This window comes from Mastigoproctus giganteus, chromosome 6, assembly GCF_048544385.1.
Source record: "Mastigoproctus giganteus isolate SK-2022 chromosome 6, ASM4854438v1, whole genome shotgun sequence".
Classification (NCBI taxonomy): domain Eukaryota; kingdom Metazoa; phylum Arthropoda; class Arachnida; order Uropygi; family Thelyphonidae; genus Mastigoproctus; species Mastigoproctus giganteus.
In genome coordinates, this window is record NC_143580.1 from 10,108,833 (window position 1) to 10,222,359 (window position 113,527).

Here is a 113,527-nt window from a genome sequence, read left to right on the forward strand (position 1 = left end):
CTTATCTTTAGTGACACTCCGATTTCTAGGCAAAATGATATATCTCTTTTGGGGATTACCCTGACTTCTAATCTCTCTTGGCACAAGCACATTACAAATATTGCTTCCTCTGCATCTAAAAAACTTGGTTTTCTCTTTCGCTCTCGGCGTTACTTTTCTTCCAAACAGCTGCTTACTCTGTATAAATCGCAAATCCGCCCTGCCATGGAATATTGTTCCCACATCTGGGGTGGTACCCCCCAAAACCTCTCTCAGGCTTCTTGATTCCATTCAGAAGAGGGCAGTTAGGTTAATTAATGATTCATCTCTAACAGTCTCTCCACTCGCTTTCTCATAGACGCACTGTTTCTGCTGCATGCCTCTTCTACAGATACTTCCATGGGCACTGTTCTTCTGAATTGGCTTCTATAATTCCTGCTCTCTCTTTCAAAACAGTCCGAACACGTGCCGCCACTAGCCAACATCCATTTACTGTCCAACTTCAAACCCAGAGAACCAACTTTTCATCTTCCTCATTTATTCATTCAACTGCCGTTTTCTGGAACAACCTTCCTTCATACGTATTTCCTGAAAATTACAATCTACAGAAGTATAAGTCCAATGTCAACAAATATCTTCTTTCGTCTTCTTAACCCCAAACCCAAGCATGGTACTAAGTACTATAGGTTATAATACCTCTCGTGTTTGGGGTTCACATAAAAAAAATAAAAATTAAATAACCATTTCAATTCTCACTTTCAAAAAAAATTGTTAAAGAATGATTTTTTTAATAAAAGGACAATGTTCATTTCCTGAAAGTTCATATATGAATGGATATTTAAATAAAATCAATAAGAATTTATTTAACAAGACATATAAATATGTATTAATTTGTACATTACAATTTGAAAAATTTTAAAACACTCTCAACACTTAAATAAGTCTCGATGGTGGCTGCTGAGCTCCATAACGTGATGCAATGGCTTCTTTCATTCTTTCGTACCATTCACTAATGGTAGTATCATTCTTCAAATCTTGGAATACTTTGTACCCTTCTATTGCATTTAATACTCCATATGCGCTCTAAAGACGGAGAATAAGATAATTAAACAAAAGTGTAATCGAAATTTATATGCAGAATTGTAAAATAAAATATTCAGTGATCAAATTTATAATTTTGCATAAAAACAATCCTCCGTATTTGGTGGTCACGGGCTCGAACCCTGGTCTAATCAAGAAGCGTATGCTACGCACTGCTGCTCCTGCCCACCTGGCTACGGAGGCACCATAGCATCACAATTAAGTCAGTCGAAAAAAAAACTCTACAAAAATTGTACCATTTTACTTTTGTTATGTCATTGCAAAATTACACTTTGCTATAACGTCAAACTTTTCAGTAAACTGACTGTCAGTATATATTTCAGAATGTGTAAAATATTCATTCATTGTCCATCTGTGTTGTACTTCGAACAGTAAACTACGTATAGTGTAATTTTTGATATCATATACTGTAAAAGATGCATTGCTGGTAAAGTAAACGATGCATTGTTGGTCATGATAACTTAAGTTATCCTCGTCAGCAAGATTTGCGGTAGTACGTTCATTATGAAAAAAGTTGGCATGCACTTTTCTATATATCTTTGAAATCATCACACTACAATAACTTGTTAGCCAATCATTAATGCCAATTTGTTTTGACAGCTTTCTTGGTGGTGTTAACAATTCACCATTGCTCTTCAGTTCTTTCCTCACTCCGTACAATGAAGCTCTTGAGACACCAAATATTTAGCCATTAATTCAATGATTTCACCAACTCGCTTCTCGGGATAGAGTTCTTCAATCCGACATAAACATCATTATAATTTTCTTCAACTGATTACATAGCTGCTGACCTGGCATGTTTTTCTTCAGCAAGAGCAGGAGACAGTAACACCAACTTCTCATCCAAACTAAAACTAACCTTGTTGATTCTTCTTCCTCCAGTCACATAGTTCCCTGAGGAGCTGTTGTGGCCATCAACAAAATCCTCCAACTGCATCGATCATATGCTATACGAGCGGCATCGCAAAATGTCATGCCCAAAAGTTTTGAAGAGGAAAGAAAACTTTCCTCTTCAAAACTTCACACAGCCTTGAAGAGGAAAGGTGACTTAGCAAAGGTCCATTTAGTGCCCCCCATTATTTTTTTTTTAATCTTCAATGAGGTGGTGCATTATCACTCTTCCTCTCTCAATCTCCAGCTAATAATGTCCAATATATTAATGATTTTTGAATTTTCTTAAACACATTTTCATGGTGGTTTTTATAGGGTTAGTCCCAATGAATAAATTTTAAATTATAGCCAGATAAAATGTTAAGTATTTATGCTATGCTGTAACATAGGCAAACAATCAACTGACTGTTAGAACTAAGAACGTTCCAACTGTCAAATAAATACATGTCTATAAGTAGTTGAATACTACCTGATATGGTGCACAACCGTAACTACAATGCAACTCATTAGCAAGGTGATCACTAAGAAAAATCAAATAACTCTTCTTAAAATTACATTTTAACATAAAATCCAGGAGTGCACAGTAACCACATTAAGCACAGACAGTGGCCAGTAGCACCACTGTCTAACCTTGTTGACAGAAACATAAAATGTTGGGTTAATGGTTGTAATGTCAAGAATACTGTGGTCTCCTCAATACACTAGAACCAAGTTACAGTGCCATTGATGGAATCACAGGAAAAAAGAGGGGACTATAGGAAAAAATTATTGCATTATTGTCCAATAATGCAAATACAAATTTTTGCAGGTTAAAAAGGATGAGAGGAGGATAATGTACATTGTATAATTAAGGAATCATTTAAAAAGAACATTACAGATTTAGCTTGTTCAGTGCATATAATTCAAAACTGTGCTCTGCATGCTAATGCACTGAGAGCACAATATCCTCTTCAATATCCTACAGATATTGAAATTTTAGAAAAGTATACTTTTACATTTTCACTATTAGAATAGGATATCTAAAAGAATTTTGTTGGGGAACAGTATAATGATAAACTGAGGTAAAGAGTATAATCATATCATTTTACCAGCATAATTGGACACTTCCTCTGACAAAAAAAAATCTCAGAATGAAGCATAATTTATAAGTACAGGAAACAGCTAGCAATAGTTATCTAGTACACTGGTGTGCAAAATTTAAGGACCAGTCAGGTTTTCACCTGTAGCTTCTCATAGGAGTGGCCTGGATATGGAAAAAGCATACCAAAGGAACCTCATGAGGTACAGAAATTATGAAAGAAAAAACACCGACACAACAACGGAAACAAAACGGTACAGAGGGACCTTATTCAAAAATGGAAACATAGCACTGGCTGCCATGATACAGATGCATCACTACCAAAGATGGAACAAAGGGAAGAGGTGGTCCTCAGTAGGAGACATGGCCATCCCTAATGTCGATGCAGGCTTTGCACCACCTGTCCATACTTAGAACAATGTTGTTGATAAGTTCTTGTGGTAACATCGTCCATTCCTCTGTCAGCACCATCTTCAGCTGGTGAACATTTTCTGGTGGGTGTGGATGTGCTGCTAGGCGTCTCCCCAGAGCAGAGCATTCCATATGTTTTCGATGGGATTTAGATTGGTGGAATGGGCAAGCCAATCCACATGAACAATGTCCTCACTTTCCAAAAGCATATCACAGCTGCAGTGCAATGAGATGTGGTATTATCATCCATAAACTCGAACTTGGGGCCAATGGCACCTTGGAACAGATGCACATGGGGAAGGATTACCTAAGTACAGTAGCATGCACTGGTTACAGTACCGCCTTCCAGTATCTGGAGTTGTGTACGTCAATCCAAGATAACGCCTCCCCCAGACGAAAACAACTCGACCACCATATCGATCCCTTTCAATGATGTTTGTGGGGTGATACCATGTGCCAACCTCTCACCAGATTAGCTGACATCCAGAATCACTGCTGAGACTGAATCTACTCTCATCAGTAAAGAGTACCTTAAGTAAAGATTTTGTGGCTGTAACCTTTAGAAATAGTGCTGGTCCTTAAGTTTTGCATACCAGTGTATTACAGTAACATTAAATTAAATTAAATATTTCACAGCACATTCATGAGACTGTAAAGTGATATTTAATGTTGCTTTACCATCTCATGAATGTGAAGTATTTAATTTTACTATAAGCAAACCTGTTTGCAACCATGTTTTATACTATCATTATAATAAATTACATTATAAAAAAATCTTTTGTATACATGAACTAAAAATAAAACCTTACTAGATCAGCCAAATCTGGATATTTTCCTCCATGGAAATATGAACCATCTAATTTGTGATTCCATGTATTTACCAAGCTGCACAGGGTGTGACGAGGATCATTAGTCCCATTTCTGAAACAGAATTTTTGATGATCAAAGGATCACTTATTTTTCTTATTAATAACAAATAATATTCGCAACAAATAAGTTATTATAAAATCACTTGTTATTCTTTATTTATAAAAAAATAGATAGGCAAATATAAAGAATAGGCAAATATAAAGAATTTATATTCTTCTATCTTTTAAAATGCATTTAAAATAGATAGACGAATAAGCTACACACATTATATACTTGTCCTAATGTACTTCCTTCATCTTATTAAAGCACATGCTTTAGTTTGTCACTGTACATTAGTATTTTTCAAATGGGTAATGATCTCCCACCCTAACCCAGTGGGTCTCAAAAGATATTTTAGGGGGGAGTGCATTTTAATTAAAAACACAAAATACAGCCTCAAAAGAAGGAGGAATTAAGCTTATAACCAGTCGAAAAATGGTTCAGATCTTGTTTTTATTAAAAAAAAGGGTTGCTAGAAAGAGAAGGTTGAGAAAAGCTGATGTATGTAACACTGCTCTGCATTTGAAAAAAATTCATTGATGTTTTCTCAGAAAAGAGAGTGTTTCTGAATCATTTTCTAATGTCAGATTTTTGCCATGAGTATATGCTACGATCTTAGAACTTATAAACTCACAAGAGAAAGTCTGCTGATTATGTGAAACAGAAAATGTGTTTTATGTTTCGCAATCAGCAGACTTTGTCTGTCCCACAATTTCCAAACTTATTTCCAAAGCCAGTACAGTATTACAGAGGGATAAGAAAGTTTTTATTTCTAAATAAGTAAATAAACACTGCTATCTTTTAAGCTTGACAACTGAGTCCTGAGCAGCAACTCAACTCTCAATGTTTTATAGCAGAAAAATTAATAAACCTACATTGTGTCTTTGTATCAGCTTAAACAGGAAAATAATAAATAAAAAAAAAAAAAAAAACATTTTTGTGAGAAAGTAAAATTTCAACACTGTATTTTCATACTGTAATTAATGCTATGATGGCATTGATTACTATGGTCATTAATTACATGACCATATAAGGAAATATTTCACTAAAAGTAAAATGGAGAATGCATTGGTAGCCTGCTCTACTGGCAGTGTGTTTTTTGTCACCTATTTTTTGCCAATTTCTTTACATGACTAACTTTCATTTCTATGTGCAAGAATATATTTTTGTTAAAATATGGGCAGAACTTAGTTGGAGAACAGCAAAAATCTAAGTGCATCAACCCACATGGAGTGTATCTCTAATTTCTTAGAGGACCACAGATTATTCTCAGATGGTTTGTGGTACTTCCTATACTACTTCTTCGGTGACTATAAAGAAAGCAGAACAGGTAAATGTTGATATTTAAATTATACAGAGTTCTTTCTTTAATTAATTTTGACTCTACTTAACAGTTGATGAACAGATAGTTAATAGTAACAGATCCATTTTTAATTAATAGACAAATTTAGTTCTTAATTGTTACTTTTATTTTTCTTTAGTTTTTATTTATTTATCAATAAATAATAAAAACTAAAAATAAAATAACAAAAAATAATAAATACCAACATACTAATTTGTTGGTATGTTGGTATATAATCCAGGAATAGCAGATTGTTGTTTTGTTCAGTTTCAATTTAAAACTTTATACAGAGATGGATGGTATTTAAATAGTTGTGAAAATTTTTTAATTCTTCAATCCCCATGAGATAAAATGGTTAATATATTGTCTACATATTTATTTGAATGTGCTCATGAAAATCGATATGATGGAAGGGGAGTAGGTTACCCATAAAAATTCCAACTCTTTATGTAAATAGGAATTACTAAGACACTTCTCAGAATAATCTATACTTCTTTAAGAAATTAAAGACAGATTACAGAATTCTATAATTCCTGCTCTCTCTACCAAACCAGTCTGAACACGTGCCGCAACCAGTCAACATCCTTTTACTACCCAGCTTCAAACTCAGAGAACCAACTTTTCTTCTTCCTCATTTATTCCTTCAACTTCCATTTTCTTGAACAACCTCCCTTCATAGGTATTTTTTGCCTTTAGCCAGCAAGTAGTTGATTGGTGGAACAGACATCATCTTTTGTTGTGGAAGTTGATAGCCTAAATAAATTTAAGGCTAAGCTGGAGAGGTATTTGGAATGAATGGAGGGATGAAATGGGAGCAGGTTTTTTTTTTTTTTTTTGGGCTGATGCTGCATAAACTTGCTTTCTTACATCGTATGCCTCTACTAATGATAATTTCCTAAAAATTATAATCTACAGAAATTCAAGTCTAATGTCCACAAGTACCTTCCTTCATCTTCTCACCCTTCAATCCATGCCTGGTACTAAGTACTGCATTAGCATTAGCATTAGTAGATGCATTTGATGCAAGAAAGCAAGCTTATGCAGCATCAGCCAAAAAAAAAAAAAAAAAAAAAAACCCACTTCCACTTCACCCCTCTGTTCGTTCAAAATACCTGTCCAGCTGAGCCTTAAACTTATTTAGGCTATCAACCTCCACCACAAGGGATGGAAGTCTGTTCCACCAACCAACCACCCGCTGGCTAAAGGCAAATTTCCGCACGTCTATCCTACATCTGTCTTTCCTCAATTTGAATTTATGCCCTCTCAGGTGATTTTTCTGAGCTAGAGGAAGAATCCCATCAGCATTGAGCATGCTTAAACCATTCAAGGCTTTATACACCTCTATCAGATCACCTCGCTGGTGCCTAGTCTCCAGACACTGTAATTTGCAAAACTTAAGCCTTTCTCCGTAAGAGCAACCCTTTGTTCCATTCACTAATCTTGTTGCCCTTCTCTGTACTCGTTCCAGCAGCTCTACATCCTTCTTGAAATGAGGCCTCCAGACCTGTATACAGTACTCTAGGTGTGGCCTGACCATTGCCTTATACAATGGAATAATCACCTCCTTATCCCTGCTGGAAAAATTCCTGTATATCATTGACAATACTCCATGAGCTACTCTTGCAGCCCGTCTGCACTGCTCAGAGAACTTCATATCTGCCTGCACAACCACCCCCAAGTCCCTTTCATTCTCTACCACTGTCAGTGTAGTACCACAGAGTTGATACGTTGCTCTGGGGTTGCTGTTTCCCATGTGTAGTACTTTACATTTGTCAATGTTAAACTTCATTTGCCACCTCTCAGCCCATCTGCTCAACCTTTCCAGATCCTGTTGCAGCAGCATAGTGTCAGTAGTGTCCTTGACAACCCTGCCAACCTTTGTATCGTCTGCAAACTTGGACATTAAGCCCGATATACCATCATCAATATCATTTATAAATACAGAAAACAATAATGGACCCAACACTGAGCCCTGAGGGACTCCACTAATAACATCAGTCCACGATGAGCAGTGTCCATTGATTACCACTCTCTGTCTTCTCCCCCTCAACCACCCCTTAAATATGTTCTAATACCTCTGGTTCTTGGGATTTTCATTTAACAAAATTCTATGCAGTTTGAAGTGTTTAGATTTTCATTATTCTCCATTTTGATTTATATATGTACCATGCCTATAATGAAAAGAACAGCTTAGAATTTAGCCACCACAGAACAAATTATAATCAACAGCATCTAATTTATTTTTTTTATTTGAACACTATAAAAGAGATTTTGCCACTAATCACTTGGTGCAGGTTTCTCATTTCCAAATTTGTACCAACAACCAAAGAATAAATAGGTATAATAAAATAATATATTTAATAACATCAATAAATAATAAGTTAATCACACAGATAAATTGGAAAAAAATAGACATCCGGTGCTGATAACTGGGTAAGCAACTGCACAGTCTCTGTTTACTGTACATACAATACTCAGATCTTGAAAAAGAATTTGAGAATTCATGCTTGTTTAGATTTATTCTTCAAACACCATCAATCGCAAGGTCCTAAAGTTGCCAGTTTTCATACATTCTACCCATATTAAACATAGGAAATTTTTACTGTAATAATGAGTGAGTCAAGCATAACTAGGTGAAATTTTTTGCTCTAATGGGTGCTTCAAGCTGCAATGATAATGTAAATTTTTAATGCATGTTATTTTAAAATACCTACTAATTTAAGCCTCTACAATTCAGACTACCTTTAATTTGTTATGTATTCCTTATGTAATCTTTCCTAAACATGAATTTTATGTCACAAATACAAACCTTTTTTCAGAATGGATTCATAATCACTTTGCAAAAGAAGTAACGTAATCCAAAGGTAAAAATTAAACGCAAATATAAACATTAAGGTACGTAAATAGTTATTGTTAGATAATACAACTGCGTATCCTTCTGCCAAAAATCTTATCAAATGATGATGCCAACTTCATCATTTGAAAAAATTTTGAACATTTATTTCAAAAATTTATTTTAAAGGAAACCAACTGAATGGTGTTTTTTTTTTAATTTTTTTATGATGATTCTGTAAATGAATAGAATGCAAAAGGAGAATAACATATACTTGCCAATAATTAAAAATTATAATATATAAAGTGTTATTTGCAATTCAGTGACATAGCCAGGATTTTTTTTGTCAGCAGGTACATTCACAAAACAAATTTACAATATCAAAGATGAAGATCATCGAAATTGGCTGAAAGACGCTAGCAAAAGTGATGCTGCATATTTAATGATGACTTAACAGACTTTGTGCAGAATGAAAATAGGGTGCTACATAAGCAATCAGTCTATATATGACATGCCAATGCTGCCAAACATCTCTCAGTTGATGTCCGAGATGTGAACTGCAAATAGAAGTGACCTGGATCTAAAACCATCACAAAATGACCCAGAAAACCTCCAAAGATTATGGAACATGATAGGGAAACCCTGTAAAGAATCAACTGCTTGGAATGCCAGTTGGCATTGTTGCAGCAAAAACACAGACCCTCAGTAAGATTATTGGGACATATGTCAGCACCAGTACAGTGTGCAGGATGCAGCATGATATGGATTACCATGGTTGTGCAGCTATCCACAAGCCACTAATCATTAGCATTAGCATAGGCATTTGATGCAAGAAAGCAAGCTTATGCAGCATCAGCCAAAAAAAAAAAAAAAACCCACTTCCACTTCACCCCTCTGTTCGTTCAAAATACCTGTCCAGCTGAGCCTTAAACTTATTTAGGCTATCAACCTCTACCACAAGGGATGGAAGTCTGTTCCACCAACCAACCACCCGCTGGCTAAAGGCAAATTTCCGCACGTCTATCCTACATCTGTCTTTCCTCAATTTGAATTTATGCCCTCTCAGGTGATTTTTCAGAGCTAGAGGAAGAATCCCATCAGCATTGAGCATGTTAAACCATTCAAGGCTTTATACACCTCTATCAGATCACCTCGCTGGTGCCTAGTCTCCAGACACTGTAATTTGCAAAACTTAAGCCTTTCTTCGTAAGAGCACCCTTTTGTTCCATTCACTAATCTTGTTGCCCTTCTCTGTACTCGTTCCAGCAGCTCTACATCCTTCTTGAAATGAGGCCTCCAGACCTGTATACAGTACTCTAGGTGTGGCCTGACCATTGCCTTATACAATGGAATAATCACCTCCTTATCCCTGCTGGAAAAATTCCTGTATATCATTGACAATACTCCATGAGCTACTCTTGCAGCCCATCTGCACTGCTCAGAGAACTTCATATCTGCCTGCACAACCACCCCCAAGTCCCTTTCATTCTCTACCACTGTCAGTGTAGTACCACAGAGTTGATACGTTGCTCTGGGGTTGCTGTTTCCCATGTGTAGTACTTTACATTTGTCAATGTTAAACTTCATTTGCCACCTCTCAGCCCATCTGCTCAACCTTTCCAGATCCTGTTGCAGCAGCATAGTGTCAGTAGTGTCCTTGACAACCCTGCCAACCTTTGTATCATCTGCAAACTTGGACATTAAGCTTGATATACCATCATCAATATCATTTATAAATACAGAAAACAATAATGGACCCAACACTGAGCCCTGAGGGACTCCACTAATAACATTAGTCCACGATGAGCAGTGTCCATTGATTACCACTCTCTGTCTTCTCCCCCTCAACCACCCCTTTATCCATAGCAACAATTTGCCTCCAATGTCACACTGCTCCAATTTGTGTAGCAGTCTTCCATGTGCAACAGTATCAAAAGCCTTTCTAAGATCCAAGTATATAATATCAAAGTTATTCCCGGCATCCAGTTCTTTTGTGACTGCATCATAGTATCCAATCAAGTTGGTCAGGCAAGACTTCCCCTTAACAAAACCATGCTGTGTCTGAGCTATAACTGAAGTCTTGTCTAAATGATCCTGCAGTGCTTCTTTAACCAGTGCCTCCATTAATTTTCCTGGAACAGAAGTTAAGCTCACAGGTCTATAATTACTTGTGTCAGCCTTTGATCCTCCTTTGTGAATTGGGGTCACATTTGCACATTTCCAGTCTATGGGTACCTCCCCTGAGTCCAAGGAAGCTCTCATAATTATGGCTAAGGGTTTGCTTACTTCCTTTGATGCCTGCTTTAATGTAGGCAACATCTAAAGGAATGTGAATCGCATAGGAACCCATAACCGGAAACGTCACCGTAAGTCGGTACACGGCGCTCTTCATCAGTTTGGGAGAGGAAAAATTTCTGGTTTACTCATTCAAGCAGTAGTCGCCGCACGAAGAGCATGGATCGATACACGAACTGTGAGCTGGCACACATGCACCCAGTGTATGGATTAGCAGAGGGCCCACACGGTGTGCGCCCCCGTGCGACACAACATCGCTTCGCAATAAATGCGTGGGCAGGTATGGTCGGTGACTGCTTAGTCAGCCCATACCTGTTACCATCCCGCATGAACTCCGCTAAATATCGTATCTTTCTTGAACAAGTTCTACCAAGGTTACTTGACGATGTTCCAGCAAATGTGAGACGCAACATTTTGTGTCAACATGACAGGCCGCCTGCCCATTATGGAAGGTGTGTTCGTGACCATTTGAACAGACGTTTGGGCATCGATGGATTGGCTGTGGTGGACCCGTTGCCTGGCCCCCACGCTCACCTGATTTATTGAGCCTTGATTTCTTTCTGTGGGGGGGACCCTCAAATCTATCGTGTATGAATCGCCTGTGGAGACAGAAATGGATCTCGTGGCGAGACTCGTCTGCACTACTGCTACTGTCAAAGAAACTCCAGGTGTGTTCGACCATGTCCGCCAATCCATGCTGCGTCGGTGTCACGTGTCGCGTCTCATTCGAGATGGAAATGCATCCATTTCATACTCCATTGTTAATATTATGTCAAATAAATGTTTGCCACTAATTACTGTCTTTCATTTCTGCTTCTTGTGTCTTTGCTACTACTTTCCCGTGACGTTTCAAGTTATGGGTTCCTATGCGATTCACATTCCTATAGATGTTACCTACCTCCTCTAAACGTTTCTACCAATATTTTTGAGACGCCCTGTATAAAGTGTATAAATACAATTTTTTTTGTCTGTATCTCATTTCATTCATATATATATATATATATATATATATATATATATATATATATGTGTAAAATGCCCACATTTTTCTTATTAATTTACAGATATTTCCCATGAATTTCCCCCTTTGCTGTGCCCCTTCTTGCTAAAGAGTTATTTTGGCTGTTTCAGCAGAAAATATAAATACTAGTCTAGCATGACTAACCACTATCAGTTTCCTGACAAATATAGGATGGTTAAAATTCGCTAGTGAGACTCTTATCCGACCCAGTTGCTTCCACAGTTACAAATTCCCCTTGCCATTATTTTTCTTAGCTCAAGATAACGGTCGCTACACGCAGAAGTAAGTTCACAAGTCCAGGAAAATATGAACTTTCGCTCTCTGACAAACACTGTTCAGCTGTCCGTTGTCAACCACGTGAGTAAAGTGTCCCACCCTTGACCAAGCTCTGAGGAGGAGGAGGTGAAAGTTCATGCGATAAGGAAGGATATACCCGGTGGACGACAGAGCGGGAGAGACAACAGGGTTTTTGTGGTGGTTTTTGGTAGGAGCAGTCGGTTAGTTAGTCTGTATGAGAGAGAGTGAGAAAATACAGTAAGTTTTTGGAAACGGGAATTACGTTACAGAATGACTGTACAGAGAGAAGCTTGAAGAACAGCGCAAGAAGATACAGAATGAGCGAGCGAAGATAGCAGAACCCGAAGGAAGACTGCGAAAGCACAGAATCCCCTCGCCGAGTTCCGCCCCCCGTAGAATGAGTCATCCTTATGTAGGTAAGTTATCCCTACAGCTATACATAAACCTTACTCCTCAGTAATATAATTAATTATGTTAGCATTGATAAATTGTAGAATGCCCTAATACTGCTATCTTAAATAGCGCATCACGTAGATTGTCAGTTTCACAAATTAACAATAGGTAAATGATGTATCTTAAGCATGCTATCCTAAATAGTGTGGTATTTTTAGTATTGACACCCATCACGTTTGTATAACTATTATGTCACATGCCAGTTCTTGCCTGAGATGAAGTATCCACACGAAGAACACCTATGTGAAGAGCCCATTAATTTCCAAAGTATCAATAATGCTAGGAGCTTTTAAATACTTCCATAAAATCAGTTTATACTATTGTAACCAAATGATTTAGGATTTGCTTGTCATTACCACTAAGGCGGTAGTTATTATATATGTATTAGTTCTATAGTAGATTGTATTAAACTATGTTTTGTTTAAAAATATGCCTCAGACCTATCCTCTATTCACACGACGAGCAGTAGATATTCAGGATTAGATTAGATTCAGGATTTGAATAGAACTGTTACAGCGGGTACTCGAATTTCTACCTATAATTGGAAAGAGTTTGAGTATTATCACAACGCCCTGGTCGAAGCTGCAGTTCCTATTCCCTTCCGTTGAATAGGGTTACCGAGGGCCTAGACCATTGTCTTAATATAAAAAACCCACTAGACAGTCACATGAGTATACTGGGGTTATGACAGAACAAGTGACTAAGGAAGGAAAACGTCCCGCCATACAGATGTGTCGTCCAAAGAAGTCCGAATGAAAATAGAAAATAATAATAAGTAAGAAGTAATAAACCTCCCTGTATAACATATGTAAATGAGTAATATGGAAAGAAGGCATGATGGTATAAAATAAGAAATAGAGTATGTTATAGAAAAAGCTATCTTAGTAGTGCACATTGAACCTGAGCAAAGCTTATTTATATATTTAAATGAGTAATAGGGAAACAAAGATAATAAATTGTAACAAGCTGTAACTAATTGTTATGGGCCACTGCAGTTGCTAGAGAAATTATGCGTTACGACCATAATGTATATAAAATATTTAGTGTAATGTTGAAGATAATAATACAGAAGGTAATTCAAGCAGGCAATACCAAGCTGGATTTAAAGAAACGCAAGGGATATAAAAAAAATTATATATATATATATATATATACACACGTAAAACTTATCGTTCTCTACCCACAATTTAGATGACTTCAACTAAGTCAACCACCCAGACTCAAGGCAAAGAACGACAAGGAGTTCTGTTTCTGTAATGATCAACATCTGCTAAGATATATAAAATATAAAAAATCCAGAGATTAAGTAATTTGAATCTAAGCCAATTAAAGGTAGTTCAAAATTTTTGAATCAAAAGGAAGATATTATAAATGTAAGCATATATTGAATATCGTTGACCCGACAGAGAACATAATTTAATTTAATAATTAAAATAAGAATAAATGTAAAGTATAAGGCATATCTACCGTACCCAAGACGTAATGTCTTATGCATTAGCCCATAAGTATTAATTACAGCTTGTTGCAATTTATTAACTTTCTTTCCATATTACTCATATATATATATATGATAATTCAAAATAAAATTTAAAAAAAAAGCCAGTAGTATGGCTAAAACAGTAGAGCGAAAATTTACATAAAATAATGTAAAATAAAATAACAAGGAAGGGGAAGTAAAGATATAGAGATAAACAGTAGCCGAAAGTCCCCTATATAATTTAGCACTTTAAATCCAATTAATAAAACCGATATAAAATTTAAAATAATGCCAATTGTATTATAATCTAGCGATACCCCCCCTCGAAGGTACCAGTTCCGAAAAATGTGAAATATCACCAAAAAGGGGTTAAAGGAACTACTAAGAGGGAAAAAAATATATATCAAAATAATAGACTGACCATTATGCCCCATATCGATAGAGGACCACGAGGCCAATAAAAGTCATGGAATCGCTATACAAATCGTCGCAAAGCGAAAAGATCGAAGAACCAAACCACCCATTCCTCCTCCGATCGATCTACAAATGCAGCGGATTTGCACGCCGGTGGTCTTTATGCAGCGAGAAATAAATTATAGAACAGACACCACTCCACAGCAGAGCCACACCACTGACTAAGGTAAGCTTAGTCAGCTTATATAAAAGAAAAGATGGCGGCACAGGCACTGCTTATTTAGCATATCAACCCACTACTGCCACTGAGATATATTTAAATAATGGCTTAAAATTAAGATGTAACAATAAGAAAAAATAATGTATTTTAGTTTTATTTTGAATAATCGGATATATCTGGGCTTCCTGTGGAGGATGTGCATTATGCTGCCTCTAATGATAGCTTAATATTTATTTTATTTTATTTTTTTCTCATTACATCTTAATTTTTCCTTATTTTTTCTAGATTTTTTTATTTCTCCTTAATTTTTCCTTATTTCTCCTTAATTTTTTCTAATTTTTCCTTATTTTTACTTAATTTTTCCTTATTTTTTCTTAATTTTTCGTTTTTTCTTAATTTTCCTTATTTTTCTTAATTTTTCTTTATTTTTTCTTAATTTTTCCTTATTTTCCCTTATTTTTTCTTATTTTTTCTTAATTTTTTCTTAACTTATCTTAATTTTTCCATTTTTTTCTTAATTTTTCGTTTTTTCTTAATTTTCCTTATTTTTCTTAATTTTTCTTTATTTTTTCTTAATTTTTCCTTATTTTCCCTTATTTTTTCTTATTTTTTCTTAACTTATCTTAATTTTTCCATTTTTTTCTTAATTTTTCGTTTTTTCTTAATTTTCCTTATTTTTCTTAATTTTTCTTAATTTTTCCTTATTTTCCCTTATTTTTTCTTATTTTTTCTTAATTTTTTCTTAACTTATCTTAATTTTTCCATTTTTTTCTTAATTTTTCGTTTTTTCTTAATTTTCCTTAATTTTTCATTTTTTCTTAATTTTTTCTTAGTTTTTCCTAATTTTTTTCTTAATTTTTCCTAATTTTTTCTTAATTTTTCCTAATTTTTCCTTATTTTTCTTTATTTCTCCTTAATTTTTCCTTATTTTTCTTAATTTTTCCTTAATTTTTCTTAATTTTTTCTTAACTTATCTTAATTTTTCCTTATTTTTCTTAATTTTTCATTTTTTCTTAATTTTTCCTAATTTTTTCTTAGTTTTTCCTAATTTTTTCTTAGTTTTTCCTAATTATTTTCTTAATTTTTCCTTATTTTTCCTTTATTTCTCCTTAATTTTTCTTAAATTTTCCTAATTTTTTCTTAATTTTTCATTATTTGTACTTCTTTTTCCTTAATTTTTCTTAATTTTTCCTAATTTTCTCCTTAATTTTTCTTAAAATTTCCTAATTTTTTCTTAACTTTTCCTTATTTGTACTTATTTTTCCTTAATTTTCCTTTATTTTTCTTATTTTTCCTTATTTTTTCTTAATTTTTTCTTATTTTTCCTTAATTTTTTCTTAATTTTTCCCTATTTTTTCTTAATTTTTCCTTATTTTTCCTGATTTTTCTTAATTTTTCCTTATTTTCTTCTTAATTTTTTAAGGAAAAAAAAATTTTCCCTATTTTTTCCTAATTTTCCTTATTTTTCTTTATTTCTCCTTAATTTTTCCTTATTTTCTTCTTAATTTTTTAAGGAAAAAAAAAATTTTCCCTATTTTTCTTTATTTCTCCTTAATTTTTCCTTATTTTTCTTAATTTTTTCTTAACTTATCTTAATTTTTCCTTATTTTTCTTAATTTTTCATTTTTTCTTAATTTTTCCTAATTTTTTCTTAGTTTTTCCTAATTTTTTTCTTAATTTTTCCTTATTTTTCCTTTATTTCTCCTTAATTTTTCTTAAATTTTCCTAATTTTTTCTTAATTTTTCATTATTTGTACTTCTTTTTCCTTAATTTTTCTTAATTTTTCATTTTTTCTTAATGTTTCCTAATTTTTTCTTAATTTTTCCTAATTTTCACCTTAATTTTTCTTAAAATTTCCTAATTTTTTCTTAACTTTTCCTTATTTGTACTTATTTTTCCTTTATTTTTCTTATTTTTCCTTATTTTTTCTTAATTTTTCTTTATTTTTTCTTATTTTTCCTTATTTCTCCTTAATTTTTTCTTAATTTTTCCCTATTTTTTCTTAATTTTTCCTGATTTTTCTTAATTTTTCCTTATTTTCTTCTTAATTTTTTAAGGAAAAAAAAATTTTCCCTATTTTTTCCTTATTTTTTCTTAATTTTTTCCTAATTTTCCTTATTTTTTCTTAATTAAAACAAATTTTTTATTTAAAAATTTTTCATTATAAATAGTGATATATAATTGTCATATTTCAATAAAAAATACTAAAATGCAATCTAAAATCGATTTGAATGTAAGCAAAGATTTGTGTTACCATTCCTCATTTCTGCTTCAGTTCTTTACTATAAAAGATAGCGGTGTGTGATCCGAGTTGAAAATAGGTCGTGCCTTCCTGACTGAAACTGGTTTTGAGGCGAATATCAGATCAAGGTATGCGTTGTTTCGCGTGTTTATTTTGCAACATTGCTGCAGACCCAATCTGCTCATTGTTTCGAATAATTCTTTTGTAACGGGATCGGGCGACTGGTCCCCCAGCTGAGCACTTTTAACATTAAAATCCCCGGCCACAATTGCAATGTCTGACAACTTGATAAGGCTTCGAATACTCTCGAGAGCCCTCTTTAATGTTTTAATATGTTTAAGAAAAACAGGAGGGGGCAGATACACCACCATAATCACCACTCGCTTGTTACCCAGTTGGAAAGATCTCAAAATTGCTTCCAAATTGGGAAATTTCCTAGTGTCGTTGGACACAATGTTGTTATTATGGATAATCGCTACACCACCCCTACGATGAATGTTCCTATCCCTCCTGTGTATTGTGTATTGCTCATTCACAATTTCAGTATTAATAATTTTTTTACGAAACCAGGTCTCAGTGAGAAGATATAGATCGAATTCCTTTTTATTTAAGCTCACTTTGAGCATCTTCCGTTTCTTTTCAGTAATTCCGTAGCAATTGTGGTAATAAATGTTGGAAATGTGGCTGCTACAGGTCGAAGTTTCTTGGAATTTTACAGCGTCACTCATTACAGTTCTATCCTTTATTTACATCTTTTAACTAATTTTACCTAAGTAATAAATTATCTCCCTACCTATTAACGAAATGAGATAGAAGCAAACTTCCTGGCCAGGTGGGGAGGAGCAGCACACGCTTCTTGATTAGACGAGGGTTCAAGCCCGTCACCACCAAATACTGAGGATGCCGGAATGATCCCCGGAGCAATATTTTTCTGTAGCCTCTCTTCCCCCTTCTCATAACATATTCGCATCATTCTAGTCTTATGGCCGTGCTGCCCTGTTTTGCCTTCTTGGTTTCGAGCGTGTGCCGGCGAGGCGAGGTTTAGGCTTAGCTGCTGAGTCGAAAGGAAAAATTACCTTTAGTTCTCATTTCGCTCGCTAGATGGCGCCAGTTATTTCGATAAAGAATAACATAAACTTTAATTTTATTTTTGCAAGGACCAAACTAATGTCGTTGTTACCGGCAGCTTCGTACGTATCCCCACAGCTACTCTTCCAGTTGCTAGAACAACTCGAAATGTTCTTGTTATAGTTAAAAGTGTGTGTGAGTGTGACGTTGCAAGATTGTATTTTGATTTACAGTTTGTTCGGATTGCAGGAAGATATGAACCGGTGTGCTGATTGGTTGTGGGGGTATAAACCGAGTACGGCTCTATGAGTTTGCCGGTGATTTCTGCTCGGCTGTAGAAATCGTCTGTTTTTGCCGCGTTGGTTTTCAAGCTAGCGTCGGAGGGTGCGCAATGAATTGTGGGTTCGCGCGCACGCACACACACAAAAAAAATTGAAAATCGAACAGCAGACATACTGCCTTCTTCCCCAAGATCTGAAACAAAGGATTTGGCGGGAAAAACGTGGACGCTGTAGACTTCGACTAACCTACGGGTAGCTGGGGTCACATCAGTTCGCGCACGCAGATTGCCATGACAACAGAGACATAGGAAGACCCGGTATTGTGGCGCCATCTATCGACCTATTCTGAAAGTTGAAAATCTGAAATTAGGGATTTTATTTAATGTGTTTTGATGCTTAAATATATTTTTACCCATTGCTATTTATGTTTGTATGTTGGCTCCATCATCTAGTATCTAAGAAAAAATGACAGACAATATTTTTACAAAGAGATATGTTTTTATTGATAAGTTTTTACAGAGCTAGTTACAAATCACAAAAAAAAAAAAAATAACACAAACACTTGCCTAGGTACATTGCCTTTATCAGAACGGATACTTGCCTTTATCAGAACGGTTTCTTCTCAACCGTGAAAATAACTAAACTTCCTATGCTCCAGGGTTCATTTGATATGTACCAGATTAAGATTGCTTTTCTGATTTGTGCCATGCATTCAAACCATTCCTATTTTTCTTAGGAATAAGAAAAACAGAGAGAGAGAGAGAGACAGAGAAAAGTTTTTTCTTCCAAGGCTTGATAATATTTGTATCCCAATGTTTAGAGATGCTTTGTCTTTGAAAAACTTGACCACACAGAGAAAGTTTCAAATGCGGCTGAAAAGCTGTTTTCCTTTTCTTAGGAATGAAACACTACATACAGAGAGCTTATTTTATTTATTTCCATTTACTGTATACATTATTTTTTTAAAATTCATATCGATCCTTTTCCTAACAATATTCAAAATATCGCTTCTAAGTTTAATGGAAAAATATGCTTTTATTCTGAAATCCAAAAAAAAAAAAAAATGGTTTAAACTATCAAGGAAAGTTAAGAGTTTAAGTTGGCGCCATCTAGGGAGTGTTTCTGCAAGTCCATTATTTATTTTTTTTATTAACTGACTACTATTCTTAGCAAGACAAGCATGCGATTTTGTGTTTTCTTAAGTTCATAACATTCCTTAGAAAGACAAAAAGATTTTGTCTTTCTAAGGAAGACAAAAAACTTTCAAAATACAATGCTTTCAAAACAGTAAAGATTTTTTTTTTTCTAACACTCATTGCTTTCAAAAATGCATTTCAAGTCAAGTAACAAGTTCGATGACATGCCATTTTAAAGTTAAAGACTGGCTCCATCTAGTGTGTGTTTCTGCAAGTTGAATTATTATTATTTTTGCAATCTGTTTAATCTCAAAATTAAAGTTGATTTATTATTATTATTTTTTATTAACTGGATACTATTCTTAGCAAGACAAGCATACGATTTTGTTTTTTATTAAGTTCATAACATTCCTTAGAAAGACAAATTAGGATCACTGCAACCAAATATCTTTTTTTAACTCCAACACAATTCTCTCAAAACAGTAAAGATTTTTTTTTTTTTTTCTAGCACTCACTGCTTTTCAAAAACTACATTTCAGCTTTTAAAATTGCATTTCAAAGCGCCAGCCATTCAAACCACACACTTTAATTACACACTTACAACGTATAGGATGTACAAGAGCGAACTTCGAACACAGAAACCAAAAAGACAAACCACAGGCCTTCTGTTTCGCAGAAGGTTGTGAATGTTCGGTTGGTTATGCCAACAGTGCCACTGTCACTTACTGCATACGGATTCCAAAATTCGATGATATCTTCAAGCTTCAAGTCCATGTCGTTATTAGCAGCCGGAAACTGAACATAGTTTTCAATGAAGTATGAGGATTGATCTGAAAAGGATCTAGAAGTAGTAGTCGATGACAGATCGCCATAGTAATCAGTGCTTGAAGCTTCAGATGTTGAGCATTTAACACTTGTAAAATTTAAATCGAGATCACTATTAAATTCATCGTCAAAGTCCTCTGTAGGTAAAACGTTTTCAACTTGAGAGGAACCGAGAGAGTTGTTCAAGGCAAAACTTTCACCAACAGATGTACAAGACATGTGATGATATGCCATTTTAAAGTTTAAATTGAAATTTAAGCATTGCGGTGTTTTGTGTGCGTATTTATAACCGCTCACAGTCAACACGTAGTAGAGCCAAAGTACAGATACACAATGTCGCAATAAAGCAAAGACTTGAACTAAGATAATTTCTACAACCTATAGAATGTACATGAGTGAACTTCGAACACTGGAACCCCATAGCCAACCGAGCATCAACAGCCGAAATAAGAACTTTCGTTTTGTGTGTGTATTTACAGCCGCTCAAGAGTGAACTTCGAATGATGAAACCACAACAGTAGTAGTGGGGTCACTTTGAACAAAACTGACAAGGGTGTGTGTGTGTGTGTGTATACTGTGTCGGGGTGGTACCTAGGCATGTGCCCATCTCCACCTAAAACATTTTAACAGAAAAACTGTAAAGTGGGCCTGAATTATAGCTAAGAAATAGAATATTCAAAAGAAGAAAATTTTGAGATGGATTCATTTTGAACAATGATCTAAAACTAATAACTGAATTTTGTATAGGAAAGGTTAAAATTGTATTAAAGAAGTGTTTGTGTGTATAGTGTGTTGTTAATGTCAGGTCACTTTGCCATCAGGAAGCAGCTGTCATCCACAGCTGCTAAGTGATGCCCGTCCCCGGCACGTGGAGCCGGACCTGCTCTACTATTATGATCTTTAGTGCCAAAGCACAATCCTGCACCTGACAGAAAAAGTGCAATACTGTCGGGTGCCAACATTCCTGGTCTCAGGTTGCCCAAACCCAAGAGCCAAGAAGGAAAAAAAAAAAAAAAAAAAAACCACCGTAGTGGTACATGTTGAGGAACCACAGATCAGACATATAGCTTCCTGATCTGAAGCTCCCAACCCAGATGCATTTATGCATTATTCAAATATGCTGCCAGCTCAACCTCCGACAAATTTCTTATGATCGTCCTTCTGGTGAACACAGCAGATGCGAACCTCTGCAAGGCCTGAAAACTGGAAGCGTCATTCAAAAGCACCTGCATATTATCCTCAGTGATGTTAGTAAGTTCATTGAAAAGTCGGCTCCGCACAGATCCATACAAAGGACAAAGAAATAAAACATGTGTCCAAGATTCCGCCTCGCCGCAGGAACACCACGGATCAGGCTCCAATCCTCGAGAATGTAGTTTTTCACGAAAGGACCCGTGTCCTGTCAATATATAGTTGGTATACATCGAAGGATGAAACCATGACGACACTGTTTTTGACATTGCAAAATCTGCTGATGGGATTAACTTCCTCGTTACCTGTCCTACCTCAGAAGAGCCCCACCGATTCCTCCAAACTTCAACTAATGAACTCCAGATTCTAAGTTTTTCTTCTTTGACGTTGTTAGTAAGGTCAACGGAAATGTCCAAACACTCAGTCGAAATTCCCCTCCTCAGTGCGTACAGCATTCCCCGATACATAATATATAAATCCAATGGAATGGTTCCTGCAATGACCTGCAACGCCGCTGTTGACACAGTTCTTGGAGCATGTAAAAAAGCCAATAACATTGATCTCTGCAGTGACATGAGTTTGCTTCTGATTTGGACCTTATTTACTGCACCCATCCACACTCCTGCCGCGTAAGCCACTATTGGCAGAAAGACAAAGTAATATAATATCATAGTTCTTTTGTTAAGCCCCCATTCCTTCCTAGAAATCCAAATCACTGCAGAGGTGAATTTCTTGATTTTTTCATTTAGGTGCGACACATGCAAATGAAAACCCATCCTGTCATCCAAAATCACTCCTAGATATTTTGTATTAGAAACTAGAGGAATTTGTTTTCCCTTTAATAGCACTCTGGGCGGACGGTTGTAGTCAAAGTGATTTTTGAACACCATAAAGTTGGTTTTTTTGGGTGAAATTTTCAACTTGTTTAAGGTGGCCCACGCGGACAAGTCATCCAAAATGTTCTGTATTTTTTGCTCCAGTATTGTTCTGGACCTTCCAGAAACTCCCACAACTAAGTCGTCCGCATACGCCACCTGTAGACCTCCAGAAGCTTGAGATCCATTCAGCCACTGATCCAGAACAGCGTTCCAAAATATTGGTCCCAACACCGACCCCTGTGGGCATCCTCGATTAATACATTTGTGATACATCAAATGCCTCGCACAAACCTTCACCATTCTATCACTAAAATATGAACGAACCACTCCATATATATTTCTGTCGCATCCAGACAATCTCAGGGATCTCAACACGCTCTCCCACCACACGGAGTCAAAAGCACCCTCAAAGTCTACAAACACTGCTAAAACATACTTTTCAGGAGAGGATTTTATATAATTGATCAAAGTCAAAATGGCATCTTCAGTTGAGTGACCCTTCTTAAACCCGAACTGATCGTCTGAGAAATCAGAGGAAACCTATGCTACATTTTCCAAAGTTGCCCAACACCTCTTCAGAAGGCATAGGACTCTCCCACTACCGCAACACCTACCAGATTTAGGACGTACCTGATTTAGTCCTTTCACCAATTTTCTTGGATGGCACCTGTTCCGGGACCTGTGAAATCACGGGACAAAAGCTATGACCTTCAGCTCTGCTGCCAACGCCACCTGGCGGTCTGAATAGGGTGCTCTTACCCGATTCACTTTAACTCCCTATCCCTCTAGGGGGGGGGGATGGTTCCCTGTCTCCTCACTCACCACCCCTTCTTGTATATTAAGATGAATTTTGTTAAAGCTAATAGTACCACAAATATTGCCTAAATATGGATGATAGTAATTATCGGAAATAGTATTTGAACAGTTCTACAGCCATAAATAAATCTCATGATGAATTTTATTTTTAATTCTGTGTTTTTAACCCAACTGCAAAGTTTTTAGTGGGATACTGAACACTAAACTAGAGAAAGAAATGAGAATTTCGGAGGAGCAGTGTGGATTTACAGCTGGACGTTCTTGTATTGACCATCAATTTACGGTCAAGCAGATTCTGGAAAAATGCCTCGCTACTCGAAAGGGTATAGGATTAGTGTTTATTGGTTTGGAAAAAGCGTATGACCGTGTCCCAAGAAAGATATTGGGGAATGCCATGAAAAACATGTCAATACGGCAACCACTGATTGACATAATTATAAAAATCTACAAAAATAACACTTACTGCATTCGAGTTGGATCAAAAATATCAAGCAAATTCAAAACATCAAAAGGCTTGCTACGTACACCTCATCCAAGTTGTACCTGGAAGTGACTCTGGAAGCTTGGTACCAAGATGGAGATCAGTGAGATTATGTGTGGATCACAACATTCACCTTTCCAAACGGAGCATTTTTTGTGTGCAGATGACCAGGTATTGATCCCAGGGTGCTGACTATATGAGTGGTCCTTGAGGTTGTCACAGACATTCTCTCAGATATGCCAGACAATCTGTATTTGCTACTTGGGAGTCTAAAACGCTGATGGAACTGATATTTGGGTGACACTCAAGTCAAGTGGACCCAATTTCGGCAAATTCCGGACGGTCTGTGACAGCCAAATCCTCTGCTTGCACCTTCACGATGGTATGGGACTGTTAGTAATCATGGGTATAACCTCCATGCACAAGCACATGGTGGGTGACCACCCAGGTGTGAGCCAACGTATGCAGGGGTCGAGGTGTGGCGCCCACGCCACATGGAGGAATGCCACCCCTCTGTCTTAGCAGGCAGTACTAGGTGGTAGATGACTAGGTTAAATAGGATTGCCGGGAGGCCTTCTCAATTTCGAAATCCATACTGTACGCAAACTTGAACACATCTCCGTGGATTCAGATGATCACAATACGAAACATCAGCACTCTGGCACAACTTCTGACTGGGAGTTTAGATGCCCCTCAAATTGAAAATCTGGTAGTGAGGCCCCGCCCTGGAGCCCGCCTCCACAACCCTCAGTCTCCGAAGCGCTCTCAATAACACGGACGATTAATGTGGATGTTTCCTACCAATACTCTGAAGCTGTTTAGAGACCTCAAAATAGACCCGGACAGGTAATGCCATGAGAAAACTTACAGGAAGCTCATTGCAGCGGATCTGTATACGAAATTACAAATATGATGAAGAACGTAATTCAAGAAAGACTTCAAGTGCCCTCGAACTCATAAAAATCTTAAATGAACGATATATTATATTTCCTAAAGACTCTTATAGGACTGAGGGTATTCGTTAAGAATGACAGTGAGGACCAATTCATAGTGTAAATGATGATGTCATTTTTTCTATGTATGTATGTATATTGTTTTGTAATTTTTCCATGTTTTGTAATTTTGTATTGTTTTATTTATTGTAATTTTGTATTAATATATACAGGGTGTTTCAGTTAAACGTTTCAGAACTTCTAAGAGGGGTAGGGTACATCCTGACAACTCGAAATCATATAGCAATGTGGGGTCGGAAATGCTTTCCTGAAGCAGTGTTGTACACAGAAGCACCATAAAGAAAAGACACCGTAAGTGAGAAATCGTTTTAATAATACATGAAAAGAAGCAAAAGGTACATGGATTAAAGTAAGTGTTCAAAGATTCTTCCACGGGCTACAATGCACGCCTCACATCTCCGACGCATGGACATCCGAACATTCTGGAATACTCCAGGCGAATTTCTTCGGCAGCTACTGCGATTCTTGCAACCAGCTCCTCAGCATTGTCAACAGGGGTGTCATAAACTAGCGATTTCATATGACCCCATAAATAAAAATCAAGACATGATAGGTCGGGTGACCGAGCAGGCCAACGTACGGGACCACCACGTCCCGTGCGTTGGCCTGCGAGATCACCTCATCGGACCTTACCTGTTACCGTGTCGTCTAACCGGACCTATCTACTTGATCTTTCTGCAGCAAGTATTGCCACAACTTTTGAGAGATGAACAGATTTCTGCATCGACGCAACAGACAATGTGGTTCCAACACGATGGAGCCCCTGCCCATTATAGCGGAGATGTTCGTAACTACCTGGATGTCACATTTGGTCAACAGTGGATCGGACGTGGTGGTCCCGTGCGTTGGCCTGCTCGGTCACCCGACCTATCATGTCTTGATTTTTATTTCTGGGGTCATATGAAATCGCTAGTTTATAACACCCCTGTTGACAATGCTGAGGAGCTGGTTGCAAGAATCGCAGTAGCTGCCAAAGAAATTCGCCTGGAGTATTCCAGAATGTTTGGATGTCCATGCGTCGGAGATGTGAGGCGTGCATTGTAGCCCATGGAAGAAACTTCGAACACTTACTTTAATCCATGTACCTTTTGCTTCTTTTCATGTATTATTAAAACGATTTCTCACTTACGGTCTCTTTTCTTTATGGTGCTTCTGTGTACAACACCGCTTCAGGGAAGCATTTCCGACCCCACATTGCTATATGATTTCGAGTTGTCAGGATTTACCCTACCCCTCTTAGAAGTTCTGAAACGTTTAACTGAAACACCCTGTATATTGTTTTGTAATTTTTCTATGAATGCATGATTTCTGTATGTAATTTTTCTTCTATGTTTATATATCTTATGTATTTGCTGATATTTTATCGTATGTTGCACTCTAATAAGTTTATTTGGATGTATGTAGGCGCCACCCTCCTAGATAATTTCTGTACAGGGGTGTTTGTTGAATAAACTGATGATGATGATAATAATAATAAATATATAAATATATATATACATATAACATTACTATCTCATTTTGCTTCTATCTCATTTCGTTGATAGGTAGGTAGATAATTTATTACGTACGTACCTGTCTCTCTATGTGCATTATCAATAAATTATCTACCTACCCATGAATGAAATGAGATGGAAGCAAAAGAGTGGTTTCTATATGTACATATATAGGGTGCCTCAAAAATATTGGTACGAACGTTTAGTTATATAACTGGATAGATCCCATCCACCCCGGGTGCCTTTCTTGTGTTTATCTTCAACAGTTTCTCCTCCACTTTACTCCCAGTTATTTCAAGATTCTGTAGCTTACTGCTAGAGTTGAATACACCTCTGGCATTCCCCTTGCTGAATAACTCCTCATGTGTGAATGTCGATGCAAAATATTCATTTAGTTTGTTAGCTACCTGAGCAGGATCATCAACAGTTGACCCATCAATATCAAGTGGACCAATCTGATTCATCCCCTTCCTTCTAGAGTTTACATAAGTAAAGAACTCTTTGCTGTTTTTCTTTGCATCCCTTGCCAAGGATTTCTCGTAATCTGCCTTCGCCTGCCTAACCTCCTTTGTAACTTGGTTGCATATCAACTTGTATCTATCATAGGCTTCTGTGTCATGTGTTAATTTGTATGTATCCCATGCATTTTTCTTCTCTGCCATATGCCTCATTAGTTCATCTGGCATCCATTTTGGCCTAAACCTTGAACAATATTTCTTAGTTGGTATGTAAAGCCTAGTAGCTTCCAAGATAAGTTCTTTGAATGCTTCCCATTTTGAATTTGCTGTTGGTAACATCATCAGTTGGTCCCACTGTATAGAATTTAAATACAGTCTCAGTCCATCGTAGTCGCCTTTATGGAAGCAATAATCCTTCCCTTTACCCCTAATGGTAATTACCTCTTTGAGTAAATCCCACTTCAGCACACTGTGATCACTGCCACCTAGTGGTTCGTTTATCTGCAGATTCTTAATGCATGAAGAATCACTGCTGATAATCAAATCAAGAGTATTACTCCCTCTAGTTGCCTCCCGAACATGCTGATGTAGAAAACAGTCATCCAATAAATCCACAAAAGCCCTGCTAGTGTGTGAGTATCCAGCCCCCAAATTCCAGTCAATATCTGGGAAATTAAAATCTCCCATTATAAGACTCTCTGATTTACTGGCCCACTCTATTTCCCTGTACAGTTCCTTATTATACTCATCAGAGTCATTAGGCCTATAGCACACTCCTACTCTCAATTTTGATTGCCCAATGCTTATGTCACACCAAACTGACTCAACACTGCACTGTCCGGCAATGTCGACTGGCTTCACTTCCTTGGTTTTTATGTGTTTCTTAACTAATAGCATAACCCCTCCCCCCCTTCCTATCCTGTCTATCCTTTCTGTAGACGTTGTACTCCCCAAATTGCAGTTCTGCATCCCTTATATCTGTGTGACACCACGTCTCTGATATCCCAACAATATCTGCCTTTGATGTTTTGAGCAATACCTCAAATTCATCAAATTTATTTACTAAACTCCTAGCATTGGTGTACACGCAAGTATACCTGCACCTGTTTCTATTCTTAGCTACCCTAACACAACCCATGTGTTTACTTGTACCGCAATGGCTCCCAGCAGTCTCTGAAATACCATGCATCTTGTTTTTCAGGCTTCTGCTCATTCTAATAGAAGCAGTGCAAGAATCTCTTTCACCTCTGCCAGTGGCTACTGTCAATCTATTGGTCTTTGTCTCCCCCCAAGCTAGCAGTTTTCCGACCCACCTAACACTGCCTCAATAGCATCAGCAAATATTCTTGCACCCTTTCTATTTAAGTGTATCCCATCCCTGTAGAAGCAATCTCTCCTGTTAACAAGTACAGTCCAGGCTGAAAAAAATTCTACCCCTTGAGCCTTGCACAATCTTTCCAGGGCCGAATTGATCGACAAGGCTCTCATCATATACTCCGTCCTATCGTGTATGGGCAGAATTGCAGACACTTTCAAATTCAACCCTAATTCTCGGCTTTTGTTCAACAGTGACCTGTACTTGTTAAGTAATTCTGCCGGTCTCCTACTCTTAATATTATTAGTGCCAACGTGTACAACTATATCACCTTTTGTGCCCTTAAAAGATGATATTCGCTCTACAACGTCATCAACCTTTGCCCCTGGCAGACATACCCTGGCAGACATCATCCTAACTAATGCCAGATACCATCTAGCCAGGTATAAGGCCTGCCATTTTTGGACTGTACATCAATGGAAGCCTGTGCTTTGGAGAGATGAGTCACAATATATGGTCTACTAAGTCTGATAGTTGTGTCCTGATGTGACAGATGTCTGGCAAAGTTACCGGCCAAGATCCAATGTCCCAACAATGAAGTTTGGAGGAGGCAGCATGGGGTTGTTTTCATGGTTTTACCAAGGGACCATTGGTTGTTTTGGATAATGCCACAAATACTGAGGTCTATCTAGAAATCCTAGATAATAATACATTACCTACAATGTGGCAACATTGTCAGGGAAGGCTCAAACTTGCATCAGAAGGACAATTCAAAATTGCTCCTAAAAACCAAATTTGAAATGAAATTAGGAATGCTCCTAAAAACCAAATTTGAAAAATTTGGTTTTTAGGAGCATTAGCAACTAAGGCCATATTGCTAAAGGGATATGCGGTGGTCATTCCCTGACCATTCCGCATCCTCCGTATTTGGTGGTCACGGGCTCGAACCTCGGTCTAATCAAGAAGCCACTGCTGCTCCTGCCCACCTAGCTACGGAGGTGCCGATGAACTGGTCACTGCTTTAAAGGCCAAATGGGCAGAACATATCTAAGAACATTTACAAAAAACTGTGGATAGTGTTCCATGGAGACTATAGGCTGTCATAAAGTCTAATGGTTTCAGCATACATTATTAGTTATCCTGAATATAGATAGGAAGGTGTACATTAATATTACTGGTAAGACATATATGGTATAACAATTCAATAATACAGAAAAGTAATAAAATATTTTTACTATTTTAAGTTTCGAGAATTTTTGCTGATTATTAACAATAAATTTAATTACTGAAAAATATAAAGATCTCATCCAGGTTCCCTAACGAATTGTAGGACCGAGCACTGTAGCCTCATCTCTTATCAGGCTGGCCTGATCATACTTACATCACTATATTTTTATCCTATGAATGCATGCTAACAATTTTGAAAAATCTTTAAAATTCACTCTATATACAGAGTGAGTAATCTTTCAATGTGAATTTTATTATTAAAAAAAAATTATATTGCAAACAAAAAGACAACATACCTATTTTGTTTTGTACCGCCATACTCCATTAGTTTTAAAATTGCTAAAAAAAAAATCAGAAACTTGTAATTATGTGGAAAAACTCTCTTCCATAATCCAAGACGTGAAAAGTACCGCAGAACTTGTAAAGATTCACTCCATGTCTTATAAATATTAAGATATATAGCCGGTACCAGATTTTCATCCACCCAATGACGCCCTTCTCTTTCTTTTCTATAAAAAAGAGAGAGAGAGAGAACAGTGTTATTCTGAGAATTTGCAATATAAACTTACAAAATGTTTTATGATATAGTAATTATTTTTTATTAATGAGATGTATGTCATCTGGTACAATTTTAACTTTATGAGGTAATTAATAAAAAAATAAGTAAACATGCATCCTGTTTGTGCATCTTATTAATGATATAATTCCATAAGCACCAATAACAATACAATGGACACTGCTAATTGTGGTCACTTCAGGACACAGCTTAATTGATAACAATAACTGATGAAATATGAATTCAGCTGTTCAGCATTGTTGATTTATGTGTAGTGGAAATGTACATAAAAAAGGTGCAAATGGACAGAAAGAAAGCATTAAAATCAAGCAAAATAAAATACTTTAATTTGACTGTTTACTATTTCTTCAAGAAAATCATCAATTTAAAGGAAACTCAATGTTTCTGGAAATCCATACAAACCATTAAAAACAAATAATGAAAATATTAAAATCAAGAATTAGGAAAATTCTTTTAAAGTTGATTGCCTATATCATTTCTGATAAGGTCATTAATAAAACATTCATATTCATGTTTTTGAAAATCTCCTGATCTGTGCTGTAAGCCAAGTCGCAACACTTCTAGAGCCTGTCACATTTCAGCATTTGTTGGAGGTTTACTGGTTTTGCAGGCATTATCATTATATTCTTTTTCTTCAGACTCTTTTTCCTCTGTCAGTTACATGTCTGTGCAAGTAAGAGTCTCACAGATGTCATTTTCTGTCAGCTTAGTAGCAATGATAATGTTCTGATCAATTTCCATCAAAGCTTCAGAGTTATTTATAGTCATATCTGATAGCTATACATCTACAGTTTTCTCAGCTTCTCTGGGTTCTTTAAAAAATCTCCCTTGCTTAAAACAATTCAGAATACTGTTTCAGGGAATGCTGGGAATTTAGACTATTAGTTTTTTAGCCAAATCATTTACACTCATTTGTTGCATATCCTCCATATTTTCCAAGATTATAGTGTGCATTTCTTGATAGTAGTAGGCCTTTAAAGCTCAGATCATTCCCTGGTCACATGATTGTATCAGTGATGTTGTATTAGCAAGTAAGAAAACAACCTTAATGTGTTTTAACAAAGAATTCACAATGTGTACAGTACAGTCCTATTTCATTAATCACCGATTAAAGATCAAAGCCATCATCCAAGCATTGGAACTTGGGTAGCAGTGGACTGTATATTAATTTATTCATACTTTTAAAGCACCAGTGGTCAGGAATGGTAGTGCAACAGTGCATGCTCTTTGAGGAGACCGGGGTTCAAGCCCCTGACTGCCAAATACGGCCGATCTGCCAACCTGCACTGGACCAGTGTGGCAGATTGTGGTCCATTTCCCTCAATATGAATTGTTGAGGAGGCTTCCATCCTGCAATGTATTGATAATGGCTGCTGCTTGTCCTTAAAGCACCATGGGTTCTTGATTTTACCAATCACCAAAAACCATTCTTTGTTACCATACATACACCGACCGGGCTAGCCAGGTGGGTAAAGTGCCTGCCTGGCAACCCAAAGGTCGCGGGTTCGAATCCTGCCTCGGGCTTGGATCAAAGTACTGCAAAATCATTGGGAGGTGCATTATGGCCACAGAAGCCGATGCACCAACAACTAACAAAAAGGAAAAAAAAAAAAAAAAATTACCATACATACTTGCACAGCATGAGACTGCCATATGTTCCTTCAAAGTTTTACTGCCTTTTGCATTCTCATTTTTGAACAAATAAGATTTATTTGCTCAAAAATGAACAAATTGCCTGAACACACATATTTAATAAGTGTGTGTTTAGGCAAGGCATGATATAAAGTCCTGTTTCATCTGCACTGTAAACATTTTTAGGCCACTTGTCTTTAATCCAACTTTCATCTGCTAAGAAATTAATATCTTTTTGTTCACCATACATGAGTTTGTAAACAATGTTTTCCTGGTTTTTCCAACAGGAAACCATCCTTCTGTTGCAACAAAATTGTCTTTCCCCATTTTCTTAGCAAGTTCTCTTCTGCTTTCCACTGCATCAGGAGACAGTCAACATGGGCACTTTGTGAACTAGTTTTAATGCTGATTTTATCTGACCATCTTTTCCACTATTACTTCTGTACTGTTCAAATTTTCAATTTGTTTTACTGCTCTCTCAATAACATCTTGATTTTTTAAAAATTGTACACAAAAGAGGTTGCAAAATTTTTAACTGCACCACTGCATTATGTTGACTCATTTTTGGTATTTATCATAGTGTTCTGAAATGGAAAGTTTTTCTTTAAGGTTTAGATCATTATGTTTATTTTGCACTTCCATCATTACAATACATAATAAAAAAGGGTTAATGCCCCACTGTAATTAAACAGTCAAATCAGTAAGCATACAGAGACAGCTTTCTTTTCACAGAATGATGACACCAACAACCATACGAGCTGTACGATGCAACAGCAGTAACTAGACATCTAGACATACAAGTTGTTGTATGTCTACACCAACACACTTGTATGACATACAAGTGTGTTGGAGTTCAAGAACAAATCAGAATGTTACATAACCACTTCCACTACCAATGCAACAAGGCCATGACAAGGCAAAAAGTGATAACAAAAACCAAAGTGCTAATTACAAGAAATGTTTTTTATATATATTAGTACTTGTTTTATCAGGATTTCATAAAACCAATAACATTAAATGAATGATAGCACATTTTCTGTGATCACAATAAGTGATGTATAGTGTAATTAATAATATTTTAGGGCAGAAAGCCTCAAACTGTAAAATTCAAACCATGACATTAGTTAAAGGCCGCCGTAGCCGAGTGGTCAGGAGCACGGGTGCTCCTGATGATCCTGCTCAGATAACTGACAAACTGAATGAGTAGTTTGCATCTACATTCACATGTGAGGAATTCTGTAAGGAAGGGGAGGACAGAAGTTTACTAAACTCTAACAGGGAACTAAATGATTTTGTAATAACAGAGAGCAAAATGGAGGAGAAATTGTTAAAGTTAAACATAAAAAAGGCACCTGGGGCAGATGGAATCTATCCAATTATACTGAAGGAGACAGCGAGGGAAGTAAGAAAACCCTCAGCCATAATTATGAGAGCATCCTTAGATTCAGAAGAGGTCCTCATGAACTCGGGATGTGCAAATGTATCCCCAATTCACAAAGGGTGACACAAATAATTATAGACCTGTTAGTTTAACTTCTGTTCCAGGGAAAATAATGGCATCACTGGTTAAAGAAGTGATGCAGGATCACCTAGACAAGACTGCAGTACTAGTTCAGACACAGCATGGGTTTGTTAATTTGTCTTGTGTGACCAATTTGATTGGATACTACGATGTGGTCACAAAGGAACTGGATGCCAAAAATAATTTTGATATCATATGCTTGGATTTCAGGAAAGACTTTGATATTGTTGCACATGGAAGACTGCTGTACAAATTGGAGTGGTATGGCATTAAGGGCAAGTTGCTGCAATGGATAAAGGGATGGTTGAGTGGGAGACAACAGAGAGTGGTAATAAATGGACACTGCTCTAAGTGGATTAATGTTATTAGTGGAGCCCCCCAGGATTCAGTGCTATGCCCATTGTTGTTTTGTGTATTTATCAATGATATTGATGAAGGCATATCAGGCTTAATGTCCAAGTTTGCAGATCATACAAAGATTGGCAGGGTTGTTAATGACAGTAAAGACAGTATGTTACTGCAACAGGATCTAGAAAAGCTAGGCAGATGGGCTGAGGTGTGGCAACTGAAGTTTAACATTGACAAATGCAAAGTACTGCATATGGGTAGTAGTAACCCAAGAGAAACATACCCAACTGTGTGGTACTACACTCAGGGAGGTGGAGAATAAAAAAGACCTGGGTATAATTGTGCAGTCAGATATGAAGTTCACTGAGCAGTGCAGATGGGCTGCCAGAGCAGGTCATGGAGTTTTGTCAAATATAGGAATTTTGCTAGCAGAGAGAGAGAGAAGGAGGTGATTATCCCTTTGTATAAAGCAATGGTCAGGATACACCTCAAATACTGTGTACAGGTCTGGAGGGCTCATTTTAGGAAGGACAGAGTTGCTAGAACAAGTACAGAGAAGGGCAACAAGATTGGTAAATGGATGAAAGGGGTCCTCTTATGAAGAAAGGCTTAAGTTTTGCAAGTTGCAGCATCTGGAGACACTTGCAAGGTGATCTGATTGAGGTGTATAAGGCCTTGGATGGTTTGAGCAGGCTCAATGCTGATGGGATACTTCCGCTTGCTCAGATTAAGAACCTGAGGGTGTCATAGATTCAAATTCGGGAAAGACAGTTGTAGAACAGATGTGTGGAAGTTTGCCTTTACCCAACGGGTGGTTGATTGCTGGAACAGACTTCCATCTGTTGTTGTGGAAGTTGAAGCTTAAATAAATTTAAGGCTAAATTAGACAAACATTTGGAGTGATCAGATGGGTGTAATGGGAAGGGTTTTTTTTTTTTTTGTGGATAATGTTATATAAGCTTGCTTTCTTGCATCATATGCCTCAACTAATGCTAATGCACTAAGTAATGTCATAGTTTGAGGCTTCTGCCCTAAAATAATATTAGTCTAAGAAGCACAACTTTTGTCATCTCTTATATTGTGTAAATAAGTCACAACTGAGTTGTCAATCCTTATACCTCTGGGTACCTACTCACTGATGAGAAGTCAAATAGCTTCAAAACAGTGCTGGCTGAGTGGCGGTTGTCAACTGAAAGTGAAGGATTTCACTATATGAGATGATACAATAATGATGCCGATGTACAAACTTGGTTTCTTTAAAAAATTTAATGGAAATAATTACACACAATTCCCAATAACAATTGGGAATCAATCTCCATAACACATATCAGACTTGTCATTTTACTATTTTTTTAAATTGAAACATACTTTTTATTTCCAATGCTCACTCCTCTAGTTGGTTGGTAAGTAACTTTATATCTATTTCCAATCTCTGCATGTACTTTTTTAGTTATTTCATCTGTATAGGTAATACACTGGTGTTCTTTCAGCATGTCTTCAAGCCTCTTCGTGGGATTCAGCACATAAGTTTTTAAAATGGTCATGATTAAGGTAGAATCAACTAATTTCTAATAAGAAAGGAAAATAATAATATATATTATTGAAATTGTTGGCTTCAATGAATATAGAATTATTAATCAATAGTTTCCAAAGTTCATTAAATGCATAAATATCTAAAAAAAAAGTTGCATTATAAATTGAAACATGAAATATAATTTAAAAATCATGATTCACTTTATTTCCAAGAGGAAAAATAGTGATTACATTGTTAAAGTATTAATTACACCGGTCTGCATAGATTTTGATGTTTCCAAATTGTTTTTGCCTATCATGTACAGCTTTTTTTAGATACATATTCCCTATATATGATGTGTGTACACTTCCTTTGTGCCCTGACAGATATAGACATATTCATACATGTTGAGAACTACAATTTGGGTAGCCATATAAGCCTGTGAAGTGTTTCTTCTGCATTCAGTTGTTTTCTGGTGCAGTCATGCTAACTATCACCATCTTCTAATGTAATTTACATATGACATGAATTGATAATGGCAATTCTTGGTTGTGAACAAGACAAATATATTTCGTTATATATTTGATAACTATGTTGTGGTGAAACAAAGGCAGGACATAATATCATTTGTGAAAATGTATATGCTTGCATATATTGGAATTAAATTAGGTGATCTAGATAAAAGTTGCCCTTCCTCCATAAAATATGCTGTACATGTGTAGAGGGCTAACAATTGTGGTAAAAAGAAAGCCATGAAATTTGCCATTCCCATGGTGTCAAGGAAACCTCAGGATCATATTAATTACTGCTACTTTTGTTCCATAAATGTAGAAGGTTATAATGTTAGGGAAACAAGCAGATTATTCTTGAACACATGCCATCAGATGTCAAATCTGAGTTGTGATCTACAGAATAATATAAACTATTGTGAAGAAGAAAGAAGTCAAAAAAGCATAAATTTAATCTCACAATATATATTCATAATATATTCACAATATTTTGTTTCTATGATTTTATACTAGATATATAAACAAACTATCTGGTTTTCTAATCTCTTTGTAGTTATGTGTATTTTCTTTGTAGTTTATAGAGAATTAAATTCTTTCTAGATATAAATGAAAATTTGTGTTTCTTTTTCTTTGATGTTTTTGTTTTGTTATATTCATTATATTATTTAAATTATTTTATTAATAAACATATGCAAATCGTAGACAGTTGCAATATAATTTTTATAAATTCATAAAGATTGCAGAAGCACAGCAAGGGGGGTGCAGAGGGGGAATTTCCCCCAGGCACTGGGCTTCAGGGGTGCAAACTGAAGGAATTATCTATCACAATCAGGGGCACCAGGAAGACATGTTGCCGCCGGGCATCGACAACACTAGCTAAGCTACCGAAAGATTGACTACCTACATATAATGAGGGCGCACTCAGGGGTGACTCGTCCATAGGCACTGTGGCACTGCAGCACCCCCAGCTATTTAAATCTAGATATACAGTGAATGGAGTTATATGAAATTTTGTGAAGAACAATGCAATGCGATGAATATTTTTATTAACAGGACCCACATATAGTATGAGCATCCTCTATTTCCAGTAATCATTTCAATAATAAATTAATAAAAACACGAAATCATTTCCAACTTTGAGTTTAATTAACCGCAGGCCTCACTGTGCAACAACAACAACAACAACCCACACTTTTGATCTGCAAACATAACAGAAAAGTTACCAAGAATCATGAGATATTATCTAAAATAATAATAGACTGCATTAAATGTTGTAGACAGTTTGAAATTCCTTTATGTGGACATGAAGAAAAAGACGATTCTAAAAAGACGATTTTTAAAGAACCATTTAGAAAGTAATGCAGCATTTAAAGTTTGTTTGTTTGTTTGTTATTTGGTTTTTAGGAGCATTAGCAACTAAGGCCATGTTGCTTCAGGAATATGCAGTGGTCATTCCCTGACCTTTCTGCATCCTCCGTATTAAGTGGTCACGGGCTCGAACCCTGGTCTAATCAAGAAGTGTGTGCTATACACTGCTGCTCCTGCCCACCTGGCTACGGAGGCGCCAGCATTTAAAGGCATTTCAAAAACTATTCAGAATGATATTCTTGACTGTTTGCTGCAAATATGCCGGGATGAAATAAAAAGAGAAATTAAAGAAGCTTCATTCGTAGCTGTCATGGCTGATGACACAACAGATGTTTCAGAACATATACAAATGGTAATTGTTCTGAGATATGAACCGAATGGAGACATCTCTGAGTGTTTTTGGGGTTTTTTTCACTCCGGAAAACCAAACGGCAGACAGAATATCGAAGTGAATTCTAGATCAGTTAGACATAATCCTTGAAGGAAATACTCAAAAACTGGTTGCTCAGACATTTTATGGTGCAAGTATGATGAAAGGCAAGGAAGGGGGAGTTCAGGCTAAAATAAAAGAATTGTACAGAATGCACATTTTATTCACTGCTATGCACACCAACAGAATTTGATGATGAGAAATGCAGCAAGTAGTACCAGAGATTCAAGAATATTCTTTTCAAACCTCATGTTGATACCAACATTTTTCTCGAGATCACCACAGCATCTCTCTGTTCTCAGAAAGCATATGCCCGACCTTTCCCTACAAGATGGAACTTCAATGTATGCACTGTGAACAGCGTTTATGAAAATTTTGAATCCTCAAAAAAGTGCATGGAGGAACTACAAGCGACAGCAAACGCAGATAAGATGATTTCAGAAGCAACTGGAATTTTGCACATCTTGAGTAATGAAAAATTCAAGTTCTGGTTAGAACTTTTCCATCAGATAATGCCTCACGTGGAAGTTATTTATAATCAAATGCAATCTCAAGAAATTGAGGTAGTTAAAATACATGAATATATAGGAAACTTTAGAATGCCTTTCTAAAAATCAGGAACTCAATGTACTGTGAAAATCCTTCAAAAATACTAATGATTGAAGCATAGGTGAGAAATATTCTTTTACAAAGCAATTAATTGCTGCTAAATTGTTTAACAAAGAGAACTTTAGTTATTTTTCGTACGAAAATGTCCATGGAAGAGGTACGGTAGACTGCTGAGGCATATCCCATGATTGAATGAGAAAAACTTCTTGGGGAATTACAAGTTTTCTATAGCAGACATGATCTACACAATTATTTCAAATTAACTGACTTGATGAAATTTATCTCAGAAAATAATCTAGCTGAAGTTCTTGGTGAACTTACAAAACTCATAAAAGTTCTTTTGACCATTCCGATGACTACTTCAGAGCTCAAACACTGCCATTAGACATTAAAAAGAATAAAAACATTTTTAAAGAGCACTATGAATTAGGAAAGGCTCAAGCAATTCTTTCAAAGAAAAGCTTGGTCAACAGTGCACCAAACTTGAATGAAAAAGTTATTAATCTATTTTCAACAAATAAAAACCGAAGAATGGATTTTGTTTTTAAATAAAAGTTCAAGTCTGTTAATGGTAAATGTCTAGTTAATTTTTTGTAATATTTTTAACTTGCTTATTATTATTACTGTGTATGTCTACATGTCTTATATCCAAGGCAATTTAATGTAACTTTAAGACACAGCACCCCAAACATCAGAGTTGAAGACGCAGCAGCCCCCAAACATCAGAGTTTAAGATGCAGTAACCCCCAAACATCACAAGCTGCCACTGGGTGTACTTATAACACTTTTGCCCCAGGCAAGGTTTGCCTAGTTCTGGGTCTGGCCCCCAACCACCTAGCATTCAACATCTAGTCCATATTTAAATGGGTTATGCCGAATTAAAAATGGAACAGGACCATGGATTTATCCACTATTTAACAGCTCTGCTACCGTACCCGCTGTAGGCACATTTGTTTGTAATGGGCTGTCTACAAAGATAATCTTGTGGGCTTTTGGCTGTGATACATAAAAGACAGACTGGAACAGTGTGGCATTAAGGACAAGTTACTGCTCTGGATAAAGGGATTGGATGAGTGAGAGAATGCAGAGAGTGACTATTAATGGACACTACTCTTCATGGACTCATATTAGCAGAGTCCCCCAAGGTTCAGTGCTGGACCTGTTGTTGTTTTCTATATTTATTAATGATATTGATGAAGGTATAAGTCTCTAAGTTTGCAGATGAGGCAAAAGGTTGGCAGGATGGCTAATAACAGTAATCAGGGTAAGCTACTGCAACAAGATTGAAAAAAATTAGGCAAATGGGCTGACAAGTGGCAATTGAAGTTTAACATTGACAAATGCAAGGTACTGCATATGGGCAGCAGTAATCCCAGATTAACGTACTGTATGCTAATACACTTGGGGTAGTTAAAAATGAAAAAGACCAATGGCAATTGTGCAGTCAGATATGAAGTTCTCTGAGCAATGCAGACAGGCTGCCAGCACTGCTCATGGGGTTCTGTTTGATTTGCTAGTTCCTATATATCATAAGGAAGTGTTATACCCATTGTATAAGGCAATGGTTAGGCCGCATCTTGAGCACTGCATACAGGTCTGGAGGTCTCATTTTAGGACAGATGTAGATCTGCTGGAATGGGTGCAGAGGAGGACAACAAGATTGGTGAAGGGAACAAAAGGGTGGTCTTACCTAGAAAGGCTTCAGTTCTCTGCAAACTGCAGTATTTGGAGAGTAGGTACCTGCGAAGTAATCTGATTGAATTGTTTAAAGCTTTGAATGGATTAAGCAAACTGAATTGTTTGTTGTTTGTTGTTTGGTTTTTAGGAGCATTAGCAACTAAGGCCATATTGCTCCGAGATATGCGGTGGTCATTTCCTGACCTTTCTGCATCCTCCGTATTTGGTGGTCACGGGCTCGAACCCCGGTCTAATCAAGAAGTGTGTGCTACGCACTGCTGCTCCTGCCCACCTGGCTACGGAGGCGCCGCAAACTGAATGCTGATGGCATTCTTCCTGTTGTTGAGGCTATACACATGAGGGGAGGGGAATTCAAATCAAGGAAGGATGGCTGTAGGATAGGTATGTGGAGGTTTGCCTTCAGCCAGAGGGTGGTTGATTGTTGGAACAAACTTCTATCTGTTGTTATAGAAGTGGGCAGTTTGAATAAATTCAAGGAATAACTAGATAATTATTGTAGGGGATAGATGGGTGATGTGGATCTTTTTCTGGCTAATGCTTTATTAGCTTGCTTTCTTGCATCATATGCAAATGCTACTACTAATAATAATAAAAAATGGATCATGCCATCCCCCAATGTTGTATTGCATGGTCAGTTACTTCACTATGACACATCTCTTATGCTAGACAATACATTTGATCCTTCTCTTCCACCCCTTTGGTCAACAATGCATGTCTGGCCTATACAGGACTTCTAGCTGGTAGTTCTTCCACAGTTAGTTTATTCTTTATAACACAAGAGATGGCTGTGTGGAACACTGGGTGAAAGTGGCCATCCTTCCCAAATGATCATTTCCTCATTGGAACTCAGGTCAAGTCTCTGGCCCATCTTCACATGAAACACCAGTCTACTGAATGCTGAAGTGCCAGATGATGCACATGGAGTCAATTGGGTGTTCCTAATGCAGAGGTATCTCAGTGTATATAATGAATTTATATGCAAGGACCATGCTGATGGCCACACTGGAACAAAAATAAATTTTAAAACCAAAAGTCCAGGTTGGTTTTTTTTTTTTTTAGAAGCATTAGCAACTAAGGCCATATTGCTCGGGGGATATGCGGTGGTCATTCCCTGACCTTTCCGCATCCTCCATATTTGGTGGCTCACGGGCTCGAACCCCGGTCTAATCAAGAAGCGTGTGCTACGCACTGCTGCTCCTGCCCACCCGGCTATGGAGGCGCCTGGCCAAAAGTCCAGGATAATTTAGAGAAATGGGAGGGGGGTGAGGCTTTTTGAAGTTTGCCATATCTAGGTAATATGTGTTATAAAAATGAAAAAGAAATGTCATAAATAAAGCATGGTTCAATATATTGTAAAAAAATTACATTAATATATTTGAGGCAATAATTAAGCAGTAATGTAATAAAATAAGATATAACAATGAAATTACCATATACATATATTCAGTGGTGAGCTATAGTGGGCTCGTGAGAGCCCATTGTTATTTTTTTTTTTTTGAAAATTTGCGAGCCCATTGTTGAGATGATCATTTATTTTACAAATGAAATCCTGAATGCAGTTATTGAGTATCTAGAGCCGAAACTACGTGGGACGAGCAGGACACCATCCTCAGCATTAGATCAGTTATGTATTTTAAAATTGCTTCATTTTTGATTTTATTACAGTGGGACCTCAGTTTAACCAACTTCTTTACAGCAAATTTTTTTGAATTCCCCTTGGTAATTACATTTAAAATAGTTTCCATTGAATGAAGAAAATGTCCACGTTTCGAATGGGTTAGGAGAGACAACTTTGTATGCATTATTCTCACCTCTGGCCTTGAGGCAATTTAGGTAATTAGAAAGCGCGAATTAAGGGTGAAAGGGATTACCATTTCACAATGTTAGTGGTGTCCGTAAAACCTATGCAGTCACATACCAAGCAGTTGGGTTAGTCAATATGTTTTCCATAGCCAGTCAGAGGATTAAGAAGATTCTTGACACAGATTATAGCCTCTGGTCAACCTGTGTTGGGGTTCCCCTTTACTCCGACAAACGGGCATATGTTTTTTGGAGAAGTGAGTGATCCATGCCTTCCAGTAAATTTCTCCTGTCTATGTATACATGGTCACAACAGCTGAGGCGCCTCCGTAGCCAAGTGGGAAGGAGCAGCAGTGCGTAGCACACGCTTCTTGATTAGACCAGGGTTCGAGCCCGTCACCACCAAATACGGAGGATGCGGAAAGGTCAGGGAATGACCACCGCATATCCCAGAGCAATATGGCCTTAGTTGCTAATGCTCCTAAAAACCAAATAACAAACAAGAAACAAACAAAAACAGCTGAATATCCATGTGACTCCGACATTTTGCACTGTATTCAAAGAACTAGTGAGAGTAGCAACATAGGGGGGGGGGGATTGAGGCAACTAGAATATTATATGAACTTTACGAAGATGAAATGTTGGCAGATTTTGAAACTTTGTCGAGCCTTTCGCTGTGTAGAAAATGTTCAAAAATATAATGGCATACAGACAATAATTAAAAAAAAAAAAAAAAAAAACTGTATTACCAATTTCCAAAAAACTAGCGTGAATTATGGATGATTGCTAAAGAATTTGATGTGGAAACTATAAAGATCAGTCGTGTGTTTGGGCCGTGATTAGCAGCTTTTAGCTTGCAGATGGCAATTGAGGATTGGAGGAATTATCCCGCTTTGTGAAAACATTTTGAATCAGAAGTTAAATATTCCAGATTATTAAATTGACTTTTAAATTTGGAATTTCTTAACCATTTAGCACTAATGATCGACATCCTGCAGGAGCTCTCTTACCTTTCAGAAGCTTTACAGAATCACAATGGTAAAAGCAAATTAATTATTTGAACTATCAATGCTATCGCTAATTTGAAAAATTCTGAAGGAAATTATGAAGCTAAAATTGAGAGCATGTTGAAGTGGAAAGAATTTGAAGGAATCAAAATTGAAAGTAAAAAAATTACCTCGTGATAAGTTATTAAAATGTTGTTTTATCCTTAAAGGATAAGTTATTAATGCAACAGGATGATTTTAAATTAAATAAAGAAAATAACTATACCATTGAAAGAAATTTTAAACATATGCTACCCGAAATTGTGGGATGTGAAAGAACTTTTGTCTCGGTTACAAGACAGTGAAAACCGAATAAGAAATTTAAGTTTTCTGATAAAATATGAAATAAAAATTAATGATTTTAGAGATTTTGTCGAAGACAGTTTATCTTTAAAATCGAGTGAAATTCCGTTTTCAATTAAGAAAGTCAGAAAATATTGAAACCATTGCAATTAGCATTGCTGAAACTGAGTTCAGCTTTCAGCATAATGAGTAATATTGTGACAATTAAACATGTTGCAGATATGATGACCATACATTTAAATGGAAAACCACTGTTTCAATTTGATCTGGATTGTTACGTCAAATCGTTCCTGTATAATCATCGCTCAGCTATTGAGCAAAGCAGAAGATCGACAACAAATATTAATAAAGAAGTAAATTACATATGGCAATTTTTAGAATAAATTTTTCTTGAATATTTGTGAAATAATTTTTTTCATGTAATCTGTGTTTTTGTGTACCTTTTCTAGACAGTTTGTTTTTTAAGTAATATTTGTTTTTATATTGTGGAATGCTTTGTGATAGTTTTTATGTTATTTATGATATGGGAAATATTTCATGTTATTTTTTATTTGCAATATTAAAATTTTATCACGAAAAAAATGTATCCATTGTATTTCCCTAGTTGTTAAAAAAAAGACGAATAAAAAAGTTGCGTGTGTGCTGAGCACATGTGGTAAATGGTTTATGCCACAGAGTAACTTACTACTCTGGTTTATGCAAAACATCCTTCGCATTTCTTTTTAGGTATTTTGAGCTGTATATATCGATTACAAAATAAAAGAGCTTTTTTATTGTAAATATTTTATTGATCATTCACAGATTTTCATAATTTTGGAAGACAAGATACAATGGACTTATGATAACTAAAGTAAGAGACGTATACTTGAGTTTTTTTTTTTCTTTTGTTAGTTGTTGGCACATCGGCTTCTGTGGCCATAATGCACCTCCCAAAGTTTTTTTTTTTTTTGCATTTTCTACTCTGATCCAAGCCCGAGGTGGGATTCAAACCCGCGACCTTTGGGTTTACTTGCGAGTGCAATGTATCTAAATATCTCTGTAAAGCAGCACAGATTGATATACCAATCTTGTAGTTGAAGCGACATAGGCAGCTGTTAGGGGAACCTAACAATGGACTGTAATGAAAATGCGAGACAAAAAAAGAAATTGTTGACAAATATTTGTATTGTTGCAATCATCCTTACTGCAGTAGTAACTTCAGGAAGCATGATTTTGATGTCATACTATTCAAAAATTCTAAAAAGTTAGAACTCCAGACACTGTCGTATCCAGTTATCACATAAGGCAAGGCATGACGACCAGGTTTTTAAGTGTTTTTTTTTAGATAGACTTAGGAACGTTTTACACATTCACTTATACGCATGGTTAAGGGGGTAATAAGCTACATATGTCCACCCTCCCGAAATCGGATCCTGACTCAAGATATCATACTGGTCACGAAAAATGTGTCACGTGCTCTAATCACACTACTGGTAGTGTAAGCGTGGGAAGCACCTCTAGTGGAAGCCACGGATGACGTCACTTCTGTGACTGATCAAATTTACTCGGTAGAAAGTCGGAAAAACTGCAAGCCCATTGTTAAAATATTCACAGCTCACCACTGCATATACTCGAGCACAATTCAATTTAGAGTATAAGTCAAGTTTCAAGTATAAGTTTCGAACCTGAGGAAGTCAAAATGTTTTTAGAAATGTACTTTTTTTTTTTTTTATTCAACACTTAAATTTAAAATAAGTTTTAATTAATATACTTACTTTAAAATTATTATCATCAGTTTTTTTAACTAGAACTATGGGCAACTTTTTTTCTTCTGAAAATGCAATTTGTCCCTGGAACACTGGATTCACTTCAACAATGGCGTAAGAAAATCCATAATAGTTTAGAATGCAGCGAACCTCTGAGCATAATAGGCAGGCTTGAGATTGAAAAAGAACTATATGCAGATCATGTTTGGCCCATCCACTCACCTATGTTAAAAACAAATGTTTTATTCAAGGAATAAAAAACTGAAGGAAATTATTTACTATTCCTAAATAAAAAGCTTTTTTTTAATCTTATGCTTGTTTTTAAATTTTATTATGATGATAATTGAGTAAGCAGAATTTAAAAAAAAAAAAGTGGGATCAACATTCCCCAGTTAAGGATCCTATTCTCTAAATTTCTAAACTAAGAAAAGGGAATTTTTCTCGCTACCAGAGCTCACAAATAGAAATACACTGCGAAAGAAAGGACAGACCAAAAAATAAATAAAAATTCATTAAAATTATGGGGTCTCTCTAAACGATTGAAACAAATATACCAAATAAATAGTAGAATAAATTTTTATTATTTCAGCTATCAATAAAATTTTTAAAAATTCTACAAACTTGCAATTTTAATTGAGAAATCAGAGGTATTTTACAGTTTTAAAAAAATAAAACTGCAAAACACTTCTGTTTAAAATTTTTATACAGGCCCTATTATGGTCCTGGTAAATATTAATTAAATATTTACATTATTACTTACTGCTTAGGGCTGTGGTGAGCAACTGATAATGTTTGGCAAATTACATCTGATAATGCATAGGAAGGTGTGCTTTAATCAACACAACAGAAGTTAAAATATATATTTTACATCCATCTGTAGTAATCAATCTTGTTATGCATCATTTAAATTCCGAAAAAAAATTTTTATAGAAACATATAAGTCACTACAACAAATATTTAAGGGGTCAGATTCACAGGCTCCCCATGGTTTTTATGAGAGATGTTTTTAAAAAAGTCCAAAGGTACTTTTCTTCCTTTTCTGGTATGTAACCTCTGTAAACAGTCCACTCGTCCTTAAATTAAGGCTGTTGTTGTTGTTGTTGTTTGGTTTTTAGGAGCATTAGCAACTAAGGCCATATTGCTCCGGAATATGCGGTGGTCATTCCTTGACCTTTCCGCATCCTCCATATTTGGTGGTGACGGGCTCGAACCCCGGTCTAATCAAGAAGCGTGTGGTACGCACTGCTGCTCCTTCCCACCTGGCTACGGAGACGCCAATTAAGGCTGGTTACAGTTATTGACAAATAATAAGGCCTACATAGAAACTAATAATGCAAAAATTTTATAAAGCTCGCTGTGCAAACTTAAAATTGGGATCTGCTGTGGCCTGGAAAACAGGTGAGGGAAGGTTACAAGCAGGGGTTGAAATGGAAAAGTTTATGAAACCAAATGCTCAAATATCTTACTTTTAATAATCAAGTATTGTATATACATGACATTATCAATGCATGTGGAAACTGGAAGCACTCTGGTTCATTCTGAACTCCAATTACAATGCCTGCTGGAGATCCATATGGAACCAGCAATTATATAGGCTGTGTTACAGTTACTAAAAACACAAAAAAGGCATATATTTATTTATTTAAGCACTTTTATTTATTTATTTATTTTATTTATTTAAGCACTAATTCTAAGAACATAGCAAATAAAGTTGATGAATTTTAAGTACTGGTTAAAATCATTAAATAATAGCATTATAGGAATATTAGAAACATGGTATCACTCTGATATTGAAGTAGAAGGGTGATTCCCTTCTACTTCTGAATTTTGTTTACTCTTTCTCTCTCTCAGAGTAACTCACATTTTTTTTTTTTTTTTTTTTTTCCGTAGGTGCAGCAAAAGCCTCAAGCTCCCTTGCACCATGTGGCTTATTTCTCTATACATTAAAAAAGTTTTCCATTAATATCCTCCTAGTGATATTAATGGGAGAAGAGGGCGTGGCAATTACATCACTACAAATTCGAGGCTAAATAATTACATTGTTGTCTTTCATTGAAAGAAAACTGCTTCCATAACATTCATCAACCTCGTGCATGTGCTTCACTCTGTAATACATGACCACGCGTGGCATCATTTGATGTTCCACTGTAATGTCAGTTGATGAAGTGACCCGATATAGTTTGTATATTTGTAAATATTTTAAATATTTGTATAGTTTGTAAATACTGTCTTTTAAATATTTGTATAATTTGTAAATATTTTAAATATTTGTATAGTTTGTAAATATTTTAGTCCTGCTCTTTCGGATGCAACAATATTCCTCTTGCATTATTGAACCCAAAACAAAAGGCCTTTTTCTAAGTGACCTATGTAAACGTAGGTAAATAATTACATAGTGATATTTATCCCACCTTGAGAATGCCACACGGTGGGGTAACTAATAGGAGAAGAGGGATGTGGGTCACATACAAGTGAGCAGGGCAATTACATCACTACAAATGCACAGGCAAATAATTACATAGGTCATTTCCTAATTAGATATCAATCATAGTGACATAGTGTTTTGGTAAGGTGCTACCTGGGGTTTCCTGCATCTGTGCCATCAGTACTCTTTTGATGAATACAAAACCTCTGTAAAAGCCAGAAAAGTGTTGTGTGTTGCATGTGTAGTTTAATGTTGGGTTCTGTTTTTTGTGCTGGCTTCTTGGCTGCAGCCCTCCCCCCCCCCTAGTGGGACTCCACATTGCCAGCCACTACCACTGGAAGGTGAGCCAGGCTGTCCACAGTACTCTAGTTGCTCTCCAATAGGGGTTGCCTGAGTTTCCAGATGGAGAACAAAAGGGAAAAAAAAACAACAAAACATGAGTGAGGGAGATAGCTGAAGTATGGGAGTAAAAAGGGGAAGGGAGAACATCAGTGCATTTTGACAGGTGTGTCTTTTACATAGAAAAGATTTGACTTACTCCGTCATGCCTCTACATTTTATGTAGAAAAGCGTGCGTGGGGGTTGGAAAGCAAAGCGACCAGAGGGCAAAGTCCCCTAGTAATTATTATTATCAATTATTTCATTTAGGTGTTGGAATTAAAAGTGTTATATTCTGGAAAGAAAACAAAGCTTATTCAACTCGGTAATAATTGTAATTTTGCTTGTATACAGTAATAAATTAATGCATTATTTAAGATCATAACGTATTATTTACATAACACAAGAAATATCATTATATCCAGGGGTTCGTTATCCACAAAAAAGACAACTGCCTAGGGCCCCCAATCAGAAGGGGACCCCAAAATCACTGTTTGAAAAACTCATTGCTGTTTTTTACTAATATTTTTAAGTGATTTTTATTGGAAACTGACTTTTTACCTGAAGGCCAATGAACTTGAAAATTACGTTTTCTTCAAAAATGGTTTTACCGATCTTGATGAAATTTTATATTTAGTTCTTCCTTAAATAGTTGAGTTAATTGAAAAAGTAAAGACTGCCTTGTATGAAACCAGCGCCCCTGACAGCCTTATGCTTAAGGGTGTTCCCACGTAGAATGCAGGTGACCACTTATCTGGAACTAGCAGCAAAATACAGCTAAAGCTTCTCACAGGCTATGATAATAATTGAAAGTGGAAGAGAAAAATATTTTTGCGAACGAATTTTAAAATCTTCAAAATAAAAAAGTAACATTTGTAGTGAAACGTATAACATTGTTTGATTACAGTCATTTTGCGTCAGATAACACTTCTATTGCATCAGACAGTAACTGCAAGGTATTGCATCAGCCATTTCTATAAATACAGTGTTGGAAGGGTATATGCGCTCATTAGTATCCTGTTTTGCAGAGGTGTAAGCATGGCTCCATATGTTTGGTTGACACTAAGAAAAAAAAAAGTGTAGCTGTTGCTCTGTCCCAGGAAGTGGGAGTGTGAAACTGGTGATGTGAAGAGAAGACCTGGATCAGGCTGTAAGGGAGTGACTATGCCTTCGATAAGGGAGTCACTATGCTTTCAAATATCGAAGATCGATATTTGAAACTTCGTAATTGCCACGCTAGTGCTCCTGAACTAAAACTGGACTTAGAGATGGTGTTGAAACAAGTGCAGCAACTATCCAAAGAAGGCTTTCGGAATGTGTCTGTATGCATGTCTATCAGTCCAAGAAGAAGCCTCTGTTGACCCAACAAATGAGGAAGAAGTGACTTGTTTGGGCTAAAACGCATCTTTCATGGACAAAAGAGGAACAGGACATTGTCATATTTTCTAACAAATCGAAATTCAGCCTGCAAAAAAAAAAAAAAAAGCAACGAATAAAGATATTAGGGTGCCCTGTAAATGATTACAGCTACCCATATATTTATTTTGTCTGTAAATTGCATGTGTTCTTTGGTCGATTTGCCTGTTTGCTGGATGAAAAAAACCCAGTTTCTAGGGGAAAAACCTTGCTATCTACTCCTGAGACCAACTAACTCGGCCACGGAGTGAAAAAAGCCCACTAAAGTTCCTCGCATCATCCACAGGATTCAAACCCAGGGCTTTTCCACCCAGTATGGGATGGTTGGTGATGATACCACTGTGCTACCCACGCAGACAAAATTCAACCTGCACAGCTCGGATGGGAAGCGATATGTGAGAAGACGAAAATCAGAGGCATACCATCCTGACTGTAAAGTTCCCTGCCGGTCAGATGGTCTGGAGTTGCATAACAAGCAAAGGGTGGGGCAAATTAAGTTTATTAACGGAATGGTGAATGCAGAAACCTACACTGCTATCTTGGAGGAGTGCCTGAAATTCGTTATTAGAGATCACCACACAGATGTCCAAAACTGCATTTTTCAACAGGACTCAGCACCTTGCCACACAGCAAAATTTGTAAGTTTTATTATATTTAGATTTAATGATGAGTTTGCCTTCTTGTCTCACAAGGCTTAAAAAATACTTACATCAATCTTTTCCCTCGTTTTTCTCCCTTGAGGTGCAGTCAAACCTCAGAAATGCTAGCATTACAGTGTTGGACTGGCCCGGCAACAGGGGTCTTTTTATTGGATTTCATTCACAGAGATATATATCCCATCTAACAAATGCATTTCAAACATTTCTGCAACCCACAATGCAATGCAAAACACATTATTTACAAAATTCACAAGTGATGCAGTTTTTTTGTCTGCCACTGTAATTTAATAAATACTTATTGAGATGACATTGACACCAATGTTTTTTAAAGAATTAACGCATTTTATACATTTTGCAAAAAAAATGAAAATTTATATTCACCTTCTTTCATTGATGTATGAAGCAATTCAAGGAGAACTAATATCAACTTTTCCTAACGTGATTATAATTTTAAAATTATTTTTGTCAATTCCTGTTTGGAATGCATCAGCAGAACGATCCTTCTCTCTATAATATTATATTAGAAATTCACTTGGACAAGAAAAATTAAGTAATTTGGCAATAATTTGTGTTGAGAATGATAACACAAACAACATTAATTATAATGAACTCATATATAATTTCTCAGCCCAAAAAGTCCATTAAAGTACTATAAAAATACTTATTACTTTAAGTGTATGTATTATTTCTGAATTATTCTTATGGATTAGATATATTTCTTATGTCATATTATTTGTTTTGTTGTCACAATAAAATGAAATTGAAAATGTTATTAGTTTTTCTTTATATGGGGCCCCAAATTCCATTTTGCCTTGGGCCCCATGAATTTATTGAACAGTGTTGGTGGTGTAACGCGTAGTTTTTATTCATACATCACTAAACCGAAAGTAATTTATTATTATTAGCCATATGGTGCAAGGAAGCCTGAGGTTTATGTGTGCCAGCCCAAAAAAAAAAAAAATTCCCGAGTTACCCTGTGAGTGAGAGAGAGAGAGAGAGAGAGAGTCAGAAATAGAAGGGAATCACCAAGAAAGAGAAGATGATATCCAGCTCAGGACCCTGGGTGTGCCAAGCCCATACTCACCAGATGTGAGCCCCTGGTGTGTTGTAACTGTTAAAAGAAAGTAACGAAAATGTACCTCACTGTTGTGTTGTATTATTTGGTTCCTTCAGTCATAAATACCTAGTTTATGATACAATAGATTAATGAGGCATTTTGGACGGCAACCCCCAAACCCAAACGACCGGTTTTTGCTTGAATCCCCCCCCCCCGACTTCGGGAGGGATTCAAGCAAAAACCAGTTATTGGGGAAAAAAAAAATTATAAGACTGGTCATGTTTCATTTGTGTTTAGTGAAAAAAGGTTGTTTGTATACAACTTCAGGAGGGATTCAAGCAAAAACCGGTTGTTGGCCGCACGTGGTATTACTTTTTGTTACTTGTTTTGGGGAAAAAAATGCTGTTTTCGTGTTAATTTTTCTTTATTTTAACTCTGAGATCTTGTTATTTTGTGTGAAATTTAGTCTTCCCCGAATATTGTGTATTTATGTTGCTTGCTATTCCTCAAAAATTGCCGTTCCTTTTTTCCTTTTTCAGCTCCGACGTAGTGTTATGTCACGTGACATCCGTCACGTGCAAGTCGTCGAGAAGAAAAGGGGGAAACGCAGTGAATGGGTGGACTTACAAACTGTACGTCACTGCTTTCCTCTTCTTCTTCTTGACGCTCTCTGGATTTTACCGATTATTCAAACAAACATTTACGCGAAGAAGCTTACAATGATTTAGGGAAAAAGCCAAATTATGGTATCCGAAAGCTGACAACGAATCTGTAACTAAAAAAATACTGTTCGTTTTCGACCAGAATATAAAAAGGTACTGGACTCCAAAAAGATTGCAACATCTGCAGATAGCATATACACACCTACTCTGTGGCACAGAGTAGTAAGATTAGAGTAAGGTAAGTAGTAAGATATCTTACTACTCTGTGCTCTTATGATCAACTCAGTTTCATTGCCGATTCCGAAACTCCAAGAACTCGAAAACCAAAACTAATAGAGTTACCGATTGGAATAGGAGATGAAGGAGAAAATGAGCACACTGACGTGGAAAGTACAAATAGAATTATTTGCTTTTAACATTTTTATTGGCATTTAACAATAATAATAATGATAATAACATCTGGTGAGTATGGGGTTGGCACACCCAGGGTCCTGAGCACATCCAGGTTCCCTTCCAAGTAAGAAGTGACCTGAAAGGGACCTGGGGGGTGGTTGTGCAGGCAGATATGAAGTTTTCTGAGCAGTGCAGACGGGTGCAAGAGTAGCTCATGGTGTATTGTCAATGATATATAGGAATTTTTCTAGCAGGGATAAGGAGGTGATTATTCCCTTGTATAAGGCAATGGTCAGACCACACCTAGAGTACTGTATACAGGTCTGGAGGCCTCATTTCAAGAAGGATGTAGAGCTGCTGGAACGAGTACAGAGAAGGGCAACAAGATTAGTGAATGGAACAAAGGGGTGCTCTTACGAAGAAAGGCTTAAGTTTTGCAAATTACAGTGTCTGGAGACTAGGCACCAGCGAGGTGATCTGATAGAGGTGTATAAAGCCTTGAATGGTTTGAGCATGCTCAATGCTGATGGGATTCTTCCTCTTGCTCAGAATAATCACCTGAGAGGGCAGAAATTCAAATTGAGGAAAGACAGATGTAGGATAGACGTGAAGAAATTTGCCTTTAGCCAGCGGGTGGTTGGTTGCTGGAATAGACTTCCATCCCTTGTCGTGGAAGTTGATAGCCTAAATAAGTTTAAGGCTCAGCTGGACAGGTATTTCGAACGAACAGAGGGGTGAAGTGGAAGTGGTTATTTTTTATTTATTTATTTTTGTTTATTTTTATTTTTTATTTATTTATTTTTTTTGGCTGATGCTGCATAAGCTTGCTTTCTTGCATCAGATGCCTCTACTAATGCTAATGCTAAAGTTCTTCGATCCAAGTAAGCAATACGCAGTATTCTCCTGTAACACCACATTTAACATGCCTCAATTTTCTTCCAGTCAACTCTTTTCAGATTCCATCCTTCACATCCATAAGTGGCAACTGGAAAAATTAACGAATCAATGATTCTCAGTTTCGTCTTTAGGAACAGATCTTGCTCTGTCTCCATAATTTTGTCAGATTAGTGATCAACGTTTTAGCAATTGCCTGTTGTCTCTTTACATTGTTTGAGCAATTGTGCCAATAGCTTAAAAGTAACTCTTGTATTTCTATTTCCTAGGTGCAAAATACTACATTTAGAAGCATTAAACTCCAGCTGACATTTTGCTATTCTTATCCACCGGAAGAAATGTCCATTTATGACCTCTCAGTTTCCAGCCCTTGATCTGACGAAGTATTTTGTCATTAATCCCAATTTTCTCCAGTTTATATAAGAGCCTTTCATGAGAATCCATATCAAAAGTTTTACTAAAGTCAAGGTAAATAATGTCAAACCAATTTCTTACATTTAACTGTCTTATGATTTCGTTATAATAATTAACTAGTTTGGTCAGGCAAGACTTCCTCTTAATGAACCCATGTTGCGATCCATTAAAGATACCGTTCCTATCGAAATATCCTCAATTGCATTCCTAACTACAAACTCCAAAATCTTTCTCACCACTTTCTCGAACGCTTATGAGATCTTTAGACTCTGGAACGATGCGCCACTTTTGTTGATTGTTGGGATGTCAGCGCTTCTCCACTCAAAGGCATCATCCCAGAGCCTAATGATCTCATTTTGTTATATACGCTGTTATATTAGTAACATGTTAATCTAAAAAAAGGCTGCATGTGAGTGAAATGTCCCCAGTGGGTAGGACATTGCACTCACATAGTGTGCACTATGTGGGAAAGGTGCCTCCGGTGGTTTCCCACATCTGCGCCATATAAACTCTGTGGCAATAAACAGTATTACTGTGAAAGCCAGAAAGTGTTATTTGTTGTATATGAAGTATTGTGTTGGGTTGTTGTGTGTTCTGGGGCTTTTGGCTGCGGTGCCCCTGGCGGGATCCCACGTTGCCCGCATACATCACAATTGGTAGCCAGGCTGCCCATAATTCTCTGGCTGGTCTCTGCCAGGGACGCCTGAGCTTCCTGGAAACAAACCAAGTCAAAAAAAAAAAAAAAAAAAACAGAAGATAGAGCGCAGGATGTACTGGAGAGAAAGAAGGAAAGGGAGTATAGATTAGGTGGGATTTTATCACCTAGGCGGAAAATGGAAGAAGAGGGCCCTCGAGAGGGTGGGAAAGACAGCCATGTATCGAGGGAGACACGTGGGATCGTTATGTGGCTTGGAAAAGTCCTTCTCTAGGTTTAGAGTTTAAAATCCTTCCCTGGAGTCGACGTGAAACTATCGATTCAGGCGACCTGAGTGTCAAGTAAAGTAGGTGGAAGTGGTCACAATATAGGTGATGGTATAACAGTCGGGTTAAGATAGCCGAATCTGGTGGAATGTTCAATAGCTGAGAAAAGGATGTCGATCAGTGTGCATTGGTTCCAGGACGTTGTACCAGTGATCGTCTTGTGGCGAACAGATCATGGGCGAAGGCAGAGAAAGTGTAGTACTGGTCTTTCTTCATTGATCGAAAGGTGTTCATTTTCTCAAAGCAATGCAAGGCATGTATTTTTGTTATGGGAAATGTTAGGAGGTCCTCGTAGAGGGGGAAAACATAGAATAGGTGATCCCAGTCGTTACCACAATCGCAAAAAAACAAAACAAAAAACCCCTACTATATTAGGGTCACCCGGTAATTTGTATTTGTGTCCGTAAATTGCGTGTATTCTCTAGTCCATTTTATAGTTTTCCTGGACTTAAAAAACCCAGTTTCTGGGGGGGGGGGAACCTTACTATCTACGCCTGAGACCCCGACTAAATGAGCCACGGAGTGAAAAAAGTCCACTGAAATTCCTCGCGTCATCGACGGGATTCGAACCCAGACCTTTTCCACCCGGTGCGGGGAGGGCGGTTAAGATACCACTGTGCTACCCGCGCAGACTTCACGGCATTCAGACGCAGATGTTTCCTGTCCACTCTTGGAGCTTACTTCGCTCAGCTTCAATAGTTACTCTCATGGGTAGCACAGTTGGTAGGATCGCCGTCCTCCCTACATCGGGTGAAAAAGACCTGACTTCGAGTGCCGTCGATGACTGGAGGAATTTTTATGGGCCTCTTTCACAAGGTGGATGCGTTAGTCGGTCTCAGGCGAGGGTACCATGGTTTTTTCTCCCAGAAACACGACCTTTTCGTCCAGCAAACAGAAATCTCAGAAAACACGCAATTTACACACATTCTGGTGGAATGTTCAATAGCTGAGAAAAGGATGTCGATCAGTGTGCATTGGTTCCAGGACGTTGTACCAGTATACACAGGGAAACATGGTCTTAGTTGCCGATGCTCCTAAAATCCTATAACAACAACTTCAGTAGTTTTACCCATAATCTGTAGAATGATAGTATATCACTTAATTTACAGCAGACTGATCCTTGTTACTGATTCTTCGTCGTTCTATTGGACTTTTAACTGTAATTATCATTGCAACATGCATAATCAACCCCTACTTTTGTTGGGTTCCTATAACCTTTCCACTTAGATCAAGTAAAGAACTTATATAATTAACTTTTTTTTTCTTTTTTTATATTCACTTACTAAAAGAAATGTGTCTCTATCTTAGCTTTTTGTGAATGATTTTTCCAACTCAGTTTTCACCTATCTTACATACACATTTCAATACTCATAAAAAACAATATCTTGTGATAGAAACTATCATATGCTGTTTTTCTTTTTAGCATTAGCATTAATAAAGGCACATGATGCAAGAAAGCAAGCTTATACAGCATCAGTCAAAAAAAAAAAAAAAAAAAAAAACCTTCTCATTTCACCCATCCACTCGCTGCAAATGTTTGTCTAATTCTGCCTTGAATCTATTTAAGCTATCAACTTCTACAACGATAAACGAAAGTTTCTTCCAGCAATTAACTACCCGCTAGCTAAAGGCAAACTTCCACACATCTATCCTGCAACTGTCTTTCCTCACTTTGAATTTATGCCCTCTCAGGTGATTATTCTGAGCAAGAGGAAGAATTCCATCAGCATTGAGCATACTCAATGCTGATGGAATTGTTCTATTCAAGGCTTTATACACTTCAATCAGATTGCCTCACAGGTGCCTAGTCTCCAGACACTGTAATTTGCAAAACTTAATCCTTTCTTACTAAGAGCAACCCTTTGTTCCATTCACTAATCTTGTTGCCCTTCTCTGCACTCGCTCCGGCAGCTCTACATCCTTCTTAAAATGAGGCCTCCAGACCATACAGTACTCAAGGTTTGGCCTGACCATTGCTTCATACAAGGAGATAAATACCTCCTTATCCCTGCTAGAAAGATTCCTGTATGTCATTGACAAGACACCATGAGGTACTCTTTCAGACCGTCTGCACTGCTCTGCTCAGAAAATTTCATATCTACCTGCACAATTAACCCCAGGTCCTTTTCATTCTCTACCACTGTCAGGGTAGTACCACACAGTTGATACGTTACTCTGGGGTTACTGCTTCCCATGTGTAGTACTTTACATTTGTCAATGTTAAACTTCATTTGCCACCTCTCAGCCCATCTGCTCAACCTTTCCAGATCCTGTTGCAGTAGCATAGTGTCAGTAGTGTCGTTAACAACCCTGCCAACCTTCGTATCTTCTGCAAACTTGGACATTAAGCCTGATATACCATCATCAATATCATTTATAAATACAAAAAACAACAATGGACCCAACACTGAACCCTGGGGGACTCCACTAATAACATTTGTCCAAGAAGAGCAGTGTCCATTGATTACCACTCTCTGTCTTGTCCCACGCAACCATCCCTTTATCCATAGCAGCAATTTGCCTCCAATGCTACACTGCTCCAATTTGTGCAGCAGTCTTCCATTAGCAACAGTATCAAAAGCCTTTCTAAGATCCAAATATATGATATCAAAATTATTCTTTGCATCCAGCTCCTTTGTGACCACACCATAGTATCCAATCAAATTGGTCAGACAAGACTTCTCCTTAACAAACCCATGTGTTCGAGCTATAACTGAAGTCTCGTATCCTGCAATGCTCAATTAAACTCTTAATCTCTAATGTCATCCACTTGGGTATCTTACTGTTACAGAAATTGTCCACTGGAACAAATGCATTTTAGATCCCATACTGAAGTTAAAAAGGAGGCTCCAGGAAAGGTTGGTATATATTCAGTTATAATTAAAACGGCGAAGTGTGAGTGTATAAAACCGTTCGGAATGCTAATGAGAGCGTCGTTAGTCTTCTGTAACTATAGGACAATATGTTTGACTTCTGTGGTAGGAAAAAAATCATGGAATCTGCGGTTCAAGATGCGAGCCAGGACCATCTCGACAACAAAGGCATCTTAAATAGATCCTAGCATGGGTTCGTTAAGAGGAGGTCATGCCGGACCAACTTGGTAAATCACTATGATGTAGTATCCTGTCCATGATTTATAGGACTATTGCTAGTAGATAGAAGGACGTCGTTAATCCCTCTATACAAGATGGTTAAATCATATTTTTGATATATTTTTGGTCTGGACCTGAAAAAAGGCCCGCATATAAAGAAAGGTTCTGGAGAAAGGCGACCAGATTAGTGATGTGTGCAAATCCATGCACTTCTGAAGAACAGCTAAGATGATGTGGTTTGGGGAGCAGACATTTAAGGGGGGGGAGGGGGTTACTGTATTTGACTGAGGTATATAAAGCACTTAAGGGGTTCAGTGAAATGAGCAAGGAAAGTCTATTCTCCTCATAGGTGAAGCAAGAACAGGGAAAAAATATAAAATCTCAGGGAATAACAGCAAACTGGTTCTCGTATTTACTTAGGCGAGGGTTGTTGAACACTGGAATAAATTGCCTCCCAATATGATAGTCAGTGAGTCTAGCTAAATGCAAAGCAAAACTCGACGGTACCTAGTAGGAATGGGATTATTATGAATATATCATGTTTTTATTTATTTATTATTATTATTATAAAAATATAAAAGTTATTATTATTGTTGTTGTTATTATATTATTTCTCCTTGATTGGGGGTTCCACCCTGTGACGGGTACGTGTACAAGTGCACAGGGTGGTTGTTGTGTCTGGTATTATTACCGTTAGTCAAGGAACTCTGACTCTCCTGTTCAGGATTGCGACTTTCTGGAGTTCCTTGTAGGTGTTCTCTGGGAGACCTATTTTTGCTAGACTTATGCAAGGTCTTTGGCACCATACCAGTGGTTGTTATTATTTTGGTTGAAGCACAAAAAGTCCTTGCATTATTTGGTCTTACTAATACTTCCCATAATGAACTCGTATCCAACAGCGTATAATTGTCTCACCAGTCTCTGACACGTTTAAATAAATGACAATCATCTATATGGCAAAAAAACATGTTTCTTCTGATTTGAATTACACAGAAAGAGATAATAATTAAGCTAATTACTTATTATTTAAGTATTGACAGGTATCATCTCCGGACGAAGTGCCTATTAGTAAAGTAATTAGCATTTTGGGGTTATTTTGTAACACAAATTCCTCTATTACGTAGTAGCAGCATGTGATGCAAGAAAGCAAGTGTATCAGCTTATGCAGCATCAGCCAAAAAAAAAAAAAATCACACCATTCCCTCCAAATGCCTGTCCAGTTCCTCCTTAAATTTATTCAAACTATCAACTTCCACAACGACAGATGGAAGTTTGTTCCAGCAATTAACCACCCGCTGGCTAAAGGCAAATTTCCGCACATCTATTCTACATCTGTCCTTTCTTAATTTGAATTTATGCCCCCTTAGGGTCGTAATCTGAACAAGTGGAAGGATCCCATCAGAATTCAGCGTGCTAAACCCATTCAAGGACTTATACACCTCAATCAGATCACCGCGCAGGTGCCTAGTCTCCAGCCACTGCAATTTGCAAAACTTAAGCCTCTCTTGGTAAGAGGATCCCTTCATTCCCCTCACCAATCTTGTTGTCCTTCTCTGTACAGGCTCAAGCAAATTGACATCCTTCCTAAAATGAGGCCTCCAGACCTGTACGCAGTACTCAAGGCGTGGCCTGACCATTGCCTTATACAGAGGGACAATCACCTCCTTTTTCCCTGCTAGCAAAATTCCTATATATCATTGACAAAACCCTATGACCTGCCCTGGCAGCCTGTCTGCATTGCTCAGAAAACTTCAAATCTGACTGAACAATTACTCCCAGGTCTTTTTCATTTTCTACCACCTTAAGTGTAGTACCACTCAGTTGGTACTTTTCTCCCGGGTTACTTCTACCCATATGCAGTGCTTTGCATTTGTCAAGGTTAATCTTCAGTTGCCACTTCTTAGCCCATCTGCCCAAATTATCTAGATCCTGTTGCAGTAGCACACTGCCATTACTGTCATTAACAACACTGCCAACCTTTGTATCGTCTGCAAACTTCGACACTAAGCCTGATATACCTTCATCAATATAATTGATAAATATACAAAACAACAGTGGACCCAACACCGAACTCTGTGGGACTCCACTAATAACATTAGTCCACGAAGAGCAGCACCCATCGATTACCACCCTCTGTCTTCTCCCACTTAACCATCCTTTTATCCATTGTAGCAACTTACCCTTAATACCATTCTGCTCCAATTTGTACAATAGTCTTCCATGCGCAACAATGTCAAAAGCTTTCCTGAAATCCAAATATATGATATCAAAATTATTTTTTGCATCTAGTTCCTTTGTAACCGCATCATAATTGCCAATGAAATTTGTCAGAAAAGACTTTCCCTTAACAAACCCATGCTGTGTCTGAATTATTGCTGCAGTCTTATCTAGATGATCCTGCAATGCTTCTTTAACCAGTGCCTCCATTACTTTTCCTGGAACAGAAGTTAAACTCACAGGTCTGTAATTACTCGTGTCACCCTTCGATCTCCCTTTGTGAATTGAGGATACATTTGCACTTCTCCAGTCCGTGGGGACCTCCCCTGAGTCCCAGAATGCTCTCATAATTATGGCTAAGGGTTTGCTTAGTTGCTTTGCCGCTTCCTTTAATATAACTGGATAGATCCCATCCACCCCAGGTGCCTTTCTTAGGTTTAACTTCAACAATTTCTTCTCCACTTTGCTCTCAGTTATTACAAAATCATTAAGCACCCTGTTACAATTTCATAACTTTCTGGCATTTTCAAACCTTAACAACTCCTCATGTGTGAATGTAGATGCAAAATACTCATTCAGTTTGTTTGCTATCTGAGCAGGATCATCAACAGTCGAACCATCGATATCAAGTGGACCAATCAGATTCATCCCCTTCCTTTTAGAGTTTATATAAGTAAAGAAATCCTTGCTGTTTTTCTTAGCATCTTTTGCGAAGGATTTCTCGTAATCTGCCTTCGCCTGCCTAACCTCCTTTGTGACCTGATTACAGATTAGCTTATATCTGCCATAGGCTTCTGAGTCGCTTTCTAATTTATATACATCCCATGCAATTTTCTTCTCTGTTATGAGTCTCATTAGTTCATTTGACAACCATTTAGGCCTAAACCTTGAACAATATTTCTTAATAGGTATGAAACTTTTAGTAGCTTCCACGATTAATTCCTTGAATGCTTCTCACTTAGAATTTACTGTTGGTAACATCGTCAGTTGATCCCACTGTACAGAATTTAAAAACTTTCTAAGACCACTGTACTCACTTTTACGGAAGCAAAAACCCTTTCCTTTACCCCTGATGGTAATTAAATCTTTAAGTAAATCCCACATCAGTACACTGTGATCACTGCCACCTAGTGGTTCCTTTATCTGTAAATTCTTAATACACGAATGATCACTGCTGATAATCAAATCACGAGTATTACTCTCTGGTTGCCTCTCGAACATGCTGCTGCAGAAAACAATGATCTAATAAATCCAAAAAAGTCTGACTAGTGTGTGAGTGACCAACCCACAAGTTCCAGTCAATATCTGGGAAGTTAAAATCCCCCATTATGACATTCTGATTTACTAGCCCACTCTATTTCTCTGTACAATTGTTCATTGTACTCATTCGAGTCATTAGGCCTATAACACACTCCTACTCTTATTTTTGCTTTCGCAGTGCTTATGTCACACCAAACTGACTCAACAGTGCACTGTTCATCTATATCAACTAGGTGCACTTCTTTTGATTTTATGTTTTTCTTAACTAATAGCATAACACCTCCTCCCTTCCTATCCTGTCTATCCTTTCTGCATACATTGTACTCCTCAAATTCCAGCATTCCTTATATCTGTGTGACACCATGTCTCAGCTATCCCAACAATATCCGCCTTGGATGTCTTGACCAACACTTCAAATTCATCAAATTTATTTACTATACTTCTAGCATTAGTATACATGCAAGCATACATGCACTGTTCCTATTCCTAGTTACCCTAACACATCCCATATACCCACCTATTTCACGATGACTGCCATCCGTGCCTGAAACCCCCAACACCCCTCGCTCCAGGTCGCTACTTATTCTAATAGAAGTTGTGCAAGAATCACCTTCACCTCTGCCAATGGCTACTGTTAATCTATTAGTCCTTGTATCCCCCCAAGTTAGCAGTTTTCCGACCCACCTAACACTGTCTCGATAGCATCAGCAAATATTCTTGCACCCTTTCTATTAAATGTATCCCATCCCTATAGAAGCAGTCTCTCCTCTTAACAAGTACAGACCAGGCTGAAAAAAATTCTACCCCTTGAGCCTTGCACAATCTTCCCAGGGCCGAATTGATCGACAAGGCCCTCATCATATACTCCCTACTATCGTGTCTGGGCAGAATTGCAGACACTTTCAAATTCAACCCTAGTTCACGGCTTTTGTTCAACAGTGACCTGTACTTGTTAAGTAATTCTGCCGGTCTCCTACTCTTAATATCATTAGTGCCAACGTGTACAACTATATCTCCACGTGTTGTGGTTGTTCTGTATTTCATTGAATTCACTGAATTGGATGTTACAATTCAGTATCAACTATTATCATTTCTGTATAGATCTGTACATCTGATGTACAGATGTTAAATATAGGATTAAATATATATATCGTTGTTTAATTATTACAATGGCATTGTCGATAGTTAATACGCGTGTTGTACATAAATTCAAAAGACTTATGGACATTGTATCACATTATATATTTATTTTTATTTATTTATTCACTGTAATCGGGCAACGGTGGGTGATATACCGCTATTACCCTATTATATTACCATGCATGTACCAACGTTGCTCTTTTACTTCATGATAGACGATTTTTGATTTCTAAGACATTAATTTATTAATTCCATCCTTTCGACTATCATGTTCATTTATTGTTGACGAAATATTTTATTTTATTTATCTATTTTCTCTATTTAAGCATAGTACTGTCTATGATCTAGTGACTGAATTTTTATCGATATGCTGGAGTTGGAACCTTACTTTTAACTACTTTATCAGTTGTTTTCGTACCTTGTTAAAATCAAAATTTACTAATAATACAAAAGTACTTACCGATCTTGAAGGTTGAAATGTCGGTGTGCATGATAAAGTATATGTATCTTTACACCCAGGAGCATAATCGTCCTTGGAACGATTCACATAAGTGTCTGTAGTAATATGATTATAGCTATATTCCGAAGCCATCACCATTAATTAGATTCAGCAGCTTTTATATTCACGTAAATGAAATGTGTTCGAAAGATAACGAATAAAATCGTAGCCCTGCAAAAAAAATTCGAGATAAAAGCAGAGTAAGTGAAGAAAGTCACTTGTTGAAGTACTTACGAAAAATTCTCAGTTAACTGATTACGTTTCTACAATGAAAGATGGCTGCTATCTCCCCCAGCGGTTAGATTTGGCACTAAAGTGTGCAATGTTACAAAACTGCCTACGTCATAGTGTATACTACCAGCGCCAACTTAAATTTTGCATCTCATCATAAATTCAATTATATATTTAACAAGGAGTTTACTTATGCATGGATAATGCACACACATTATTTCTACTACCAAGGTAGTTTTAATCATATCTCACTTTGCAAATACCTTCATAACGAGTTGCCAAGGTATTGCACTACTTCGAATAAGTGTAGGTGCATTACCCATGCATAAGTAAACTTCATACTCTTAGGCATTTAGCGAAGAAATATTATTTAACAGTTTAAAAATAGCATATATTAAAAAAAATAGTAAAAGGAAGTGTACTTTAAAAAATACTATTTTTTGGAATAATTTACGAAATCACATTTTTAGTAGTAGAATAAAAAATATAATCCATATTTAAAAATAGTAATAAATAAAAAATCAAAATTCAAAAAAATAATAAATAAAATCAAGATTAAACAAGAATAAATAATTTAATTAACATAAAAGATTAGAAATCTTATAATACCGTATTGATAGACTAATAATAGAATAGCAATTGCTTAAAAAACGGTACTCACCTTGAATAAATCTGCAGTGGTATATTGAGAAGAGGTGGTTAGTATTGTTAGCTAAGAAACTAAGGGGGGAAATGAAGAAAAACGGAATTTAAATAAGCGCAAGGTGGACTAATAATAGAATAGAATACTAACCACCTCTTCTCAATATACCATTGCAGATTTATTCAAGGTGAGTATCGTTTTTTAATCAATTGCTATTCTATTATAATTTAATGAATTAAATTAATTTTTATTAATTAATAATTGATAAAAATAACTAATAAACTAAGTAACTAATAGCTAATTAATACTTAATTATTAATTTGTAATAAATTTATGAAATTAATTTAAATGTTAATTAATAATAAATTAACATTTTTCGTTTTAAATAATTTAAATTTGTAAGTTTAAATTTATGAAATTATTTAAATGCTTAAAAATGTTTATTTAAGCACCTTAAATTATTTAGTGTTTTAATTTATTTTTATTCATTATATTTTGAATTTTGATTTTTTTATTCTATGATTTTTATTTTACTTTATTTTTTATTTTATTTATATATTTATTTTATATGTATTGATTTTTATATTTGATTTTTTATTCTCAAAAAAATGTGCAGCTTCAAAAATACAAGGTATGTTTAGAAAGTTTGGAGAACTGATAGAAAGATGGTTTTTTTTTTTTTTTTTTTTTTGATACCTTGAAATTTCTATAGCAACCACAAATTTTGGGTTCAACCTGACAATTCTTTTTTCTTTTCTTTTTTTCCTTGCAGCGCTGAATGAAGTGAAGTGTCACAATGAATGGAGTGGAATATAGATAAGTGATTCGGTTTCTTTTTCTCCAAAAACATTCCACCAAGAAATGGCAGCTATTTATGAAGACAATTCAAATGTGGATGAATCTCAGTGCATGGTGAAGAAATCCCAGGACGCCCAGCAACCTGAACCAGAAGAGAGTGTTGCAAAAATCGAGGCATTAATCGTGAAAGATCGCGGTGTGTGTCCAAGAGCTCCAAATTAGTGTAAGTCTGTGGAGAACATCATCCATCAACAGTTGCATATGGATAAAGTGTCTACTAGATCGGTTCCCAGACTTCTGATCCCTATTCACAAGAAGGAGAAGACACAATGTGAACATGAAATGTCGATGTGCCAGGAAAAGCAAGAGGAGTTTTTTTCATGGCTAGTCACCATGGATGAAACTTGGATCTATCACTATGATCCCGAAACTAAACAAATGTGAAAACAATGGACGCATGCAGAATCACAACGCCCCCCTCCCCTCCAAAAAAAGGCAAAGATGCAACCAAGTGCTGGCAAGATGATTCTGTCAGATTTTTGGAACAGCATAGTGTAATACTAACAGATTACCTTCACAAGGGCTGTACTGTGACGGTGAAGTATTATTCCAACCTTCTCATAAAGCTACCTGCTGCTATAAAAGAAGAAAGACGAGGAAAGCTTTCAAAAGATGTGCGCCTTCTCCACGATAATTCCCCAGCGCATTCCTCGCATACTGCAGTGAGATGAGCCCACGAATTGGGTTAGAAATATTGCTACATCCTACATGCTTATTTCCCTGACCTTGCATTCTCTAATTTCTTCGCTGATTTTTTTTTTTTTTTTGGTTCCAACCTTCAATCACAACTACTTCTGGGTGACAAAACTTTAAATTATCTGAAACCAGAAAATTAATTCGTAGTAGATTTATTGTGCCAGTTACTTTACTATTATTAATTGGCATACTTATATTAAAAGATATCAACCAATAAATATTTGGCACAAGTATTTATTTTTACACTTCAATTACAATTTTTTTCTCTTTTTGAAACAAGCCTTAGCAAACGACTACAGTACTAAGAAAAGAAAAAAGAGAGAGAGAGAGAGAAAGAGAGAGAGAGAGCGAGAGAGAATATTCTTGGCAAGCTGCCAGCAACTGGCATATCTGCCTCTGGGCAATGTCAAACGATTGCTGTATTTATTATTGTATCCAGATTTCATCGTAAGAGGGGAGGATATGACGACCAGGTTTTTGAGCGTTTTTTTTTTTTTTTTTTTTGAGACAGACCTAGGAACACTTATACGCATAGTTAAGGGGGGTATTCCCCATCTTCCTCCCTCTAAATACACCCCTGGCTGTATTTGACAAATATATGTTACTTGCGTGCCATGCTTTCTATACCATGTGAAGGGTTTTCGAACCAGTATTTGTCTTTACGACTTTACACCAAAAGTCGTAAACCGAGAACAAATCGAAAGGAGACCAAAGGGAAGCGATGCTCCAAACGACATTTGTTCTCTCCCTTCAGACGACTTGTGAAATAGACAAGCAGTTCGATTGCACTTGCTGATTTCTTTTCGCGTTCGTTGTTGCGTCTGCTTTTATTTAAAAATGGCGTGGTCTAACAAGTGAGTGTAGTTTCTAAAGCTATACGAAAATGAACCTGTAATATGGAATCCCACGCATCAGTCACATAAAAACCGAAATAATGTTGCTGATGCGTGGAAAATAATACAAGCGTACAGTGTACGCTTAAGGATTTAAAAAGAAAGAAAGAAAGACAGAATCACTAATGGCGTGTTTTCGACCCCTTTACAATAAAGTAAAGGAGAGCAGAAAACCAGAGGGTGGAGTGACTGAGGTATACAAGCTTTATCGGTGTGCGTATGAAATAATGGAAAGATTTTTAGGAACCGTATACTAACCAACCAAGGACTATGGTCGACACAGAGGTGTCTTTCAGTGTGTTTTATTTTTATTTTGTCACTATTACCTTTTTTTCAGGGGGACGGGCCGATATTTCCAGATGTCAATGAAATGTAACTCACAAGGAATTCAAACGACACAGCCTAGCTATTAAGAAGGTTAGTTGTGGGGTTTTAGACGCTTCAGCAACTTATACCATATTGCACCGTGTATAATACGTCTGTAAATTGCGTGTTCTGTAGTCGATTTTCTGTTTGCTGAAGGAAAAACCCGAGTTTTCGGGAGAAAAAACCAATACTACCTTCGCCAGAGACCGACTAACCCCAGGGGCTCACATATGGTGAGTATGGGCTTGGCACAGCCAGGGTCCTGAGCTGGATATCATCATTCTTCTCTTTCTTGATGAATCCTTTCTACTTCTGACCCTTCTCTCGCTCTCGCTCTCTCTCTCTCTCTCTCTCTCAGGGTAACTCGGAAATTTTTTTTTGGCAGCATTTTTCTGGTGCAGCATATTTTTAGGCTTATATCTGCATAGGCTTATCCTTTATGCTGTATAAGCCTCAGGCTTCCTTGCACCATATGGTTAATAATAATAACTCAGCTACGTTTTGAAAAAGTCTCGCAAAATTCCTCACTTCATCGACGGGACTCGAACTCATGTTTTGCACTCGGTGTTGAGAGGACGGTGTTTCTACTCACTGTGCTACTCATTAGGGCTTCAGACTTGGACACGGGTCTAAAGTATGGTGATATTACAGTTGTGTTAAACAGTGAGATTATGATCTCACCGACTCTGCAAGAAAAATACTGTATTTAATAAATCAATGATAAGATACCATGGGTACTCATGGAAGCAAGTTTATATAGCACCTGCCAAAAAAACAAAAAAGTAATAATAATTAATTAACTTAATAAAATAAAGTAGCCAATGTCACCTTCCCTCATTTCATTTTTCTGTTTCTTCTAAGTATTTATCCATAAATTATTTATCCAAATTCCACAAAAATAGGTGGGAATTTATTCCAACAAGAAAACTTTTAGGACTTCCAGTCTACAATGTCTAAATAACGCTTTTATAATTCCAGTTTAAATAATACTATTATACCAAGTGAAAATAGATTTTATTAAACTCATTTATAATATAAATTCGATCCTACGCTGATTTATTAGCAAGTGGCGTTTCAAGATCCTTGCTTAACCCAATCTTCAAACCACTTCTTACTTCTTGCACTTTACTTTCGGTTGTTTGTATTAAAGAGCAGAAAGTAAGAAGTCCGGTCCCTCCAAAGTGTATCATTTATGGTCTGAAGATGGGGTTCAGCAAGAATCCCGAAATGTCACCTTCTAACAAATTAGTATTGGACTGAACTTGTATTATATGTCTTTAATAAAACCTACTTGTTAAGAATTTTCAAATGGTATTTTACCGTATAAATTTATGCTTCCTTGCAAGGAAGCAAGGAATATTATTATATTATATGATATACACTTATCATATCATATAATAGGGATATACGGGTTGGAATATGGCAGTTCTGGGCTTGGTTGAATTCGAATGTTATTTGCTGCACACTGGATGTCCTATTTTTCCATGCGCTCCTCCTTAGAGAGTACAACTGCTTTGCTCTTGAAGTATTGTTTTTCTGCGCATTAATATCTTTCAGATGTGAAAGACATAACCCAATGTGATAAACAATTACGTAATCATTGCTATGGACACCTACATTTTACAACTTCCGTGTAAATTTATCTCCAATTATCTAAAAACTTGTTTTTGTTATACGTCAACGTCTCTAAGGATAGGGGGACCTTAATACGAGGTGGAGGAGCAACGGTGACAATCAATAAAAAGGGTTAGCTACTTTAAATCGATTGATATTGTCTGGTTGCTATAGAAATTTGAGTGTATGTTCTCAGAAATTCATCAGCTTTAAACATAGCTGGCAACCGTTTGTCTGGTAGAACTCATAAACAAATTGCCAGACAGTTTATAGCGCTTATATTTAGCTATTTGCCATCAAGATCGGCGCTAAGGTGGATTCTAGGGTTCCATTCCTAAGAAATCTTAATGCCCTCTACCATTTTTAAGAATTGCAGCCTGAAAATTCTCCTGTCACTAAAGAACACAAGCAAAAAAATTGCGTGTTCGATTTTCTGTTTGCTGGAGGAAAAACCGGAGTTTCTGGGAGAAAAAAACCATACTGCCCTCTCTTGAGACCAAATAACACAGCCACTTTGTGAAAAATGCCCATAAAAATTCCTCACGTCATCGAGGGGACTCGAACTTGAGAGCGATGTGGGGTATGCTTAAACTTTCCAAGAGCTTTTTCTATGCTGCCTCCTTTATATATGCAACCAAAAATTTGTTTGTTCCTATTATTATCCAGTTTTCTCAGAATTTCCTCAACTTTGTAGTTTTCTACTAGACATAAGTTTAAACATTAGTGCATGTAAGAACGATTTCGCTTACGACACATGCTTCCAATCAGTACTAAATAACTTCTCATTTTTAACATTTATTTTAAAACTTGTAAACTTATGGCTTACTTTTAAAATCTGTGATAAAAATCTGTTCTAACTCCCTGCAATTAAATATACTTTCTTTCCCACCATATTTTAAGGTGAATCCGTCCATGTCCATTATGATTCATACAAATTGTGTCCATTTTAAGTCCGTTGTATTCTTTCTCTTTCTCACTCTCTTTTTTTCCCCCATTCTTTCTTTCTCAACAGACAAGTCTTTCATTTTAATTTCATTTATTAATTTTTGCTATGGATACCTGAGAAACTGCCCATGCAACAGAAATGCAGAACTGAACAAAAAATCATGTGATGTCCATCGATGTCGCTCGATTGAGACTTGCGACTTCTGGCTAGTGAAATCATATGACACACTCTGCAATTGGGTTGAAGGAAAACAGCACTTCAACTGGATTGCAGAGTGAGGTTGAAAGTCAGTTTCAACCCTTTTAAAATTACGTATCCGATATACATTTTCAGGATCTGTGGTTGTCTTAAGCGTGATGGGATGAAATAACTAGATTTGCAGGAGTCTTCATAATTTCTTTCGTCGTGTAAATTCAACCTGCTTTATTCGTGTTAGCATGGTAGAATAGACATGAAACATGGGGATCGAATTATACAGTGAGTACTAGTCATATGGTCCACGCGTGTAGGACAGTTGGTAGGATTGCCGTCCTCCCCCACAGCGGGTGGAAAAGACCTGAGTTCGAGTTCCATCCATGACGTGAGGAATTATTATTATTATTAGCCATATGGTGCAAGGAAGCCTGAGGCTTATGCTGCACCAGGCATAAAAGAAAAAAAAAAAATCTGAATTACCTAGAGAGAGAGAGAGAGAGAGAAAAGTAGAAGGGAATCGCCTGATGGTCTTGGTGGAGACGTTCAATGCGAGACAGACGTCGACGGCCACGTTCATCCACCACTTTTCTCCGCCCACAGCGGTGTCCAATTTCTGTACCCCCTCTGCGATGGAGTAACTCACGCTTTGAGCACCCATTATCATTCCTCTTTCAAAGTCGGTTAACTCACTACATTTATCCATACTGACATCGAGTTACCGTCTACGTGAATGCAGTGTACCTATATACTCGTCAAGCCGTGGGTTCGTCCACTAAGGAGAGGGGTTAAAGCATCGCGTTGCCCAGGAACCACAGATTCCATAAATTCTGTCCTTTCAGTGTACATTGCTTCTAAGAAAACGCTACAGTTGAAAAAGAATAATACACTATTTTCTTCATTAAAGTTTCATGTTTTCTCATACTACAGAAATCGTTTTAAAAAATCTAATTAAAAATTGCTTTTAATCATAATGAAAAGCAAAATGTCTTAATAGCCTCGTGGTTGGCCAGCTCATGGTGATCAATATAAAGGAGTGTTCAAAGTTGCAAAACGAATTAAGAAAACAACAAAACTTACATATGCTGTAAGTGCCGGTTATCAAGTTGCACATTTGAGCACTTTTGAAAATAAACCTTCAGTAATGGTGGATTTGTTAAACCTTATTTGTTTTAAAAGTTGTGGAAGAAGTTTTTGTCCGGAAACAATAATACAAGACATTAGTTTATCTCGACACACAATTATGTGAAGGATAGAAGATATTGGAAAGAATTTGTTCGAACAACTTTTGAAAAACATAAAGCAAATGAAATATTTCAGTGTGGCACTGGATGAGAGAACTGATGGAAATGACAGTCCAACTCCTTATCTTCATACGTGGAATTAATGATAATTTTGTACCAATTTAGCTGATCTTCAGAATATGCACGGAACAACTACAGGTGAAAATTTTTGCCAATCTAATGAAAAGTTAGGATTAAATATTAAAAACCTGGTAGGATTTGCAACTGACGGTGGTAAAAAATATGATTGGTAAAAACATTGGGCTTATTGGGCTTTCAGAAATTGAAGTTGAATACGAAGATTTAATACATTGTGCAGTGAGATGACTTAATCGTGGCAAACTCTTTACACAAAAAGGGAAAACCAATAAAACAACTATCAAACGTGGAGTGGCTGTTTCATCTTGCAATTCTTACAGATATTTATAGTCATTTAAATGCCCTTAATTTAAAACTACAAGGGAAAGGAAAATTGCTCTCTGATCTGTATGGTGACATCAAATTATTTCAGAATAAGTTGTTATTATTTAAATCCCAAATTGGCAACCATTCAATTCACTTTGAATGTTGTACAGAGCAAAAAGAGAAACAGATATTTCCAAAGAATCGTTGCCTTTCGCTATTACAATTACTTTTTTAACAAGTTTTAAAGTCGATTTGCTGATATAATGTTCCATGGGCACAATATGGTCTTGTGCTATTAAACAACATACAAACAACAACATAAGATCCCATGTCTTGTTTGAGAATCCATTTACTTCTATGTCTGAAAACTACAATCCCAGCTTGCAACTTGAAATTATTGATCTTCAAGACAAACATGGTTAAAAAAGAAGTACATTGAAAGGAGAGAATTCATGGGATACTTGGTTCCTGGGCAACGCAACGCAACGCTGTCACCCCCCCCCCCTTTCGCTAGTGGACGAACCCACCGCTTGGCAGGTATGTAGGTTCACTGCATTCACGTGGACAGTAATTCGATGTCAGTATGGACAAACGTCTTGAGTTAACCGACTTTGAAAGAGGGATGATAGTGGGTGCCCAACGCATGGGTCCCTCCATTGCGGAGGTGGTACAGAAATTGCACTATCCCTGTTCGACAGTATCAAGAGTGTATCGGGAATACGCTATTTCCGGAATAACATCTCGTTGTGGACAGCGCTGTGGGCGGAGAACGGTGGTGGATGAACCTGGCTGTCGACGTCTGTCTCGCATTGTTTCAGCCAACCGGAGAGCGACAATGGCACAAATCACCACCGACTTTAACGAGGAAAGTGCCAGAAACATCTCCACCAAGACCATCAGGTGATCATTAGCTACAATAGGTTATGGAAGCCACAGACCCACCAGAGTCCCATTCTGACACCAGGACACAGGACTCTACTCCTCAACTGGGCGAAAGAACATTGGTACTGGGCATTGGATGATTGGTCTCCTGATCCAATGAGACCTTTTTCTCTTATTTCGAGCGGGCGGGAGGGTACGTATCTGGCAGAAACCGCACGAAGCTGTGCATCCATCATGTCAACAAGGAACTGTTCAGGCAGGTGGATGGTCGGTAACGGTCTAGGGGGGGGGGGTGTTCAACTGGCACACGATGGGACCTCTGGTACGTCTAGACACATCTCTGAACTGTCCATCCTTGCAGACCATCTGCATCCCTTCATTGTCATCTTGCACCCACAGGTAAATGGACTCTTCCAGCAGGACAATGCACCTACCCACAGGTGCATCTAACCGTGGTAACTAGAATATAGTTCGAAGAGTATTCCGCAGATTTTACTACCATGGAATGGCCTCCCCGTTCACCGGACATGATCCATGCGAAGCATCTTTGGGATACTGTGGAAAGATGCATTTGAGCTTTGGATCCTCCATGCGAAATGCAACGGAATTATGGACAGCGGTGCAGCAAGCACGGATGGAAATACCTAGTGGAACGCTTTCGTGAACTAGTGGACTCAATGCCTGGTCGTGTGATTGCCCTTATCCAGGCGAAAGGTGAGCCTACCCATTACTAGGTAGGTATCCTATGATTTCTGTCCACTCAGTGTAATATGGACTGCAAAAATAAACCTACTTGAATTCTACAAGATTCTCCCATTTGAAGATTTTCCACTAATGAAAGAAAATGCCACGAAAATGGCTACTGTGTTCGGATCAAGTTATGTTTGCGAGCAAATTTTTTCCTGCATGAAATCAAATAAATATTTAAAAAGAAACAGAATAACAGATGAGCATCTGTATTCCGTATTGTGAATTGGAGTCCTAAATTTTCAACCAAAATTTTAAACAATTATCTAAAAATATCCAGCCGCAATCATTTCATTAAGTGTTAAGTTTTGTTCAGTAAATGTTATTGTTTTCCCGAAAAAAACTGGGGGGGGGGGGTCCGTCCAGTAAAACGGGCAAATCTACCCGAGAACACAGACAGATTTACGAGAACACGCAATTTACAGACAGAAATACGGGTTGAAAAAAAAAAAAAAAAAAAGTCATATTTATATAATTTTAATAAAATCTATAAAATAAATCAGTGACATATATTTGTTGCCTATAAAAGTGTTGGGAATTTGAATTTTTTTTTATATATAGCCTGAAAATGAAAAACGGTAACATGAAAGCAGAAACTTCCATTTACTTACGTTACGTTATGGAAAAGGTAACACAATTTTTCTCGAATCACTGTGTGGCCCGCGAAAGAAATCTAACTATGAATGTGGCCCCTGTACAGGAAAAAGTTGGACACCACTTCTTTAGTAGATAAGCGCGTGGTCACTGAGCGCTGTCGCCGTTTATGACGTCATATCGCGCAAAGGGGGACAAAAAAAGTGTTAGAATTACCGGTACTTCTGGTGATTTCCTATTTACGTTAAAGCTGCACTTCGATAGCGTCTCCGTTGACCGATACCCAGATACTTCCTCCTCTTGTCCTATGTACACTTTCCACCAACGAACGATAGATTGCAGCAGTGTAATCGCCTGTATCTTCCTGTCCGTGACGTCTCATGACCTTGTATAAAGGAACCTATCGAGACTGCATTTTTTATTCAACAGAAAAGTTTTCCCCATCCTCCATTTAGTCAAATAAATAAATAAATAAGGGTGTAAGCATGAAGGAACGAGACATTATAGCTACTGTCGAGCAAACATCACACAACTTCTGTTTCTATCTCCTTTTCTCTCTCTCAAATAAAATCGACTGATTCGTTTCAGAAGAATACTGATAAAGTTTTTAGCTTAAACCAATGATGGAGAATAACTTTCCTATTGAGAAAAAAAAAGCAACTGATTAGGGAAAATTTTAATTTAGAAACCTTAAAATATAAATGGTAATACTGTACTAGTTCAATTTTAACACAAATATGACAAAGTGCCAAAAGACAAGTTCCCTAGATCTAAAAATAAGTGAAATAGACCTCTGGTGACTTTTAAATGAAATATTCTATAATTATATAAAATTTATAAATAAATAAATAATTAATTAATAATTTATAAATAATTTATATTTATATATATATATATAAAAGCCAGAATTCGGTCATTTCCTCGCCTCACCATTACGTAAATATATATATAGTATTAAAGAATTACGTAAATTATTATTATTATTATTAGCCATATGGTGCAAGGAAGCCTGAGGCTTTTGCTGCACCAGCAAAAAAAAATTTCTGAGTTACCCTGAGAGAGAGAGAGAGAGAGAAAAAGAAACAGTCAGAAGTAGAAGGGAATCACCAAGAAAGAGACCCTGGGTGTGCTAAGCCCATACTCACCAGATGTGAGCCCCTGAATTATAGATAAATTAAAATCGTGAAGCTCGATCAATGCTCAACTGTCTGGTTACAGGTGGGAAATACAGTTATGTAGTTACTATTTATTTCCTTTTCCATGATCTACCTTTATTGGCAGCGTGAACATGAATCACACTACGGTCATCAATTGATTAAATAGCAAGGGCTATACTAGACTCTTTGGCGACAGCTACCGCGGTATTCTACACGCCACGATTTTTTGTCTTCCTTCTGAAAGACAGTCTGCATTACGTACAGTGGGGAGAGCACTACGAATTTTTTGTTTTTAATACTTTTATGAAAAATCACATGCTTTTTAAAAATATATTTTAGTATATCTTTATATTTTTCAACATTTTTGAAAATACTGTATTAAAAAAAAAATGTAAGTTGGGAATAATGAATAATTTTCATTATTCCTTTTTTTTCCTTTTTTTTTTTTTTGTTGTTGCCCTCAATGTTTGTTGTCCATTGGCCATTGGCCGTGAAGGGTCACTGTTAATGCATTGAAATAAAGATTTATTAATTTAGTTGAAAGGCGTATTTTCAAATTTATATGCAGGCGTATATAACAATAGGAACGAGTCCGCTGCTATAACAGAGGCAAAAAAGTAATCATATATACCACCCCTCCAAAAAATTACGGTAAACTTTTTTTGTCAGTTGGTAGTTTTGCGCTAGCTTCTGATGTATTATTATTCTGGCCACTTGGTGGCATCAGTCTCTCAATGATCGACTTCGGGTGGTGGTGATCGTGCCTCCTGGTCATCATTATCCTAGTCGATATCAAAATCTCTTCCAGCTTGGTGTTGATCCGATCTATGATCTCGAAGAAGTGTGTTAGTACTGGAACTGCATAAGTGTTTATGGCTGTGACCATGTTCCCACCATTCAACTTTGATTTTAGCAGGCTTCCCAGTCTCTGATTGTATTTCTCAGTGAAGTGGGCCTTGATCTCCTTGTGTTCAAACTGGTGGGCCTTCTTCATCCACAGTTATATGTATATATGTCTTTCCCCCTCTGCCTTCAACCTCTTCACCGGTCTTTAGCTGGTAGTTTCGTCCGACTGGATGTCCATGGGTCTTGCATTTGTTTAGGCCAAATTCAAATTGCATCCTGATTAGGGATTGTCTTTTTCCCGGATTTCTATATAAACTACAAATTGAAACGAATTCAAAACTTACTTTTCAGAAACTTAACATGTTCTTTTTAAACCTTGACAGACTAGTGACTACATTGTTAAACAAAAATTTATTTCACTTTAGTTTATTTTGAAACTGATTTGGCAATTAATATGAATGTAAGAAACACAGGCAATTTACACTTTTCTCGCTGAGTCTAGTTCTAAGTTTGGTTATAAATAGTCCTGCAGCCGAAAAGGACCTTTCAGCTTCTACACTTGTTTGTGGTATGGATTCGAGAGCGTCCATTAATTTTAATACATTTGTTGTTTTTTCACCAGTTGCGTCAAAGATTTCGAACTCCTTGGATAAAGATTTTCGAACTCCAAAGATTTTCGAACTCCAAGTGATTGACCTTCAGCTTCATGTTGAGGGTCTTTAGAAACACATTCAGTTTGTTTTTTGATTCGACGCGCCAATTTCTCACAAAGCGTCTGCTCTTTCGCTCTCACTGTCATGCTCTTTCTCGGAGTCACAATGTGACGAATCAGATTGCGATGATTCAGAAGAGGAAAACCCAAGACGAGTTATTATTCGTTTTGTTGTAACCAACAAGGCTGACTTGCTTGGAAATGGTTGCAACTCGGTTTCTACTATTTTTCTATTTCTTTTATAATACGTTTTTCCAGTTTTTATATACTTCAATAATCCAACCAAAGCTTTTTGCCTTCTCTCGTTTATCCTTAAAATTAGTGTTTGGAGAAGCACTAGTTTTAAGAACTTTTTTCGAAGAAATGGTTGAACTTCTTCAACCATTTCTTCGGCGTTTATTCTACCATTAATAGCAATCATTCCTAGATTCCAAAATTTGTCTTTATCTTGATGAACATTGATATTTAAATAACGTTTGTTTGTTTTTAAGCGACGAATATTCGTCTAGAGAAAGGCTGAATCTCTTACCATTTTTTAATGATTGTTCAATTTCTTTTATAATATTATACTGTTTATACACTAATTGCATAACATGATTGGGATTTTTAGGAAGAAGCAAACCTTTTTCACTGAATGCTTGCTGAATAAATTCACTTTTACATATGGCACTGATAGGAAATCCATCTACAGCTACAAGCTTTGCAATGATTTCTTCTTTTGTGTCTTTCTTTAAAAAACTAAACAATGTTGGCTGAGAATGAACACTTTTTAAATATTTCGAAGAGCTTTCTACAGATTCGTCCCCTGAAGAACGTTTGAGGTTACAATCATTTGCCGACGTAGGCTTCTCAATAGAATGGTGAGTTTTTAAATGCCGAAGCAAGCCACTTGTAGAAAAACCTCTACATTTCAGTATTGCACCATAATGACTACACTTTGCTTCTTCATTATTATTACATTTAATGAAGTACTGCCAGACGAATGTTTTTGATCTCTCCATCGTCACAAAATATTAAAACAATAAAATATATATAAAGCGGCTTAACTGCAAGAGGATCTTTCTAGGACAAATGACATGTATAATCGAGAAGAGTCGAGAGTCGAAACTCGAGAAATGAACGATGACATTACAGAGATATGTAAGAAAGTGCTGGCCTTTCGCTTTCTGCTTTATATATATATATATATATATATATATATATATATATTGCAAATGTAATGTATGAAAATAAATATTTTTCTAAATTAAAATAATACACATCTTTATTGCTGACGATATCTCAAATTATGAAGAAACTATTTATCTTGCCAGCGCACGATGATCGCATATATATTTATTTATAATGTGTGTGTAAGACTGTTAGTATTGATTATTAAAGTTAGTAATTCAGACCGGGAAATCTCGAGATAAAGAAAATTTCCCGGGATAAATCCCGCAGCAAAAATCAACAGCGATCCCTGGATCCCGGGAAACAATCCCTAATCCTGATGTCAGTGCTGAACTCTTTAGTGATCCATTGTAGCTATTGGATTGATTCCTAGTTGTGACATAGAGTTTGGTGTCATCCATGTACATCAGGAGCGAGAGAGAGAGAGAAAGTCAAGTTGACTTTGTAGATCATCAGTGTCTCTATCAACCAGCTATGGGGCCTAGAGTCGAAAGCCTTTCGGTAGTCGATGTAGGCTGTTAAAGGTTGTGGTGCTTCTTGTAGGCTTTTTCCATAACGATGGTCGATGGTTAATTGCTCCTTCATCTGCTTACATCCCTTCTGCTGCTTGCCCATGATGTTCTAGCTTTTTGAGTGGTCTGATATCATGTTATTTTTTCATCTGGTCAGGATCTTGTACATTGTTGAGAGACAGGTGATTGGTCTGTACATCTTTCTCCCTAATGTCCCATTCTGTCATCTCTTGTATGTTCTTATTTTTCTTCCTTTCTATATCTGTCCCGCGGGATCCATTTGTCCGGTTTTCCTGTAGAGGATTCTCTGTTTTTCAATAAATGTCCTGTTGTCTGTTTCCCTCTGGGTGCTCTCCTTGTAATGGCAAGGTCTCTTGTTGAGTGCCAGGAGTTTCTGCTTGAGGGTGTCAAGATATTTTTCAATCCACTGATAGGTGGTCTTGTGTTTTCTGTGGGTGTTGTCTTTCTTGAGAATAGCCTTCACTTTTCTGATCAGCTTCTCACTTCTTTTATCTCATTGGTATTGGGTCAGTTGGCCTATCTTCCCACCATTCAGCTTTTATTTTAGCAGGCTTCTCATATCGATGCTCCACTTCATGTGTTGGCTTCTTCCCTTCTGGGTGATCACTAGCGCAGTTGTACAGGAAGCAGTTCCAGTTGGTTGGGCTGGATGGTCTTGCCTTTCAGTTGTGGTAGCCATACGGGAGACAACGCCACTCGCTCTAATGTCGTCCGCTGGAAACTGTCTCTGACTTTACGAGCCGATCTCTCTCTCTCTCTGCTTAAGGCCCGAAAGCGAGTAACTTTATCCTGCGCCACAATCGATGAAGTATGTTCAATATTTCTACGACTCATCTTCATCCAGCTATGGACGTGGACCTATTTAACATGGACATCCAGTGGTGGGTGGTAATGAAACGATTTTCGCCTTTCCTCCGCTATTTTGTGTTTTTTTTTTTTTTGCGTGGTGGGTTCGAACCCAGATCCATGATACTAGCGGTCCGGCGTCATAACCACTGGGCTACTCGCGCCCTTTGTTATTATTATTCTAGCAAATGCTTGCTTCCACCATATTACACGGCTGACCAGCAAAAAGAAAAGAACAGCAATTGTTTACAATATTTACAAAATGCAATTATCGACAATATTACAAGAGGCAATTATTTATAGTATCTTACAAAAGTAAAGGTTCAACAGTGATTTCATGTTATATTTTCACTTGTTATAGGGTATTATGTCTTAATTATAGTATTATATCTTGTTCCATCTTCTTTATTTGGAGTTTCATCAGGGGTACTCCCGTTTTATAGTTCAAGTAAGCTGTGGGCTTCAGATAGGCTCTTCACTCTGTATTGCGTGCTTTCAGAGTATTTCACAGGGTCTATCGCCAATGAATTAAAAAGTTCGAGTGCGTTGTTTGGAAAGAAATACTTTAGACAGAAGAGTATAGAATGTAAATGTATTTAGGGGTTGCCATTAGTACGTCCAGCACGTGGAGTAGAGATAAATCCTTGAAGACTGGGGATGTCAATCATATCGGTAAGCATCTGAGAAAGAAGAATATTGCCGAATGCTATATAGACTCTCCAGTGAGTGATATTTAGATTGGTACATGAAACAGCCATGGAGATGATAAATGGGTCCCAGTCACCCTATTCATCCATCGCATTATCCAGTGCTCGACTGGGAATCTGTTTGCATACGACGGCGCAGCAGGAGACTAGATTGGGAATGCCTATGGTGTAATTATAATTCCCCCAAATCACACTAACAGAACTTGAAACCATAGATACCGGAATAAAGGTAACACACAACTATTCGATATGATTATAAAATAAATACAATCTCAATTCAGTATACGTTGAAAGAAGCTAACTAGAGCCTTGTCAGAGAAAATAGACTCTTCTAGCTTAATACGTACGTATGCTAAATGTCTTATTTCACATTTTAAAGGTATCTTCAATTGAGTTAGCCGATTTCATATGGAGAGAGTAGGGTTCCTTATGAATTATTTCGGGTTTTTCAGTCCCTACAACGTGCAAATCGCTCCTTGGTTTAAGTCGCTGATCCATAGATGACCTGCTGATCCTCTAGGTCACCTATACGTAAATGCAACTCCTAAGTACAATGAATTAATTTATAGTCACTATTTTTGCGTTTTCAAGCAACTGTGATTATGACAGTGAGTACCACAGTGGGCAGGAGCGGGAGTGCAGAAGCACACGCTCTTTGAGTAGACCGGGGTTCAAGCTCCTGACTGCTGAATACGGTCGATCTGCCAACCCGCACTGGACCAGCGTGGCAGATTATGGTCCATTTCCCTCGGCATGAATTGTTGAGGAGGCTTCCATCCTGCAGTGGGTTGATAATGGCTGCACTTTACTTGTACCACAACAGCACCAGCTACACTAGTCGACAAAATTAACAAAACGAAATGTTTTTCATGAATATTTTATTATGAGCAGTATCACCGAAGGCGAATATTCGATGTAACAGACATCCTGGCATGCAAATTCCGAGTATCCAATAGAAATCGATTTCCCACCTTACAGAACCGCACATTATGCAAATTATTCATGCCTATAAAAACGCGGGTTGTGACCATATCACTTCATTCCCATTTTTGGCTTACTCAATGGTATAGTCACATCTACAGTACCCAGAATTGCAAGTGATCGTCGTTTAGATGATTCTTAGAGATGGCGGGCCGTTGGCAACTTGAAGTCTCGCAGGCGGAGGTGGCACGTTGACATAATGTGTCAGTGTGGCCTCGGAACTATGGAAGCAGTTTCAGGTGACAACCATTGCAAAAATAGCTGGCCAAGATCTCCCGAGGGCTACGTCAACCAGAACAGTCCGCTATCTGGCTCTAACAGCAAGACGGAACCTTACGATGCCCTGTCATTAATTGTTTATTGAGGTTGCTGCAGCCACAGGTGAAAACTTTTCCAACCGGACTGTGTTAAGGAAGCTCAATTCAAGTGGACTATATGCTAGAAAGCTAGTGACTATCTCATTTACCCTAAATCACCGCATAGCTTGTCGAATCTGGTGCCATGAACGTGCGACTTGGAACCCTGACAAATGAGGTGCAGTTCTGTTCTCTGATGAATCCCGTTTTAGCCTACAAACAGATTCTAGACGCTATTTCATCTGGAGACAACCAGGAATATGGTACCATCCTTCCAACATCAGAGAAAGGGACACTTACAGCGCAGAGGGTATTCTCGTATGGAGCAGAATAACGATAAACGGCCTACCCCTTTTCATGTTTTTGATAGGGATACCGTAACTGTGCAAAGGTACCGAGAACAGATCATGAAACACTATGTGCAACGTTTTAGGGATGCTGTTGAACCAATTTTCTTTTCATGAACGACTATGCCACTGCACATTGATCTCAACTGGTGGAGAAATATCTTGAAACTGAAGATATCTAACAACTGCCGTGGTCGGCACGATCACAGAATCCGACTGAACATGGGAGGGACGCCCTTGGGCGTTGCATTGCTGGCCGAGAGCCAACTCCTCGGCGGTCACTTGGTGAGCTAAAGGATCTGGGAATAAAGGGATCATGGGAGTTACGATACGGGCAGATATAAAGTTCTCAAAGCCCATAATGTCCTGTAGGGCCATTTCTGTTCTGCAAGGATGGGCAAATGGGAACCTACTGAACATCTCACCGGAAAAAACACATTCAATACTCCTCAAGGGCTCCCTTGATCCCAGGAGGCCTCCCCAGATCAAGATAAATGGAACAACCATTAAACTCCAAACAGAAGTCAAGTATCTTGGCGTTATCCTCGATAGACACCTCAACTTCACACCGCATCTTAGTTACCTCAGAGTAAAATTCAGGAAATATTCCGGCCTATTCGCTAGAGTTACACGCAGAGACTGGGGTCTGAAGAAGAGGGCACTCGCCATCCTCTACAAGGCATTCTTCATCCCGGCACTGGCTTATGCAGCGGGAGCTTGGTACGCTAAGGCAAGCACTGCTGTTAACAGAAGGAAATTGGAAACCATCCGTCGAATAATTCTCCTCACAACAACCAGAGCATGCTGCACGGTGAGCACCCACGCTCTCCAGGTCCTTGCGGGATGTCTCCCTCTGGACTTGGAGATTGTCGGCCGTGGGCTGCTGCACCAACACGCCAAAGGAAGGGTAATCACACATTTGGGATACACTACGGACCCAACTCTGACTAGACAACGTCTTACAGACCACATGAGAACAGTGTGGCAGAATCGGTGGAATGACTCCACTAAAGGCCGCATAACTAGAAGCTTCATCCCAGACATTGGACGTGTTTACCCTATTTCCCCGAACTGGTACTCTCCTGGACTTCATACCACTTACCTGCTGACAGGGCATGGCTCCTTCAGGAAGAAGCTACACGATTTTGGAATCTCGGACATAGCGCAGTGTAGATGCGGACAAGAAGAAACTTGGGAGCACCTGCTCTATGAATGTAATATATATGAAGACCTCCGTGGCCTGCTGTTTACCAAACTACGCTCCATCCTCAGAAATCAGGAGGACATAGTGCTGCAGGAAGAAGAAAACTATAAGGCTTTCACGCTTTTCGCTCAAAATCTCTTCGCGAGGCAAAGAGCACTCCCACCACCCTGAAACAAGGGCGACCCAGATCCGACACCTTTCCGGGCCTGCTTTATATCCTTTTCCCGGTGGGGGGACACCCCTGTCTCCCCCCTCTCCCTGCAAAACCCACTTTCCCTCTAGTGTGGCATGGGCATGCCCACTGAACGTTTGGGGCCACCTCCTCTATCGGTCCCTTTCTTCTTTTTCTACCCTCCAGCCTTCCTTCTCCCCACCCAAATCTGTCTACCTTCACAGCGCACAGCCCCACATGTCAAAATTGTAACTACACCAAAATTGCTTGCCCGACCCTTTTCGGCCAAAAAATAAAACTCATCCAGCGTACAATCCATTCTCGCTCTTAAGGCAAATCTCTATGAATAAACAAAGCACCAACAGCGATTAAAGCAATGTCTTTTTTTTTTTATATAGGTCCTAGCCATTGAAATCTGAGGAAAGTAGGTGGCAGGACCTGCCAGAGTGCTGATTCCTTATTGGTAACACCTGGCTAGCCTCCACGTGGCGCGGTATGGGCAACGTCGGGTCCCATCAGGGGCCCGATGGCCAATAAGCCAGATGAACAATGGGCACAACAGACTACACTATACACGATCCACACACTCTAAATCTCTGGCTTGACAGGGTACTGTCACTCGATACAGAGAACACCGCGGAGATGGGAGAAATCCCAGGAGCCGCAAGACCCTCAACATACCAAATACCAAATACCAAATGTCCTGTAGAGATAGGGAGGTTTTAATCTCACTAAGTCAATTATAAGACCGAACTGGGAATACTGTGCCCAAGAATGGAGACCTCAACTCACAAAACACATTGAGCTTCTGAAAAAGGGTGCAAAGTCCTACTCTTATGATGAAATCGCCAAAAATGTTCGAAAAACAATTATTCGAATGCGCCTGAAATAGGCGCATTCTTTTCCCATCTTTTACATTAGCCTGAACTCTGCTAGCGTTACAATAGGAAATGCCAACCTAATGATAATAATCGCACTGTGCACCTTGGAGGAAATTTATTTAGATAATTAGCGAACTGCCCAGCATATTACTGAACAGAACAAGGTACGTATTTTAATCGGTTTTTTTTTTTTGGTTTTTTTTTAATAAGAAATGGAAATACTACCCTTGAACTATGAGAGAGGCAAAATTATGTTTTTTCAAGTTTTTCTGTTCTTGCTATGAAAGTTAACACCAATTTCTTTACCTAATTTAATATTGTAATTTTAAATCTACTTCTGTTTTGTAATAGAAACTAGATCGCTACTGTTGCCCATAAACTCGCATTAGACGTATGGAAAATTATTTCGTATTGACAAAAACTTGTTTGTTGACATCTGGGAAAGATCATTTAGTATGAGAACGGCCCAACCATTGTCTGCTGCGTGTCTTCTACGACAAATCTTCTGTGACTCACAGAAGCCTGATCAAATATAAAAATATTTTCCAGAGCTGTCTGATGAATATTTTTGAGAACAGTCCGAACAAGGGGCAAGGGTGGGAAGGATTGGTGTTCCCCACCCCAATAAATGATAAAAAATTATATTTTATATACATCTTTCTTTCGGTCCACATTGAAATTATCGACTAATAGTCGAAGCCTTTTTTTTTTTGTTTGTTTATTTTGTTTTGTTTTGCTGTAAATATTCCGAATTTCGGACTGAAACCAAATATTCCCGTTTAACTTTCGTATGATCGACATATAAAATCTTTCTAATCGGGATTGTCTGTAACACTGCTGTTTTCTAAAATGAAATTAAAATCAAAAGCGAGGCTGGTAGGCTTCCAAACCCCCAAAATATAAGGAACTACCCCAAAGCATTTCGCCACTTTCTGTCCTCACAACACTGAATGGAAAGGGCCTGGTTCGAATCTCATCAGAGACGCAAGGAATTTTTATGGGCTTTGTTCACAACGTGGCTGAATTAGTCGGTCTTAGGCGAGGGTTGCATGGTTTTTTTTTCCTCCCAGAAACTTGGGTTATTCGTACAGCAAACAAACAAATCAACTGAACACCATACGCAATTTACAGATATGAAATATGCGACAAGGTCTAAAGCCCCATTGCGCCTAAAACCCAACAACAAGTGTATTATGTGGCCCTCATGAATAGTACAGTGATTATAATCGCGGTGCTTTCAAGCGCACGGGAAAGGGCTGCTTTCCAATCCCGTCGTCATTAATGCGAGGAATTTTTTTTTTTTTTTTTTTTTTTTTTTTGCCATGTGGTTGACTTAGTCGGTCTCAAGCAAGAGTTGCATGGTTTTTTCCTGCTAAAAACTGGGTATTTTCATACAGCAAACATCAAGCCGACTTTAGAATAACGCTATATCAGTCACAATAGTAAAGTCTCGTGGCCTTAGTTGCTTTGGCGCTTAACCCGGACTTACATCTTGTGTTACATTATAATTTCACGTCATGATTATGTTTCAGTTGTAGCGTTCCTAAATTTTAGCAATATTATTTAAAATATCCCAGTAAAAGGAGGTGGCAATTAAAAAATTTAATCCATCCCTTCCAGGTACATAAGTCCCACAGTAGTTTAGTAAATTATTTTTGAAGCTTCGTATATTTGAAAATCTTAATGGGCCAAAAGCCAGATGCTGTTGTAGGATTTGCTGGGCCAAAAATCGGGGGCCTTTGTAAACGAATTTTTGATGCCTTTAGAGGAATCTATATTAAGTGTAGTATTGAAATTGGATCGATTTTATTGCAGTATTTCAAAATATACCTTGGCACTTTTTTTGAATTCTGTAGACAAGAATGTAATTTCGTTCCATATTGCAAGTTATAGTGATTAAACCAATATTTTAATTAGATCTAATACTAATCAACTTTATTAACTTTTCTAAATATTTTAATTCTCGACGTTGTTTAAAATGCTAATACTCCGATTATATTTAATGCTCAGTTAAGGCATACATTTTGGTTAAAACATCTTGTGTCGAGGGTACTGCCAAGAACTAGATGGACTTTCTTTAGGTAGTTTAAAAGGCGAAGGATCGGAAATAGGTCGCCATGCTGGTATGCCATCCGAATCAGGAGAACTATCAGCTAGCACCAGGTGGCTGCAACTGAGATCACTGTAGCTGCTGTGCGAACATTTTAAATTTGCCATCTGGGGATCAGGGGTGTTCAAAGATGGCCTCAAACTCTCCCTATAGATGTCATCATCTGCCACTGCACATATATCTTTTTTTAAATACTCAAATCTTTTACGTTGGGTATCCTCGCGTGTTGAGAAAGTTTTTGGAGGAGAATCACCAAAAAGATCTTTAATGTTCAACTTGAATTCTGTGCTCGTTTCATTTCGAGGGGTACCAAATATTGCATCCGAAGTTCCTTCTTGTAAAAGTTGGCTGGGGGGAGCTGAAAAATTGACATCTAAAACAAAGGACTCCATTTCTTTTTTCGATTTGTAATCTTCAAACCTAACTTGACGCTTTATGCTTGAAACTGAATTTTGCGAATCAGGAATCGTTTCATTAGTTGCAAGAGATGATTTCTCAATGTCTGATAAAAAAGATGTACAATTAGATTCTGATGCCAGAGGCTCCGAATTCTTGCTTTTAAATTTTATTCTCCGAATTTCTTCTTTTAGCTCGGCAGAAAGATTTTTTCCAGGAAACAATTTAGCGCAACTTTTGCTCATAGTGTTGTGGAGTCGTTTTATTATGTCTTTTACTGGTGGGGAACACTTGGGCCGTTTTGGCACAACAGCTGATACGTGGCATTCAGATAAAAGTTTAATTTTACTTTCAGGCTTTGTCACACAACTGTCCGATAAACTACTGGAAGACGACGAATCAGAATGTCTCTTCAAGTTCTTTGCGACAGAAGTAAGGGAGCTTGATGTAGAGGGCTTATTTTCTGGTGGTGAGTCGTGTGATGCTTCCATTTTCAACTTGCAATGTTCACGAAGACACGGACATAGATTACGTTTGTCATAAGTCGCAATAAGGATCTTCTTCAAGTCCTGCTCAGTTCGGGCTTTTGTTGAAGCTGAAGGAAAATTATCATCTCGAAACACTGTGTCGGAACTCCTCCCGTGGTTAAATATTCCGATTGGCTTTGTAAGGCGCTGATTGGTGATTGCTGGAACACATAAATGAGAATGAACAATTGGGGACAAATGCGTTACACGTTTACTTTTAGAGCCATATCGCTTTGTGAGTACTTTCTTCTTCAGCATGTCAATAAACAGCCTCAAATGTTTCTCACGAAAAATTTCGCACAACCTAATGAAACAAAAATAATAATAAATAAAAGTGACATAAATGTAAACAAATACATATTTTTGTATTTCTAAATATTTGAATGGTTGAATTTTTCTCCCTTCAATATTAGCCATTTTCGATATGGAAAAACTTATTGCCGTGGAGAATGATAATGTACTAAATTCCTGTTTAATTACACCAAATCGTATAATATATATATATATATATATATATATATATACTGGGTGGACACTTTATTAGGTACACCTACCGAATAGCGATCAGGTTCCCTTTAGCCCTCAAAAGAGCCAATGAGTGTCATCCGGATGCTGATCCAGTTGACACAATCTTTCCACAGATGTTGAAAATTGGACGTTTGCAGATCTCTGCTCCGAAAAGCTCATTTCATGGGGGAAAACAGTGAAGAAAGTGGCGCTATCCCAGTATGATTACTACAAGAAAAGAGCAAAAACCATCCAGCCCAAACAACTGGAAGTGCTTCCAGCGCAACTGCACTAGCTCATGCAGGATGGGAAGGAATTCAATTCCATGAAATGGAGCATCGAAATTAATGGGTTCATCATACGAACTTACTATGAAGCAACCAAGCTAGAGATCGATATAACAATGTACAGGTGGAACTACATATCAAGTGGTTGGAACGATTCCCGATTGTTCAGGTCACAGAACAGTGAATAGCAGACCAGAGAAGGACCATCGTCATGAAGAAACTGATGGCTCCTGCAATTTTGGAAACATTCGAGTAGGATGGAAGCGGCCAAATACAAAGAATATGGATAATATCGAACCAGATGAGGAACAGCAAGAATAAATAAAACCACAGCAACTGAAGTAGAAACAGACGAGGTCATGATATCCAGAATAGAAGACGGGTGAAGGGCCCTAAACGCACGCCAGATATACAAATATAAAGTTATACGACAGCGTATAATCCTTGACAGCGTAAATCCCCTTTTAATCCTTGTAAAAAAATTATTTTTTTTATTTTCATTTATTTCGATAACAAAATTTTATTCTCGTTTTTATTTATGTTTATGCTTTTTACTCTTTGGCTTGTAGTTTACATCAGAAATGAATACACGTTGCTATTTTGCTTGACACCTGATGAGAGGCCAGTTTTGTAAGTTCTGTGACGACATCCTTATTTTGTCAATTTTGTAATTATTTATCTCTTATTACACATATTTTATTACCTTCTATTTCCCTTCTTTCACTCTTTATTTTCCTCATTTTCCCCCCATTATATATACATATAAAAATCGACATAAATAATCATAAATAAAAATTGTCAAAATTATATCTATTCCATATACCCAGAATATAATTTCACACGCTGTGATAGGGTTCATTCTGTACAATTCTTGAGCAATTCAGCAAGAAAATGAATACTGTATTACTGTTTCCATAATTTACAAAAGTCTGGTGCAATAAAAGAATATAATAGTTCAATTTGGTAATATGTTCCTTTAGATTGTGAATTCAGAATAGATTTATAATGCTTTATTATAATGCTTCATCTATATTATTAAAAACCTTCTGGCGTTGTTAATTTAGTATGTTTTTTCTCACACGAATCATTCAAAAAATAAATAAATAAATAAATAATAATAATAAATTTAATTAAAAAAAAAATCCAAATTTAAGTGCTGCATATGGCACGCATATAATTATTTCTACATACCCAAATGCTGTATGGCAAATGTGGCTAAGGCCTCAAGGAGTTAAATACCGTAATTAAAATAACTGAATTTATAACTTATTTTAAAAATATTATTATTATTATTATTATTATTATTATTATTATTATCCATATAGTGCAAGGAAGCCTGAGGCTTTTGCACTATATGACAATCATTATTATCAATTATTATAAAAACCAGCCACTTTTATATAAAAGTATCATGTTATGGATAACACTTTAATAATTTAATTATATGTGTTAAGTAATTAAGACAGATCTTTAATTAATTAGAATTTTATTACATTTATTAAAGAAAGACGCATTTATATTTGGACATAGGCGTCAAAATTTATAATAACGCTTTTTTCGATATAGTCAGTTAAGTAGCCAATTAACAGAAAATAATTTAAAAATTAATTAATAGAAATTAGGGAATCACTGAAGCTAATATTCAATTTTTATTTTTTTACGTAAACCAATCAATGCTTTTAGTTTTGGTAGACAATACATTAATAAACTAAAAAAAATTAAAGTTACAATTGCCATTTATCATTCTGCATGCGTCTGATAACCCTATTTAAGAATACAAAAAATATCATTTATAATTATAAGTTACGTGAAATAAAATATGCACAGTTATGACTTACTTTAATGACTGTCTTATCTTTCATCTAATCTCATGATAGTCTACAGTCAATTTTGCTGATGTCTATCATTCTTTACGATTTAGATGCTTGACAAACGCCATTATACAAAAATTTATATTGAACATTCTTCAGGTACCAAATTGCCACTAGATGGCATAATTTGGGATTTTAATTTGTATCATTTAAAATTGCTAATTGTTCAATTATTATTATTAATATTTTTATTCAATTATTATTACAGTATGTTTATTTTAGATACATGCCACAAATAAAATGGTGCTCTAAGGCTATTGTGCCAAAACTATACTCAGAGCGTCTTAAATCTGAGAACTGACATTCATAGAAACAACAGATAAAAATGAAGAAATAAAATAGGAAAAAAAATTGGTTGTTGTTGGTGCAGAAGGTACAAGGTCTACAATGACTATATTGAGTCTTTTAAGGTATTTTTTCATACGTTTTTAGACTAGAATGCTGAATTGAGACAGCGTATTTATATTCTTTACAAAGATGAGAAATCATCTCGATTTTCTTCCTTTCCGAAGATATGTTTCGGTGTTATAGGTACTTGTAGGCAGTGAGTATGCTGTGTAGGGTCTTACCTTCTGAGAAAATAAAGATGAGTTATAGGAGTGCGTCCCATGTGTACGCTAGCAAGAACCGCTTCTTCTTGTCTTACTTTTCTGGTGCTGGAAGTCCAGAAGAATGGATGAATCTTGATTTCCATAACTTTGTTTTTAGTATGTTTTTGTCATATATTTTACCACAGGGAGTAAGGCTTTTCAATCTATTGATCTCTCTGTGGAATTAAAAAGGTATCTTAATATCAATCACATTTTAATTTATTGGTTATTTTGCTGCCTGATCTGCATTTTGTTTTCTGAGTATTTCATAACAGGCTGGAATCCAGCAGAAGAGCACAATATAATCTCTCTTGTAGTTGAAACAATTTGGATTTGATTTGTTTCAGCAAGGAATAATAATTATATGTTTCATTCTGTGCTGAGAGAGCTTAAAGAGTCAGGATAGATGAAATGCTATGGAGTGGCTTGAAAATCTATGTGCTTATAGAGCTAGGTAGAATGGCAAAACATTCTCCAGAGAAATTGCTAAATTCTCTTAGCAGAAAAGCAGAAACGGTAATAGTAGGTAAGATTGCAAAGATACCTGCTATTTTGTCTGATTTCGAGCCATTAAAATAAATCTGATTATATTGAGCATAATTTCGGGTGGGGACAGCATGAAATTGTCTTATGTTTAAGCTTTCCAGGGAAGGACTTCCTCACTGGCTAAAATAGCTATCACATTTGAGCAAAAGTGTAGTCCACTTAGGTCCGCAGGGTATTTTGCCCTATGCCTGCAGGTTCGTCGGCATAGGGTTTATTTCTAAATAATATCATCCAATGAGGTTCGAAGAGGTATAGCCAAGCAGAATGAGTCGGCAGGCTCTGAACTTTGAACTCAGAGTTTACTACTGACATTTTATTTCTGAGATGTAATGGTGGCTCATGAGCTTCTACATAAAAGCTTTGAGATGGGAAAGTTCTGAAGACCCCCAAAACAATTCTGAGAGCGTTTTGTTGCATAGATTCAAGCAACTGTAGTGTACTTTCCTGGAAAAGTCATAGATTGGGGGAACCATAGTCCCAGACGTGATGTAATAGAGATCGATAGAGATTGAGAAGGCTAGCACGGTCAGCGCTCTAGATTTTTGCAGATATTGCTTGATGAATGTGCATTTTTTCCAGACAGTTCGGATTTGCTTGGCATGTGCTAAGAAGTTAGGTTTTTTATTTTTATTTTCATTTATTATTATTCTTAATGTAGTATTAGTCCAATGACTTGCATGCTGCATGCAAACAGAATTATACGGACCTGTAACTTAATTGGTAAGCATATCAAAGGGAAGACTGTAGGGGAAATCCGGCATCCGCGTAGCCACTTGGTGTCTATAATCGAAAGTATGAGTTCTTCCCCATCCCACGATCTCATTACCATGCCACTGACATGTTTACAAAAGCAATCTGGAAGCATTCATGCCCCTTTGCACATGTGATTGCAGGCCGTGTTCTTGATCGTGTGAGGGTAATCTTACCTACGAACAGGTGTGCTAAATATTTTCCTTATCCATGCATCATGGTTTGTTTTTTCATGGACTGAATTTTCATATTGCAACTTGAACACCAAAAAAAGAAAATGTATAACCAATTTTGAAACAAGATCCTTGTTTTGTTCAATAAACGTTTTCAATATATGAGATATGGCAATAAAGTTCCCAGACTTGTGCTATTATGCTCATGTTCGATGAGTTTGAAAATAAACAGAGTGGTATGCTGTAGTTCAAATTCCTCAGATGGTGGCACAATGATTGTCCAATAGACTGACAGATTGTAAGTAACAACCAATTTCATTAGAAGTGTTAAAGTTTCATGTCACGATTTTGCAATGGAGCAACGAACGAATACCAAATTTTGATTTAAAGTGGTAAAATCTGAAAGAGAAACGCAAGAAAAGTTAAAAACTCTTTATGGTGACAAAATGTTAAATCGTACCAGTGTTTTGAATGTAAGTGGTTCAAGGACAGACATGAGAATTTTTGCAATGATACAAGAAATAGGTGTCCGTCAACCTCTCGAAATGAGGATAGAGTTGCAAAAGTTCGTGAAATTTTAGCAAGAGATTGTCGTTTGATGCTCAAAATGATGGCTGATGGGTTGGACATGAAAATTGAGACGATTCGTCAACTTCTACATGAAGATTTAGGGAAAAAGAAAGCCTGTGCAAAATTTGTGCCTCACAGCCCAGATGAGATAAATAGCAATAAAGAGTGTCATCATGCGAAGACTTCATCTAGACTTGACAAGACCATCCCAATTCCCTTAATTGTATTGTCGCGGATATGAGTGTTGTGTGTTTCAGTACGAATCAGAGACGAAGTGTCACGACCTGCAGTGGAATTCAAAATCATCACCAACACCTAAAATGTTTCGTTTATAGAAGTCCAAGATCAGGATGATTTTTGACATTTTGATATCATTTTTTCGACAAACAGAGTGAGATTCGCAAGGAATTTGTATCTGAAGGGGAGAGAAGAATGCTGCGTTCTATGTACAGGTGCTTCAAAGTACAGGTGAGACAGCAAATTCGAGAAAAAGGCAGCTGGTTCTTTTTTCATGACAATGCCGGGCTCCATTTAGAACATGTGAAGACGTTTCTAACGAAACTTGGCATTGTACAAATCAACAATCCACTGCACCCAATCTAGCACCAGAGGGCTCCTTTTCTTTTCCAAGGTGAAAACTGCCTTCAAAGGAAAACGATTTATTAAGGATGTTGAGAACATAAAAATATAACCATAGAACTGAACATCATCTCTTTGGACGCCTTCACTGAATCTTTTCAGAAACTTTTGGAACGATGTAATAAGTGCATTCAATCAGGTGGGGATTACTTTGAATAAAAATTAAAACCATTTTTGAACTTCTTTTTATTGCACCAGTCCGAGAACTTTATTGCCACACTTCCTATATCATGGAACTTTTTCCTCTTAATGTTATTTTATGTTATTTACTTCCTAAATAACATTGGTCATCTGCTCAGGCCTCCAGAATTCACAAGATCCGCGATTACTAGACTACCCTCCAAAAGTGTCAGCCAACGTCAGTTTTCCATTGAAGTCACTGCCACACTTCAACAGCGCCTTTAGCTCCTATGACACATTTTAAGCACTTAGGTAGAACCATGACCAGTTTAGAACCGTGACCAGCAGAACCGTGACCAGTTTAGCTACTAATGTGGGATTTGTTGGTCTATCTCGCCTGACGTTTCTGTTCATCTCATAGGTGTTCCACGGGGCTCAACTTGACACACTGCGCCGGTAATTCCAACTTTTCTACGTTCATGACCATAAACCATTCTCGAACAGCACTGGATGTAATGCATGGGACATTATCCTGTTGCAACAATTATGTACTAAAGAACTGCGACGTTGTATGAAACTACGCAAAACATTAAGGTATGCGCAGGGCTGGCCACAAGCATGTTCAACTGGTTTTGTCAAACAGGGCCCCGCGCTCAAATGGTCTAAATAATAACATCCGTCTTTTCCACATTTCTATCAACGAGCCTACCGCCGTCGGAATGTCTAAATGTGTGTGATTATTGGTTACTTCTTAGTTACTGTAAAATTTGAAAAAATAAAAAAACCATTATTACAAAAACAACCCGTATAAGTTTTGCACAGAACTCTCAGGCCCTGCAAGTAAATCTTGATCAGGGCTCCTCAAATTTTGGGGTCGGCCCGAAGTATGCTTCAGCGTTAATAGTTCCCTGCACAACTGTTAAAGGTCTAAGATCATACTATGAGAAATAGCCAAAGGCAGAATGACTGTAGTTGGCCCAGCGGGCCCCAATAATTAGGGCCCATTTTTTTTTTTTTCTGCAGTGGGCGAAAGTATGGGATATGCAGTACAGTGTTAATTACCATCTTTCTCACACCGGGTAGAAAAGGCCCGAGTTAAAATCCCGTACATGACATGAGGAACTTTTATGGGACTTTTTTACTTCTTGCCCAAACTCGAGTTTTTCGTTAAGCGAAACCAACCAGAAAAAAACGCAATTTATAGATATCACAAACACGAGTAGATGAGGTGGATAAAATCCGTTATTTGGGTACCACTTGTCTGTGGGCATGGTCGTAGAACGGAGTAATTGTAAGGTCGAATTCTGTGATTGGGTGATTATTGTGAAAGCGTTTTTTTTTTTTTTTCTGAATGTTTTGTGTCGTCGAGGAGGGGGGGGCGGATGCTTAGCTTAGGCAGAGTGTTTATCCCTCCATCCCTCTGTTTTAAAATCGGAAAACGAGTTCCCGATTTAAAAACAGTGACAAATGTGGGGATAAACACCCTAGGGATATCAACCTAGGAGGTAGGTGAGTGTTGAAAGCAGTGAGTGACACCCCTTCCAATCGCTGCTTTGTTCCTGTCCGTTTATCGAAATATGGAGCAGTACCCAAGATCTGGAGTTTTACCGATGAGGTGATTCTCCGGGGCACTAATATATATTATTTATTATTTACAAAAGAATCACAACAAAGACAGGGTGTGTGCTGTATTCAGTGCGGGACCAAGGTATTTTCGGCGCCCCGGACAGAAAGATTTTTGGGCGCCTCCTTTACTAAGGATATATATATATATATATATATATATATATATATATATATATATATATATATATATATATATATATATATATACACTGGTATGCAAAACATTTGTGGTTGTAACCTTTAGAAATGGTGTTGGTCCTTAAGTTTTGCTTTGGATGTTTTTATTTTGTTATTTGTTATTTTAATTGTTTATTTATTTTTTGTTTATTTACTTATTATTATTTATTTTATTACTTTTCTTCTTTCTCTTTGAATGATTCCAAGCTTGTTTAGGGCATTCAGTACGAGCTACTCGAGGTCCGCCACAGGAGGTGCATAGTTGTGGCCCATCTCCCCGTGATGTAGACGGACATTGGGCAGGCTTTCCAGGTGATCGCCTGCCTGTTGACAGAGAGACCAGAAACAACTAAACAACACACGCTGCACAAATATAATATTACATACATTTCTGGTGTAATTGTGCTTTCTACAGTGCTCTGTAATCATTACAGTGTACAAAGGCGGAGTTGAATTGACGTTCAGATGCCGTCCCACATAAGACACTATACATGTCTACCTATACATCCTATTCAAGAAGCAGAGTAGCAGAGTTACCACAAAAAAACAAAACAAATTATGATATTAGGGACCCCTGTAAATGATTACATCTACCCATATATTTATTTTGTCTGTAAAAATTGCGTGTGTTCTCTGGTCGATTTGCCAATTTGCTGGACGAAAAAACCTCAGTTTATGGGGAAAAAACCTTGCTATCTACGCCTGAGACCGACTAACTCAGCCACCGAGTGAAAAAAGCCCATTAACGTTCCTCCCATCATAGCAGAGTTACCGCAGGATTAAGAGCCGAAATAGTTTCCCTGTGGACTAAACTGGAAACAATTTTGGACCAAACCCACCTGGAAAATGAATAAATAACAGCCACGTTCGATGCCTATCTGGAAAGTGGGGTGAACAAAATGCCACAGCGCGCTACCATTTTTGCTGAAGCGCTGAGGAAAAACATTGCCAACGCAACAAACAATACAAAGCCAGAGGCAAGAAAGACATTACTCCCCAAACCTCACCTAGTGGCCCTTAAACCCACTACTCCGGACGGACACCAAACCAGCGAGGAAGTAAAAAAGACAGTGATGGACTCCCTGACCGAGGACTTTAAGACGGCCAAAATAAAATCGATAAGGAAAACTCGCACCACTGGGGTGATTATTGAAACTGAATCCATCCATGACGCCAACCTTACCTTAGGTAATACTAAAATCCCAACACTTGGCCTCATGGCAGAACCACCCAGGAAGAAAGGACCCTCCATAGCCATCTATGACGTAGACATAGATGGCTATGGAGACCTTAGTCCAGCCACAATCTGCGATGAAATATACAGACGCAACCTACAACAGGACCTACTTAACCAAGACCCGGCGAGTGTTATTATCCCTAAATATCAGAGAGAAACAGATATGGCAACTCCATAAACTGGGTTGTAGAGCTTACTCCAGACGCATGGAAGATTCTCACACAGCAGACAAGAATATTCATAAACTGGGGATTGCACTACGACAGAGAGCATGCAGCAGCACCCAAGCGCTTCCGCTGCTGTCGCTTCGGACACAACCCACACGTGTGCCCAAATCTTGACCTGCGGCCATTGTGAAGAGGAGGGGCATAACTTTTCAAACTTCCCCAACAAAGAACGAGAACCAACGTGCGCAAACTGCAAAAGTCTGAAACTTCCACATACCAGCAGAGAATTGAATATGAGGATGCTGCCTAAACAATATAATCACAAGTGCCTCAAGGTCATGCAGATCAATGCGCAGTGGGCCAAAACTGTGGTAGGTTACATACGGAAAAAGGCAGATGAAGAAAACCGCGATATCATTAGCATTAGCATTAGCATTAGTAGAGGCATTTGATGCAAGAAAGCAAGCTTATGCAGCATCAGCCAAAAAAAAAAAAAAAAAAAACCACTTCCACTTCACCCCTCTGTTCGTTCAAAATACCTGTCCAGCTGAGCCTTAAACTTATTTAGGCTATCAACTTCCACGACAAGGGATGGAAGTCTGTTCCACCAACCAACCACTCGCTGGCTAAAGGCAAATTTCCGCACGTACTCATACAAGAACCCTATGCGGTAGCCAACGAAGTGCGGGGATGCCCAACATATTATAAAACCGTCCAGGTGGACGGTGAAACACCCTGGACAGCCATTCTGGTTAGGAACTCAAACCTAATGGTCACAAAGATCTCACCGCTATGCTAGGTGTGGGCCTCCTGCGTGTACATCATCTGCCCTTGGAGATTTCTATGTCATATCTCTTTCTGTCGACCGGGCAGACATCTCCCGGCAACACAGCACCTGAATCAAGTTCTGGCAGAGTTCCCAGGCTCCAGAATTCTAATCTCCGCTAATGAGAACTGTCGCTCCCCCCCCTGGCACAATGCCACTCCAGAGCACAAAGGATCCAAGAAAGAACAAAAAATGGAGGAATTCTTGGCAAACAGTGGCATTGTCGTATTAAACAGTCCAAACAACCTTCCAAGTTTTGCCTCTACACTCTGGGAGGCAACTCTGGATGTTACCTTGTCAACAAGATCTCTCGTCCGCTATATAAAGGACTGGAAGGTCCAGGAGGGTTGGACCACATCCGACCACCGTGCCATCACTTTCACCATGCACGGAACAATGCATCATGAGTCCATCACGGGCTACAAGCTCCAGAGATACGCTGTGCAAAAGGCAGAGTGTAATGTGTTTGATGAAGCGATCATTACAAATACACAGAGACTGTGGACTGAGAACTACTAGACCCAAACCCCTGACCTCCAACAGCGTGCAGTTACAAATGCAATTGTAGACATGGCAAACCAGACCATTAAGAGAAAATCGCCAAGACCAGGGGCCATTCCCTGGTGGTCTAAGGAACTGGATGCCTTGCGCAGAGAACTCAATCAAAAGAGACAAGCATTCCAAAGAGCCAGGCGTTCCTGACCCCAGAGGTGGAGGCCCTCAGACAACAATACTGGGAAACCAGAAATGCCTACACTGCAATGGTCAACAGCGGAAAAAGCTCATGGAAACTCAGACCCCTGGGGCATAATCTATAAAATCACAATGAACAAATTGCTCAGAGAGGGTGACACCATCTACCAGGACGCCCCAAGGAAGCATGATGAAAATTGGGATGAATCGGTAAACAACATACTAAACACCATATTCAAAACCATGGACAGCCAAAACTCCCCTGAGCAAAAGCAAATCCAGGAGAATGACACATATCGCACCATCCTCACAGAGGCACCCTTCACACAGCTGGACCTAATATCCGCAGCTGACAAAGTAAGAAACAAGAAATCACCAGAAATGGATATGATAGAACCTGAAATAGTCAAAAAAGTGGCAGAGCTTGCCCCAAATCTTCTCTTGGAGCTATACAACCACTATCTCCAAAGTGGACGCTTTCCCACAGACTGGAAAACTGCCAACATTAAACTGATTCTGAAAAGCCCAACCAAGCCACAACATATGCCTGATTCATACCGCCCAATCGCTCTTCTTTCTGTACTAAGCTAAGTCTTCGAGCAGCTACTACGTCAAAGGATAGAAACCTACTACAACTTAGCACAGCTTCCCGCACAGAACCTATTTTGATTTAGGAGAGACCGAGCCACCACTGACGCAATTGAAAGCATCATTGCCGCAGCTGAAAACTGCCAAAGAAAATACCTCCTGGTCATCTCAGTCGATTTTGCGGGGGCGTTCGACACACTCTGGTGGCCGAGTGTCCTTGCGCGACTGAGGCGATCAAATCTTCCCATGAGCCTGTACAACTGCCTGCAGGGTTATCTCACAGAGAGAAGAGTGGTGATCCAGGCATTTGACTTTCGATTTGAAAGACAGATCTACAGAGGATGCCTGCAGGACTCTGTGCCTGGACCGCTCCTTTGGAACTATGTATTGGATGAATCCCTGTCCATGGACCTTGGGAACGTCTGGGCGTTGGCTTTTGCCGATGACCTAACCCTGATCTTGAAAGCTGACTCAAGGGCTCAGATAGAAACAAAGGCAAATGGTGCCCTATCCATCCTTCAGAAATGGATCAGAAAGCACCACTTGCAAATCTCTCCAACCAAGACAATACATTCTCCTCAAAGGGTGTCTAACACCCACAAGGCCTGCACTAATTAAAATTAATAACAAAATCATAAAACTGGTCATGGAACTAAAGCACTTGGGAATCATTCTTGACAGTAAACTATCTTTCCTACCACATCTGAACTACAAACAAAGATGAAGAAATACACAGCAGTGGCGGCGAGGATCCTCCGCTGGGACTGGGGCCTAAAGAGGCACACTCTCGTCTTCCTCTACAAAAAAGTTTTCATTCCAGCAGCTGCATACGCCTCAGGTGTGTAGTTTAATGAGGCCACAAAAGCGGCAAAAAGCAGGAAACTCAATATTATTCACCGACCAGTTCTTCTTACCATGACGCGGGTCTGCAACACCGTCTCCACCCACGCCCTGCAGGTGATCACGGAGGCCTTGCCTCTTGACCTGGAGGTGATATGCACAGACATGCTGTACCAGCTTGGACCGAGAAAGAGCACGACACATCACGGACCCCACTGGGAATCGATCTGCAGAAAAGAAACAACTGCAAAACTACCTCCAATCCGTATGGCAACAACGTTAGATGGAGTCCACAAAAGGGGAGATAACTCGCAAGTTCATTCCAGATGTACAAACAACGTATCCAAAATCGCCTTCGTGGTTCTCCCTGGGACTCTATTGCACTTATTAACAGGACACGGTGCCATATGCAGCAAGCTAACAACACTAGGAATAGCCAACAATCCATTTTGCACATGTGGATCACAGGAGACCTGGGACGACCTGATGTATGAGGACCTCCGGGGTTTATTCATCACCGAGCTACAGTTTATCCCTAAAGACAGAGAGCACCACATCCTAGAGAGTGACATCACCTACAAAGCATTCTCCAAATATGTCCAAAGTCTTTACACGGAGACTGACCCTGCTGCAACCACCAAACCCACCTGAATAGACAGCAACCCACTACCATGAAAACTACAGTGCATCAAACCTAACCAGCAATCAGCCATGCAACAAACCCAATGGCTTGCTGCCTGGATTGGGGCATCTGAGCACAGTAGGACAGGATGATGCCCTCACGAAAGGGAAGTAATTTCTTCGAAAGTAATTTCGATAGGGAAAATCAGAGCAAACCAGATTAAGACATACCCATCCCCGGATGTGATTCAAAATCGTTGGCGACTGACCACAGAATGCAACGAAGTCTGGAGTGAACTCCACTTCCACGACAAGTCATCACGAAATGTGACTAACTGAAACACAACTACTGAATGACCAAGAGACTTCACTTCCCAGCAAGAGTGATGAAAATGCAACAAACACTGGACCTGACTACCACTTGCAAGAACTTCGCTCAAGACATGGACGGCATGGACGTGATCTGACCAGGTCATTAAGAGAAAATCCTCTGGACCTGACTACCACTTGCAAGGATTTCACTCAAGACAGCATGGATGGGACCTGAGTCTCATGAACGATAACTGCCTGATCAGACCTCTGCAGAGGCTAAATGGATACCAATGGACCTGACAGTTCAGCTCTGCTGTAAAGCACCTTATTGGCGATAAAAATCGAGCTCCCTGTCTCAATTTACTTTATACCCTCTTCCCCAGCAGGGGGGAAGACGGTTTACATCTGTTCCCCTCCCTGCCACCCCTCCTACCTCTGGTGGGCCTGGTGGCCCCATTGACTACCGGGGTCGTCTTCTCTATTGTCCCCATTCTTCCGTCTCTCCCCCAGTCTTCAGTCTCCTTCCCCAACTCTACCTATACACCAGAGAACACCCCACACGTCAAAACTGAATCATGCAAAATTGAACCTCGCAGGACTTTTGGCTACCAGATTCTAGCGTTTTCCCTTTTTATTTTTTATTTTATTTTATTTTTTGTTTGTATTTATTTTTTATTTTTTTTAAGGTCCTAGCTACTGAAATCTCAGGAAACTAGGTGGCAGGACCTGCCAGAGTAAATAATATCTAAACTACTGGGTACCTGGACGCGACACGACAACGGTACACACTACACATATACAAAATCCATACACTTTTAAACCTCTGGCATTGACAGTGTTCTGTTTCACACTCACAAGGTATACTATGCGGAGATGGGAGAAACCCCTGGTGCCATTTGACACTAAACACACTCTACCTAAACATTGCTAACCAGGTACACCCTTTCATGGCAACGGTCTTCCCTTCTGGTGGTGCCGTCTTTCAGCAGGATAATGTGCCATGCCACACCTCCGGGATTGTTCGAGACTGGTTTGCGGAAGATGAAGAAGAGTTCCAGGTATTGCCCTGTCCTCCAAATTCCGCAGACATCAATACCATCGAGCATCTGTTGTTTGTGTTGGAACAGCAACTCCCATCTGCGGCGTCTCAACCACGGATCTTACAGGAGTTAAAGGACCTGCTGGTTACGTGTTGGTACCAGATACCACTTGTAGCGTCCATGCCTCGCCAGGTACGATCTCTTTTGACTGCACGTGAAGGAGGACCAACATCATATTAGGTGGTCATAATGTTTTGGCTCATCGGTGTTAAAAGTTAAAAAATCAGCTATTAAAATAGGCAAACAATTAAAAAACACTCGCAAGCAAGAGATAAAAGAGATCTTCGACAAACTAGCTGCACTGTACCATACAGATAGGACGAAACCCGAAAATAAACTGGCCATAGCTGACTTAAAAGAAAAAACTAAAACAACTCGAAATGGAGGAGGTTGAAGGAACATGGCTAAGGGTGAGAATCAAAACGATTGAGAATGATGAAGGAAAAACAAATTCTGCATACTTATTTGAAATCGACAGATGCAAAAAGAGAAGTATTTCGACCATTAAACATAACGGGAAGGAAATAAAAGGAGACAAAGACCTCATCAGAACATTGCACAACCACTACAGTCAATTATTTATGCACAAACAAAGTAATAAATCAGAAACAGAAGAAATACTGTCGCTCACATCAATAGAAAATGCAGCAACAATAGACAAACCCATATCAGTCGAAGAATGCAGAAAAGTTGTTAAAATGATGCCTATGCACAAGTCACCAAGACCAGACGGACTCACCTCCAAAATTTATAAAAGTTACTTTTGGATGTTTGCAAATCTTTTTTTAAAAATGATCGAAACGATGGAAGAAACAGATGTTGTGCCACCCGATTTCAACTTAGGATATATCACATTAATCCCGAAAACAAAAGATGAAGATACCCTAAAGTAGTGTTTCCCAACCATTTTCGAATCGCGACCCCCTTTTAGAATAGCCAAGTAACCTGCGACTCCGCTACATTTGCATAAAAAGGCATTTTTATTAGGGTAAAGAAAACACATTGAAAATAGATTTTTCAAAATATAATTGCTAACCTAATATTTAATTAACCTAATATTCAGTGTGGTTTTATTTACATCTGGGCAACCAGCTTCAAACTTTGCGGCTGAGTGTTTGTTAAAGCCAACCTCATGTCATCCTCAACATTCAGTCTGTTTCTTGCCTTTATTTTGATATGAAGAAGCGTTGAAAATCCATTCTCACAGAGATATGGCAAGCATGGTGACATTTGGATATGACTGATACATAGCACACCAGAACTGAGTCAGCAATTTTTCATAAAACTAATTACGTGCAAGGAATCATTCCGCAGATCCAAGAATTCATCCTGTACTTCATCGGGAATGCTAGCTACATTCAGGGAACCAGAGAATGGGTTTCGTACCAGTGCAGCTTCTTCTTCTGTAAGCTCAGGGAGTACAGCTGAAATTCCTTTTCAAGGGATTCAAGGTGCCCAGTAATCTCCTCCTCGAGATTCTCATCCAGTTCACCTTCAGATTCCTCTACCGCATTGCATAGTTTTTCAAACACGGAAATATTTCCAAGATTTACTTTCCGATGCCAGTTTTGCAGCTTGGATACAAATGCCTGAAGATTGTCTAGAAATTGGATAATGTGTGTTTCCTTTCCTCGAAGTTTCAGGTTCAGCTTATTTAGCTGGTCTAAAATGTCTGCTAAGTAAGCAACTCTTTTTTTCCAAGCTTCATCATTAAAGTAAGCCACATGGTCATGTTTCTCTTGCACTTCCAGGAACAACTTGATTTCATCTTTCAACTCAAAGACACGATTGACATTTCCTTTCGACAACCAGCATACAGCAGTGTAGAAAAGAACCTGGAGATCAGAATTTATGTCTTTACAGAGTTCTTTAAACAGACAGGTTGAGGGCTCCAGATTTGATGTAATTCACAATTTTGATCAGAGAATCAAGTACCCCTTGCAGAGGAGCTGGAAGAGTCTTACTGGCAAGACTCTTGCCAGTAAGTGGCTGGTTTCTCTCATGGCACCAACTAAAGGTGGTTGACTATTGGCGAACTAAATTCACACCAGTTTGTATTCGATGGCACATTATTAATATTATTATTATTAGCCATATGGTGCAAAGAAGCCTGAAGCTTATGCTGCACCAGGCAAAAACATTTCTGAATTACCCAGAGAGAGAGAGAAAAGTAGAAGGGAATCACCAAGAAAGAGAAGAATGATGATATCCAGGTCAAGACCCTGGGTGTGCCAAGCCCATACTCACCAGATGTGAGCCACATCGCAGACATTATTGAATTACATCATTGCAAACACAGCAGCATCAGCAAAACATACGTGATCTTCAAACGCATTAAGAAGCAACTCACCTTTATTTGACGGTCTGTATTCCACAGTCTGTTATTCAGACATCGAGACACCGATTAAAAATGAATTTTGATTTTGAATTTTACATCATAGTGAATATTTTTTTCAGTTTACTATTTGTAACATAGAATTTTATTCTAATGATGACACTGCATTTGTATATTTTATTTTTAGGGAGTGAACCAAGGTCTGACGTGGCGGAAATTTGAAAAAATATTAAAGGCCCACCATAGCAAATAATTAAAATAATATAAAATGTTTAATATGTATGAACATGGCTGGCTTTTAATATTTTTTAAGTATTCGCTGCAGTGGACCTTAGGTCACTTCCTTTCATTTATCAAAAATCAGTGTTACAACTGGTAGAATATTGCAGTGTAGCCATATGCCATATTGAAATAAATAAGTGTTGAAAACCTTCATGGTGAAATTTCCTATAAAAATAATTGCAACTAAAAATAACTGTGGCGACCCCCTTGGGGATCGCGACCCACAGGTTGGGAACCTAGATCCTAAAAGATATTAATCAGTGGAAATTACTTTACTAAATACCGACCTTAAAATAATAACCAAGATACTAGCAAACCGCATCCAAATACATATTTGACATCGTCAGCCACGAATATCTGACAAAAGTAATCAAGGCAGCAGGTTTTGGAACCGGATTCCAAAAATGGATTGAAATGCTTTAGGTAAAGCAGAATTACAGATAGTTGTCAATAAAAAGCTTTTGCACCATTTCCAATAAAGTGCTCCATGACACAAAGAGACAACTTGTCCATGATACTATTTGTCCTTGCATTAGAATTGCTCCTTAAAGCAATTGTGCACAATCCCAACATCTATGGAACACAGATACATGGAAAGAGCAGTGCCAAAATAATGGCATACGCCGATGATGCTACCATGACAATTACATCCGAATATTTGGTAAAAGAAGTATGGCAAACCCTTCAGAAGTTTCAGAATGCCTCAGCGCTCAAAATAAACCTGCAAAAGACCAATGGCACATGGATTGGGAAATGGATAAACAGGTCAGCACTTCCAAGAGGAACTGACACAAAAAAGATATTCCCAGTACTAAGGGTAATTCTCGGAGACACAAATATATATAATGAACAATGGGAAAATATCTATCAGAAAATAGTTAAAAAATAGGAACACTTACAGAGGAAAGCAGTTATCGGTAAGAGGCAAAGCTAGGATATGTAATCAATATTTACTCTCAAAATTGCAATACATTATGACAAACACCCCATATCATGGACAGTATGTCGATAAAATACACCAAGAATGCACAAAATTTATTTGGAGTTCAACATATGAACGACAATTTACCATGATATAGAAGCAGGAAGACTCGGACTGATCAATGTCCACTTGAAGACATTCAGCAAGCCAAAATCCCAGACAGTCTACAAAGACAAAAAAATATGGAGCACCTGTCCTGTTTTACATGCAGAAAGCACTGCCAAACAGATTTATATGCACCTTCCTGAGAACCACCAGACATCACGCATGTTCAAAGAATGCAGAAGGTTATACTTTTCTTGAAAAAGCGACAGAAGTGAGTAAAGTTCTAAAAATGAGGCCCAAAGCTATATGCCATAAACTATCATGAGCAGTGCTACCACCACCATAACACAGGGAAATCGAAAGAGGATGCATCAAGTTGTCACCTGTCCTAAATAGCGTTTTTAAATTACCAATGAGACCAACATTTAAAACCTTCTTCTATAAAGTACACCATGCCTGAAACAAAAATGTGGGCCGCTGCTAAAGGCATGCTAACACCAGCCAAATGCCACTTCTGCAATGAATTGGAGACACTGTACCACCTCATGCTTTACTGCAAGGTGGCATCTGAAATTTGGGAAACAGCAAAACCACTACTCATAGAAAGTCCGATCATTGACAAAAGGATCCCGTTCTGGCTCAATAATGGCAAACTGGTAAAAATAAAAATGATCATTGTCATTCATGTGATGTACGCCATCTGGACCTACAGATGTGACTGCACATATGGAAGAGATGCCCCAGACATCGTGACAAAACTGAACACATATCTGAAAGAAACAATCACAGACAGAAGCATTGCAGAATCACAGGTATACAGAAAATAGATTAAAGCAGAGCAATGGGCAGAAGTGGGACTAGAAAAAAAAAAAAAAATAGAAGCTGGAAGGATACACATTATACCAATCCTAAAGAAACCTGCCAAACCTGTCACAAACTGAAAAACCCTTTATAGAACTGTTGATATACAGAGTAGTATAAAGGGCCAAAAAAGAGACACTCTCCTTATATGAAAACATGAATTTCACACCAGATCATCACTTAATCAAGAAAGAGTATCAGATGAAGAGACCTGTGTTAGCTTATATTTGAACTAATAACTGAGAGGGGAGAGAAAGAGAAATTGTTGAAGTTAAACATAAGAAAGGAACCTGGGGTGGATGGGTTCTATTCAGTTATGTTAAAGGAGGCAGCAAAGGAAGTAAGAAAACCCTTAGCCATAATTATGAGAACATCCTTGGACTCAGGGGAACTGGATGCAAAAAATAATTTTAATATCATATACTTGGATTTCAGGAAAGCTTTTGATACTGTTGCACATGGAAGACTTACTGTATAAATTGGAGCAGTATGGCATTAAAGGCAAGTTGCTACAATGGATAAAAGGATGGTTGAGTGGGAGAAGACAGAGAGTGGTGGTCAACGGGTACTGCTCTACGTGGACTAATTGTTATTATTGTTATTTGTTATTTGGTTTTTTTTTAAGAGCATTAGCAACTAATGCCATATTGCTCCGGGATATGCGGTGGTCATTCCATGACCTTTCCGCATCCTCCGTATTTGGTGGTGACGGGCTCGAACCCCGGTCTAATCCAGAAGTGTGTGCTACGCACTGCTGCTCCTGCCCACCTGGCTACGGAGGCGCCTCGTGGACTAATGTTATTAGTGGTGTCCCTCAGGATTCGGTGTTGGACCATTGCTGTTTTGTATATTTATCAATGATATTGATGAAGGTATATCAAGCTTAATGTCAAAGTTTGCAGATGATACAAAGGTTAGCAGGGTTGTTAATAACAGTAATGACTGTATGCTGCTGCAACAGGATCTGGAAAAGTTGGGTGGATGGGCTGAGAAGTGAGTGGCAACTGAAGTTTAACAAAGTACTGCATATGGGTAGCAGTAACCCCAGAGAAATGTACCAACCCCAGGGGCTCACATCTGGTGAGTATGAGCTTGGCAAACCCAGGGTCCTGAGCTGGATATCATCATTCTTCTCTTTCTTGGTGATTCCCTTCTACTTCTGACTCTCTCTCTCTCTCTCTCTCTCTCTCTCAGGGTAATGCGGGAATTTTTTTTTTTTTTTGCCGGTGCAGCATAAGCCTCAGGTTTCCTTGCACCATATGGCTAATAATAATAATAATAACTATGTGGTGTTACACTCAGGGTAGTGGAGAATGGAAGACATTGGGGTAATTGTGCAGTCAAATATGAAGTTTTCTGAGCAGTGAAGACATGCTGCCAGAGTAGGGCATGAGGTCTTATCAATGATATACAGGAATTTTGTGAGCAGGGATAAGGAGATGATTATCCCATTGTATAAGGCAATGGTCAGGCCATGCCTTGAGTACTGTGTACAGGTCTGGAAGCCTCATTTTAAGAAGGATGTAGAGTTGCTAGGACGAGTGCAGAGAAGGGCAACAAGACTGGTGTAGGGAACGAAGGGGTGCTCTTATGAAGAAAGGGTTAAGTTCTGCAAACTGCAGCTTCTGGAGACTAGGCACCTGTGAGGCAATCTGACTGAGGTGTATAAGGCATTGAATGGATTGAGCAGGCTTAATGCTAAGGGGATTCTTCTTCTTGCTCAGATTACAAACCTGAGGGGGCATAGATTCAAACTGAGGAAAGACAGTTGTAGAATAGATGTGCGGAAGTTTGCCTTTAGCCAGCGGGTAGTTGATTGCTGGAACAAACTTCCATCTGTTGTGGTGGAAGTTGATTGCTGGAACAAACTTCCATCTGTTGTGGAAGTTGATAGCTTAAAATAAATCCAAGGCAGAACTAGACAAACATTTGGAATGAATGGATCAGTGAAATGTGAAGGGTTTTTTTTTTTGGCTGATGCTGTATAAGCTTGCTTTTCTTGAATCATGTGCCTCTACTAATGCTAATACTAACTATAATTATGAACTATTATTATTATTATTATTAGCTTCATGTTGTAAGGAAGCCTGAGGCTTATGCTGCACCAGCCAAAAAAAAAAAAAATTCCCTGAGTTACTCTGAGAGAAAGAGAGAGAGAGTTAAGAGTAGAAGGGAATCACCAAGAAAGACAAGAATGAAGATGTCCAGCTCAGGACCCTGGGTGTGCCAAGCCCATACCCACCAGATGTAAGCCCCAAATGTCACATAAATTATACTAAAATTGAAAGTTTTAGAATATATATATTGTTTAAAAAATTATGCTAAAGCAAACAAATATCTGGAAAAGTATATTTTATTAATCAATGTAAATGGGGTATATAATTGGATGCGTACATAATGCAATTCCTTCTGTAATATATGAAATTGTGTATAAATAAAATAGTGCTAAGTTGAATACACCAGTTCTTGTGTGATCACTGAAGTTAAGCATCATTAGGCCTGTTTAGTGTTTGAGAAGGTGACCACCTGGGAATATTGGGTGTAGTTGGGTTTTTTTACCTCCACTGAAATATCACTGTTTGTGGCTAATATTTATACTGGACTGTTAATGCATAGATTTTCACAAAATTTTACAATCCGCATTAAAAAAAAAAACCTTTCAGCCATTCCAAATTTAATCAGATAAAGAAAATTGCACAAATTTGGGATTTTTTTTTATACGTTGGTCTATCTGGTTATTTCTGTATATATCTTGGAATACATTCAACAAATTTGATAATGCATATGTTCAGATGCTACATAAAAAAAAAAAAAAGATTAAAATAATTAAAAAATTAGTAATTAAATAAAATTTAATTATATACTATAGTTAGTTATGCACAGATGATCTTCATTTACCAAATTACTTGGAATCTGAAAAAGTCTCATCATCATTCTGCTCTTCCATTTGGCATGGGTTGAGTCCCTATTTAGATATCAACCTCCATTGTTGTCGGTCTCTTGAACCTTGCATCATTTGTTGATAGCTCTGAAAGCCTGAGTTTTCCTTTATACATTGGAGTCATTCTCTTTTAGGTCTTCCTGGTGGTCTCTTATCTCCAATTCTTGCTGTCAGTACTAAATTAGGCAGCCTGTGTTGTTTCATCTGGTTCACATGTCCAAATCACTGAAGTTGTTTTTTGTAGATCTGTTCTATTATTCTGTGTTCAAAATTTAGATATTTTCTTACTTGTCATTAGTTTTATGTTCTCTCCAATTTGTTTTATTGATTTTCCTTAGACATCTCATTTCAAATGCCATTATTTTTTGCCTTTCTTTCTTTCTTATTTATTCTCCAAGTCTCTGATCCATAAGTTGCTGTGTGTATGATGACAGTTTCATATAGTTTAATTTTTAGACTATTTGAGATTTTATTGCTCTTCCATATATTTTTGAGTTTGTTTATGTTTGTCCATCCGATGTTCAGTCTGTTTAATTTGGTCAATATTACTTAGGTTTCTGGTTATTTGAGAGTCACGGTAAACAAATTTTTGTACTTTTTCTATTTGTTGATTTTGGATGTTTAAGTTTGTCTTTTTTCTGATTTGCATTGTTTTGGTTTTATTATTTTCTTTATTTTGTCCTCGTTTTTTTCCATTATATATGGGGTCAGCGTTTTTTTTTTTTTATTGTTTTGGCATGCAATTTTTACGGTCGGATGCCCTTCCTGACGTCAACCCTCACCCTTTATTGGAGCTGGGGATATGCGGTGGTCATTCCCTGACCTTCCGCATCCTCCGTATTTGGTGGTCACGGGCTCGAACCCCGGTCTAATCAAGAAGCGCGTGCTACGCACTACTGCTCCTGCCCACCTGGCTATGGAGGTGCCCTGGTTGTATTTATATTAATTCCATAATTGTTGCTTGCTTTATTGATGTTTGTTAATATTTCTTTTAGTTGTTCTTTTGTTTCTGTTAAAATCACAATAACATCTGCATATTTTATGTGGTTTATATTTTTTCCATTTATTATTGTGCCTCTTTTTTCTTCAATTGATTTCATTAAGTCTTCTAGGTAGATATTAAATAGATATGGAGATAAAGGCATCACTGCATGACTCTTTATTTCAAGTTTCTCTGTTTTAAGGTATTTTTGTATTTTTGCAGAAATTGTTTACGAACATGATTATTTCTTGATCAAGTGGGATTTTTTGTAGTTACTTCATTAAATTTTCTCTGTTTACAGAATCAAATACCTGCTTGAAATCGATGAAGCACAAATAAAGAAGTTTCTTCTTATTCCAATATTTTTCTGCAGTGATGTTTAGTGTGAATATTTGGTCTATTGTTGATCTGTCTTTTCTAAATCCTGCTTGTTTTTCCCACATTGTTTCTTCATATATTTTAAGTATCCTATTTTGTAAGATCCTTATAAATATTTTATATATATATGGTTTAAAAGGTAATTCTGACAATTTTACCTCCTTTTTTGTGTACTATTATTCCACTTTTCCAGTCTTCTGGTATATCACCTATAAAAAAATTAGATTAAAGAACTGTGTAAGGTGTTTTAACATTGCATCACCTCCGAATTTCCAGTTCTGCTTGGATACTATCATTTCCGGGTGCCTGGGCATTCTTCTTTGGCTAATTGCTTTCTGAACTTCTTTTGTTATTGAGGGTGCTTTATCTCTTCTATTATCTAAGACAAGAGCATTTTTTTCTTTCCCCTTTGAACAGGGTTTGGTAATATTCTTTCCATATTTTTAAAATTTCTTGTATGTTTCCTGTTTTTATTTTTCATCGTCAAGTGTTTTCGGGATATATGTTTTAGAGAGTTCCTTTATAACCTGGTAAGTTGTTTTAGCGTCGTGGCGTTTGTTTGCCTCTTTACACAGCTTTGCTTTATCTTCCAACCATTTCCTTTTAGCAGCTTTACATAGGTTGTCTATTTTGTTTTTTAGGGTTTTATATTTTTCCCTTTTTTTCTTGACTATTTTCTTTGTCTTTTTTCGTCCATGTCTAAAATTTCTGCTGTAATCCAATCCAAGGATTATTTGGTTTTGGTTTAGTTCCAGAGGTTTCTAAAGCTGCATCTTTAGTCATTTGTTTAGTTTTCTTCTATAAATTTTCTACAAATGAATCGTTTATATCTTTTAATTTTTCTTGTAGTGTTTTCCCCTAAATTTCCTTTATTTTGCCTTCTTCAAATCATATCATGATATATTTAATGTTAATGTTACTCTATTGTTCTTCAGCTTCGTATTTTTAAATTTAAATTCAATTGTTGCTGCTAGCAATTTGTGGTAGGTGTCAAAATCTATACTTCTAAGAGTTTTAAGATTTGGAATGGATGATTTCCAGTTGTTATTTATTAAAATGTAGTGAGTGCAGTTTTTTTGTATTTCCATCTGGTGATGTCCATGCATATTTATCTTGAGATCTGTGGTAGAACAGTGTGTTGGTGATGATTAGTTTGTTTTCTTTGCAGAAGTTCAAGAGTTCTTCTCCTCGCTCATTTCTATCTCCTATCCCGAATTTTCCTAATACGTCGCTGAAGTCTGTCGAAAAGCATCCAGCTTTTGCATTAAAGTCTCCAATTGTTATTAAAATATCTTTTTTGTTTGTGTTATCCACGGTTTCTTGTAGGTCTGAATAGAAGGAAGCTGTCTGTGTGTGAGGAGTCTAGGGCATATACCGGGATTATTTTTAGCATTAGCATTAGTAGAGGCATTTGATGCAAGAAAGCAAGCTTATGCAGCATCAGCCAAAAAAAAAAAAAAAACCACTTCCACTTCACCCCTCTGTTCGTTCAAAATACCTATCCAACTGAGCCTTAAACTTATTTAGGCTATCAACTTCCACAACAAGGGATGGAAGTCTGTTCCACCAACCAACCACTCGCTGGCTAAAGGCAAATTTCCGCACGTCTATCCTACATCTGTCTTTCCTCAATTTGAATTTATGCCATCTCAGGTGATTATTCTGAGCGAGAAGAAGAATCCCATCAGCATTGAGCATGCTCAAACCATTCAATGCTTTATACACCTCTATCAGATCACCTCGCTGGTGCCTAGTCTCCAGACACTGTAATTTGCAAAACTTAAGCCTTTCTTCGTAAGAGCACCCCTTTGTTCCATTCACTAATCTTGTTGCCCTTCTCTGTACTCGTTCCAGCAGCTCTACATCCTTCTTGAAATGAGGCCTCCAGACCTGTATACAGTACTCTAGGTGTGGCCTGACCATTGCCTTATACAAGGGAATAATTACCTCCTTATCCCTGCTAGAAAAATTCCTATATATCATTGACAATACACCATGAGCTACTCTTGCAGCCCATCTGCACTGCTCAGAGAACTTCATATCTGCCTGCACAACCACCCCCAGGTCCCTTTCATTCTCTACCACTGTCAGTGTAGTACCACAGAGTTGATACGTTGCTCTGGGGTTGCTGTTTCCCATGTGTAGTACTTTACATTTGTCAATGTTAAACTTCATTTGCCACCTCTCAGCCCATCTGCTCAACCTTTCCAGATCCTGTTGCAACAGTAGTGTCCTTGACAACCCTGCCTACCTTTGTATTGTCTGCAAACTTCGACATTAAACTTGATATACCATCATCAATATCATTTATGAATACAGAAAACAATAATGGACCCAACACTGAGCCCTGAGGGACTCCACTAATAACATTAGTCCACGACGAGCAGTGTCCATTGATTACCATTCTCTGTCTTCTCCCCCTCAGCCACCCCTTTATCCACAGCAGCAATTTGCCTCCAATGTCACACTGCTCCAATTTGTGCAGCAGTCTTCCATGTGCAACAGTATCAAAAGCCTTTCTAAGATCCAAGTATATAATATCAAAGTTATTCCCTGCATCCAGTTCCTTTGTGACTGCATCATAGTATCCAATCAAATTGGTCAGGCAAGACTTCCCCTTAACAAAACCATGCTGTGTCCGAGCTATAACTGAAGTCTTGTCTAAATGATCCTGCAGTGCTTCTTTAACTAGTGCCTCCATTAATTTTCCTGGAACAGAAGTTAAACTCACAGGTCTATAATTATTTGTGTCAGCCTTTGATCCTCCTTTGTGAATTGGGGTCACATTTGCACATCTCCAGTCTGTGGGTACCTCCCCTGAGTCCAAGGAAGCTCTCATAATTATGGCTAAGGGTTTGCTTACTTCCTCTGCTGCCTCCTTTAATATAACTGGATAGATCCCATCCATCCCGGGTGCCTTTCTTGTGTTTATCTTCAACAATTTCTCCTCCACTTTACTCTCAGTTATTACAAGATTCTCTAGCTTACTGCTAGAGTTGAATACACCTCTGGCTTTCCCCTCGCTAAATAACTCCTCATGTGTGAATGTCGATGCAAAATATTCATTTAGTTTGTTAGCTACCTGAGCAGGATCATCAACAGTTGACCCATCGATATCAAGTGGACCAATCTGATTCATCCCCTTCCTTCTAGAGTTTACATAAGTAAAGAACTCTTTGCTGTTTTTCTTTGCATCCCTTGCCAAAGATTTCTCGTAATCTGCCTTCGCCTGCCTAACCTTCTTTGTAACTTGGTTACAGATCAACTTGTATCTCTCATAGGCTTCTGTGTCATGTGTTAATTTGTATGTATCCCATGCATGTTTCTTCTCTGCCATATGCCTCATCAGTTCATCTGACTTCCATTTAGGCCTAAACCTTGAACAATATTTCTTAGTTGGTATGTAAAGCCTAGTAGCTTCCAAGATAAGTTCTTTGAATGCTTCCCATTTTGCATTTGCTGTTGGTAACATCATCAGTTCGTCCCACTGTATAGAATTTAAATACTGTCTCAGTCCATCGTAGTCACCTTTACGAAAGGAATACCCCTTCCCTTTACCCCTAATGGTAGTTACCTCTTTGAGCAAATCCCACTTCAGAACACTGATCACTGCCACCTAGTGGTTCATTTATCTGCAGATTCTTAATGCATGAAGAATCACTACTGATAATCAAATCAAGAGTATTACTCCCTCTATTTGCCTCCCGAACATGCTGGTGTAGAAAACAATCATCCAATAAATCCACAAAAGCCTTGCTAGTGTGTGAGTGACCAGCCCCCAAATTCCAGTCAATATCTGGGAAATTAAAATCCCCCATAATAAGACTCTCTGATTTACTGGCCCACTCTATTTCTCTGTACAGTTTCTTATTATACTCATCAGAGTCATTAGGCCTATAGCACACTCCTACTCTCAATTTTGATCTCCCAATGCTTATGTCACACCAAACTGACTCGACACTGCACTGTCCAGCGATGTCCACTGGCTTTACTTCCTTGGATTTTATGTATTTCTTAACTAATAGCATAACCCCTCCTCCCTTCTTATCCAGTCTATCCTTTCTGTAGACGTTGTACTCCCCAAATTCCAGTTCTGCATTCCTTATATCTGTGTGACACCAAGTCTCTGATATCCCAACAATATCTGCCTTTGATGTTTTGAGCAATACCTCAAATTCATCAAATTTATTTACTAAACTCCTAGCATTGGTGTACACGCAAGTATACATGCACCTATTTCTATTCTTAGCTACCCTAACACAACCCATGTGTTTACTTGTACCACAATGACTCCCAGCAATCTCTGAAATATCCTGAATCTTGTTTTTCAGGCTTCTGCTCATTCCAATAGAAGCAGTGCAAGAATCTCTTTCACCTCTGCCAGTGGCTACTGTTAATCTATTCGTCTTTGTATCCCCCCAAGCTAGCAGTTTTCCGACCCACCTAACACTGCCTCGATAGCATCAGCAAATATTCTTGCACCCTTTCTATTTAAGTGTATCCCATCCCTGTAGAAGCAATCTCTCCTGTTAACAAGTACAGTCCAGGCTGAAAAAAATTCTACCCCTTGAGCCTTACACAATCTTTCCAGGGCCGAAGATTCCTTTTCTTAAACTTATGTGAGCGAATTTCAGATATTTCTTTACTATGAAAGCAACTCCTTCTCTATATATGTTGCCTTTTCTCCCTGAGTAAAATATTCTTCCATAATATCCAGTGTTCTTTCTTCTGTCCAATGTGTCTCTGACATTCCTATGATATCCCATTTGATCTTTTTCAATTATTCTTCTACCAATTTTATTTTCCTGAGATTGCAAAGCAATCTTATGTTTAGCGTTAAGAGATACATTTGAGTTTTTGCTGACCACATAGGGTAGCTGTTCTAAGGCAAGACGACGCAGCTGTTCTAAGGCCATGGAGAACAGACGTGAAGCTGTTCTCCATGGCCTTAGCACAGCTGCGTCGGTTACCCCGGATGCAGTAGCATGAATTTGATAATGCAGCCAGATTGCAATTCCTCTGCTGCATAGTCCAAATTTAGATGGGACCAGTATCTTGGAAGAGTGACAAACTTCCACCGTTGCTGAAGATAGATTCTCCATCTTCACCTGTAACCCAGGCAGGGGCCCATCCCAGGTACTGTTGGCTGGAGCCAGCCAAGCCCAGGTTTTTTTTTTTTTTTTTTTTTTTACACGAGGTATGCCCTCCCCCTCCTCCTTTCTCATCCGGGCTTGGGACAGGCAATGGCTGGCAGGGTTCTGTTTCTGAAAAAGTCTCTTTATCAAAAATAGTGAAGTGTATGGTAAATGCAATTAAAAAAAGTCATGTGTGTGCCTTATAAGCGTGAAAGATGTTTTATTTTATGTGAAAACGTCTTTGACGAAAATCAAAACCATTTAAATTTTTAAAATCGAACAGCTAGAACCGAAGTTATGAACAATGTAATGTTTTAT

At 37.8% G+C, this 113,527-nt stretch overlaps 1 protein-coding gene across 1 annotated transcript; it reads right to left on the reverse strand.

Moving 5' to 3' along the window:
* Positions 1 to 912: 912 nt before the first annotated feature.
* LOC150083898 (prostaglandin E synthase 2-like) lies at positions 913 to 61,897 on the reverse strand. The gene is made up of 6 exons (XM_090375577.1): positions 61,695 to 61,897; positions 44,256 to 44,468; positions 34,594 to 34,793; positions 29,443 to 29,655; positions 4,270 to 4,381; positions 913 to 1,062 (listed from the first exon to the last, which is right to left on the reverse strand). The coding sequence occupies exons 1-6, from the start codon at positions 61,830 to 61,832 to the stop codon at positions 913 to 915; spliced, it is 1,026 nt and encodes a 341-aa protein (XP_090231703.1). The 5' UTR covers positions 61,833 to 61,897.
* Between the last annotated feature and the right edge of the window lie 51,630 nt (positions 61,898 to 113,527).

What these genes read in the sequence shown, in the direction of transcription:
- LOC150083898 (XM_090375577.1), bottom strand. Translation starts at nt 61,832, where the DNA reads ATGGTGATGGCTTCGGAATATAGCTATAATCATATTACTACAGACACT. An exon ending in CATTTCAACCTTCAAGATCG is followed by an intron (nt 44,469 to 61,694) that starts GTAAGTACTTTT and finishes TTTTTAACATAG; the next exon opens with GTGAGTGGATGGGCCAAACA. An exon ending in ATCCAGATTTGGCTGATCTA is followed by an intron (nt 1,063 to 4,269) that starts GTAAGGTTTTAT and finishes CTCCGTCTTTAG; the next exon opens with AGCGCATATGGAGTATTAAA.